The 144,179-nt window shown below is 37.9% G+C and overlaps 4 protein-coding genes and 1 long non-coding RNA gene across 6 annotated transcripts; 2 read left to right on the top strand and 3 right to left on the bottom strand.

The window, feature by feature from the left end:
• The first annotated feature begins 45,170 nt into the window (after positions 1-45,170).
• On the top strand, positions 45,171-74,632 carry lgr4 (leucine-rich repeat containing G protein-coupled receptor 4). Of its 2 annotated transcripts, XM_077519093.1 has the most exons (18): positions 45,171-45,995; positions 55,316-55,387; positions 59,842-59,913; positions 60,695-60,766; positions 62,355-62,570; positions 63,377-63,448; positions 64,645-64,713; positions 65,870-65,941; positions 66,035-66,106; positions 66,183-66,251; positions 66,339-66,410; positions 66,521-66,586; positions 66,677-66,748; positions 67,966-68,037; positions 68,119-68,244; positions 68,463-68,560; positions 68,642-68,701; positions 70,332-74,632. In XM_077519093.1, the coding sequence occupies exons 1-18, from the start codon at positions 45,811-45,813 to the stop codon at positions 71,714-71,716; spliced, it is 2,922 nt and encodes a 973-aa protein (XP_077375219.1). In that variant the 5' UTR covers positions 45,171-45,810; the 3' UTR covers positions 71,717-74,632. The 2 variants fall into 2 exon arrangements, with proteins under 2 accessions (XP_077375219.1, XP_077375218.1); XM_077519092.1 differs by having other exon boundaries at positions 68,463-68,701.
• A 2,020-nt stretch (positions 74,633-76,652) lies between these two features.
• Positions 76,653-104,084, bottom strand: mybpc3 (myosin binding protein C3). The gene is made up of 31 exons (XM_077519094.1): positions 103,877-104,084; positions 101,607-101,876; positions 99,369-99,503; positions 99,210-99,287; positions 98,830-98,978; positions 97,085-97,202; positions 96,887-96,935; positions 93,273-93,332; positions 92,681-92,704; positions 91,579-91,742; positions 91,373-91,505; positions 91,267-91,269; positions 91,076-91,200; positions 90,901-91,006; positions 90,609-90,775; positions 89,381-89,546; positions 89,202-89,308; positions 89,079-89,108; positions 88,329-88,468; positions 87,732-87,891; positions 87,532-87,636; positions 87,245-87,433; positions 84,070-84,204; positions 83,693-83,860; positions 83,325-83,413; positions 82,990-83,185; positions 82,679-82,818; positions 82,051-82,210; positions 81,799-81,935; positions 80,414-80,600; positions 76,653-77,409 (listed from the first exon to the last, which is right to left on the bottom strand). Exons 1-31 carry the CDS (start codon positions 103,899-103,901, stop codon positions 77,381-77,383), a joined length of 3,744 nt encoding a protein of 1,247 aa, XP_077375220.1. The 5' UTR covers positions 103,902-104,084; the 3' UTR covers positions 76,653-77,380.
• A 2,604-nt stretch (positions 104,085-106,688) lies between these two features.
• On the bottom strand, positions 106,689-115,475 carry spi1b (Spi-1 proto-oncogene b). The gene is made up of 5 exons (XM_077519325.1): positions 113,276-115,475; positions 112,692-112,782; positions 111,644-111,840; positions 110,007-110,157; positions 106,689-107,470 (listed from the first exon to the last, which is right to left on the bottom strand). The coding sequence occupies exons 1-5, from the start codon at positions 113,429-113,431 to the stop codon at positions 107,157-107,159; spliced, it is 909 nt and encodes a 302-aa protein (XP_077375451.1). The 5' UTR covers positions 113,432-115,475; the 3' UTR covers positions 106,689-107,156.
• Positions 115,476-116,709: 1,234 nt separating this feature from the next.
• On the bottom strand, positions 116,710-124,673 carry LOC144017475 (uncharacterized). Its single transcript, XR_013283191.1, has 2 exons — positions 124,448-124,673; positions 116,710-117,979 (listed from the first exon to the last, which is right to left on the bottom strand). It is a non-coding gene; the product is annotated as an uncharacterized LOC144017475 (long non-coding RNA).
• A 6,282-nt stretch (positions 124,674-130,955) lies between these two features.
• Positions 130,956-143,934, top strand: slc39a13 (solute carrier family 39 member 13). Its single transcript, XM_077519091.1, has 10 exons — positions 130,956-131,184; positions 133,204-133,563; positions 136,587-136,694; positions 136,915-137,057; positions 138,174-138,287; positions 139,332-139,421; positions 140,179-140,229; positions 140,344-140,476; positions 140,551-140,650; positions 141,890-143,934. The coding sequence occupies exons 2-10, from the start codon at positions 133,242-133,244 to the stop codon at positions 141,963-141,965; spliced, it is 1,137 nt and encodes a 378-aa protein (XP_077375217.1). The 5' UTR covers positions 130,956-131,184; positions 133,204-133,241; the 3' UTR covers positions 141,966-143,934.
• The last annotated feature ends 245 nt before the right edge of the window (positions 143,935-144,179 follow it).

Here is a 144,179-nt window from a genome sequence, read left to right as displayed (position 1 = left end):
AACTACAGTCTTTGCTCTACTCCAGTGGTTCTCAACCTTTTTTCATTTATGTACCCTTTGTGAAATAGTTTTCCAGCAAAGTACCCCCTAAAAGCGCCAAACATTTTTGGTTGGGTTAAAAAAAAATTACTTCAGAGTGAGTACTGTGCTATTATTGTCTGATTTATATTAAACTTTGAAACTTCATTTGTAAAGTCGCCTCTCGTGAGCCATTTGGAAATAAAACCATACTAAAACTAGACTAGACTGGACCAAACCCTCATTAATAAACAATAACTGGGACTAAAGGAATATGCATTTTCGTCGACTAATGAAGACGAGACAAAAATGTACCTCACTTAATAAAAACTGATAAAAATCTATGGACATTTTTGTTCATTAACAAAAACTAGATGAAAATCTTGTCTCTGCTAATCTGTGACGTCTGTGACACTGTCATGTGACACACAGCACAAACACATGGGACAAACAGGAGGTGGATTCACGGTGAAAGGTTAAAAAAAAGTAAATTCTAATTATAATTTAAGATTAATCTAACGGCTATAATGTTCCAACAACAAAATTAATGTGGCCGTTAACTAATGCTAGCTAACTTACTATCTTATAGCATGGAGCCATCGTAGCCACTGTAATTGTGCGTCAAGTCGTTTTTCATCAAAAAGATGAGAAGAATTTATGTGAAATAGTTTTAGATCCAAAAATGTTCAATATTATCTGATGACAAAAAATATACAGGGATAAAATGGTTGTCCTGACTAAAATGTTGACAGTTTTTGTTGACTAAAACTAGACGAATAAAATAACATTTCCTTGGACAAAAATAAAGACTATGCTAGATTTATAGTAGACTAAAAATTGACTAAATAGAAATAGCATGAGGTTGACTGACTGATAAAAAACAAAAAGGCATGATTGAAACTGGCAGGCAGCCATTAGCCCCCCCAGCTAACTGGCTGACACCACCGCCACTGTAGGGGCAGTAAATAGCATTCAGCGATTGATGTCGCCAATATTAGCGGTGCAAAATTATCTTGTCGCCGACCAGAGATGGCGCTCCGTGTCGCTGACGCCCTTGCTCAGGCAGCCGATGAGCCACTGCCGCCAATGAGTTTGGCGCTGAAGAGCTCTCGATTGTGGACGCCAGCCTTTCATGCAGCTGTAGCTAGGCGAATGCTAATTTTTCAAAGCCAGATTCACATCACGGTGCAAGTGACCATTTTGATGCCCGGCAGCGGCACGACAACCACTTGAGGCTAAATTTCAATGTTGGACCCTAGTGAATGAAATGAAATAACGAAATGAAGTCAAACCTATGACAATCTAGCATAAGAGAAACTGATGTGGAGAACAGAAAAAAAGGCATGAAAATTGTCACATCACTCATGTTTACACAGACTAACTGGAAAGCCATCCAATGTATAACATTTGAATTCATTAACTTGCCAAGCATGTCCTCTGTTTTCCCTTCTGGACAGCTTCTGACCTAAGCTTTTCCGCAAAGCTCCTGGCCTTTGCCCTTTGTCACTCCCAAGGCTGTTCGGAATACTTTTACAAGCATGTTATTATTATAGTCCGGATCTGGTAGCAAGCTTTGTTTCAGTGTCACTGCTGAATCGCTCACAAATACAAACACACCCCGACACACACGACTCTGCCCCCAAAGTGTGCCATACTAATATCTGTCAGCATCCGCTCTATTTGGTAAAAGGCAGGATGGAACACTACTTTCCTGTTTGTTTGTTTGTTTGCAGCACAAATCGAGTGTCATCAGACCAGGCAACACCTTTCCATTGTCCAAATTTAGTGGGGCTGTGTCCAATTTCATCTTCCTGTTTACAGCTAACTGTAGCGTTGAGAATGTCATTTTCTTGGAAATGATTGTCATTTGAACATGTAAGCCAATCAAAACCCACATTGACAGCAATAAACACAGATGGAACACTGTGATTGGCACTTGTGCAATTCAGCCAACGTCTCCATGAATATTCTACTCCTGATGTTTTTATATTTACATAAGTGCTTAGCTTATGTCTAAATCAATCATTGTTAATATGACAGTGTATTCAGGACAGGATACAATGTAAAATCAGTGAGAGGTAACGCAATGGAAGAATCCGATACGGTCTTTGTCTTCTGCTCGGAGTTTCTCTTGGCTTGCATCGTTAACCACAATCCATTCTGTGACCTCGGGCTGGACTGGCCATCTGGCATAGAGGGCCGATGCCCGTTGGGCTGGTGTCCTTTTGGGCCGATGTGATGCTATTTAATTATTATTTGCCTCCATTTTACCCAGAGAGACCGGCCCACAATTTAGAAGGACCAGCCATTCATCCATTTACAACAGAGGTGTCCAAACTACGGCCTGGGGGCCATTTGCGGCCCGCCATCCATTTTTCAGTGGCCCGCGACAGATGCTAAAAATGGCATTTGACTCAGTTGAAATAAAATAAACAAAACAAAAATGTTTGAAGATGGTCAAAGTAAGAAGGGAGGGTATCGAAAAACAGGTGCCATTAAAGGTTATTTTAGTTAACTAAAACTAATGAAAAAACTAAAATTCAAAAAACAATATTGTTACAGAAATAAAATAAAAACGAAAATGCTGTTTAAAAAATGAAAACTAACTGAAACTACATTGTATGTGTACAAAACTAACTAAAACTAACTATAATTATAGCAAACGTGTCCTTCGTTTTAGTCTTTGATAATTAATTTAATGCATGAGCCTTTGGGGATGATTTTAAATGTGATTTTTAGTAGGTTTATTTTGATATAAACCGGAATAATGACGTTTGAAAGTATGTGACACAGAAGTGACATCATCTAGCAGCAGCCAATAGAAAAGCACCAAAAGATGACGTTGCTCCCATGGTATTTTTTAAATATTACGCACAAGTAATACACATTTTAAAAAAAAACAATAAAAATACTAATACTGAACCTAACAAACTAAAACTAAGCATTTGTTAAAGAACTAAACTAATAAAAACTAACAGAACCACCCTGAAAACTAATAAAAATTAACAAATGGAAAATTCCAAAACTATAATAACCCTACTGCCATATTATAAATAAATCGGTTTATATACTGTACAAATAAATGATTTGTACAATTTTTAGGACTAAACACAGACACATTTCTCTTCATAACATTATGTGGCCCATGCGTCCTTCGGATTTTCTGTATGTGGCCCTCAAATGAAAAAGTTTGGACACCCCTGATTTACAATATAGATGATATATATTAAACTGAATCAATAATCATCAGTGGTCGTGTGGTCAGGTATCGGGCTGGGCCAGTCAAAATGCCAGGGCCGATTATTTGTGCCAGTCTAGCCCTACCTCGGTCTAAGTTTGATTTGAATTACTTTATTTTCAAAACAAAAGCGAAATGAATTAGAGCTCATTCTTGACTCAATAAAGTATAAATGGTCAGCGTGGTTGAGTTAGTGGTTAGCAACTTTTTCTCAGATCTCAAAGGTTCAGGTTGGAATCTCATTTCTGGCCTTCTCGCATCCTGCATTCCCATATTCCTAAAACTATGCATGCTAGATTAACTGAAGGATAAATTACCTTTTCTGTGACCCTGATGACGACAAACAGTGTATAATATAGAAGTAAAAAAAAAAAAAAGATATTACAAATTTAAAGTACCGTATTTCCGCACTATAAGGCGCACCTAAAAGCCTTCAATTTTTTCAAAAGCTGACCATGCGCCTTATAATCCAGTGCACCTTATATATGGATCAATATTGAGCCGCAACAGGTCTCGCTGTCAAGACGCTATCGATGACCCCGCAGAAGATCCTGCCGTCTTGGATCGCTAGCTAATACTAATACTTTACCTCAGAAAAAATAATAAAACAGTTGTTTATTCATTTCGAGAGTGAATGGAGTTGTCAGAAAACTGGTTTGTAATCTATTAATAAAGTTTGACAGACCTATATGACTGTTTTGTTGACATTCCCTTTAGCGCAGCACCATCTAATGGATGCATAACGTAACCCCAGCCTCTACTATAGCGCCATATATATGGAAAAAGTTTTAAATTATGTCATTCATTCAAGGTGCGCCTTATAATGCGGTGCGCCTTATAGTGCGGAAAATACGGTACTTAACACGCATAAATTAGTTGACCTGTTGATCAATTTTTTGGGGGGGAAATCTCAGGAAATTTGACGGCATCTCATGTTACATTACATATGATGGTGAAATATTTTCAGCTTTAGGGCATATTTTTCATCACAATCTTGGCTCGTGAGAACAAGACGTACAGATGCATTATAATTTGCTTTGTTCTGTGTCATCTGCTTGAAAACGACAAGATATTTTGGTCACATCTGGCGAGTAAAACATAGCCGAGATTGTTTCTTTGACTCTATGTGAGGTTGGTCAGGCCGCCGGTTTCACTGTGCCATTCTCTGACTCATGGTGTTGCCTACAGTGGGGGAGGCAAAGTCAGGAGGCAGAGTGAGTGAGAGAGAAGAAAGAACTCCAAGAGCTCTGAGACTGAGAAGTGTGATGCAGTGTTTTCTCCCCCTACTGACTCAAAACTTGTGTGGTATTGTCACAGCACATACAGCACGCTGGAGTAGTTACAAATGAGCATACTTTTAGTTTGTGGTGGATGTTGGACATCTTACTTCCAATGTAAAACATAATATATCACCAGTTACTGTAATGTGAATGGAATGTATTGAGTTTTAAACAAAGAAAAACCAGCACAGGGAAAAGCCAATGGACAGAAAAAAACTCAACAGCCATTATTCTGTTAATGCTAAAAATAAAACATAAATGTTTTTAATAAAGAAATATAGAACTGGATTTAAAAAAAATAAAAATGTATGGTACACTAAAGTATGGTAAAGAAAATGTATACATATAAAAAAAAAGCATCTTTTACCTCCTCCTTGTGAGTGTTTTCATTTGGTATTACTGTGTTTGACTGTCGGAAGTGCATCGGCTATCCTTTTCAGTCAAATCAAGTCAAATTTTGTCTCACAAAGCAAAAAATTAATACAAAATTCAACAACGGGCCGGCTCGTCACCACAAAAGCACATATATTGGAGGACTTGATATTAAGGTATCATTGCATGTTTGATTTCATCTTTCACATTACAAATCCTCAAATGTTGTAATTAAAATAAGCAATTGTCATGTTTAATTTTTCCTAGACAAAAACAATATATTACCATGGAGGCCAAATTATGTATAGGTAGTAGTAGTAGTAATAATAATAATAATAATGATGATGATGATGATGATGATGATGATGATGATGATGATAATAATAATAATAATAATAATAATAATAATGTTATCATATTTTTAAATCAGTTTTGCAATCTATAAATTGGGAGTGGTACAAATCTCACACTTAGCACACCAGCGTCAACACTGCTTATCTAATTGAATGATGAATATAGTTTGTATGTAATGGGGTTTCATAATATATTAAAATATAAAGGTAAGACCAAAAGCTTTTTAATTACAAAAAAAAAGCCAGATCACCCCCCCCCCCCCAAAAAAAAAAAACAAAAAAAAACTGTGACATGGGATTTTTGGTATATTTGTATTTTGATATTTAAAATGTTTTTTTTTCACATTGTTATATCACACGTTAAACAAAATAATTGAAGCATAATTAAAAGCTTTGAAAACAATAATTTCAATTAAGGTAAAATATTTTGGGTTCATATATTTATTTATATCCAACTTTAGAGGAGTCAGTGCCTCAGCAGTCATGAACCTCATCGTACGTCACTGTTCCCAAGTGTTTATTGAGTGATGATAAAAGGAAAGGTGATGTAACATGGTGGTAAACATGCCCTTCTCCCAACTTTTTTGAAATGTGTTGCAGGCATCAATGCAATTTCAGTGAATATTTGCAACAAAACAAAACAAACGGTTGTACCAATTTCAACATTAAATATCTGGTCTTTATTAATGTATTCAAGAGTCCAGATGCAGTATAGAAAGGAGCCAAAATTGATTGTTTGCTTTATCAACCTTAGAAAATTAATGTAATTTTTTTAGCTGACAATCGTCAGTAAAAAGTCTAATTTTACTTAGACTGATGTGATTGATGGAACTATAATAATCAGTGCGGAAGTCATCTTTTTTTCTAATGCAAAGTACTGTAAGACCACTCCTAGTTAAAATAACATGGTTGTCTTATATAAATCAGCACAATAAGTTAGAATACTGTGGAAAACACAATTTAATTCAGTAATTAAAATAATACAACTCACTGTATCAATCACTAAGAGCAGTGAATTATTTCATGATCTTAGCTTTTATCATTTTCATGGATATTAATAATATTAAGTTCTGATAATTGCTAATTTGGGAAAAGATAATGTCATTTTTGGTACACTGACAAATGTTAATGCATATAATTTTACCTACCTCATCCTCATGCACTATTGCACTTGTGGTTGAATGCATTCCTATTGCATACATACTTGTACATGAATGTTTTTTTTTGTTTGTTTGCTTTTTTTTTTTTTTTTTTTTTTTTTTTTTTTTTTAAAGATAAACTAGTTGTAGTCCTGTATTAATTTTCTAAATAACTCTTGTTTTGAGTGATTGTTAGCCATGTTTCATTTGGTAAATGTTTGGCCTGTGAGTGTTATATATTTTTTTTTTTAACAGTAAATGACCACAAACATTTGTATGATATGGAATGAAAATAAACATTTGAAAGTGACAAATGTGCTGACGCATCTTCCAACACAAGAAGTTTTTTTTTTTTTTTTTTTTTTTTAATGTACAGTTTGTCGTGTTTGTAAAAGAAATATAAATCTTAAAGAAATATTAAAGAAATATAAATGCATGCTGTTGTAAGTCAATTTGTTGCTAAAGCAACATGAACTCATCCACATTTGATTTACAGAGTTTTGAAACGCAGAATATATGTTGCTTTGGTGTGTGCGTGTTCAAAACTGTTTCGCTTTCATAATCAGAGCTACTAAAATATCAGTTTTTACATTCCTGGGCGCACACATTGCAGATTATATGAAGACTATATCAAATATAAAAACATGAATTTATCGATTATTGGTACCGACCATACAAAACAGGAAATTATTTGTTATAGGTATCGGTTGAAATTTTTCATATCGTGCATCACTAATCTAAATGTATGTATAAAAATATTCATTCATTTGTACAGAAAATGAAAGAAATGGTGAGTCATGAGGCGCCACGTGCAAGCAAATCTGCTTTACTTCATTAACACGTGTGACAGTGAATGTGACACGCGCACGTTCACGCAAGTGAGACACATACGCACACGCCGATGTGGCTGTGTGTGTTTGAATTCTAACATGAAAAGGCACTTCCACACCCATATATTTACCTTCTAAAAATAAAATCCTGACGTCAAACAACCGTTATTTCAGTTGGTCAGGTAACATTTGCCCCTCCTCGCCTCAAACTCGCCTCGATAACTCTAACATGAAAAAATTGGAAGCATCAAAATATTTCCTATAGTGGCATCTAAGGACTATGCATTATAACTTTCTGTTCCAATGAGGTAGTCAGTCAGTGAATGTGAATGAAGCATATCTATACATTCTTCTCCTAAAGGGAAAATGATGAATAGACATCCAGCATGTTTGCGTAAATCCCTTTCCTATTCTCTTTTGCAGCATGCATCTGCATCATTTCTGTTGCTATGGATTGCAAAAGAGCCCCGCACTTCTTCCATCACGTCTTGCAGAGTAACATACTGTACATAGAAGCATAAACATGTGCACCATTGCCACTGATTTACTCATTAAATCCCAAAGTGAAGAAACACGTTTCAGATTATTGCCTTGATAAGTATTCACCGCACATAAAACTCTCTGCAGTCAGGCTTAGATATGAGTCATAGTCTAGAGTGGTAGGAGGGCACATTAACAGACTGACTTTTTATTGCCACTCTGCTGAAAACAAATATCGTCGACAACTTGACGAATGACTGAGGAACAATAATTAGGCAGTGACTAATGAAAGAAAATATTAGGTAATGTGTGTACAGTAGTTAATATGCAATACATATAATACACAGCCAATATTTTATTGACTGTGATTACAATAACCCTACATGATATCAATCCATCCATCCATATATTATGTCTGCCACCATCATAAAACTTTTACCCTACTGTACAAGGCACCGTTATGTGGCATTTCTCAAAAATTAACCACTAGATAATGGCATTACACAAAATAAATTATACTAAAATGACTCTCTTTGATTGACGCGAGACATTGTGACGCATGGTAAATGATTGATGTGGTGGCAATAATGCACAAGGAGATAATTGCCCATGCCTGGGAGGTGCATCCCTTCACTTTAACCAATTACTCTCAAAAGTAAAGCCATGAACAGTGATTTTTTTTTTTTTTTCACTGCTCCAAAATGTTTAGAATGGAAGTGCAGGGATCTCCCTAAAATTTTCTCGAGTAATTAAAGGTTTACAAAATATCAGTATAACTAAAACAGCTAATAAAAAATGCATTGAACAAGACACTTGTAGAGCATGAACTGAATTATTTTTTTTATCACTAGATGTCGCTATAGCATAGAATGCAACCGAAATATATGCATTTAGAAGCACGCAGAAGCACGCACACGGCAATGGCTCAGAGAGGCCACACGTGGTAAGCTTACCCCCAATTCTTATGTTGCATGAGCAAACGAGCAACTCCGCGAGCGATGCCGAAAGACCGAGCGAGCCGGAGCAGCTAACAAGAGCGGCTAGCGAGAGTTCGTCGGAGCCATGGGCTGGAGTGGCTAACAAGAGCTGCTAGCGGGAGACGCTACTAAAAAGAAAAAGCTAGCGAGAGCAAAGGAGAAGGTGACAAGCAACGGGAGCCCGAATCACGAGACTCAGCTCCAGATGTGGAAGGTTAGCGGCGGTCGACAACACTTGATGGAAGCGCCACTCGGGCTAACTACGTTCGTGAAGTGGTTCTCCGGGCATCCGTAGCCGGAAGGTGGCGGCGAACCATCTTGTTAGGTGAGACTCCAGCCATATCATATATATATTGAAGTCAATAGTAGGTTTATAAATGGAATGAATTACTAGTTCGTCACGAGATGGCGCTAAAAAATACACACTGGGGCTTTAAGATCTATTATCGGCCGATATACGTCAAAATGCCAAATATGGATGCCATTCTAAATCCTATTTTTTCCCCCTGTTTCATGAATACCATAATGAGTTTGTGACATGGATTAAGTTGACATCTATGTGGTTTGTCGATTGTTTACAATAGGCAAAAGGCTTGCAAAATGAGCAGATCAGATTTTGGCGTCATCCTGTAGTGGATTCGCTCCTTATTATTCAAGTAGCTGCCCACTTTGTGGTTGCCACAGGAAACGAACGGCTTAGCATCACCTAGCAACCTTTGAGGAGTTGAGGAAAGAATGTCATTTTGGAGAAATTTTGTGGAGGATGACTTTGGCATTCACACATGCGTTTTAGGTGTGTTTTAGTTGCACCAGATACAGTCTTCACTTCAGCCCCGTGTGACCTAAGCCATATACTGCAATCGCTCTTTGATGTTGCATGTACATTTCTTCTGCTTTGCAAATTTGCAATCACTATTGTGACATCATTAAATCAACCACCCAAAGACCTGTAGAAAAGCAAACTTCACTTGTGGAGTTAAAAAAAATTCCATCGAAGATGAACTGAGATATTTGCTGATGTCATGCTGCATGGTCATAATTTCAGGACTTTTTGAGGAACTTCTGAAGCACTCTATATTTTTCCAGTAGCATTTTTGGTTGGACTTCAAATAAAATGACTTATCCTATCTTTATGGTTTTAACGCCCAATTCACGCTGCCTGCGGAACGGACGTGGTGCGTTTTTCATACGAGATCCGCACGGACTGCAATTCACACCGCGTGCGTTGCGTGTCACGGGGGTTCACTCTGGATAGCTGAATTCACGCGATAACACGTGTATATAGAGTCCTATTTGTAAACAATAGCCACGTTTGCCTGTTGTCACATCGATATGCTTTTTTGACATCATTTCTGTTACTTCTACCATTGCTCTTCTACCATGAGTAAGTAGGTTTTGTGTTTAAATAGTGTTATTTTGTCATGTTTAATTTATTATGAGTTTGTTTTTTTGTCTGGCCATTGTTGTGTGAATGGGTGAATGTGAGGAATTGTAAAGTGCTTTGGGCACCATATGGTGTCGATAAAGCGCTATTTAAAAAGCAGTCTGACTTGCCTTGGTTGGATTGATCTCTTGTGTGACCCTTATGGCCAATTCACACTGACTGCGGAACGGACGCCAAGATGTCAACTTAATCCATGTCACAAACTCATTATGGTATTCATGAAACAGGGGGAAAAAATAGGATTTAGAATGGCATCCATATTTGGTATTTTGACATATATCGGCCGATAATGGATCTTAAAGCCCCAGTGTGTATTTTTTAGCGCCATCTAGTGACGAACTAGTAATTCATTCCATTTATAAACCTACTATTGACTTCAATATATATATGATATGGCTGGAGTCTCACCTAACAAGATGGTTCGCCGCCACCTTCCGGCTACGGATGCCCGGAGAACAGTATACGGTATACACAATGCTATGTTAGCTAGCTAACCCCCCCCCCCCCCCCCCCTCCCAAAAAAAACAAAAAACAAAACACAACAACAAAAAAAAAAACGAGTTCACTAATGATTTTAGTTTTGAAATATACCGGAAATTTACCTTGATGCCGACGTGTAATTTCTTTTCATGTAATTTCTTCAGCTTCATGAAAATCCGCATGTGGAATCTGCAAACAAAATGGAACGCTTGAGGAAGCCTTCCGCCACGCCACATCCGTTCCGCACCAGAACTGGTGTGAATTGACACGCAAATTTCAATGTGTTCTATTCTTACGGGGTCCGTACGGCCGCCGTACCGAAAACGCACCGCGTCCGTTTCACAGTCAGTGTGAATTGGCCGTAAGGGTCACACAAGAGATCAATCCAACCAAGGCAAGTCAGACTGCTTTTTAAATAGCGCTTTATCGAAACCATATGGTGCCCAAAGCACTTTACAATTCCTCACATTCACCCATTCACACAACAATGGCCAACTGCTGCCACGCAGGGCGCTTCCAGGTCCATTGTGAGCAAATTGTTTTGCTCAAGGACACTTGGACATGGTCACCAAGGGTGAGGATCGAACACACAACCTCACGGATGGGAGACAACCACTCTACCACTGAGCCATGCCGCCCCATAAAGCAAGGCCTGGGGTAGTAGCGCTAAAAAAGGTTGGATTCTCATCAGTGTATGTTAAATACCTGGAATGCCGAACACTGCAGTTTTATTACTCCCCATGCTTGGCTCAGACGTCTGTTGACATAAGAGCACAGTTACCAGAACACAACCATTGACCTAAATATATCTGACGATCGTAAATGTTGAAAAGTTCAATATTTACGATCGAACATCCTTGTGTGTGGTCAACACCAAGGACGGCCGAGCAACGAACTCTGTAATCGTTACGTGAATCAGGAGCGACCTCCAGCTTGTGCTGTTGCCAGACTTCAGACATGGAGGAATGTTTGTAAATGTGTCTCCCAAGTTATGAACCTCAATAGAAATGACAAGAAAAGTTTCACCCGCAACATCATTGCCAGATAAGCGGATATTATTGTTTGGTCGTCTTATGCTGCTACGATGACTCTTTCTTGTTTTGTATTTTCTGTCTATCTGGTAGTCCAGGTAACAAAAGGTTCTGTCTATTTAAAATACTTTATACTTCACCAGTGATAATTTCAGCGTATTTTTCATCACAAATTTTTTTCCAGATGAAAATGAAACAAAAACTAAAATAGAAGCCATTTATTAAGATGATGACGATAACTAAATTTGACTGACAATTTCGTCCATGACTAAAACGAAAACAACAGAGTGATGAAAATTCATAAAATCCAATCAGAAGAAGGAATGAAACGCGGGTGGGAGAAAAGAACCACTCAGAAACTGTTCACTGCACTTTATTGAATGTTCAAAATTTTTTGCATTCATTGTGCAGCTGCAAGAATAATCTTAGGCAATTATGCACCTTTTTTTGTGTAATCTAAGTTTGATGGCCTATTATTGTCAGTTCAACATGTTTGATTGAAACAAAATTTAATAAAAATGCCATTATGTCTTGTGTGTTAAACTACAGTTACAAATAGGTATGTTGTAATTTTCTGTATAAAAGTTGAAATGTATGATGAAGGAAAACAATTTAGTCTACTAAAATTGCTTTTTATTTCGTCTAAAATTGCTTTTTATTTTCATCAACTAAATTGTATTAAAACTTAAAATACAATCTGACCAAATTATAAATAAAAGTTTAATTCTAGTCAAAAGTGCTACGGTATGGAGGGGAGAGGACCTAGGTGTAGGGAAACAGGGCGTGGAGGTGCAGAGGTGCAGTAAAAAAAACAAAAAAACAAACAAAAAGGAGCTACATACTAAGAAACCAAAACAACAAAGTCCAATAGGGTAAAACGAGACAAGGCGTGGAACAGAACCGGCAGCACGACGGGAAGAAAATGACAATGAATCGACGCGGACAGAGGGGAGACAAGATACTAAATACATGCGCACACTAATTGACCATTAGACACAGCTGGGCAAGGCACAAGTGGCAGAGGATGCTGATTGGTTGACACATGAGGAAGGGCAGGCAAACACAGGTGGACATGACATGCTTGACAAGACTAAGGGGGCACACAAGGAGAACAACACACAACACAGATCATGACTGAACTTAAACAAACATGAGGACAAAATCCAACTAAACAAAAAATAAACCTAAGCCATGACAAAAGTAACAAAATCAACCCAAACCATGACAAAAGGACTATAACTAAAACTAAATTGAAAATGTCTTGTCCAAATGAACTGTTTTGTTGATAGAACATGTACCCACGATAAGCCCAAATGACCCTCCCCTTCCTCACTGAGCACACTGACAGCTACAAGGTAGAGCCTGTAAATTCCTCTGATTCCATGCAGGGACTCCAAATGACAATGCTCCAGATATTTTAAGAATGAAACATTGCTTCCGTTTACACAACAAAGCCAGAGCTCTGCTGCGTAGTCATCCTTTGTTAAGTCTGGTGCATTTTTGATGACATCGAAAAATGTAAATATTGAAATTCATCCCAATCCGCTGAGGGACTAAGCGCCGAGTCCAGCTAGCGGATGTTAGTTTACATATTTGACATCTGAGAAACATTTTGTGAATGAGTTTAACATAAATATCTTACACCAGCTGGCTGAAGGGAGAATTTAGCAACCCCAAATAAAGAAGTCTAGCAGAGTGCTTTCGGTAAATCTTCATCTGTAAGAGACATTTGACCTTTTTGGGGAAGAACTACTGCATGTGCCGCAACAAGTGATCACGGGTTAGAGTTAGTCAAACCCAGACAGCGGGAACATGAGGCAATTGTTTATAAGATGGTGTAGTGCTTACTAAAATCACACACGCATTCCAATATGATGCACACACAAATGGCTATTGTATGTGCTCAATTAGATATTTTTAGATATTATGCAATCCATATAAGATATACATTTAAAAAATATATAAATTTTTATCAATTATAACACCGAAAAGCCATTGTAAATTCTTAAGTCAAATAATGTCTAAACTATTATTACTGTTTTTAAAAAAAAAAAAAAAAAAAAAAAAAAACAGACCACCTATCTGATCAACATTAGTCATACATGATGACAATGTTACAGCACTGTCACCAAAATCTCTTATAACATTTGTGTATGAACAAATAAGTATAAAGAACCCATTTACATAAATAATAATAATTATGTAAAATGTTCGTGGAATTTACATTTTTAATAACAGCAGTCTAGTATGATTGGGATTTTTCTATAACAGCATAGAAATGTTTTTATTTTACATTTAGCTTGACTCAGGCAATAGCAAATGCAATTTATTATTTATGTCTGTGTATATTCTCAATATTTTGTCATTGTGAGGTGTTACTCACATTACACAGCTTAGAACTGCCACATCTTGTCAAGAGGCAACAAGCATACATTGTTGTTGTTTTTATTTTTTTTTCAAGAAAACTTTGTGATGTAATTTTTGGTTCTTCATTTGTTTTCTTGGTTTAGAACACTAAAAAGTCTGAACACTGAACAAATCATGATGAGACTTGCGTCCATTCCTCTGCTCAACTGAGAGTCGGAATGCCAGTTATGTATTCCCAGCTTCATCAACGTACAACATAACATGTAAACAAGGACCCTGCTGGCCATTGGGAATTTCGGGACACTCCCGAAATTGCAAATGCAACGGCCACAAGTGACCCGACTTTATCAGCCATTTTTTTTTTTCATTGACTTTCAAGCAGAATTTCAAGACTCAATCTCAATGTGCTTCACATAGTTATTAATACAACATTCAGTATTTACAAACAAAATAAGATATTTCAAAGCAAAGGGGGTAAAAACATAAGAATTTAAGAAGTTTAAAAGCAAAGAAATAAACAATACTGTTTACTCACATTAAGTAGTTTGAGATGTTGAAAAAAAATCTTCAAAGTAGATTAATCTATCGATTATTCAATTGATTAATCAACTAATTTTGCGTTAAAGTGTATTGCAAAAGCATTTTCCCCCTGATTACTGTTTATTAACCAGTGATTGGTGTTTATTTCATAGTTCGTATTCATATATTGATGGGAAAAAGGAAGTATTGCTGTTGTACTGTTACCTGTATGGTCATTGTTTTCCAAAGTAAGAATAGATGTTTGCAAACATATTATTTTAGTTAAAAGCAGAAGATAATCAGTCTACTTTCATGAAGGACAACAACAATCAGTGAACAATGACTGTTGATATGTTGAAATCAGAGGATTTGGACAATTTGAAGTAAACAAAATGACTCCAAATGATTACTCTATTATTAAAATAGTTGTTGATTAATTTGATAGTTGATTACTTGTTTATGAATTGATTAATTTTGACAGCTCTACTTCAAAAAGCGAAGAGAAACACACTCAGTTTTGGCTTACCTAGCAGCCTAATGCTAACACAAAATGTAAAATACTAATGAATAGCATCAATTTATTTTCTTTATAACTGTTTGACAAATGATACGCCAAATAACAACAATGACATGCATATTATTGTAGTCTTTTGTGTCTATTAAATTAGTTGTAAAAGTCTTCTTTGTGTCTTCATAACTGTATCATACGGCACCATAATGTCCAAGTCACATTTAAGCTTTTACATTCTGATCAATTACATTATTATATTTTCTTAAGTCAGTAGTATAGAGTGTTACCTTATTAACTCATTCACTCCCAGCCATTTTCACAGAAGCAATCCCGTTCGCTCCCGGCTGTTTTACTGAATTTTGACTGATTTTGCAAGACCCACAGAATATTGTGTTCAATTGCTATAAAAGCATGGAAACTACCAAAAGAAAGATTTAAGTCTCTTCTTTCATCAGGAAAACAAAGTATGTTTCTATCTGTTTCCATTTTGCAGCAATTAGCATTAGAAGAGAGCTAAGTTTCATCAGTTTTCACAAATCTATTTAAAATTGTAAGTAATTGAGCTTTTTTTCTTCATGGCCCTGGTTGATCTCCTTTGCTCTGCTGCCACCTGCTGGCCGTTTAGGTAATAACTACCATTTCTGCAACCGTTCTTTGCAGTTGAGAGGCTGCATCAAAGCCTTCTGTATGCTCTAGCATAAAAAAACAAAACAAAAAAAACGTATAAATACGTCTTTGGGACACTTAGAACATTAAAAAAAACGTATTTATACGTTATTAGGAGTAAATGAGTTAAACAGTACATACATTTTTGATGTCTTTTTGGAAGCGGCTGAAACAGACATTTCAGTTCTTTTCAATGGGGAAATTGACTTGAGATACTTGAGTCTTTTGAGTTTAGGGAACTCCTATCTCAAGGCATCAACCACTGTACTCGTGTATCCGAGACGTAATTGTTGGGCAAAAGGATCTGAAGGTGCTGCATTTAAGCTGTGAATAAAACAAGATCCTTGTAGCTCGAGCATGACAGGAAGTAATATGTCTTAATGCTTGGAACTTCAGAGGCCTCATTAACTCCCTAAATGCCTCAGGCTTTCCAATGTTCTCACCTTCTACTCACCGCTGACCTATGACTCACCAACTCCTTTAGACTAAAGCTTTACTAATTCAATTACTTGAAACACATTGGAAGCTGGAAGGTTGTTATAGGTTGTTATTATTGCATTGGCTTCCTGTAAATGACGTTTATGTGACACGGAACATGTCTGTCTGGCCAAATACTTCACATACTTCACATTTCTCCGGCATGATGTAAAACATTTCGGCGGCCTGGCCTCCACGTATGAGAGGAAATACTTATGTCATTAAGGGGGTGGAGGAATTAAAATGCAGTACAGCAGTAACTTGATTATTTCTAAATCTTCAGATAAATTTTTCTCAGCTATGTTTTAGTTTCATTCATTGTAGAATTAATGACCAATCCTCCATGGTACACTATATTCAGTTTTTCCTTTTTTTCCAATTGTTCATTTCAAAATCAAATTGAAATGTCACACCTGGGAGTGTGACAGGGTTCTTTAAACAAAAATGAATCACTCCGTCGAATTCGAGGAATGAAGACGACTGATTTACGGCAACAGAGTTGCGGCTCGCTGTGATAAAGCAAAGGAAACAGACCTTTGCAAGTCACTTGAGTTTCGTCCGTTTCCAGAGGTTTTCATCTCAGCCACAATCACTGCGCTTGCTTATACCCAAGCCTCCCTTCAGCTGATGACTCATCTCCCTGCCTTATTAGAGCGAGCGGCGCTCGCTCTCCTTTGTTGGACTACAGGATTGCTGCACACACCTTATAATGTGAACGGCAGCAGATTGATGGGAAGATGCCTGAACGTATCCATCAATGTGGCATTTTGACAACATGCCTTTAAATTGCTCGAAATGAAAATGAGTTGAATCAGCATTGAGAGTTGATTCCAGATTGAAATCAATGTGGGAGAAAAAAAATGCAATATTAATGTGTTCAGTATATCACAGTTGGGTTAGTATGTTTTGGCACAATGGTCAAAATTCTGCGAGCCCTCTCTCTCTCTCTCTCTCTCTCCCCTAATTAATTAATCACAATCATTTATTGACATAGATTAATCACACTATTCATTTTGACCAGATATGATCCTTTAGCTGACAGCGGATGTTTACGTTAAAGGTAGCACAGATTATGTTTGAGCAATAAACATATCAACATGCATTAAAGTAAAACATTCAATAAATGTTTGCATATGACATTCAGAATATTTGTTCGTGTCAAAATATTGGGGTAATTTTTCCCCCAATTTTAAATTATGTAAGTAATTAACTGATTGGAAAAAAAGGAGGATGAGCATGAGGATGAAAAGTTTTGAAGACATCCTCAAAATTGTGCGGTTAATTACTTAAAATATTTACATTATATATATATATATACATATATATATATATATATATTTATATATATATATATATATATATATATATATATATATATATATATATATATATATATATATATATATATATATATATATATATATATATATATATATATATATTAGGGTATTAGGGGTGTGAATTGCCTAGTACCTGACGATTTGATCCGTATCACGATTCATAGGTCACGATTCGATTTGATACCGATTAATCCCGATATGAATTTATAAGTCGATTGTTGCGATTTTTTTTATTCAATTTAGAAAATGCCATTCAGTTAACTTGTACATGTACACTGTAAGATTTGTATGAGAATTTATTTATTGATCTGAAACTTCAGTGTTATAACTGTGAGCCACTGTATTTAACACACAGGTTGTAACCTTTTTCATGTTAGAACAGCATTGAAATAAAATATTAAGGCTTAATGTTCCATTAATATAACATTCTTCCATGTTTAAGTTGTGAAAGTTAGACGTTTCGTTGAATATTTTTTCATAAAAAATGGATGTTAAAAAAATCGATTAGGCTGCCTATTGAACCGATTCGAGAATTGCGTGCTGTAGTATCGCGATATATTGCCGAATCGATTTTTAACACCCCTATATATTTATATATATATATATATATATATATATATATATATATATATATATATATATATATATATATATATATATATATATATATATATATATATATATATATATATATATATAGGGCGGCGCGGTAGTCGAGTGGTTAGCACGTCGGCTTCCCAGTTCTGAGGTCTCCGGTTCGAGTCCAGGCTCGGACCTTCCTGGGTGGAGTTTGCATGTTCTCCCCGTGTCCGCGTGGGTCTTCTCCGGGTACTCCGGTCTCCTCCCACATTCCAAAGACATGCATGGCAGGTTAATTGGGCGCTCCGAATTGTCCCTAGGTGTGCGTGTGAGTGTGGATGGTTGTTCGTCTCTGTGTGCCCTGCGATTGGTTGGCAACCAGTCCAGGGTGTCCCCTGCCTACTGCCCAGAGCCAGCTGAGATAGGCGCCAGCAGCCCCCGTGACCCTTGTGAGGAATAAGCGGTCAAGACAATGGATGGATGGATATATATATATATATATATATATATATATATATATATATATATATATATATATATATATATATATATATATATATATATCTGTGAATGAATTAAATGAATTGAATAGCCATTAAGCTCAACACAATTTTGTACCTGTTTTTCCCTTAAAATAAATAAATAAATAAATAAATAAATAAATACAAACTTAGCATTAGTCAGGGTACTGCTGTATTCCCAGCAGGAGGCCACTATGTACTGCTTACATTTATTTGATAATCTTATTTTTCCCCCCGAATGAATTCAGTAGTATTAAGCCAGTATCAATATTCAAGTAGGACTTCAATTTAGAGCGAGGGGTGAGCCAATGCACTGGGCTGGTCACCAGTCAATTACAGAGCTGACATAAAGAGACGAGCAAACATTACAACAGAATATTTAGTCAGAATGGCTTTTGCATCATTTCACTTCTTCCAGACCAAACTCTTGTACTGTCGCACTTTTACCACAACAGTGTAATGGAACAGATTCATCGCCAGAAGTTGACAAATTGAGATTTTTAAATGGGATTTACAAGGTCCCCAAATGAATGGTTGGATGAATTTGCCGTGAAGAACTGCACCCGGGCCTGACCTCATCACCATTAAATGCCTGTGGGCTGAACTAGAACAGGGACTGCAAGCCAGGCCCCCTCAACTTGAAGCTTTATGAAGTGATAATAATTTAGAGCTTCTCTGCCCTCTAGTGTCCCAAAATGGATTAAAATTCATTGTCAAACCCTCTCTCGCTCTATGTTGTAACATTCCATGAGCACGCTTTTCAAATGGGCAGTTTGCTGATGCCATGTTTGCTGTATTTTCAGTCCATCACCACTTGCGCGTTTATTAAACCCAGTATGTTCACAAACTCATTTTCTCTGCTAATTTATGATTTAATTAGCAAGTGTTGGCAGGAACCTAATGGTCAGGCCAGAGATGAGTCAGTCGGGCTGCAGTTGGTGAGCTGAGGTGAGAATAATACTTAGCTTGTAGGAAGGCAGAGCTGTTGCTAAATCCAAATCATTAGGGTGATATAATGAGAAATTCCAGTGTGAGCACTGTATTTTGGGAAATTGCTTATTTTTCCTCGCAAGAGCCATCAAATTAAAGAATGCCTGGAATGCAAAAGGGCTCCTACCTCCAGAAACACACCATTAGTTGTCCTCCTTGAAATGTTTAACATTAGGAAAGCCACTGACCTTTGAAATGAGCAGTTATGTTCCATATAAAGACAAATCCAGAACCACTGATACATTTCCTTAAGCAGAAATTTGGGGTCAGACCAGACTTCAATCTTCCCGACATGATGTTACAGAAAAATGCATGTAAATTTCATTCCGCATACGTAACCGTGACATGCATACATCCTATCAACCTGAGTGATGATCCTGGCTCGTAATGTTGGTCTTACATTCCTTCCACTTCCACCAAATACCATCTTGACAGGAGCGTTTTCGCTGTCTGTGTTTAGTCTTTGCCAACATGCCTTTATTTTCAACCAGGACAGAAAAGGTCATCTTAATTATAAACCCATTTAATAGCTAACTGTAGACTGCAGTGTGCCTGGTGACACTGGTTGGTGATGACGCACCACAGTTCAACAAAGCTATTTTCATCCATAAATAATCAAGATGATTTTTTGTTTTGATGCTCCAACTCTTGTATCACTGGATGATAGTTAAAAAGTCCTCCTTTTAATTTTTTGCTGGCGCCATCATGCATCAGACACTTTTGTATTAAAGTCCTGTCGTCCAAAATTCATCCAGTCTTAATGAATGGTCATTAACATACTGAATAAACATACAAAATGCAATATATATAAACGATTACATTTTAAAATCAGATTAATCACATCTTAGAATTTTGATTAATCACTTAAATCACTTAATATAAAAAATTTAATGTTATGGGGATGTATTCAACACGTTTTGATCCACGCCACACTCTCATCCTCCTTTTTCTCGTCAGTTAATTACTTGCATAATTTTAAATGGAAAAAAAATGACTCCAATATTTTGACAGGAACAAATATTCTGAATGTAATACGCAAATTTAATAAATGCTTTACTTTAATGCATGTTGTTATGTTTATTGCACAAACAACCTGTGCTACTGCTCAAAATATTTTTTTATGATTACGGTCATCAATGAGTTAATGCTCACTTTAACTTTGACAGCACTAATACATACATATATATATATATATATATATATATATATATATATATATATATATGATGCGGGTTTTTCTTCCATCTTAAGTTGGACCAGCCAAACTCTGTCAATTTTTTTTTTTTTTTTTTTACAGTGAGCGTTACCTTAACTTTCAAGTTAATTTAATTTGTTGTATTAATGAATGAAATTGATTGACAACTTTAAAACTGGAAATTCAGACAATTTGACAATTTGTTCTGGAAATGCTATTGGCTTTTCTGTTCTTTCACGTTTTGTTTTTTATCCTTGTTTGTGGGGGTGTTAAAAAAAAATCGATTCGGCAATATATTGCGATACTACAGCTCACAATTCTCGAATCGGTTCAATAGGCAGCCGAATCGATTTTTAAACATCCATTTTTGATGGAAAAATATTCAACAAAACGTCTTACTTAGGGTGAGGATACAAAGCTTAAGCATGGAAGAATCTTATATTAATGGAGCATTAAGCCTTAATATTTTTAATTCAATGCTGTTCAAACATGAAACAGATTACAACCTGTTTGTTAAATACAGTGGCTCACAGTTTTAAGACTGAAGTTTCAGATAAATCAATAATACCTTTTCATACAAATCTTACAGTGTACATGCACAAGTTTACTGAATAGTATTTTCTAAATTTGAGTAAAAAAAAATCGCAACAATCGATTTACAAATTCGTATTGGGATTAATCGAATTGAATCGTGACCTATGAATCGTGATACGAATCGAATCATCAGGCACTAGGCAATTCACACCCCTACTTGTTTGTATTTCTGAACCCCAGCATATTTCTTCCACCGTGGCCAATTTGTACTGGCTCAGAATTAGCTGTTAGCACGCTTAGCTGTCAGTTGTGAGCTGGGACTGAAGAGATGGGGATGTTGAGTTTGGACAGAGCGCTGCGCAAGGACAAAACAATGTCAAATCGTCTTTTTGCCATGGGGGATGTAAATCCAAGTTAAAAACCGCATGACTTTTTTCTCCATTTGTGTATCACTGCACCCCTAATATATAGATATACAGATATCGATTGTTATTAAGATGTACCTGGATGTACAAATCTACTTTTTTTTTTTTCAACATAAATCTCAGTAATTTAGGTATAGCCAGAATGTTACTTTCTACATCACGATGAATGTAGCTTTTGAAAAAATGAGAACGCTGACCCATTACATATACATTATCCCATATCCTTATACAAGTGTGAACATAGTTGGGAAAAGTGAAATCTAATTAACTATTTGAAGATGTGGTGATGAAATGTCATCATGACACGGGCCGCTTGCAAGATAACAATGAGAATGACGCATGAGCTGCCTGATGAACGATGGACGGAAGGATATTAGGGTGAGAGGAAAGGTTGTGCATGTGTGAAGCAGCCAAACACATCTGACCATTAAGAAAAGGTGTGATATTGACTGTTCCCAGCGTTCTTTTACTTGTACCTTGTAACAGCCTTTGAACATACTTTACAGTGGGCTGTGTTTTCTTGGGTGTTTTTTTGTGCCTTCTGCTTGACAGTGCCTCTTTTGGAAACCAGCACCTCTCTGTTCATGGTCATTATAGTGTAGTGCACATTACTCGAGAGGTGCTTTCAAGTTTATTTCCAACATATTTTTTGAAGGAAAAAACAACACAAACTAAAAACTTAATTGATTATTGATGAATTGATTAAGTGATTACAAAATTGCACAAAAAAAAAATAAAAATAAAAATCCGCGAAAGAACGAGTCCGTGAAAATTGAACTGCGTTATAGCGAGGGAACATTGTATTGGAATCGGGCTGGAGTTGTGGTTACACCTAATTAACTTAAAACTGAACAGCAGTTTTACTTTAGTCTGACTGTCTTACATTTTGGACAGAAATACAAAGATTACATACGGTTGACACATGACCAAGACAACATGAGCTGTGACCTGGTGTGACACAAGGCACTCTTGTGTTCCTCTGCCATGGGTGGGTATTTTTGTGTAGTGGGACATCAGTTGTAAAACAAACACACACAATTGATAAACCCTCCATCATGCATGTCACGGTTGGTGGTGCATGGACGTGGTGGATGGACCCGATTGTAATTGACTGGTCGCCAAGGCTGGACTGAGCCCAAGGCTGGACTTAGCGAGAGAGGACTGGTCGCCAAGGCTGGGCTGAACGAGGGAGGACTGGTCACCAAGCCTGGACTGAGCGAGGGAGGACTGGTCGCCAAGGCTGGACTGAGCGAGAGAGGACTGGTCACCAAGACTGGACTGAGCCCAAGGCTGGACTGTGCGAGAGAGATCTGGTCACCAAGGCTGGACTGAGCGAGAGAGGACTGGTCACCAAGGCTGGACTGAGTGAGGGGTGACTGGTCACCAAGGCTGGACTGAGCCCAAGGCTGGACTTAGCGAGAGAGGACTGGTCACCGAGGCTGGGCAGAGCGAGAGAGGACTGGTCGACAAGGCTGGACTGAGTGAGGGAGGACTGGTCGCCAAGGCTGGGCTGAACGAGGGAGGTCTGGTCACCAAGCCTGGACTGAGCGAGGGAGGACTGGTCGCCAAGGCTGGACTGAGCGAGAGAGGACTGGTCACCAAGGCTGGGCTGAGCGAGAGAGGACTGGTCGACAAGGCTGGACTGAGTGAGGGAGGACTGGTCGCCAAGGCTGGGCTGAACGAGGGAGGTCTGGTCACCATGACTGGACTGAGTGAGGAGGACCGGTCGCCATGACTGGACTGAACGAGAGAGGACCGGTCACCGAGGCTGGGCTGAGCGAGAGAGGACTGGTCGACAAGGCTGGACTGAGTGAGGGAGGACTGGTCGCCAAGGCTGGGCTGAACGAGGGAGGTCTGGTCACCAAGCCTGGACTGAGCGAGGGAGGACTGGTCGCCAAGGCTGGACTGAGTGAGAGAGGACTGGTCGCCAAGGCTGGACTGAGTGAGGGGTGACTGGTCGCCAAGGCTGGACTGAGCCCAAGGCTGGACTTAGCGAGAGAGGACTGGTCACCAAGGCTGGACTGAGCGAGAGAGGACTGGTCACCAAGGCTGGACTGAGCGAGAGAGGACTGGTCACCAAGGCTGGACTGAGCGAGAGAGGACTGGTCGACAAGGCTGGACTGAGTGAGGGAGGACTGGTCGCCAAGGCTGGGCTGAACGAGGGAGGTCTGGTCACCAAGCCTGGACTGAGCGAGGGAGGACTGGTCGCCAAGGCTGGACTGAGTGAGAGAGGACTGGTCGCCAAGGCTGGACTGAGCGAGAGAGGACTGGTCGCCAAGGCTGGACTGAACGAGGGAGGACTGGTCACCATGACTGGACTGAGCGAGGAGGACCGGTCGCCATGACTGGACTGAACGAGAGAGGACCGGTCGCCATGACTTGACCGGATGCGATAGGACCGGTCGTCATGACTTGACCGGATGCGATAGTACCGGTCGCACCGATTGGTCACACATACTGGGAAGGGAAGATACACGCAGGTGGACGAAGTTAACCATGACGAGACAAGGGGAGCACTCAGGACAAAACACTACAATAACACCTAACATTAAAACAAAACCTAACCACACGGAATCAAAACATGACAATGCAGTTATAAAATAGAAATCATTAAAGCTGTTTTTCGCATGAAATGTGCAAAAATATCAAAACCTCTGTATTGAGTAAGAGGAAGTTATGTTTCCAGTCGATATGGGACATAATGTTACTGCTCCTTCAGTGCTTCACTTGCTCCGTGTTCTTTTGCCTCATGACTCCTTTATTAACAGCATCTCATTAAACATACAAGCGCCTCAAGGTCTTTAGGAAAGCCTTGCTTAACTATACTGGCAGAAATATGTGCACTGGAGACATCCAGTGATTCGATTCAACCCTCTGATGTCTCTCATTGAGGACATTGGCTTACAAATTATTCATTCGTTTTTCACAAGACTGGTAGGAAAGATACTATCAGCCATGATCAACTGTGCTTCCTTTCCTTTTCACTTACTGTATATTATAGAAGTAACATTTCAATTTTGTGAAAACACAATTTCTTATTTTAGTTCTATTTTAATTTGTTGTAGTATTTGAATGTTTATTGTCTGCATATTTGTTCATTTTTGTTGTTTTTGCATCTCTGTTGAAGGTCCTTGGACACGAAAATGGACCAGCTGTATAACAAGTCTTAATATGTCATTTTATTTTACTCTATTTCTTTTTGTTTGCAATTGAAACATTAAAACAATAATAATAATAATAATAATAATAAATGAAGCAAGAGCACCAGATTCTGACAAAACCTCGTTTCAGAGAATTCAAAAGGACATGTTGAAGCGCTACAATTGGGACTTTTAATCGGTATTAGGGCTGGGGTGAAAAAAATCAAATAATCAATATCAAATCAGTTTTCTTTTGACCCCAATATTGATTCATAAAACCATTATTATTTAAATATCTCTTTTCTTCCCATAAATTCTTAATCACAGGCCATTTTTTGTATCATACTCTTTTCTTGACATTTACTGTTCACATGAATTGAAAAGTATTTTCTTATTTATGAAAAAGCTGATTTATTGCACTAGCGTCAGAAGCCCAAATCACTTAGCAATGACCACCAGCTGTGGAAGCACGACCATGGCTAACTACGTTAGCCGTAGCAGGAAGATGGTGGCGGAACATGGCAGCCTCTTGTATAGTGAGCAGTTTCATTTTAGTTGGTTTTTATTTCGTTTTGATTTTATGGTTATGATAGTTTTCATTAGTTTTAGTTAAAACAAAATGCTTAGGTTTAGTTTAGATTTATGTGTATTATTGGTGCACAATATTTAATAAACACCATGGTAAAATAAAAAAAGTAACACATTTCTTACCTAGCGTTGCATTTCGGCTGAATTAAGTGAAAAAGCAGACGAGCCGTTATGGAGTTAGAATCACGCTAAAACCCTGTAAACACAAAAAAAATGTGATCTACGTACACAAAATGTTTTGTGTACGTAGATCAGGTTTTGTGTACATAGATCAGATTTTGTGCATGTAGAACAGGTTGTGTGTACGTAGATCACGTTTTGTGCACGTAGATCAGGTTTTGCGTACTTAGATCACGTTTTTTGTGTTTACGGGGTTTTGGCATGATTCTAACTCCATAAGCCGTTCGTGCCAAAAGTCAAGCCGGCAAATTTGACGCCTAGGAGCGACATCATCTGAAGGTGCTTTTCTATTCGCTGCTGCTAGCTGGCGTCACTTCTGTGTGACACTTTCAAATATCTTTATTCCGGTTAATATAGAAATAAAATATTTAAAATCACATTTAAAATCACCCCCAAGGCTCATGCATTAATTACCAAAGACTAAAAGGAAGGACATTTTTGCCAAAATTATAGTTTATTTTAGTTAGTTTTGTAAACATAAAATGCAGATTCAGTTAGTTTTCATTTTTCAAAAAGCATTTTTGTTTTTATTTTATTTCATTAACAAAATTGTTTTTTGAAAAAAAAATATGTTGGTGTGATAGAAAACGTTTTTTTTTTTGCATATTATTGAAATCAATAGTGGGTTTTAAAATGGAATTAATTATTAGCTTATATTATATTAGCTTATATGGCGCTAAATATTACACAATGTCACTTTAAATGTTGTGCTCTTGGCTTCCATTCTCAGCCTCTCACTAAAACTGAGGTTTTTTTTGTTTTTTTTTCTTAAGAGGGAGCTCAGAATTGTTAATTCGGCAGTCTTACCGATTCAACATCTTATCATCATTGCTTGCGTATGTGCGTATTTGTGTGCGTGCGTGCGTGTCGGAGTGCTTGTGCATGCGTGTGCGCGTGCGTGTGTGTGCATGTGAATTCGTGTAAATTTGTACTCATTAGTTCACCTAAAACCTAATAAGAATCCCATTATCCTTCACCTTGGCTTAACTGGATACTTCAGAGTCTCACCAGAGTCGTGAAGTTCAGAAGGTCAGGAGACCAGAGGAAAGGTCAAGGAAAAGAAAGATAAATCAAAATGAAATCCAGCATCAACTAAACACCACATGGTTACAAAACCAGAGTCTTACGTCAACCCCAGAAACCTCTAAATTCCAATCATTTAAGGAGCTCTCAAGAGACCAGAGGAAAAATTAAAGAGAGGAAGGAGGGAAGGATAGATGAAGCAAAGTGAGGTCCACAGACACCAGCGCCCCCCACGACCCCCCCGGACCCCACCTACACCCGCCACCCACCCACCACAACCCTGCTTAACCCCAATAAATGCCTGTTGTAACAAGAACCACTTGACTGGAGGGGCGTAACGTGTCTTCCTTTACTACCTATATTTTATTCGACATACTGCATATTGTGTCACAAAAATAATGTTTGATTTTTCCATGTCAGACTAATGTTCACTTTGGTCCACCTTTCCTCTTCAACATTTGACAGACTGGTTGTGCAATATGGGAAGGCCGTTGCAGCCTCAGCTCATTCCTGATGAATATCTTTACTGTTTCAGTTCAGTGTGAAGTCAGCCATGTCTGTTGGCCAATTCATGGCAATTATTTATGACATTCAAATTTAACACAGTGAACATTGTGAAAGACAAATAAATATAGCAAAGTCGTATACCAGACTAAAGCATGTTTAAATTTTTTATAGAGTGTTCCATAAAAACGCTCTCTAAGTACAAGTGCAGAAACAGTTTTGCCGACTGACCTGACTTACCATCTGACCCAAATAGTTGTCTGGGACATTAACAGTACCTCGGGTAGATTTGATACAAGGTTCAGTCCAGACACTTGACAGTTTCTACTGCTAGGATACTGAAAAGAAACATCATTCAACGTTTCTAAGCACATTCTGCTCAATTGCTTAGCGGGAAAAAAAAAAAAAAAAAGTAGCTGTCTTCCCAATTCTAGATTATGGATATTGTCAACAACTTGAGCTTCAAAAATTGTCCTCTAAAAGCTTGACAACATACACCACACTGCCATCCGCTTCAACACCCACTGCTGTGAACTGTACACCTTTGTCTCTTCCTTCATGCAGATGTTTATAAAACACTCATTGGCAAAACCATGCACTATCTTCGTTCTCTGTTCACCAGCATACCACTACCCGCACATTACTTTCCAGCAGCTTTTTGATCGCAAAGGCCGTGCTACCTTTGGTCGAACTTTGTGGAGTGGGTCATCCATTGACTGAAAGGTTGCAACTTACCGCTGTCAAAGTGTTGGACAAAAACACTGAACCTTAATTTGCTCCCAGTGGGCCAAGCAGTGCCTTATATACTGGATGTACAGTATAAATGGGTAAATATGAGCCTCTGTAAAGCACCTTGGGCACTGTATAGTGTAGATAAAGCGCTGTATAAGCACACTTCATTTACCATTTCGCTTCAGTTTTCTGCCCCAAATGATTGGACCACTCTGCAACACATACCTGTAATAAAGCATACTTCTTTCACCCCAATATCACTGTTTATACAGTGAGAGACACTGTAAATAAAATGGGAAAAAATGAAAAAGAATTTCTTTAAAAGTTTATATGTAGATCCATTGGGAATACTATGACGGGGTATTAGGTCCACGTATTAATATATGTCGGGGCGGCAATAGCAAAGGCTATGAGTGTATATTGAGATTGTTTATGTGGTATGTCGGTTGTTGTTAAGTCACCTAGTGAACATAAGCTTGGAGATAAAGGTATGGTACAGTCTAATATAGTGGAAAGCTTTTCCAAGACTTTAGTCCAGAAATGCATCACTGGAGTGCACAACCATAAAGCATGAAAACAAGTGTGAACACTGGAGACAAATGTCGGAGTCAGAGAGTCCCATTTTCTTCATCATGTATTCAGTATTGTGTGTTCTATGAAGGATTTTATATTGGGTAAGTGTGTTTTGTCATTTTAAATACGTTTTCACAAATTTGAGTCCAAAAGTCAGGTTCCGCAACTATAGACAGGTCTGTCTCCCATTTTGAGATGGGTAAGTACATATTATCTGTGTATGAAAGTAACATATTTTTGAGGGTTCATAAATTTTGAAAGATAGATGTCTTATAGACAAATAAGGTACATATTTTATACTAATCCAGTCAAATTTGACAACCCTCACTTAATTCGCCAAACAGTATTTAAACTTGACAGATAGTCCAACTCAACTCATTTTGTTTGCAGAAAGTGCTTTAATAGCAGCCTGCAAAAATAGGCTCAGATGAATCAGAATTTCTAATCAGCCAAGAAGTTGCATACAGTGCAAGGCTTTGTTCAATCCACCATGTACTGTACTTGTATTCATTGCCCCTAGATCAGGCCAGCGCTTTTAACTGAGGATGACTGATGCACAGCAATGGCTTTGCTGTTACTGAATCGGTTGATTGATTTATTGATAGTAACATGTTTTAGTGATTGTGCCCAGGCGTTGGGCGGGTGTTGTGACTCATATCTTGTTGACATGGAGACCAAAATAGCAGCCAAATGGAAGAGGACATTCAGTTTACCCTTGAGACTTTACACGATGGTGAAGAAAATGGGGAGAGAAAGACAGACTGAGAAGAGCGACACAAAGAGAGAGAACAGGAGAGGAGAGCTTAGAAAACGATGACGGTTTGTGTTACATAAGCCAACGGTGAATCATGACAACTGATAGAAAATCGTTATTTTTTTTTTCTTCTTCTTCTTGGAGAGTGGGTTAACTCTTCAAGGTGAAAAGATGAAATAGGACTATTTGTGAAGGAAGAACGACTTGCCTTATGCAGTACCTATCAAGGTCATTAGGGAATGACTGCGGTGCACCAAGTACATTATATGCACTCTCCAAAGGTCATGTAATGTGGGGACATAAAAATGAACGGCATTCTTCAAAATGCTCTGACTGCAGTGTGTTACATTTCAAGAGATATTTTTCAATTTCACATAGTTATGCTGTTCTTTATTTTCTTTTGATTGTCCAAACACGGCAGAGGTTATCGGCATACCAAAAAACTCAGTAGTTTCCAGTGATCCCAATTATTGCAAATGTATTTCAGAATTAGCAGCCAGGATAAGGAGAAACTCTCCATCAGCGGGACTTTCAGCTTGAAAAATGTATCTGATAGCATGCATTCAAAGACAGCCTGTGGCTACAGCACAAGCAATTCCCACTGTGTTTCCGTGTTTCTCAGCCCTACGATGTATGGTTGTTAATAACTATGTTTTGGGACCATTTGGGCCAGGTCCGCGGAAATCCGTAACTACGATGTGACAAGACTGAGTTTGACACTTGTGGTTTAAAGGTAGAAAAAAAAAAAAAAAAAAAAAAAAAACATGATTTGGACACAATGACATAAACCCCATTGAGAACCTGTGGACCATCCTTAAAATTGTTGTGTTTCAGCTTTGTTTGGTTGCGTTTTGTTTTATTTTGGTGAGTGTGTTGTGTTTAGATGATGTTCTTGTGTGTTTCCCATGTCTCGTTATGTCTGAGTTGGTCCACCTGTGTGTCATTCCCCTTCCCAGTGTGTGTTGACCAATCAGGACCCTCTCCCTATTGTGTTCCCCAGGTGTATCTCGTTAGTGTTGGTGTATTTAGGCAGTTGGTTTTGTCTTGTCTGTGTGGGATCATTGTCTATGTCATGGGTCCATGCTCAAGTTTGTGTTTAAGAGTCGTTCAGTTATTTTCATTTGTGCCAAGTTGTGTGTTTAGTAGGTTTACCCTCGTTACCACCATCAAGTTTCCCCACGTGGTAAAAGTCTAGTTCTCCACATCTGGTCAAGTTTCTCCATGTCTGGTCAAGTTCTCCATGCACGTCTGGTCAAGTTTTCAACGTCAAGCCAAGTGTTCCTCTCTCACATCCAACCAAGTCTGTCCTGCCAAGTCTGTCCACGTCATGCCAAGTCTGTTCACTTACAGTCTAGTCATAGCAACCAGTCCGCTCTCATCCCATCCGGTCTTCTACTTGGTTTCCGTCAATAAAGTTACTCTCATTCCTGTTTGTCTCCCAGCCTTGTTTCTCCGCCTTTGGGTCCATCTCCCCTCAACCACTCGCTCCACCAGTCATGACACAATTAAACAGCTAATCTATTTCAGTGGAAAGCAGTAAACATCCATTTTTGCATCCTCAAGATAAATACAGGCAGAAACTACCAGTGGATGTAAACTTTCAAATGATGAAAGAGTTGTTTAGGTGATACCATCCACCAAGAGTCCAACTGAATGCTTCAGGCCCTCATTAGTATGAAGAGCCATCGGGAACATTATGCAACATACACTGTACTGTAATGAAAAGGTCTTTTATTCTTGAAACACTCTCATACATACTATTGTACTGAGTTACTGTACTGATTTTTTTTCCCTCTCACACCCACAAATGAAACCTCTCATGCACAGTTGTTTCACATGCGTTTTCGCAGCTACGAAGCACCAGCCGCTAATTAACCTTTGACATCTCTGGCTAAGTCCAGGGCCGTAGCTAGTCATTTGGGGCACAAGGCAAACAAAGCCAACCCCTTCCGACCGTCCACAGTCGACGAATAAGATTAGGCGCTTGTCTGTCTTGTCCTCCCCCATGTTGACGAATAGTATTCGCCACATTTTCGCCGTTCAACTGGACAGTCATTGGATAAATGCTGGACTTTATCCCGCCCTTGGACGCCCAGTGTCTCCGGGAGTCAATGAGACAGAGGGTTGGCCTGGACGCTGGACTTCTGCATGATGATTGGATGATAGAAATGCCTCTTTTGATTGATAGTGAAATAAGCGAATCAGCGATCGATCTTGAAATATAAAACTCCACTATGGCTTTCTCATTACGTTGTTCTGTACTGATTGGATACTTTACCGATCACCAGCGATTTAGTTAAAAACGGCTATCATTGTCTTTGGCTAATCTCTTGTGTTACACTGCGGTTTCTTTCCCCGTGTACCCTCGTAAGAAGCTCCACCTGCTAGCAAGCTGCACATCATGGCAGGTAATATTAATGTTGTTGACCAAATTTTTAACAAATGACTCATTAACAGACTGATTAACTTTCTTAGCGTCCTTAATGGCAATAAAATATAATGTTGAGGTGGCGTCGTTTTGACTAACGTCTTCCTTACGAAGATAAAATTACAGTAGATAAATAAACACATGGAATGATTTGCCTAGAAAAAAAAAAATAGCTTCCCCTCTGTGAATGACCAGCAGCCTGCGCTGGCATGGACAACCTTTGTGGTGGCTCAGAATCAGTCGAAAACTGCCTTTTGAGCTGAGGATGAAGCGATGAGTTTGGTATTGTGCCTCATTGTTGGCTTCTCACGTAATTCTAGCAACAGACGAAAGGGAGTTTGCAAACTTGGACGCTGGCCAGACCTGAAAGATGAAATAGCTTAGCTCTAGGTTATAGTAGGCTACAACACATGGGGGATGGATTTAAAATGAGACCAAAGAGAAACAACATCCTAGTCTCTGCTGTTGGCCAAGGTATGGCCTGCGATCCTGGAGGCTATGGTAAGTTATTTTAAACAAAGGAAAACCGTTCTGTTGGTTGGTATGTTGTGTCAAAATGTTTCTCATTTAATTTGGATTCAATAGATTTTTTTATATTTGTTGGACTATATGAAGCATTTTTCGAGAAAAGTCCAACCAGTAACCAAATTTGAATTCAGGACTTGCGTGACTAACATGAACAAGAATAACAAATGCAGATTTTGGATGCGTGTCCACCTGGACTTGGAAGTTCACCAAATCTGGAGCAGGGCGTTTGCACTGGTAGCACTGGTGCTTCAAAACTTTTTCAATTGGTCGCACCACACAGGTTTTGGTCGCGCCCTTTTTGGGGGAGATACAGCATGACTGTATTTGCTAATGTATAGTCTCATTTTGCATAGCGTACTAGTTTCAGATGACATAAACCCGAATGGAGGACGGAAGCCTAGTAGATGATTAGGTATTGTAAGCAGTAAAAGTGACTAGTCGGACCATTGACTGTAATTAAGTAAGAAAAAAAACACACACAAAAAAAACCCAACAAAAACATTTCACACCCATTATCTTTTACAGATAATAATAAAAGCCTACATTGTTTAGATATTCGCAATTATTAATGCATTGATGTACTTTTTTTTTCTGTTCTGAGTTTGAAATGTCCAACAGTATTTGAATGCAGCTCCAGTTAAGCTCACCGAACGCCGGCGAACGCTGTCAAATTGTAGCTCCCGTTAGCGGCTAGTTGCCAACGCCGGAGACTTGTGCCTATCTAACAATGACAGACTCATTAACAGACTGATTAACTTTCTTAGCGCCCTTAATGGCAATTAAATATAATGTTGAGGTGGCGTCGTTTTGATGTTAGAAGTCGACAGTCGCGTGAGGATGAGCCAAGCTGGCTGCCTTGAGCCGCAACGTGCGTTGGTAAATTTCAAAATACAGATAACAGGGCAATTACATCGACGTCAATGTATTACGGTACTTGGAAGGCTTTTATTTTGAAGTTGGCCTCTGCAGAGCGTTCCGTGGACCACGTACGTATGAGGCACGTCCTGAACCGTCGCGTTTGATGCATACGGATCATGGCTTGAATAGATGAGCTATTGCACCACTAATTTTTTTAAACATGCACTCCCGTCGTGCGACTGGATTAATTTTTCACCAGCACAGGCTGTATAGTTGGCCGCATTTGCGGGTGAATTGGTCGCAGTCTCGAGCCCTGCTCTCGAGGTTTCTGCACTTTACTAAGGAAAAAAATACTTTTTGAGAGAAATAGTGCTCCAAGGACAGATGGTCTCAATCAGGCACTTGGTGTTCATCTGGAGGACATCAGAGATATGTCTCAGAATAGTGAGAATGAACAGGGTGCAGTCTGCTGACGCAGTCGCCAATACAAGAATATAGCTTGAGGGCACAATATCACAATATGCATTTACAGTACAGAGAGAGAAAGGATGGATGACAGGGCCAATGGACCGTCATGCAAGACCATAGGGGTAATTTGTGACTCCAATTTTGTGCCTTTTGGCTGAGGAATAATTACAACTGAAATGCATGTACAGCATCTCTTGTGTCTTAATTAATGCTTAACACATTTGTATTTTAAACACATGGAATCATCTGTCCTCATTTCCTGCTAATGTGACATCTCTATGGACCTTATTTCCGTGCACAGCGCAGCTCTAGCACAAAGTGCTGTCTAACTGCGCATGGGTGAAGTTTTCTTTCTTTTGGTATTTTGCTTCACTAGCGCAGACAGAATAGAGTGCTTTGCGCCATTGTGGGATGGAACACAGCCAACTCGCGGCCAATCGAAGTGGCTCCCATCATCCCAATTAAAATCAAGATGGTGGAAGCCCACAGTGCTTGACATTTTGGAAGCTGCAATTGACTTGCTGGGGTTTGTGCATGATTTATTTATACAGGTGAACTGCAAAATCTCCCCTTGCAAATGATGAAGTAGATGTAGTTGTACCCCGATCGGTCATCAGATCAGGGGTGGTATTCATATATTTTCAAGGTAATAAATAATTTGTTCAAAGAATTGATTTCTACAATGATTCAGAGACTGTCCCACACATCATGTTACACCATCTGCGTCACCACAAATGCTATTTTTGTATGTTGAAATCTAGTCAACATTTTGTCACCAAATTGCGAGATGCGCTGAAGGTGCGACAGCCACACCCATTTTAAAAGGAAGCATGTTGTGGTTGATGCCTAAAGGCATTTATGGCATAGTGTAGTCATGTCTGGAAGCTATAGCATTAGCACTGAGTGTGTTTGATGTACCGCAATGCTCTGTTTGGTACGCTAACATATTTGTAAGGTCTACTCTGCATTACGGAGGCTTTAGCCAGCGAACTCACATTTATCAGTTTTTGTTTTTGTTTGCCCTTGTTGACATCGAACACGCTCCTTCACGGAGATCTCTCTCTCTCTCTCTCTCTCTCTCTCTCTCTCTCTCTCTCTCTCTCTCTCTCTCTCTCTCTCTCTCTCTCTCTCTCTCTCTCTCTCTCTCTCTCTCTCTCTCTCTCTCTCTCTTTCCAGTCACTCAAGTCGCAACCAAGTGTTGCGTTTATCAAGTTAGACATAGCAAGACTCAACAAAACGTGACATATTTGCCCCAAGCCCTCAACGGCAACACAAACACAAAATAGTTCGTTATGATATGAAGTACTATTAGTTTATATTGCTAAAAAAAACAAGTTTCTCATAATCTTTAAGGATTTCTTTCTCTTTTCATTTCAGGTGCACCACATTTTGTTTGTGTAGGTTACTACTTTTAAATTACACATACTAGTGAAGGAAAAACAAAACGTTTTGGATAAAAGTTAAATAAAACAAATATGCTGCTATCTACATTACGTTCCGATTAGTCCAATTAGTCCTGTTTGTTTAGTCGACTCGCAAAAGAATCGTTTGTGGCAGCCCTACATCCATGAGTACTCTTTAATATGATAAAGTTAACTGAAGGCCTGAATATTTTCAATTTCTGGGTCACCATGTTCACAAGCGTTATCTGAGTCAGTACACCCTGTTCCAATTTCTATTAAAGTCTGTTTAGTTTTGACTACAGGTTCTCATTTGCGAGATGTGAAATTGGTGTAAATGACACCTATGCCCAACAACAGCACAATGAGACTGGATTGCATGGCGATGTGCTGTATGTCCTCAAAGGCTCTTTCATTGGCTCAAGATCACAGCGTTATCCAAAGGTTATTTATATACGGAAATACAAAAGCACTTGGTTGCCCTGAAACGGCAATGAATTCTTCATTTTTCCTTCATTCACGGTGGCCCTCTTTGATGCACTGAGCTGCTCCTTATTTTTGTCATCAGAAAAAAAAAAAGATCTTTATTACTTACTGGGAAAAAAAAAAAATCAAGGTTGATGGTGACCAATGTGCCCGCTTTCACGTATATGGGACAAACAGACAGCTCTATCTCTTATTGCCAGTATAACCTAATGGCTAATAATGAATAAAGTGTACAAACAAGCCTTTGCCTCACATTGCTTCATGGACTTTGGGGGTCCTATATAGCAGCAAAAAGTAACAAGCGGGTAGAGAAAGGCCAAGAAAATAACAATATATTTCTATTATAAGGTGATTTCACTGGAGATGTAGAAGCTTTAGAAAGATTGTGTGCAGAGTGTGCAGCAATAAATTATTTTGGTGTCGGATTCAGGAACACTGATTTCTTTAAAAGTTATGGGGTCACCTTGAAATTAGTTTGGCTTTTGAAGAAAAAAAAAATATCTTAACTAAGGTGATAAAAAGCAGACAATTTAATTTGTGTCTTTTCGAAATAGCCACCTCTAGCTAAATAATAGTTAGGCTTATATAACTCTTGTTAAATTAGCAATACATGTGTGCCATTTGCAGAAAAAATCTTCTCCGACAGTGGGTCTAATCGTGGAACATTTCCCTTGAGGACTGTGAAATAGTCACAAACCCCTTGAGGGTTTGTCAACTGCTCCTTTTGGATTCAAGTGTTTGCATCTGCCAGTCGGCTGATTTATGGAAAGCATGTCCTTCCATTTGAATAACGACAGTCCATGTTGACTACTTCATTCAGCTCATTCATGAGCTAGTCATAGTGCTCTGCTCTAATATTAGTTATACAATGGAATAGAATGGAATTACTTTAAGAATTTAATAATCATGAACATAAATTCAACCTTACAATAACAAAAAACACTTCTGCAAACCTTAACTTCATTAACTTGAAATAAAACAAACATAAAACATTTTGTTGCTTTACTAAAAGTACATTCTTGTTGAGAAATTGCTGAGTCATATAACAGATTAAAGAAAAAGAAGGAAAAAAAATTGCACCAAATCATGACATTATTTAAATTGCAGTAAAATGTAATGGAAATCACCTAGTGAGGTCTACTGCAAATATAGTACCGGTACAAGAATTGAAGAAGAAGTTAAAAAGAGAGATTTAATGTATTTTACTGTAGTAATTTACTGTAATTTAATGTAGGCCTACATATTTATCATATTTAACCACCACTTGGGAACAGGGTCAAAAGGCAAATACTGTGTAGTACTCCATGTGGACTGAAGTTGAATGAGCACGAGAGCAGAAAAACAGTGTGAAGCACTGAGAAACTCTAACCACTGTGGGGTAGTGTTTCCCTTCATACAAATCCAGCTACATCTGCAAATGTGTCAAGAAACTGCAACATTTTTGTTAAAGCCCACTTTCATTTGGAGTGCATATTACAGTGCAGTATACTTGTTTTCCTTTACACAGTGTGCATTACTGAGATCATTGGTTCTCAAATCGAGGTACATGTACCCCAGGGCGTTCGTGAAGGCACTCCAGGGGGTATGTGCGATTTAAAATCTAAATTTAAAAAGCAGCTTCCATACAAAAATACTTTAAAATAACTATTACATTATGTAAATATTTTAGTTAGGTTAATGATTTCTTATTGAGAACATATCTTTACTATGATCCCAAAGTAGGACAATTAATTTAAAGATGCCCTATGTAGCAATTTGCCCCCCAAAAAATATATATTTATATTGCCTATTTATTTGGCCATTTATGACTAATTCATCTTCTAATGAGTAGGTTAACACCTTAGCTGTTCACAATGGGTACTACTACAATCATTTGGCCAGTAGTTTTCAGACTGGATTTGGGTTTGAATTTCCCACCCTCTGTCTGTGGATGCAATGTCATGTGTGCATTGTGTACGTGAGAAGAAAGTGTGCAGTTTCATTTACAGCCACATGTGGCAGTAGCGATTCAAAATTTAGTTTTCTGCATCTGGCAGTTTTAATTTTTTTTTTTTTTTTTTTTTTTTGTTAAATATTTTGATCTCCAAATAGTTCGAGAGACCACCATACAAATGAAGCGCCGAGGCATAATAAATTCAATAATGATGACGCAGTACTGAGTTTTAAGTCTTTTTGTTGTTGTTGTTGTTGTTGTTATTATTTTCCCCAACCAAAATTGGTTATGGGGGGGATACTTGGCTGGGGGGAGGCGGGGGGGAAATCAGTACATCCCTGAAAATAGGTTGCGAGCCACTGACTTATACCTTGATTACTGCTTTTTGGGATTGTACCTTTCAAAACTTCCACTGAAAAAAAAAAATAATAATTTATTTATTTTTTCATACTACCATTACCATGACCTTTTATACATAGTTATAATACTGTACTATATCACAGTACAGGCCAAAAGCTTGGACACACTTTATTATTCAATGCATTTGCTTTATTCTCATTACTATTTGTAGATTATCACTGCAGGCATCAAAACTATGTATGAACTGATACTGTACTTAATAAAAAAAATAAAAATAAAATAAAAATAAATGAAAACATGTTTTATATTATAGATTCTTTAAAATAGCCATCCTTTGCTTTGGTTACTTTTTTGCATACTCTTGGCATTCTTACCTGTGGAAAACCCTTTTCAGGTGACTACCTTTTGAAGTGCAAAAAAAGTAATCAGTTATAAGGGTGGCTATTTATTTATTTATGTATTTACTTGCTTTATTATTTTCACCTTTTTTTTTTGTTAAGTACATAACGCCACGTTTTTAGTTGTCATAGTTGTCGTCATAGTTTTGATGCCTTTAGTGAGAATCTACAATGTACATAATCATGGAAATAAAGCAAATGTATTAAATTAGAAAGTGTGTCCGAATCCTTGGCCTATACTGTAGATACATATACCACTTTATAGATAAAGCAGCTGGTACTAAAAGATCAACAAAATGTTGCCCCTTACTTACAAATTTCACATTCAATTAATTTAGTGGCAGTAAATGAAAAAAAAAATAAAATAAATAAATAAAAGATAGCACATTCAGTGGAAACAGTAGGAAATACATTTATCAAACTTGTTATTTATAATGTTCCATTATCCATCCATCCATCCATCCATCCATCCATGCATCCATCCATTTTCTTAACAGCTTGCTCCTCGCAAGGGTGATGGGGGTGCTGGAGCCTATCCCATGGTTCAGGTTGTAGGCGGGGTACAGCCTGAACTGGTTGCCAGCCAATTGCAGCGTTCCATTATTATTCCTCCTGAATTATTGTAAAATACTTGTAACTGGGTCAAAGAGGCAGGTGTCAGAGAGACATTGAAGGAATTTGGCAATCAGCAATTAAAGGATTATGAGACATGCTTGTTCATGTGTTTGTAAAATCAAAATGTTAGGCTCATTATTGATGGTGAGCAACACTTTTGGACTCTCTTCCACTCTGGAGTTGCCCATGGTGAGCGGTGCCGAGCAATACGTACTTGTTGACCCCTGGCTCGGGGGCCTGAAAGTTGGGGTTCACCCCAATTGAGAAGAGGGGAAGCTTCCCCCGTCTTTGGGTGCAGGGAAGTCTCCTGACTGTTGTTCACATCCATGCACCAAACAGCAATTCAGAGTGCCCACGCTTCTTGGAGGTAGTGCTGGACAGCGCTCCCCCCGGGGACTCCCTTGTTTTGTCAAGTGACTAAGGAAGAAGGAAGGGTGTGATTGAGAAGAAGAGCACCAAGATTTGAACCCTAGCAGTGCTTTGGACTTGCACTTTTGTGCCCATCAGAGACTGTCCGTAGAGAACAATATGCTTAATCATAAAGGCGTCCATAGAACACCGGGACACATTAGGTCGTGTTTCAATGATGGACTTTCCGGCTATGTTGTCGGACTTGTGGCTGTATGTCTTGGAGACACGGGTGAAAAAATAGCAGAACTGTGAAATAAAAGTTGGTGTGTTGGCTCTGAAAATGCCATTCCGACCTGACAGACCCAAACATGTTATGAGGTCTGCTGGTAATGTCTACAGAGTGCTGTCTCAAAAGGAGCTTCAACACCCACCTCCGACAGAACTTTGACCATGTCTTGAGGAAATGAGGGACATTGAGCCCAAGTGGTCCTTGTTCTGTGTCTCAATTAAATCTCCATAACATTTAGAATTTAAATTAAATCCTTCTGCTGACCTATAAATAGAGTTGGGGAATCCAGGTCCAGAAAGTAAAAACAATCTCATCACCACCTGTTGAGTAGAAGCACCTATGCCTAAAGCCTAACTGTTTAAAGGAACACAAGACTTGTGAAAAACTAACCAGCTATTCTGTGAAATGGTTAATTTCAACTCTTACCTGAAAAAAAATTTCAATTTTTGTTAAGCGATTAGGATTTTATAGCACTTTTTATAAATATTTTTGCGTTAAGTACTGTATTGGGCATTTTGGACAGTCACATGATCATCGTGACGTGTATTTTACGCACGCAATACAATACACATTGAATGACATGGCTGACAGTGACAACAAAGAACACACAAGGATTTATCGCGTCCCACAGTGGATATCAAAGGTGGAATTACGCCTTACAGCAAAGAAGCTCTTCTTCAAAAGCAGCAAGGCCACAGAGGACTAACCAAAGATTTGTTTCCAGATGGCCGCCTCACAATGAGTCTAGGTTCTACTCAAGGTTTCTTCCCATGAGGGAATTTTTGCTTGCCTCCGTCACCTAGTGTTTGCTCATGTGGGATTTAGTTGGGGCTCAGTTAGTCATTTAATAAGTGAGAAGTGTGGTCTTTGACCTGCTCCATGTTTAAAGTGCCCTGAAACAACTTGTATTGTGATTGGTCCTATATATTGTAAATAAATGAAATTGGATTGAATTTAATTGTTGAGGTGGCCAACCAGAGTTGGGCTGTAAGTTGCCAGTTATGGTGGAGATCAACGATCCCGTTAGTGGTAACCAGTGGTGAGGGATACTGTTAAGCTGAAAAAAGGAGTCCTATCGGACCTTTATGGCCTGTGGGACTCTGGAAGCAGCTGATGAGTACCGGCAGACCAAGCGGAAATATAACTTTGGTGGTCACTAAGGAAAAAAAGGTCTGCTGTGGGAGTAGTTTGGTGAGGCAATTTAACGACTTCTGGATGGCTTTGAGGAAATGCTGGTCCAGGGATAGCAGTCCATCATCAAGACTACGTATAGTAGGGACGGGTCGCTGTTGACCTCGACCCAGGACTGAGTAGATGAGTGGGGAGAACATTTTGAAAACCTCATCAATTCCACTAACATGAGACATCGGACTCTGAGCTGGACTTTCCTGTCTCTGTTTTTGAATTCACCAAGGTGGTTAAAATGTTCCTTGGTGGCAGGGCTCTGAGGGTGGATGGAATCTGCCTGGAATTCCTAAAGGCACGGGATGTGGGGCTGTAATGACTGACACACCACTATAACATTAAATGGGTATCGGAGACAGTGCCTCTGGATTAACAGTCCAGGATGTGATCTAACTATAGAGCATACATATATAGAATAGAACATTCAGGGGTTCCTGAGACAAGAATCAGTCAGGAAGTCAAATCTCAGATTAAGGGGGAGCAGTGTAGCTTGTGTCCTGGCCATGGAACAATGGACCAGCTCTACACCCCTCAACTGAGTCCTCAAGGGTGCATGGAGTTCGCCAAACCAGTCTATGTGGCTTTGTACATTCTGTGGAGAGTGCTCTGGGGATATGGAGTACCGGAGCCCTGGATATAGACTGTTCTGTCCATGTACAACCAGTTTTCAGAGTTTGGGTTGCATTGCTGGCAGTATGTTGGATTCATTTCCAAGGCTGCCCTTTGTCTGTCTGTTCATAACCTTTATGAACATTCTAAGTGCAGGCAAGGTGTTGAGGTTGTGAGAGTGTAAAACAGTTGAGATGACAATCAGCTCCTCCAAATCTGAGGCACTGGTACTCACCTCGAAAAGAATAGAATGCCTTCTCCAGGACGTGGTAGTGAGCCTACCCAAGTGGAGGTCACAAGGAGTTTGAGTATCTTGGGGTCTCGTTTACAAGTGATAGGAGAATAATGAGAATGAGAAGCTCAGTCGTGCGGGAAGGGCTCTAAGTCCAACCGCTGCTGCTCTACGTCAGGAGGAGGCAAATATGTTGGCTCATGCAGTTGGCCCTAGTTAGGAATGCCTCCTGGATGCCTCCCTGGTGAGATGTTCTGGACATGTCCCACCAGGAGGAGGCCCCAGAGAATGACCCAGAACACATTGGAAAGACTGCGTCTCCTGGCTGGCCTGGGAATGTCTCAGGATCAACCCGGATGGAGCTGGGCAAAGTGGCTGGGGACTGGGAAGTCTCGGTTTCCCTGCTTGAGCTGATGTCCCTTTGATTTGACCTCAGAGAGACAATTTAGAGAGCGAGGGGATGGATGGATGGATGGATGGATGGATGGATGGATGGATGGATGGTAGCCAAGTGGGTGAACATAAGTGTTTGCTCTATTAAGTTATGTTACATTTTATTTTATTTTTCTTTCATTTTTGTCCCCCATTCGATTTGGCTTAATAAGAGTCTAAAGGCCTGTGTAGTTAGTTACGAAAGGTTTCTGTGACGGTGGCAGTGTGGCACTCTATCTCAGAGAGAGCATTTCATTTCAATCATGTCCGTCATTGTATTTTTCTGACTTTTTGTCAGAAATTTGAATTTCATATTCTTAATATGTACTTTAATTGTAGTTTCTGGACATATTCTGTTTGATCCTGAACTCCAGAAATTGTCACTTTCAACTGAATACAGCACAAACTGACCCTGAACCCTCAGCTCTTCCAAGATTCCATTCTCGTGGTCGGAGGAGACACAGTGGTGCCTCCAGGCCCTTAAAGTCTGATCAACTCAGCTCCCATGCTTGCTTGCTTGTCATACATTTGTCTCTCCAATTCATCTGCGGATAGAAATTATGACACAAGCAGGCTTCAACTTTTGGCTAACTCATCCTAGAGAAGTAGTGCCATTGGCTCAGGGTAAAGTATAAGCCATTTATTGTCTGGACAGATCACAAGAGGAAGATTACACACATGCCAAGAGGCTTGTAAGGTTATTTGTAAATGTTTTTGGATTATTTCAACCTCATACAGACCAGGCTCTTAGAATCAAAAGTCAGATAGACATTTTCTCCACATTTGAAAATAAAACAAATAATTGACTGATCCGGCACATATCCTGCATGACTTACTACTGGTTTTCGGTTGCCTTTTGGTCGGTTCTAAAGAATACGATGTTCTTGTTTGGACAGGTGCTACAAAGTTTGTATAACTTGAGGATAAAACTTGACTTGTGTCAGCTAAAATGGATTTTCAGTTCACCAGTGTGTTAAATCAAGGAAATGGTAGTTATGGTGGGAATGTAGAAACTGAGGGAGCTTCTCCAATTAATTAACATGGTTATTTGTTTGTTTGTTTGTTTGTTCAAATGAAACTTTCTTGTTGAGCTCTTAAATATGCCACAATGTATTATGATATCCTCAACGGAAACGCACCTAGACTGTTGTTTAAAGTTACAATATAGTAATAATCTTCATAAGTCCCTGTCACTCTTCTGCACTCAAAGAAATGTCAGCCACTGAATGTCCTCTAATCTGGACACATACGATCCTACAAACTAGGGATGTCCCGATCTGATCACGTGATCGGTATCTGACGCTGTCTCCCGATCAGGACATGGATAAATTTATGAGGTTATTATTTATTTATTTTTTTATAACTTTTTTTTTAAATTAAAATTGAAGTTGGGCGGTGCCACAGAGTGACACTTCATTTTTCCACACACTGTGTGCGGCATGACATCACTCTACTACAGTGACATTATTAATGCCATCGAGCGGTGGGGCTAAACAAGGAAATGGCGCAGATGTATTTGGAAGTAGAGATACTAAGTTATCATCTTTAATGTGGGAAAGCGGAGGCGGTGCGACTTGCACTGTGTGCAATGTGTTGCTTCCCCGCTTCACCTCATTGACGGGCAGTCAAGCAGCCCCTTTAGGCACTGGCGACTTGGACGTGCTTTATGCCATCCCAGCGGATCCAGCGCTTCATTTCCTCCCAGCGAATCCAGCTGCGCCGGCGATACTGGAGTCTGGACGCCAACCGAAGGGAGCCCGGCGCCGAGCCTAGCCTCGACTCGCACAACTTGGAGGTTTCAATGACCAGTACGTCTCATAAGTGATTTAATAATCAACAATGCATTACATAATATAATAAATGTAATAATGTAATAATAATAATAATTTAATGTACCGTATTTTCCGCACTATAAGGCGCACCTTCAATGAATGACATATTTTAAAACTTTTTCCATATATAAGGCACTATAGTAGAGGCTGGGGTTACGTTATGCATCCATTAGATGGTGCTGCGCTAAAGGGAATGTCAACAAAACAGTCAGATAGGTCTGTCAAACTTTAATAATAGATTACAAACCAGCTTTCTGACAACTCCATTCACTCCCAAAATGAATAAACAGCTGTTTTATTATTTTCTCTGCGGTAAAGTATTAGTATTAGCTAGCGATCTTCTTCACCACTTCTGCGGGGTCACCGATAGCATCTTGACAGCGAGACCTGTTGCGGCTCAATATTGATCCATATATAAGGCGCACCTGATTATAAGGCGCATGGTCAGCTTTTGAAAAAATTGAAGGCTTTTAGGTGCGCCCTATAGTGTGGAAAATACGGTAATAAAATAATAATGAATAAGCATAATAACAGCTATCTCGGCAGGCCGTTTATTTGCGCCGTTTCTAGTACCAGCAAAACTACAAAACATCACGATTCATGACTAGACTAACCAAAATCAAACGATAACGTGGTCTGGCCCCTAGTCGTAGTAGTGGCACCATTTGGACGGTGCATGAGTAACGCCGCTGAAGTTGGCCGCACCTATTACTCAGACTCCCCCACTTTTTCAACTTTACTTGTACAGTAAACAACCAGGACAAATAAATAATAATCACAGAATTATCACAAATGTAATCTCTACTTCAAACATCCAAGATGAAGGGGAAGCAGCTAGTGTAAATAAATTTGATTCCCAGTCCTGCTTGTATGTGTATTCACTGGTTAGTAAGTAATCGGGGAAAAATGCTTTTGCAATACACTTTAATACAAATTTAAAATGAATCCAATTAGTCGATTAATCGTTTGAATAATCAATAGATTAATCAATTCTAAAAATATTAGATAGTAACAGCACTAATTTCTATTATATGTTTTGAAACTGTTGTGCGTAGAAATTTGGATCAGTGCATTTTATTTATTTATTTTTTATTTTTTGAAAAAAATACTGATATTGGGAGGTGTGTGTTCAACAACATTCAATTCATATTCTAACGGATGATGACTTGAAAATTCTGCTGTCATTTGCATTGAATACTTGGAAAAATCATAGGCAATATAATTTGCATCGTAATTTGGAAGGCAGTGTATAATAATAAGGGGTTTTGTAACATGAACATGCTTGCAGTATCTCATTATTATTTATTACGTATGACAATTTGAAATTTTGTTAAAGATTTTAGCAAGCATTGTACAATTTGACATGTTTGATTTGCTTACGCGGGCCAAACAATATGATGTGGGGCCAGATCTGGCCCCCGGGCCTTACTTTTGACACCATGGCATATGAAGAGGAAGATGACTGCTGCTCCGATGTTACATATGCGTACTATTTCTAATAGTGAACTTGCACCAGAGTGTCATGATTGAAGCTGCTTAAAAGGAGCGTGCAGGCACACGGTGCAGCTTTGAGTGTGACACAAGCAAGCAGGCAGGCAGGCTGGCAAGGCCCAGTGCTCCAGGTTGTCCGGCAGGGTGCCTGCAGAGCTTCACGCAGGCTGTTGTCAGGAGCGTGAGGAAGGGAATCGGCGGCGAGCGGTGCAAGGCAAAGCAGGACGGCAAATGATTGTTTGTCCCGCTCTACTGAAGCTTCCAGAACCGCTTGAGCGAGGCTTTTAGCATTTGGCACGAACCAGCGCTGCTCGGTTTGTGGTTATTTAATGGGGCAGCAAGGTAGGCTACCGTGGCTGTCGCCAGCATTACAACTTTATCTTCACGGACTAATGCGACGCACAGGCAGTGTATGATTGTCTCTCGGCAAGGCAGATCGCACGTCTTCGAGGACCATGTTGTTTTTTAAACAGAGTCTTCTAATTTAACGTGCATTATTTAAGTACAAAGCGCGCGAACGCTTAACTTCGATCAGGCTTCCTCGCTTTATGCCGAACCACCACATGAGAGGTCGACGTCGATAAGACTACAAATAAAGCCCCCCTAGTTTATTTTTATTTTTTTATTGGAGCTACCTGAATCTACGTGGGGGGAAATGCCTTTGGGTTTGTTCTGGATGTGTTTGTGGTGCCTTCTTCGTCTTGGAGCCACCGGCCAAGGACAGTCGACTCCGGCTGTTTGTTCCCCCTCATGCAGCTGCGATGAAGATGGAGGTGCTGACTGCTCCGGGAGAGGACTGACCACCGTCCCGTCTGGCCTCAGTGCTTTCACCTACTACCTGTAAGTTTTCGCCCCAAGTCCACACAGAATTTCGTGTACGACTCCCAAGCACGTATAATCGACACCACAAGCACTGGCAAGGCGCGATATTCGGGAAACAATTGACAGAAGGCTTCCGTGATTGTATTTGTGGTTGTGTATCGATTATTTCACGTCTTCGGGGTTCACTGAGTGAAGTTGTTGAACTGGCAACTTGCCACCGCAATAGTAGCATTGAAGTAGTAGTTTTGAACACTCGTATTTGCAATTATTGTGGTCAGGGATGATTTTTTTTTTTTTAAATGAATATCATCATACAAAACTTACCAAAAAATAGTGTAAAATACTCCCATAATCATGCACATTGACAACATTGGGTAAACTTGCACAAGCTAAAAAAAATGTGCAGACTTGACTAATAATAATAAATATTCAAATATGATAATGCTAATAGTGTTATTTATTCTATACAATATGGCAACACTGACAGGTGTAGCTATTATTTTGGTTACCTTACTTGCAGTGGTTATTTTTCCATGACCGGCACCTCGCCATCGCAAAATAACACTTATTTTGCTGTGAATCGCGTGAGAACTACAAGTACAAATTTTGCACCAGTGAATGTGTACTAGCTCAGGGTGTAGTGGCCTTTAATGTGCTGCTTTATTTCTTGTCAATGGTTCAAATCTGTAATTGATTAATTAATTAATCATTCATTCATTAATATGTTTACCATTTCGTGCAGCCAGTCAGGAATTCCAAATGAACCGTTGTGAGACGAATTGATCAGATATGCCACTGAGTGGAACAATTTCAATTCTGCAGCCAAGAATCACAAAAGTGCTGGACTGAAATAGCCCTAATGGCCACAGCTGGAATCGGAAGCCAATTAATCGGGAAACCAGTTGAACTGTAACACGGCACGCTAAAATAACGCATTCATGGCCAACTTAGTACCTATTGTAAAAACTCTGACGATTCCGTCAGAGCTGTTCATGGCAAAATAACGCGAGCAAGAGAGTTGCCGGTCACAGCAGTTAGATGGTTAACATTGGGGAAACAGGTGTCACTGTTAGATCCAGCCTAGTCCAACCCGATACTAACCATATTAATTAACTGTTGTGTGAAAATCTTAATAAATTGGTGAATTTTCAGGAAATAAAATTTGATAAATCCTCTGATTTACCATAGTATGTGCAATAACAACTGATACTACTTTATGCTGGGAATGTTTAATTTAATTTAGTTATTTGATGATCAAAATTCAGCAAGTGCAGTTACAGCAGAGCCTTGTTTCAATGTGTTACATGTGCATTTGATAGCCAACATGCTCACCACCAGCCATTTTTTTTTTCTCACATTTTAGCACTTGTAACTTGATAGACAACTTATGTTTGTAAAAAGCAGCACAGCTGTCAGGTCTGTTTTTCACAACACCAAAGACACTATTGATGATTGCTCCAGGAAGGAAGCGTTCCAGTTTGTTTCACAACTTCTCGGTGTTATTCATTAACTTGTTTAACTACCTTGGTAGGTGCATTGAGTACGCTCGGCATTGCTGTGCTAGGAATGTAACTCGTAAACCAAACTGTCCACAAATTCATCACCAGTGATTCCGGGAAAATGCAGGGCCATTATTTTAATGCAATCATTTGCATTTATGTTTCCTTTTAGAATATATTGTCTGTCTACACAACAGGTTGGCTCATCAGTGGGAGCGCAGTGTATGTGGGGAATCAGCTAGGTAATAAAGCAAAACTTCAATGATTTTTCAAGATTCCGGTGTGGCTGGTGGCCCTATCAAATGATGACGGATTGGTGGAAATTTACAAGGAAGTGTGAGAGCAAACTCTTCTGCTCTCCTGACTTGCCACTCAATGTAGAAGGTAATTACCATAGTGCAATATAGGTAAACGACAGGGGCCGTATGAAATTTTCTGTATTGTCATGTTGATGGAAAATTGATGTTTTTTCTCAACAAAATAATGACTGATTAATTGTGAAAATAATTATAAGTTACAGCCCCATTAGACATAGATATAGATATTAACATTACTCACAAAAAATACCTTTTGTCCCGCTTCAGCAGAACCAACGCTAGACTAATTGAAGTCGCCATTGTTAGGAATGTTTTTGGAAAAGTAAACAGAGGAAGTGAATTTATACACTAGTCCATTAAGACATGATGTCACACCAGGCACTCTCATTAGAGCTAAAGTTCTTTTCCACAGTTTTTGCTTTTTTTGAAAAGGCTCCTGTGTATTATTCAGTCTTGCATTGCAATCTTAACAAGAAGCAGAGTTTTCACATGATATCACTGTGTTTTCATGCGCTCAACTGTTTGTTTTGTCTTGCTGATGTTGTTTGCATGGTTATGTGAACTTCTTAGGTGCATACTCGAGGCTACTTCGCCACACTTTGGTAGATTTACCACTAAGCTCCTTAAAAATGCAGAAGAAACTTTTTTTTTTTTTTTAAAGCACCGTGAAAGGTTGTTTGTCCCCACTTGCTGTCTTTCCTCATTTGTTCTCCCAGTGTCTTGAACTTTAGTTGTCCTCTACCACTCCCTCTGCCTATTGTATGTGGAGTGCTGGGGTTTGGGGATCGTGATGGATTAGTGAGACATATTGCAGCTGCAAGAGCTCTTTCTGTCTGGGCTAATGCCTCCAACAATCATTTGCTCATATGCGAAGGTTAAACTGCACGTTTTGTTTGTCATCTTAGACATATTTTCCTGTCATGTCTTGCTTTTTGTCTTTGTTAAAGTTTCACACGTCAGCGTTTTACAGATGCATGAATAGTACATAAACATACACACAATTTTGTGGCTGTGATTATGCCATATTTCAAAGTTATCCAGTTGTCCACCATAAGCCCACATAACACCAAGCGTCAGATTTGATGTCCTGTTGGTGTAAGTGGTCATGTACAGAAAAGCGGAGATTATCCGTTATTAAAAGTCTCTCTATTCAGCTCTCACAACTTGAATTGCCTCTCAATCCAAGAGACTGACATTTTATTTAGCGGATTTCATGGTCTGCTGCCTTGAGAATTCAACTCTGTAAATGATTAACTCATAATGCAACATGATGTGGGCATGAATAGAAACTGTCAGATGGAGTAGGATCATAATCTTCATCTTAGTGTCAATGATTTTGATTAGTCTTAAATAACGAACCGCACCAGCACAACGGGTCAGTAAACAAGAATCTGTTTTGGTTCTTGTCCCATGCGTAGCCCTGTAAACGATCTATGAGAGACTCACCAGGATGACCAATTGCAAATGTGGGTCTCCTTCCTTCTATTTAACAGACACTCTTCACCTCACATACAAACAAACAGTGCATGTACGCTCTGTGCAAAAACAGGCCCCGTGCTTCTTAAATGCAAAACTGTGCTGCAACTATTTGTAGTTATTTGCAGCAAATATGTATGTTCTATACTCAACAAAACTGCTTTACGTTTCCTGACCAAGGTTAAGATTGAGGAGGGGGGAGGAGGTATGGTATAAGTGGCCCTGTATTTCGCCCATGCAGCTTGCTTGTATTGCCACTGATGACCGCTGTACGTTTTTAAATGAATGATACATTTGTTCTTGTTCAGCAGAGGTGAAAAAAAAAAAAAAAAAAGAGGACTTGTGCAAGAAAAATATTAGCAGTCCTGCACTAGCTCCCTCAGACTTCCGAACACTTTTTATGCATCATTATTTTCTTCTTATGCCAGCTGTTTCTGTTCTCTTTTGACTTTAACTACAAAATTGGATAACATGGGTAAATTCGCGTTGTAGCTATGGTAAATCAGTGGCTGATACTGGAAAGCTAAGACTGAGGTCTTGGCTGTGTTTTACCAGCTAACAGGTTGTTCATTGGAAAAAAAAAAAAAAAAAAAAAAAAAGTACATGCTTTATAACACTTAGTAAATCCATCTTGTTGGAATGTTCATAATGGATAATACAAATGAAGGAACATTTAAGTTCCCCAAGTAAGTTTTTTACTTCTTAAAAAAATAAATAAATAAAAAAAATAAATAAATAAAATATTGTTGTTTATTTGTGATTTAAAAAAAATTTTGTACTCACCAACGTTTTTGAAACTGATTCAGTTACGGTTTTGTCGTTGTTTTCTATAATATAGCCAGATGTTTGCATATGTATTATTTGGATTACAACACACAAGATAGTCAGCTCTGCTTACATGAAGGACTACAGAAAATGAATTATTGGATTTGGGCAATTGTAATGGCAATAGTCGATTATTAAAATAGATGTCAAATTAGTATGATCATTTGTATTTTGACACCCCTACCATGAACAGTTTCTTTGGGGTGACAAATGTTTGGAATTCTACATATTAAAAAATCTTGGCAATACAGTTATGTCAAACATTCAAAAGGAATACAGTACACCAATTATTGCCAGAGTTGTTCTTTCCGCAGGTTCATTGCTCATCAATACTTGTCTCGCAGTAGTCATCTGTTAGCTTTGCTGTTCACTTGACTAATCTTTTGTTGATGCACTGACATAGCTCATACACTGATGACCATCTTTCAGTTACAATTGGCCATCTAATCCAGCTGCAGAATTTTTATTTGTTGCTGTCCTCTGTCTAAGCGACCAATGCTGGATCGGAGTCGAAGTTGACCCAGAAATGTACTGGCTTCTGTCATATCAGGCGTAGCAGATCACGACTGGTATGGGACGTTCGACATTAATCGCTCAGTGTCACACCCCTTGAGGTGAACTAATTGCCGATAACCATGCAGACATCACCTCACATCTAATTATGTTAGTGCAGTGATTGCCAACCACTTCCATGTCACATTAGTTGCAGCCTGAGATTGTCAGGTGTGCTGCGGGAAATGATCCAAATTCACTTGACAGACAGAACAGTTAAATGCTGTAGACCTGTGAAGCCATCATAATGCAAGTGCACTGTATATTCCGACTGTGACACTTATGTCTGACGGTGTGTAGTGATGTCTCAATTATATTTTTTGCACTTGAGTCTGAGTCTTTGGTTTTAACACCCAGTTCACACTAGGGATGTAATGTAAACGATTAAATTTTTGATCAGATTACTCACATCTTAGAATTTTTAAAAATGGCTTTTTAATCAACATTTTTTTCCTTCGCCAAGTTTGAAGAGCACCTGTTATGTGTTATTTCTACATTTAATGTTTTAAGGATGTCTTCAACATTTTTTGATCCACTGCACATGCAAGTCCTCCACTTTTTCAAATCAGTTAATTACTTGCATAATAAAAATGGCCTCAATATTTTAAAAAGAGCAAATATTCTGAATGCATATGCAAACATTTCGTAAATGTTTTCCTTTAATCCGTGCAGTTATGTTTATTGCTCAAAAACCCTGCACTACCTTTAATGTAACCATCCATTGTCAAGCCAAAGGATCAACTGTGGGGAAAAATTAATAGTGTGACTAATCTGCATTCATACATGATTAATATAATATTTTTTTATGATTAATCATTGAGTTAACGCTTTAACTTTGACAGCACTATTTCTAATTCAGTAAAACGCTACATAAATGAATCTTACTTGCTCGATAGTTTGGCAGCGCCTCTACGGCTTATTCACTGTTTTGTTTGTTTTTTTTTTTTTTTTTTTTAACCTTGTTTCTTTGCATTTCTGAATCTGAGTGTGTTTCTTATGCTGTGTAAACATGGGCATGGGTGCACAATTTGTAGTGGTGCTCTGTGCTAAGTGCTAACGGTTCCCGTGTGACCTAACATGGCCCAATGAGCTGAGGATGAAGAGACTGGTCGTGCCGGGACAGAGCTTTGAAACAGGCAATCGTCATTGTCAAGCTGTCCTTGCATCTTTTATCATGGGGGAACGAAGGAGTATCTAAATGAAAAACAATTTTGCAATTTTTAAAAATAATTGTAAGAAGAAATGGTATCAAAACAAGTTTGGAATCAAACCGAACGATGACTTTTAGGTATTCTTCTTTTGTCTGCGATGCCCTTGAATTGTCCATTTTTTGCATTGTGTAGGATTACCTCTTTTGTAACTTTTTCTCTCTTTTTTTTATTTTTTTATTTTTTTTTATTAACTCAACAAAAACTTGTTTTAAAATGTTAATGACATCACTATCACACACTTCTTGAAAGGCACTCATTCATTCAAAGGTTTTCCGAACTGCTTAGTCGATCATTAGCTTACCGGATCACACAGTGCTTCCTTTTTGTTTTCAAGAACAATGGCAAGTGTATTACGTTCTGAGCATATATTCCCAATACAAAGTGTTAGGATCACAGTTTGTAACAGTTTTTTAAAACAAAGTAAAACCACGCCTGCTAGGTAACATAGTCAGATTTAAGATACAGTAATAAATTATTAGTTTAATGCTAGGAATGTGACAGTTCCATTTTTTTCCAACTAGTTCTGCTAATTTTCAGTTTTTGGGCTTCCTCTCTACATGAATAAACAGCACATGGGATTGATATCTAGCAATACCAGATTGTATAACCATTTATGCTTGTCATCATTTATCACAGCTGCATTTTGAGTGTCCTCTTCAATCTATCTTAGCAGGGACAGGCCAAGGACCTTGATGAGTAAAGCAGCCAGAAAGTGAGGAAGGGAGGAAGCGGGATAGTTATGCGGCCCTCGCATAAACTCATTTTCTGTGTGTGATTACAAAAATCTGTAGATTAACTCACTGAACCTACTAAAATTTGCTTAGGAATGAGTCTGGACTATTACAAGTGGTGGCAAATCCACAGTAATAATTGCACGACCTCAGTCGGGAAAAGCAATCACACAATCATGCTGTTTTCTATGAAGTAACTGAGTTAAGGTGGACAGGACGTGAATCAAACGGACGCTGAGCATTCTGGCAAGGATCCGCCATGTAATGCTGCCGTGTGTATATGAGTGTAGTTGGGAATGCAGAGGAAGGGCAATATGATCCTTGTTGGATTTCAGGGGCCCACACAGGTCCTAGAGAGATCTGGCAATGAAATTCAAGACGACCAATTGGAGAGTGAAAATGAAGGAGGGGTGCAGGCTGCTGCTTTATTTCTTTGTAATTCATGTTATGTTTGTTGACTTTTACCTAAAACAGCAATGGGGAAGGGTAATGGGATATTTATAAGGTTTTAGGTGAATTCATGAGTATAAATTTATACGTATTTGCACGCACGCACGCACGAATCGGTAAGACTATCGAATGAACAATTCTGAGCTCTTTAAAAAAAAATAAAAAAAAAATAAAAAAAAACACACAAAAAAAAACAGCCTTGTGGATCCCAAGTCAAAATGATCATTTCTGCCTTCTCAGTAGTTTGCACCTTTTTGATGTGAATATAGGGTACTTTGTTTTCTTTCATTTCGGGATCAATTGCATGAATCTGTGATCGTTGAACACATGTCTTGATATTAGCTTTTGCATGGAAGCAAATCAAGTTCTAAGTGCATATTTTGTCATGCTGCTACATGCTTATCTTGATGGTGGATTGAAAAGTGAAGATCCCTGGGGCTGATGTGAAGTAAAAACGTTTTCTCGACATAGCATTTATGATTTCCCTCATTCAATGCAAAATCGATAAATCTAGACTACATGACACTAACATTTTGGGGATGGTAGAAATAAGTGCAGAAATTATGTTGAAATTTTGGAAAACTTTATTTACAGTAGAAAACTTTAGAAAACTTTTTATGTATTTATTTGTTTGTTTTATTCACTGCAAACACTGGGAAGTCCCAACACTTTTTAATTCATTAAAAAATAATAATAATTAAAAAAAAATTAAATGCAGAAATTATGTTGAAATTTTGGAAAACTTTATTTACAGTAGAAAACTTTAGAAAACTATGTATTTGTTTGTTTTATTCACTGCAAACACTGGGAAGTCCCAACACTTTTTTTTAATTAAAAAAAACAAAAACAAAACAATAATTTAAAAAAAATAAATGCAGAAATTATGTTGAAATTTTGGGAAACTTTATTTACAGTAGAAAACTTTAGAAAACTATTTATTTGTTTGTTTATTCACTGCAAACACTGGGAAGTCCCAACATGTTTTAATTTATATAAAAAAATAAAGTAATTAAAATAATACATTTAGAAATTATGTTGAAATTTTGGAAAATTTGATTTACAGTAGAAAATTATATATTTATTTACTTGCTTAGTTTTGAATTTAGCTTAACAGATGCTGATGACCCTGGAAGTTCCCTACAATTTCTACAATTTATGTTACAATTTTTAATTAAACAAAGCTGTCTATTGTTTCTATGTTTAAAATTAAAAGAAAAGTTTTTTTTAACGCTATTATTTTCTCTTTTACTGCAAATGAATATCGGCTTGAAATATCGGTTATCGGCCTCCTTGACGACTAATAATCGGTATCGGCATTGGCCCTGAAAAAAAACATATCGGTCTATCACTAACAAAGACACGAGGAATTATTGCGTCCACGGCAGACACCCTACCTTCTTTAAAAGCAGTAGAGCCACGGGGGAGTCGCATAAAGATTTGAGTCCAGCCGAAAGTAAAGACGAAACTGTGGCCGATGATGACGCATTCAGCTTTTACTCATAGCAAGTAAAAGTTAAGGACCACCCGCAAATAACATATTCCAGGGTGACGTATGTAGAACAGATCACCATAAAACAAACAAAAATGTCCCCCACCTTCCAGATGAGCTGCTGCTAGCCAAGTTAGCTAAAAAGTAAATCGGCAAATTGTAAACACTGTCCCCTCTCAAAAGTCATGAAGAAAACAAAAACGTGCCTATATATTCCACCTGTCAAGACAGCTTTATTGCGATGAGGTGCGGCAACAGTGCATGCAACTGTGCGCATATGACATTTTAGTCTGTCAGTGCAGTCAGCGCATGCCGTTTTTTCCTTCTTCACTTATCCACTTGGCTTGAACAGTCTAAATAAATGGATCTTTTACTCATTGGAGACAAACATTTGTGGCCCTTTAAGATTTGAGTACCCCTGTTTTAGATTATCTTTAGTAGTCTGTCTAGTCTGCATGAGTTCATTAAGTGTATCAATCAGTTCTGAAAAGAATGTTGGCGGCCTCCACTCAGTTGCAGTAGTTAGTTTCTTGACTGACATCATTCCAACAAAATTCTCTGGCTCATGTAGACCTACATGGTTTTTTTTTGGTTTTTTTCATACCTTGATGCCTTGTGTAAAAAAACATATTGAAAACTAACCTTCTCTGACTGCTAGTGATCTGCAAACAGTTGTTGTATCTGTATTTTAAACACTGGAGGGCCAAGTCAGTCGTTTTTTTTTGTCCATAGTTGCCAAAAAGTATTAAACAAAATTGTAAACTGATATTTTCATTTCCTCTTCACAGAGATCTGAGCATGAACAACATCACTGAGCTTCCAGCGGATGTTTTCAAGAACTTCCCTTATCTAGAAGAGCTGTGAGTACATACATTCTTTTCTTTCATGAGTGGTATATTGAACTCAGTAAAATGTTGCGTTGAGGGTTGGTTCTTAATGTATGGAACTGGATGTTACTTAACACTGCAGTAAGGGCGCCACGGCGAATGAGTGGCTAGCACGTCCGCCTCCGTAATACTGAGGACTCAAGATCGAGTCCAGGCTTCGGCCTTCTTGGGTGGAGTTTGCATGTTCTCCCCGTGCCTATGTGGGTGTTCTCCGGGTACTCCGGTCTCCTCCTACATTCCAAAGACATGCATGGCTGTTTAATTGGGCGCTCTGAATTGTCCATAGGAGTGAGTGTGAGTGGATGTTCGTCTCTGTGTGCCCTGTAATTGGCTGGCAACCAGTTCAGGGTTTACCCCGCCTACTACTCGAAGCCAGCTGGGATAGACTCCAGCACCCCCGCGACCCTTGTGAGGAATAAGCGGCTAAGAAAATGGATGGCTGGTACACTGCAGTATAGTTTGGCGGGCAATACTGTGTTTACTTGGCCTGGTTACAAAAATCAGTAGGAAGTTCAAAATATGCACTAAGTAAAGATAAGGAGATAAAATACAATTAAAAAAGATTAAGTTAGGGCTTGAATCGATAATAAAGTCATGTGACCTATGTATATTGTTGGGCCTTTGAAAGTGGAAAACCTCTAATCTCTGTCATTGTTAAATGCGTGTCGTTCTGGCTCAGTGCTGGAGGGAGTTGGTGATAGTATCAGTCTACCTGATATCAGGTGTCACGCTGCCCGGAGAATGCTAAATGACTAAATGGCCTTTGCGGGTATGCTTTTTTAGCTCTTTTGGATCTTGCGAGTCATCACCCTTTACGTTTTCATCCACCACTTCAGTCTGCTTTGTTAATAGAGATCCGGACGTCACGTGACTATTCACCGAACATGCGACTCTCTGGTATGATAGAAGCCTTTTACTTGCAATGGCCGTACTCTCATTTCTCTGTCAAATTTCCGTCCAAGAGAATTCACACTCACTTTGAAAAGGATATGATATATATACATGCACAAGACGGACAGGTTGGATGATATTACCGTTGCCTATGAAGCGCCAGAAGTGCTTATTTTCAACTCTGCTACGCTGGTACTTGGAATGTCCCCCTCACTTACACTGGTGAGTGCTTGAAAATGGGATCATACAAAGGTTTCACAAGATGTACGGTATTTCTTCTTTGTGTGGTCAAATTGCCATCCAAGTTAGAAGTTTCACGCATGTTTTGTGTTATTCAGGTATCTTAGCAACTTACCAGCTGCTGATTCGTTTATGCCATACAATGACTTTTTTTATGCTGTTGATCACTTATTAAATTAAACTGTGTAATATCTATTAAACGGTAGCAGCACAAACGAACGAAACGGGTTACTTCCCCCACATTTTGCCTGTGGTGGGAGGCTAGCTTCACGCTCGTTAGCATCTGCTGATTGAGCCACTGTGTGCAAATTGGATGATCATGTTTTTCGCCATGGATGACAGTAACATGTGGCCAACACTGTGAGAAGGACAACTTTGGCCAACCTGGCCAGTCTCATTCATGGATAATTGGAATCGGCAGCATAAAACCCTGACTGGAACACCCCTACAAATAATACATGGACGTCAACGCCTAGGTTGACGCCTAGCTTTTATTTTGATGTCGTTCTTGGCAGAGCGTGGTGGTGTGGCGGCTGACTGGACTTGTGAGAGGATAGTTGGAGCCCAGTTTATATTGTCGTTACAAACTGTCCCCGTCAACTCAACGTCATCCCGAAATCCTGTTCAATAAAGTTCTCCGGCATGGCGACGGATTTCCGTCATTTTGAAAATGAGATGGGAGGGTGGGAACTACACGTTTGTTTGTTATGATCCCATCATCACACTGACACTACTTTCACAGGAGTTTTATAGTCTTAAAAGCCGTGAATTTAGCTATTTATCTACCGTAAAAAAGGTGCACCCAAAGTAAGTTTGACGCTGTTCCTGGACCTGGACCTGGACCTGGAGTATCGGCATGGATTGGAAAACAAATGTTTGCATGACAACAAAAGAGACCTACACTCTCTAGGCAGTACTTCTTTAAACCAACAAATTATGTGTTGCCCTCTCTTTTTTTCTAAGAAAAGTGTCTTGGATGACATGATGTCAGGCTGTGTGCATGTTTAGTTAACCTTTTCATACAACAAATCTGAAGACTCGTCTCACTGAACATTGTTGGAGGGCCTCTTTGCTTTAGGGCTGCTGCAATGTCAATGAACCAGAGCAGCGGCCCTGAGGGCTCAAGAGTTGACAGAAAAGGCGATCAGGGAGGGAGAAGTAGGCAAGTCATACCAGTGCAAGGCAGGCACTGACACCAACAAGGAATATTCCCTTGTTCGTAGTCACGCAACTTTGCTCTATTCTATTCTTCCTTGCCAAATGCACAAACGAAGCTTTAAAAAAAAAAACATGATGACAGATATGCTCTGTCTCCTTAAATGATTATTATTTTTTTAATAACCTATATTCTAAAGGTAAACAATAAAGCAACCATCTTGTGTGAGTTTTTTTTTTTTTTTGGTCAGTTTGTACTTATACTGCTATGTATAAGGTATGGGTCGATTACCGGTTTTGACAGTTAACTGTGGTTTTAAAAAGTCAAGGTTTCAATAACCGCTAATATTGGCTGTTACGGTACTTAGCTCTGTTTTTCTTTCTTGAGGCAATGTATAAGCAGGGCTCAATATGACTAGCCGCTTGCAGAGTTGAGTAAAGCTGCCTCTTTGAAGTTAATTGCCTTCAATTAAGTTTTTTTTTTTCCTCGGGGAGCAGAGAAGGGGGAATACTGGTCAATTACAGACGGCGTAGGAGAGAGGGAGCAAGAAGGAAGAGACTGCAAGAACAGATGCCTTTTTGCTCTGTTAATGTACATTGTTGTTATAAAAATAAATAAATATGATGCCAGCTGGTCCTCATTAGCCCCAAGGACAACATAAGTAGCACACAGGTCTGTTCTAAAAATACCGTAGATCACCAGTGATTGGATACTGTGACTTACTAAGAAGAGTTAAAACAGAAGAAGAATGCTAATGTTTATTTATTTTAAACTCAAAATGGTGGTTTGGAAAATAAATGAATGAATATAGATTTTTTTTCAGTGGGGGGCAAAAATGACAAAAATGTTTATTTATCCAAATGTTTAAAAAAAAAAAAAAAGTAATTTTCGAGCTGTAATTTCAATACAGTTTCCTCACGGTTATCACACCGTCAGAATTTAATATCAACCCAATAGCTCATGTCTAATGTGTATACAATATATAAATGGCTGAATTTATGCTGGTTAAGTTACAAGGTTACCTCGCGCTCAATCCTATTTGGGGTTTGGTCTGGTTTTATTGATTTATGGTCAAATTCACAGAAATCACATAGCTAATTTTGGCCTTAATTCTACAATGAACACAAACAATATGTTTCACATTTAGGTAATATGCATGTGTCCTAGTTTTTATGTATCATTCATTCAATATGTTATCAATTATTTCACCTCATTAACTCTGCAGTACGGTAATCCCGAGAGAAAATGTGTAGTTCTGGAAATATTAGCAAGAATGAGTGTTATTTAGAGCTAATTGAATTCCAAAGTTGTTTCGTATATTGAAACTGTTATCTCACATGATGGTGTAGTTCATACAAAGATTGGACTACTTTTTTCCAAATACGTATTATGATTACAGATAAGTAATTTGAAGGAATTTAAAATTAAATATACCATTTTTATTTAAATCAGAATATGCCTGGAAACGATCTTATTGTGACTGTTCCTCTCCTCTGGGACCTGAAAGGCATGTATGTGTTCCTCTAACACAGTCAGCCTTGATTTTGGGGCTCACACCCAGCAGTGGGTTTTAGTCTGGTCAGACTCATATTGCAGGGTGATAAATCTGTTGCTAATCTCTCAGGCCTGATGGTGTACTTTGACTGCCTGTCCCAGTCAACCTTGTTCATACACACAGACACTTTCTCAACAGCTTCTCTTGGCAACAGGAAAGGGAGGTGTCCCAACCACCTTTATGGTTACACTGAGGCTAATTTTATGTCCTTTTAATCTGTTTCAGAGAAATGAATGGCTACAGTATTCACAAGCTGGCCCTCCAATCATTAAAGGATATACAATTGTTTCATTCACTTCTAAAACAAATGAACTACTCTTGGTGTGAGGACCAGAAAGCAATTTGGGGAGGGGGATATCTGGAAGTAGTTCTAATCTTGTTTGGGTGACAGACAAAGTGACAACAGGCCATGACAGATGTGTCTTTGACACCCCTGGCCCCATGTTCAGTGCGATAGCTTGAACCCATCGGAGGTGCTGACATGGAGACCTTTTTTTTTTCTCCGAATATAATGCATGTGGCTACTTTTAACATTCAAATGCTGTTTCATATAACGGTAGATTTATACTTTTTTTGTCTTGTTAGGAGACTTGCAGGGAATGACTTATCCTTCATCCACCCCGAAGCGCTGTCTGGACTGCATCAGCTCAAAGTCCTGTAAGCATGCACCCTCCTTGCCGCCACCACTGTCAACACTCCCATGTGGATAGAAACACACTGTGACAGTGTGAAGTTTTCCACCCACGGGGTGGGGGAAAAGTAAATATTTCACTATGTTGTGGTGCAACTTTGTGGCTCTGTTAGTTAGTGCTTTCCCAAAACATATTAATTCAGTCTTACTTGGAATGGACAAAATGCTGTTTTATGTCACTGCTCCAGCAAGTGTTTTTGCGAACACACCTTGTGTAAAGATTAGTTCTTAATACTTAATATTTGGCTCCACATTGTAGTATTCCTTCAAATGCTCACACACTGAAAGGTACACAATATTATGTACAAAGTCCTAGCGCTATGATTGATATACAAGTGAGCTCTTTGTTCAAGGCCCTGTAGTGCTCAAAGTGCATTGCATCTTGCAACTATGCACATAAAAATAAATTAATACTTTACAGGTAAATGGTAGTCCTGTATGATATGGACAAAAGTGTATATTTTCCATAATTTTGCAATGTACGGTACGTTATTTGTAATAAAGCAGTATAACATATATATTTTACATCACACAGCTCTAAACTATGAACCAAAAGAGGAAAGCTATATTATGACACATTAAGATATTTTGCATCTATTTGTCTGTTTAGACTATTTTTGTATATTAATTTATTGTAAGTGTAAAATTGAAAAGAGCTTCCACATCTTACCAATACAGTTAAATTTGCTTGTGTTTGACCTGTTAAAGCAGTTGTTTTGAGTTTGATCAAAAACTTTTTATCATCAGGATGCTCCAGAATAATCAACTTAAGACAGTACCCAACGCTGCCCTGAAGAATCTTCCTTTTCTCCAATCCCTGTGAGTTGCTAAAACCTCTTTACTTTTACGCACACGCACACGCAAACACAATAAGAGGGGCTTCATTTATCAATTAGAGTAGTTATTTGCATAGATGCTTGTTAGTTATATTGAACCTTAGGAGTGTTTTTGTTTTGTCACTGATCTAACATTTGTATTAATGTGGTTTTGTTGTGTAGTAGCCCTCACCTTGAAGAAATTAATAAAAACACCAACCAACCCCAACACTACCAGAAGTGTAGTTAGAGGTGTAATCCGAAGGATTTGTTTTGGCCTGTCCGAGACGTTTCTGGGCGGAGGGTCAACGTTTTTCTTCCAGCCAAGCTACGGAAGCAAGCTACTATCAGTGGCATATGCAAATTTCTCTGTGCGAAGTCTGCAAACCTCCGACCCTGATTGGTAGACTGGTTTCACGCTCATTCCTGGTTGGCTGCTGTCCTCGGCTTCCACGAGCCCGAAGCTTTGAATGTTGTGTTTAAAAACGGCAACGGAAAAATGCCGGCCAATACCTTTTAAGCTAGGAATGCCACTACTGCTGCCTGACACTTTGTTTGTTTTCATTTTAATGTTTTTGTGGTGTGAAAGTTATAAACTGAGACATGTTCTATCATTGGTGGGCTTCCGTTCCTGTAGTTTAGCCCTCCTGCAGTTTTATTCATTAAAATCTCTGCCAAAATGTAGGTCAGTGTCCTTCAGCTCCGCTTTACATAACTTCATGGCTATTGTGTGGAATTCAAAGCAATGCGTGTTAATTTGTACATTTTCAACCCTTAGCCTATTAGCTCCCATACCACCTACATGGGCTTTGAACTGAGTACTGTATAGTTGCTTTATTCATCCCTTTTTGGGTTTGACATTAATGTATGAATGGGTCCATCAGGAGAAACATGCTAAAAATCTAACATTTAGCCATTAACACCTCTCTACTTTTTCCCATCTTCTTTTCGTCTCTCTTCACTGTGAGGGTTAAGGGTCTCTTGCTGAAGTAATATGCTTTTGTGGAGCCAGGACTCACTTTGTATAAAGCCCCAGAGAGCTAAATGTCAATCAAGTCTGTTTTTCCTTCCAGCCCAGACACTTGAGGAATTTTGAGGGAGGGTGAGACACACAGTGAGAGGGAGGATATCGGGAAGAAAACTGTTTGGTCATGGTGTTGAAACATTTACCCGTACCTGTACATATTCTATACAAAAAAAAAATATATATATATATATATAGGAAATCTCAAATTCCAAATTTGAGCCAACTTTGGCTTCTCTGAGAAGTCAGAAATGAATTAAGCACAATTCAACCCCTCAAGCTAATTTGTCTGTTCAGAAATGCAAGTTAATATTTCAAATTTCGCATCTGGCTTAAACCTTCAGTTTTGTAGTCTAATATGCATGTTATGTACCACATAGACCAATCTGAGAAGACATTTGCTTTGATGGGGGAAAGAAATAACTGTACAATTTCAGGAATGTGCACATTTGTGTAATTCTTGGTGAATGCGTTATACCAGATAATGAAAAATCAGCACTCCAAAGATATAGTATTTTATCTAATTCCTGTTTTAATTCTCTTTCCTCCCATTTCCTCTGTCCTTTAGCCGCCTAGATGCCAACCATATTACCACAGTACCAGATGACAGTTTTGAGGACCTTCAGCAACTGCGGCATCTATGGTTGGATGACAACAACCTCACCGAGGTCCCAGTTGGTTCTCTGCGGCACCAGGCAAACCTACAAGCGCTGACGTTGGCACTGAATCGCATCTACGACATACCAGACAACGCCTTTGCAAACCTCACCAGTCTAGTTGTACTGTAAGTTTTATCATGCTACTGTTGAAATTGTTATGTTCAATTGAGGAACAAACTAAACAAATGGTGAAGGGTTTGGCCATCATGGCATTTTACCTTTCCTGGCTTCGTATATCTCTATCCTGTATTTAATTCAGTCGTCCCTTGGACTGTGTGAAGCTATAAAAACCTTTACATTTGATACCCAAAGCACCATTATTTAAGAAAACTGACAATAATCAAAAGCTCATTAATTACAGTCAAAAGTGTTCATTAATGTCACTGAAGGAATTTACAGGTAACATATTTTAACTCATGTAAATAACATCTGTATTATAATCATTACCCATGACCCTAAAGAGGGTAAGTAGTATACAAAATGTGCCGATTATGCTTTTATTATAATGTGACAGAACACCTGACACGTAATTTAAGTAATCATTTTATTTGTTCCTCGCAGTGCCAGGGAACTTTCCAGTCAGTCTACAATAATAGAGATAGAACAGGATCAACCTGCTTGCGTACTTTGGTTAACATTAATTAAGGAGACCGAGTGACTAAGAACATTCTATGCTTTGCTAAAATTAGCTGAGGCAGGTAAAGGGCGCATGCCTGTGAGTTACGATGGCAAAACAACACAACAAAAAGTTTGTATTATAGTATTACGGTACATTTTGATAACTTTGACTTGAAAATGTAAATAAAGACAGTGGGCCATAAAATGTAAAACCACATAAATAAATTGCATACAACTGGCTGGCAAAGTACATTTTCCGTATGTACTGCATGACAAGGTCTTTTAGTGTGTTTCAAATGTTTTTCTTGTCCAGGCATCTTCACAACAACAAAATTAAGGAGATTGGCAACAATTGCTTCACCGGTCTTGTGAACCTGGAAACACTGTAAGTTCCAAATTGTATATGTGTGTGCATGTGTTAATAACGCACCCTCCACGCCCCCACCCCTGACCCCCACCTTTGCTCTGGTCCTCCAGACATCATTGTCTCCACTTCCTCCTGTAATTGCTGAGGATAAATAGAGCAAAGTACATGATTCTTATCAAATCTGCCCTCCCACTGTTTGCTTCTTCCTGCCACACAGCCATGAAAATCCTTTAATGACCGCCACCGCCTTATTGCATGGCAACCTCCTTTACTGGTGAACGGAGAAGTCACAATGACTCTCTTGTGTGTCAGTTGGCACTAACTGCATTTTCTTACATATCAGTGCATCACAGAATTCTCTCTTGACCTCATATCAGCCTTTGTTCACTCTAATACATTTGCAGTGTGATTTATTGTTGATAGTGGTCCAAGAATGTCACAGGAATGTTTATTACCCTGGATTTAGTATCTCAAAGCTTACTAACATGCTCCATTTTATGACTGTATTGTTCAACTGTTAGCTGCTCTGTATAATGGTGACCCAATTGGGGTGCCTTTGCATGTGTTTGCAACACTGTGAACTTTTTAATCAGATTTCTTTTCCCACAGAGTTGCCTCTTTTTTTTTTTTTTTTAAACTATTAAAGGGGAAGTCAACCCATTTAGTTTTTTCTTGACAATATGTTCTGCAGCCCCACTAGCCTAAATAAAGTAGTCTGGTTAATGTGTTAGTGGAATGGGAGTTAAGCAGCAAAATCCAGCAATTTTTCTCAGTATCAGAAGGCGGACAATTTATTACGTGCTAGAAGAGGGAAAATTAGATCACAGTTGCTCAGTTAACAGCCAATCACAGCTCAGCTTCAGAAAACAGGGAAGCTGTGATTGGTTGTTAACTGAGCAACTGTGATGTCATCTTCATTCGACAGCAAGTGGCGAAATGGCCGCCCCCTGAGATGAAAATGGCTGCATTGTGCGTCATAACTCGTATTCCAAAAATGTAATATTAATCAGAATGTCATGTTTTTTAGACTAGTGAGGTTACATATAATATATTATTGACAAGAAATGTTTAAGGTTGACTTCCCCTTTAAACATCTGCACTTCAAGTGATGTTTGCTTTTCAGCAAGTTGTATATAATATCATTGTCATAAAGATTCAGTCACTAACAAAAAATGTTGAGTAACTGTTTGCATATCTGTCTTCTCTCATTGAAGGGATCTCAACTTCAACAACCTGATTGTTTTTCCAAAAGCAATAGAAGCCCTGCCCAAACTGAAAGAACTGTAAGTATATCACCTTTTTTCTATTCGTGCTCAGATTTACTCTTATGTGATAACGGTTTTTTTTGGACATGCCTCTAAATTCTGCCAAGTCCAATGTTTCTTTCACTATACAGATCAAGACATAAGAACACACTGGTAATGTTTATGCAAGTCCGAATTTTTGAAATACATTCCTTTAGTGTAGTACGCCATTTTGCCATGCCAGGTAGCCGTGAAGTCTACTCTGCCAAATCCACAGCTCGTCTTCCCCACAGCGTCAGTTTGCTAATAAATGTGCTAGCTGTTTGTAACATTTTTTTTGGTTTGTTTGTTTTTGTGATTAAAATTAGCTCATCCATCAGAACTAATTGCAAGTGATGATAGTGGCAATGCTAAGAACTGCCAAGCGATGGAAACAAAGGTTTGCGTAGTTGGGAAATTCAGTTTTGGTGAAATGTGGCCCCCACAAAAGGGAAGCTCCAGATGGTGATTTTTGTCTCTGGAGTGTTGTGAAGAAAGTGTCAATTTTCATGTTCAAAGATAGCAGCTGGGAATAGTGCCAACTTTCTCATCACTTTGTACGTCATGAATGGACAACAACTAACAACTGGTACCTTTGTTGTTTTAAATTTAAATGTCATTTTCCGCCGTTTCAAGAAATGTGCCAATTTTTGCTCCATGTCTTATTAAAGTCAGTCAGAAAAGTTTCCTAAAACGTTTAGGGAAATAATTGAGATGCTACATTGGAATGAATAATTTAGTCGTTGACTTTGAGTAGGGTATCTTCTGTGTATATATTGTACAATACAACAAAAACTTGGCTGAGGGTCCATTGAGTTTTTGGCACATTCCATACACAAGACAGAGCCTGAACGTGTGTCAAATTAAGCTTTTTCTTTTTTTTATCTTTTCCTGAAATGTCCATTATTTAATCTGACAATGCACAATTGAATGTCCTCTGACCAAACATCTACTGTTTAATGAATTTGGTGGTAAAATATCCTGGTAATGGTGAATGTGTCTTGACCATAACTTAGCTGGTAAGGTGTGGGATTGCGTGACATTATTGGTAAAATCATTGTGGTCGTTATTTTTGACTTGCCTTGTTTGTTTTATTCACCTGACATGTATACAAAGTCTCAAAACATGTCCAATGTAATTGGCCTTTTTCTTGCAGGGGGTTCCATAGCAACAATATTGCTTCCATACCAGAAGGGGCTTTTCATAACAACCCCCTGCTGAGAACCATGTAAGATTAAACACACATCCACCTCTTGAAAGACAAATGCCACTTCCAAAAGATGGATTCAATGTTGAAATAAATGGCTGCCCTTCATTGCAGACACTTCTATGACAACCCGCTGTCTTTTGTGGGTGCTACGGCTTTCCAGAATTTGTCTGACCTCCACTCACTGTAAGCCGCACATTTTCCTGACAAAGCCTTGACAGAGCTTACTTCATTGTATATTTTCTCACCACGCGTTTCCCAGGATGCTGCGTGGGGCCGGCATGATGCATGACTTCCCAATCCTCACGTGGACAAACAACATTGAGAGCCTGTGAGGAAACCTGAATGAATAATGGCCGCCCATCCGATTGTGTGCGTCACAGTGGTGGTTGATGAGGTTTTTTTTTTGTATTCCCAGGACGCTGTCGGGGACCAAGATATCGTCTGTCCCCGCTGACCTGTGTGACCATCTCAAGCTGCTAAGGACGTTGTAAGAAACGTTCCCTTCCCATTCCTTGTGTGTCGACTCGCCTTGGTCGTCACGCCTTCATTTCAGTGGATCCCAGCGTGCTAATTAGCCGTCTGTGTTGCTCTCATTAGAGATTTGTCCTTCAATGAGATCAAGGAGTTACCATCCCTTCAGGGCTGCGTCCAACTGCAGGAGATGTGAGTTTGGATATTCCTCAGAATGAATAAATGTATTCATATCTTGTTCAAACAATGTAAGTCTTACTGGCTTCTTGTTTCAATCAACAGAAGCTTTCAGCACAACCAAATTGAGCAAATAGGAAGGGAACATTTTCAAGGTCTTGCTGCTCTGCGTTTACTGTAAGTCAGTTGAGTCTCTCTCACAAATAGGGGTGGGAACCTCTGGCTACCTCACGATACGACATGCGATACAAGGCTCACAATAACGATTATCTCACGTATGACGATACCGTGATTACTGATATATTGGTCAGGTAATAAATCCACGATAATCTACGATAAAACTACTCAAGACCTTAAATTTATCTTTTTTTTTTTGTCTAACATTGCAAAAGTAAATATAGAAAATTACTTAAATGTTAATCTAATTAAATCAATATTAATATTAGGGATGTAACAATATCCAAACATCACGATACGATATTATCACGATATTCCCGTTACAATACGATAATTATCACGATATTGTGGGGGAGTTGGCGATATTTAAAAAAGATCACAATATTGTAAAAAAAAAAAAAAAGAGCTCATACTAAAAAAAGCACGATATTGTGCTTTTGTACATAACAGCAATGCATATAAACCAGTCACCTACAATCTCTACTAACAATATTGAGGCACTTACTTGCTAATGGAAGCACACATTGATCGTTTCACAAGCAAATTAGGTTCCCCTTCATCTGACAATTAGCATAGATTTGAAACATAACGGCCAAAACGTCCCTAATGAAAATTAAATTGCACAAAAAACTAGCCACTAGAGGGTGCTAGAACTGCACAAATGTAAATCAACCTGACTTTTTTAACATATGTGTTCCTTTTAAATATTGTGAACATGATGACGACAATATTGTGGTAGTTTTAATATCACAATATTGCACTTATTGTTACATCCCTAATTAATATTCCTCAGAAATTGTGTGCTTCAAAAAGTCGAAACATAAAATAAAAATGCAAAATTGAAGATATAATATACACATTTTTCATAGAGACATTTGCAAAACTGAGTCAGTTGCTGGACAGATAATAGTCTTCCACAAGTAAAAGTCAGCTGATGAGTCTTCTTCGCCTGAAGACTTCTGTCCATTTCCCCGCCACTCTTATGAGGTGCTCCCCCTAGCGGCCCACCAAGGAATTGTTCAATAAGTAATCGACAATGGAGCCATTAGACTGGCTGTATATTAATTACAAATATTGCGCTACTTGTGTAGGCGTATCAATAATCTACCGGGAGAAAAAGTATCACGATTTATCGCAACATCGATATATCGTCTACTCAAATATATACATGGATGACCTGACATGTTTCATAACTTTGTTGTTCTGGTTTTTCGCAGCGACCTGAGTAGAAATAAAATCCAATTTATCCACAGTGATGCTTTTCTCACCCTCACTGCTCTCACTAACCTGTAAGTATGAATGATTGCCTAATGGCTGCAACTCTGTTTATGATAGAATCATATTAAATGACTTGTGTACAATCCCTGCAGAGATCTGAGTATGAACGATCTGACTATGCTTCCAACGGCCGGCCTGAGTGCCGTCAGTCAACTGAAACTCTCAGGGAACTCGCAGATGAAAAATGTGCTGACTGTCAACCAGTTACCCAAACTCAGGTGAGTCAAATTCTGAAGGATAAATTCATGTCACTCAACTTAGATGCAAATATTTTTATTTGTTTGCATCAGTGTCAAGTTGTATTTACCACAAGCGGCTTAAACATAAATGACACAACAAAGTTGGATACAAGCAATTACTCAAAATATCTTCAGACACAAATTTTATTATTTGCAAAGCAAATATTTCTCTGACTAAATACTGTGCCTGCTTGTAGATCCATTTCTGTCCCGTATGCCTACCAATGTTGTGCATTTGTGGGATGTGACTCAGTGACAAGTTCTTGTGAAGAAAGTGACGTCAAGCGATCAGCAGGTGAGAATGCTGCAGTCACACCCTTCCCCTCCAAAATGTGGCACGGAAACTGCACATTTAAAATATGTATGTTAACTCCAGTTGCAGGTGGCGAGGAGGTGGAAAGAATTTCTATGATTATGCATTGCTCTCCCTCACCAGGCAAGCCAGTTCAACTTTTTCCTCAATGTATCAATGCCTTTTTTAAGCCCCTACTGGTCTGAACACTGTCATCAGATCATGATTGTGTTCGGAGAATATTAATTCAGCAACAAAATCCAGACGTTTTTATCCATCTCATGAGGCGGCCATTTTGTCCCTTGCTGTCTGAAAATGACATCACAGTTGCTCAAGGTCCAATCATGGCTCACCTGTTTTCTGAGTTTGGTCATGTGACATTTGCAAGCTGAGCCGTGATTGGTTGTTACCTGAGCCCTGAGCAGCTGTGTTGGCATTATCAGTTGACAGAAAGTGACAAAATGGCCGCCCCCTGAGAAAAACGGATACAAACAGGTGGACTTTGCTAGATATGGGTTTTTAAAAAATCAAATAATCGATATTGAATCGATTTTTCTTTTCAAGCCTGATATCATTCATAAACTCTTTCCCCATAAAATCATAAGAAAATAGATCTTGAAAGGCATTTTTTTTGTATTGTAGCCTATTGTTTTCTTGAAATTTACTGTCCACATGAATTTATAAGTATTTTCTTATATTTATAAAACACCTGACATATTGCGTTTGAATAAAACTCAGAATCTTTCAATTTCTTTATTTATTATTCATTTGTTTTATTTATTAAAATTTAATTTAGATTTACAATACAGTGTTTACTTGTTTTCTGCTGGGGTTAGTTTCCAAAACATACCTGCAATAAATGAAATCCGCAAAGTAGTTCTCATTATATTTTACATTTATTATAAATATTTTAAGGCTCGAAAACCCCTCACCACACGGTTCATACACTTTTCTCATCGAGACATTGACATTTCCTCACATTTCTCTCGGGTTTAAACATTCTCAATCTTCACATTTTTATAAAATAGAAAAAAAAAAGCAAAATTTCACTGAAAAAAAATCTCCGGTACAGTGAGGCTGCGAAAACTGAACCACGTTATAGCGAGGGAACACTGTAATTGAACTTGAATTATGAAAAAAGTTTTTATCTTATCCTTGCTGATGTTAATGTTTGTGTAACACTTTAAGTGATTATAACACGTGTTGCTTTGTTCATAAACAAAATCAATGAACAAGTTTGTGCCTCCGCAAAATTTAATTTGGAATGGGCTCTTTGCACAAATCCACTGCTTCCTGAACTCAACACCATTCCTTCATTTCCTGTTTTTCACGAGTGGACAAGCTGATTAATCCAGGTGTGCCTGATCTCAGTAACGACAACGACATTGGCCAGACACACCTGGATTAATCAGTTTGTCCACTCATGAAAGACAGGAAACAAAGGTGTGGTATTCAGTTCAGGAAGTAGTCGAGCTGTGCAAAGAGCTTTTAGTCATGGCATTGATATTTAAGAAGAATTGATAATCAGTCAATATTGGAATGAATTGAAGTGAATGTAACAGTCTTAGGGGGAAAAAAATCAAATCAATTGAAGAAACAAGAATCGATACCCAGCCCTAGATTTTGCTGCTTAATTCATATTCCACAAATTCATTATTATTATTATTATTAACACTTGTATTTATACTGGTGGGGCCCATAAAACTATATTATTGCAAAAACAGTTTTTGAGTTGACGTCTTTTAACTATTTTTGTCCCCTTTCTGTGTTTCAGGAGCCTTTAAGCCTTGTGAGCATCTTTTAGGCAACTGGATGATTCGCCTGACAGTTTGGTTCATCTGCCTGCTGTCGCTGGCTTTTAACAGTCTCGTGCTGGTCACCACCTTCTCTCCTGCGCGCTGCACCTTAGGCCACGCCCACCGGTGGGCTCCATCCATCCCTCCAGCCAGGCTGCTGACGGGGCTCCTCGCCCTGGCCAACCTGCTCACGGGCCTGTACGTGGGCGTGTTGAGCGCGCTGGACATCGCCACTTGGGGATCCTTCGCCGAGTTCGGCGTGTGGTGGGAAACGGGACCCGGCTGCCAGTTCGCCGGCTCCCTCGCCGTCTTCTCGTCGGAGTGGGCCGTTTTACTGCTCTTACTGGCGGCGGTGGAGCGCAGCGTGGCCGTGCGCGATATCCTCGGCAAAGGGGCGCCGTCGCCCGGGAGGAGCGGCCTCGGCCTGCGGGGATGCTGGAGACGCCACGGCCGTTTGGGCCTGGCCGCGGGGCTGTCGGCGCTGTTTGCCGCCGCCGCCGCCTGCCTGCCGCTCCTGACGTTCAGCCCGCAGTCCGCCTCTCCCCTCTGCCTGCCGTTCGCCGGGGCCGAGAGCCCGGCCCTGAGCGTCACGGTGGTCCTGGTGCTGCTCAACGCGCTGGCGTACCTGCTGACGGCGGCCGTGTACACGCAGCTGTACTGCCAGCTGGGGAGGGTGGAGCTGGTTGACCCGGAGCAGACGGGCGCCCTGCGCCATGTGGCTTGGCTCATCTTCACCAACTGCATCTTCTTCTGCCCCGTGGCCGCCTTCTCCTTCGCCCCCCTCTTAACGGGGTCCGCCGCCGGAGGCCCCGAGATCGCCAAGTCCGTCACCCTCATTTTCTTCCCCCTGCCCGCCTGCCTCAACCCGGTTCTCTACGTTTTCTTCAGCCCGGCCTTCAGGGAGGACTGGCTGAGGTTGCGCAGCTGCGGGCGCTCGACCCGGGAGGCCAAGCAAACGGGGGACGGAGGCGGAGACTCGGAGCTCACGGGCGGCGGCTCATCCGCTCAATTCAACTTTGACTGCGGGGTTTACTCGCAGCTTTGCGGGGAGATGCTCGTGTGCGAGGAGTGCGAGGCAACGCTGCATGCCAAGACCTGCTCTTCTTCCGCAGTCTGTAGACACTTGGCCAAGTCTCACAGCTGTCCCACCCTCCTGGCAGGAAACACGGCGTGCCAGCACGCCGAGGGATTCTGGCCCGAGAGCGCCACGCCGTCCGCCCAGTCAGAGTACGCCGACGAGGGCGACTCGTTTGTATCGGACAGTTCGGACCAAGTTCAGGCGTGCGGCAGAGCCTGCTTCTGTCAGAGCAGAGGCCTCCCTCTCGTACACTACTCGTACAGCATACCTCGAGTCAAAGACTAAGGCCGCCTTCGTAACATCCGTCACGAGGGGACAAACGATTGGTGGCCTCCGTGAAAGATTACAGCAAGCACTTATGTTTGTTTTCAATGTGTAAACATATGGAAGATCAAAACTGCCAAAATTAAAAATAAATCAATGACTAAATAAAAGAATAAAAGTGAAAATAAAAATGGATATAAAATATATATTAATATAGTTAAATAAATGGAAATATATATAATCCCGAAATAAATTAATAAAAAAAAATGTGATTCAAAAAATAAATGTTGACATAAATATATAAAGAGAATAATCAATAACACTGCACTCACATTTATTTCATTCTGCAGATGCTCTGTCAGGTCGAAATTTTATTCAAATGAGGGGTTGGTCCTAAGTGAGTTCAACCCAAGACACATTTAGGACCGCCCCCTCATTTGAATAACATTTCAACCTGCCAGTGTCTGCAGCATGAAATAAATAAATAAATATGAGAGGAGAGTGTTTTAATTTGGTATTCAATTCTATTTATATATTTTTGTTTTTCAATATTTATTTTTATATTTTTATTTTTGTATTTTTACTTTTATTTATTTAGGGATATACTTTGTTTGTTGTAATTTCCATTTATATGTTTTGTTTTAATTTTTGAATTATAATTTTATCTTTTTATTTTCACATTTATGCATGTATTTAGTCATTTATTTATTTTTAATTTTGTCAGTTTTGGTCCTCCAAATAAAAAGACACAAGCAATCATTTAAAGGGAACTTTAAGCGTATGTGGAAGAGTGTCAAAAGATGGCCAACGAACGGACGTTGCGGAAGACGTCTCGCCACCTGTGCCTGCTTCTCGCTTTCGACGAGGCTACTTTGCTATGTGTGCTTGTGAGCTTTTCAATTATTTTAAACGTTAAAGCGCCTCCACAATGTTCGCTTGATACTGTCATTTATTTTTATTTTTTTACATAAATGTAGCCAACAATTGTAGAGTTTGTGAATGTATACGTCTGGTGGTCTCCACCTTAAAGGTGAAAAAATATCTGGACTGTGCTTCGTGCCTGAACTTTGTGAAAACGGTATGAGAGGTTGTCAATCTCGACTCAACACTTGCTTGTATCAAGTCAGCAAGACTAAGAATGTGATCAAGTAGCAGATATCACTGTTTGGAGCGACAGCCTCGCTCGTCTGCGTCGAGTGCTGGCCTTATTTATTGTTTGAGCGGCAGCGGTGTTTGGATGGAGGTCGTGTCATTTGTGTGAACGGGAAACTTGTTCAGTAACGAACAAGCCGCTTTTGTTGCAAATGGTGTGTTTTGAAAAATACATCAACTGGTACATGTAAAGAGGTTTCAAAATGAATGCTTCAAGACCTGTTGCCAATATCTGGTTGCTTTAATGTGGAACGTTTCATTGCTTTGCTGATTAACTCATTAGCTCCCAAAAACGTATAATTACGTCATATTTTAAATGTTTTAAGTGTCCCAAAGACGTACTTATACATTTTTTGTTGTGTTTTTTTTTTTATGCCAGAGCATAGATTAGGCTTTTATGCAGTCTCTCTACTGCAGAAAATGGTTGAGTGGCAGCAGAGTATAAGAGATCAACCAGGCCATGTTAAAACAGGCTGATTTCCCCACAGTTCTAAGCAGAATTGTGAAAAACGATTAAACTTAGCCATGTTCTATTGCTAATTGCTGCACAGCTGAAAAAGATAGGAATATACTTTTTTTCCCCTGATAAAAGAAGAGACTTTAATCTCTCTTTTGGTATGTTCCATATTTTTATAGCAATAGAACATAATATTCCTCGGGCCTTGAAAAATCTGTCAAAATCCAGGAAAACACTTAAGTGAAAATGGTTGGGAGTGAATGAGTTAATGTGCACTTATTTTCAACTCAGTCGGCACTTAAAAAAAAAAAAAAAAAAAAAAAAAATTAAAGCTAAGTGTAATTGCATTGAGCAAATTGCAGCCACACCTGTTTAAATGCTTTCATCACACCGAGCTACAGATGATTAGTTAATTCCTTAATTGGGCATAATTTATAGTCCAGATGTTAATGACAAGTAAATATTTGTTTGGGGCGTGTGGTTTCAAATTAACAGGGAAAATAAAATGTGCTCCACTGTAGCGGCAACACTATTATACTATTTTGTAGCTTATTTCCACTCTGTCTCATCTCTTGCTCGTACTCTAATTTCCAAACATCTAAAAATGTGACCGACTGTGTGCGAGGACTCGGCTGAAGTCATTTGACACATTAAGTGGGTTCCACCCTCAGAGCATGTATCTACAAGTGCTCAGGAATGTAGCCAATGGAACGTTGTCTCTACCATCAAGATGATCTTGTGTCCTTAAGTGAATCTTTTTTTTTTTTGGGTACACATGTCAGCATTGTCTCGACTTTGTCTGTCGCGCCTGCCAAAATGTCTGATTGTTTGACATGTCTCCTATCACAACTATTGGAAATTTACAGGTCTTTTTGTAGCTAGGTTGTATTAAGATTTTAGGTGTTAATGTCTATTCTTATAGCTGTCTATAAATTATTTGAACAATACTATTAAGACTGGGATGCTACTCTAGGAAGCTACCTCCGGTTGTAGTTAGCAGCAGTTCTTTACAAAAGACAATCCCCTTTTGTTGTTGTTATTGTTGTTTTTTTGTTTGTTTTTTCCCTGTTCCTTTTGTTGGCATCCCTGGCTTTATGTTGACCGTTTTGTGTGAACATAATGTTAAGTGCGAATGTGGGAGGAATCTAGTCTGTATACTGTGATTTTTATTTTTTAACCAAACTATACACTAAGAATTTGTTTTATAGATAAATGTGCAGATGTTTTGTTTTTGTTTTGTTCATTGTCCTTTTTATGAGATCTTCCCAGGCTGTATTGTTTGATCTGCCCATGTAGAAAAAAATGTGAATAAATCAATGCAAACAAAACTGTATTTGTGAGGAATTGTTGTTGCACCTCTAACTGGGAGACGAGTCACGAATGTGTCTTTAAAGCATTTTCATTCCATTCATTCATAAAATAAAACAAATATTTTCTAATGTAGAATGAAATGGAGCAGAAAGAAAACAAGTCATATTTCATCTGCCCTGTTTTATCCCAGAATTCAGTTCCAAAAGAAAAAAAAACAAAAAAAAACAATGTAGCGTTACTGGTGTATATATGGTTTGAAATGTTCACTATCTCTAACTTGTACCAGAGTTATAGTAGTTTAGGATTTTTCATTAGTTCGTTTTTATTTTGTTTCGATTTTTGTTTCTTAAATTTAGTTCTCCTAGTTTTTTAGAGCAAGGTTTTTGTTGTTGTTTTTTTAAACTTTTTTAAATGTGTGTACATATATATATATATATATATATATATATATATATTTTAATGCTTCGTTATAGTTTTGTTTTGACCAGTTTGAGTATTTTAGTATTGGTTTCAATATTTAAAATATATGGAGCGTTAGAGCATTTTTTTTTTTTTTTTTTTTTTGAAGGCCACCAAGTCTCGTGTAATCAAGTAAATTAGAATTGTCAAACAACCGACCTTGATTCTTCTGTTGCTGCAGATGTACAGCAACACCAAAATAAATACATTTAAAATGAGCCACAGAAGCTCACGTGATATGTATTGATTAAAAACAAAAACTAAAGGCATTTTTCTCTGTAATTAGGGTTATTTCATAAACATAAGATGTAATTACAGCTTTTTATTATTATTATTTTATTAAAAGAACAATGTGTAATTTGTTTGACCATCTCGTGGTGAACTAATAGAATGCAACGACCTAAGTTTGAAGCTGCCTCTTCACAAGCCCATCATAAATTACTACCATCACTAAAATTTTCTCCTTTGGGTGTCTGTAGCAGAAAGATGGCGGTGAAACAGTGTAAAATAAAATAAAAAATAATAATAAATCTACACACTACTTTAACAAAAATGTTTTCTCAATTTTAGTTTTTTTCATTAGTTTTTTTGTTGTTGTTGTTAACTATAATAACCTTGACTTGGTACACCATAAGTGTATCCATGAACCGCAAATTTCCAGTGCACCGAACAATGTTTCAGCAAATGTTTTACTTGGCCAAGTTTATTGTCAGAGTGTTGGTTCATTTGTCCGGGTCAGTTCAGTGGGCACCTCAACCACAGGAAGTTAAACTAGCCTTTCTCCAACAACTCCTGTAGTTGTAAATTGCAATTAATTCTTCCAGAATTGTATTGGAACTCTGACCCTGTGGTCCCAAAGTCAATTATTTACTGAAACACCGCAACCGCTTCATAGCTTAAGTTTGCAAGTGTAGCATTAGCTCCTTTGCAGCCTCAAAGTTCGATTCCTGAGATGCTGAAAAACGTTGAATGATGTGTATAGTTTCTAAGTTTTATATAACCTTGTCAATTTATTTTCATGGCTAGTTAAAATATGGTGCAGTATGTAGGTGATGGCATTATGTCTTAAATAGAAATGTCTGTTTAAAGGCATGTGCATCTTCTGGACATTATTCTGTAAACAACTTAGAGTTGAGTTATTGTAAGCAGTAAGAAACTTGGCACACAAGAAATAATAGCAGCTATAAAAAATGATATTTGCATGAGTTGGGTTATCTAGTAAGTTAAGTTAAATATTAACTTGGGTGTATGTACAGTGTCTGGATTAATACAGCCAATACTTCTTTGACACCCATGCATGGTTGTGTTGATTTCCTTGTGCTGACATTCTTTTCTTTTCTTTCTTTTTCTTTTTTTTTCTTTTTTTTTTTTAGAACACTAAGCAACTATTTTTAACTGATCAGGGCAGCTCCAAAGTGCTTGACATTGCTGAGTCCAAAGGTCACATTACTACAATTGATTGCGACTTTAAATAGTTGTTTGGGGGTGGGTTTGCGTCTGTTTGGGGTGGGGGTGGGAGAAAGAAAGAAAAAGTCTGCTTTTGGCTTGTTTAAAGCTTTTATTTACCATGTTATTAAGTTACAGGTCGTGAAAACCACCAGTTCCACTCAAGCTATCAAAGCTAACAGCCGCTTGCAAAACTCATCCAAATCATGTTTAAACATGTAATTAAGAGGCAGGTACTGGCATTCGGATTGCGACTTTCTTGCCAAAACAACACTACAAAGACAAGCACTGTTGCTACCATTTGTGATGATTTTCAGCATGAATTTAAGAAGCAGGAAATAGGAATAAATGTGTCGTACTAATAATTAGGACAGCACAACCCCTCTCTGTTCGAAACAAACCACCATATGTTTACACTTCTCTCACACACGTGCCCTGTGGTTAAAAAGACATGTCAGCTATTTCAGACACACACACGCATATGTCCCACTGGTGTACACATGAGACACATGCCTCACACCTTTTGGCTTTAGCGAGGCTCTGCTGCAATAAAAACTGAGCCAACGGCAACTCGAATATCCTCTCCTGTGCGTGTCTGAGAATTAGCAGGACACTTGCTGCATTTTCGATAAATCACAACAAATAGCAGCAAGACACGACTCAGTAATTGTGTGTTGGGGTGTGTGGTTGATGGACGGACAAAAAAAATTGATTTATTTTTATTGTTTGGCATGTACAGCAGATGTTTTAGATACATGATACTTGAGCAGAAGAAAATGCAATGCAGGTGGAAAACCTCTCATGACAAAAAAAAAAAAAGGTGAACACTCAGTGAGAGAAGTTCATTGGACCCTTCGAGCTTACTTCTTTTCTTCTTTTGCAATTTGAGCTGCAAGGAAGGCAAATAATAGACACAGCTATTAACACTCTAGAGCTCACATCACTGAGATGGTAATGTGATATTAGTTCCATAATGAGGATATCGACATTAACACCTTGAAAAAAAAAAAAAAAAAAAAGCGGTGTGAGGGAGCTGTCCACCCTCCCTCACTGATGAGGTGTGATTGGAACACTTGTGCTGCATTTGGGGATGGTCGGAAGTCGGACTTTTCCGAGTTCAAACCAGGAAGTTTGTACGGGAACTCAGAAATTCCGCTTGCGAAGTTGGAAAAAAAAGAAAGACCCCGACTGCACCGAAGGACTGCAAGTGACATCACTCTACAATGGTTTCTCCTTTGGAAACACAGACCTTGAATGGTGTCAGGGTTACCTGTTTGACATCTATTAAACACGACAGAAAAAGGAGAGAAGACACTCAGTTCAGGGATCGCGAGGAGAGGAACTGACTAATACAATTCACTCCTGCACTTTCTGAAGATTCCTCTCCTCACCCTATCTGTTTTATTTGGTTTTCCACGCCCCTAGTTCCATGGGTGATCCAACCCTAAAAATGCAAATGCAAGGCATAGTTGGAACACAGTGTACTTGTTTGTCTATGTGTTGTACATGTGAGTGGAAGATTGCTGAGTACGTGTGGTCAAGTTTGCAATCATTTCTTAACAGAAAACTGGCAACCTCAGCAGACTGGCTCAATCCATTCTGCTGCATTAGATGTTGTGGCTCTTCGGCTTTTGAGTCATCTTCAAATAGCCAGCCTATGTGAATGTGAGTGTGAACAGAGCAAAGCATTCTTCATTGCAAGCAGAAGCAGTTCTTCATTGCAGCAAATGTATGATAACTTATTATTTACAATTATTCCTACAAATGGTAAAACACAATTTACTTGAGTATAAAAGCTTATAATAGCTTTCTTCATTCCTAAATATTTGACATAACTTTACGTAACGCAACGTATGTGACAGTATGCCGCTATCTTCCCTGCATGAAATTATACGGTGAACTTCTGAACTGTAAGGAATGCTTATGAAAGATAGAAACAATGAATGAAGCAACATTGCGAGAAAGTAAGTTCACTGGAGGTAAAAAATGAGTTTTAAGAACCAAAATAAAAAAACAATTTATCTCTATCCACCATTTTGGTTGTTTACTTTCACCTCGAATGCCGTCAGGTTGGAACTGGGGAAATAAAACAACTCGGATATATCCGACTTTCGACCATCCTCGAATGCAGCATTACGTGGAAGCACGCCCATGTGAGTGCAGGCCAGGTGCACCTAATTCCCACTTAATTGGACTCATTGGACTGTCCCAAGTGGCAGCCAGGGGAGGGGAGATAGGATATTGTTTCTTTTTTGAAGAAATGCATATTTGAAAATTAACATTTGTATAAACATAACTTGATAGCATTTATACATGTAAATATCTGGACATATTTTTTGTTCCAAGTTGTGTAAATGTTTGTTCGTGTTTTTGTATATGGGCAAGGCAACCTTCAATTAAGGTTGGTGGTTGAGGCCACCACTTTAAGAGTGTTTCAGAAATCTGTTTGGTGAGTGGAAGCCTGTAATGTTAGGCGGGTTGCACTGCTGGAAATGGTGTGGGGTGATTAAAGAAAAACAAAGAGCTCGCAAACATTTTTTCCATATCTTTTTTGATCACTGACTCAGAGGCCATGGCCATCCAAGGCTAGAAAGAGGCAGCAACAACCAAAAATATTATTTGGTAAAAGTAGGCTGCTCACTCAAATAATTACTCAAGCAAAAGTGGGAAGAAAAAAAGTTACAGTCTCTGAAATGCACTTGATGAGTAAAAAGTATTTTTGCCAGTTGTGCCCTCCTACTGTACATAATTTGAAGTATATTAGCTAACGGAGCAAGACTTGCTATTTCGTGGCACGAGTAGACGTCGGCCAGTTGACTCTGACTTGTCCTGCGTCAAGTCCACAGTGTTGAGTGTCACGCCATCATGTTTCTGCTTCCTCAGTCCACTCCCCGCTGACATGATTGGACCTTCTTTCATATTGTTAACTGTCAGTCTGCAGTATTTATTATGTTCACAATATCCTCTGTAGTGGCGGCAGGCATTGCAGTCATATTTCAGGGTTCTAATCTAGTCGATCGGACGTCATGTGATAGCTTGATGTAGTGCCAATCACAAACTGGAATGTGGGGGACTGGGTGTAGTGGTTCATATGATTGGCAGACCCAGGAAACATTGACGGCTGCTTGTCCTTCGATTTATTATTTTCATCATTTTCATGCATTTAAAAGAAAAGTAACGACCTTGTTTTGAAAATGTGTTGAGTAAAAAGTACAGATACTGTATGTGTGGACATTTGAAAACAGCCTAATTTGTCTCCTTTGTTAACTCATTTAAATCCAAAGACGTGTAAACACGTTTTTTTAAAACTGTGTCATCCACTACCAAAAACGTATATATACACGTTTTTTTTATGGAAGTGCATGCAGAAGGCTTTGAGGCAGCTTCTAACATGAAGAGTTGGCTTAACGCTTTGTAGTTATTTAATAAAACAGCCAGCAGGTGGCTAGGGAGTATAAGAGATCAGCCATGGCCATGTTGGGACAAGCTCTTTTTGCCAGTGTTTTCATCAGGAATGTGAATATTGATGAAACTTAGCTATATTCTGATGCTAATTGCTGCAAAATGGAACCAGATAAAAATAACTTTTTTTTTTTTTTTCCTGATGAAAGAAGAGTCTCTAATCTTTCTTTTAGTGGGTTTCATGTTTTTATAGCAATAGAACACGATATTCTGTGGGCCTTGTGAAGTCAGTCCAAAACCAGGAAAAAAGCTGGGAGTGAAGGAGGTTGCTTCAGTGAAAATGGCTGGGAGGGAATGAGTTAATGAAAGATGTAATGGAGACATGCAGTATAACCACCTGGCAAACATTCACACAAACACGCACACACAAATAAACAAAACAGCAAAAGCTAAAATAGTGTGTATGAAAGTCTGTCCATCTGTATACTTACGGCGAACCTCCAGCTTACACTCCACAACATCTTCCCCGCTGTCATTGACTGCTTTGCACATGTACACGCCTCCATCGAATGGGCAGGGCTTTCGGATCTCCAAGGTCAGAACGCCGTGCTTACTCAGCATCCTGTATTTGGCTTCATTTGTGATGTCCATCTTGTTTTTGTACCATGTCACTTTTGGCTAACAACAACAAAACCAGTCGGAAGATATTTCGATTACAATGCGTTATTGTGCGTTATTGCACAATTGAAAACAGCTCCCGGGTGTTTTAAAAAGGTTTCTGATATTCTTTTGTCAAGGGGTAATGGGCCAGCAGCTGTTATACTGCTGACAGCCAAGGGCCTAAAGTAAAAAAAAAAAGTATATATATATATATATATATATATATATATATATATATATATGTTTATGTTTATATTTACATTTATATATTTTTTTTTAGTTATTCAGGATGTTACAATTTTAATCAATTTTAATCTAATAAATCAAAAAAAACGTTTATTTAAAGGTTGCAATTCAAAAATAATTTCTGTGCAAAATGTTCAGACAAAAATAACGTACACTATCAGTTTTAACAAACTTAACACTCATAATTTGTGCTTAAATGTAAAGTACTTGGTAGCTATTGAAAACAACCTATTGAAAACAACTGACCAGCATTCTGTCAAAATTACAACTTACGATAACATGGATATAACAGAACATAAGAAAATCAGCTTTTGATAATCCAGAAGACAGAATTCGATTTCACGTGTTAGCAAATTTTCAACAATTGGATTTTTCAAATGTCAATTAATTGAATTAATTTGATTTATTGGACAGCCCTACAAGCCGCCAAACATGTGGACAGTGGATCTGTGAATACATTCAAGTAATGAAAAAGTCCCATTTCCACAGTTAAATATCACCATATATATGATAATATATTAACTTTGGCACAACGGCAGTATAAATTGTGATGAAATATGAGTTATTTCAGTGGCTATTTTTTCTAACTCGGAAGCAAGAGGTCTGGTTCACACCGCGTTTATGATATCAAACTTGCTGGCTACTACCTGCACCGTTTAAGAAAGAATCAGGCCAAGCCGTGAGCAAGCAACAACTCTTCAAATGCCAATTTGGGACAGTGTAACCACAACAACACAATAACTGCGTAGCCGACGAACAGTCTCATGCTGCCTTCATGGCCCCTCCAGATCATGGGAAACCACAAAACCCGCAAACCACAAACAAGGGTTGCTACAATATGGTGGAGGCCTATAAGAGCATTTATGCGTTTATGTAATACTTCTGATATTGTTTATTTTAATACAAATTAATTTGTTTAAAAATACATAGGCAGAGGACCTTCAAAAAATAATCACATGACCTCACTGACCTTGGGGATGCCACTGACGGAGCAGCTGAGAGTGGCGTTGTATCCCGCTATAACAGAACGGTTCACTAATGGATGCGTGAATTTCGGAGCCTGTGAGAAGTCATGCTCCTTATAGGTGGCGGGCTTCCAGTCTATCCCTGCAGATGTATTAAATTTAGTTGTGCAGATTACATTTTGGCACAGTTATGCCTATATTCAATCAAGGCTGTTAATAACTCAGTGTGCTTATTGCATCCTTCCTGTCCCACCTACCGGTTTTCTGGATGTAGACGCTGTCTTTTGTGTTGCAGGCCTCCGGGCTGTGACCCACCAGGTTGATGGCAAAGACTCGAAAGACATATTCATTACCCATGATGAGGTCAGACACAACACAGTTGGTTCTACGGTACTGATTGAAGACTGTGAACCACTCCTTCAAAAAAACAAAAAAATAATAATTTTCTGGAGAATACTAAATAGATAATGCAATTTCTAGAGGAGTTGCACATGAATGCTGACTAAAAAGAATACAGAAACATATGGAAGGAGTTTGACTGATCCGAATAGAATGATGTGGAATGATATTTGTGAAAACATGGAATATATTGGTGAAAAATGTGGAATTTTAGGTATGAGGGAATTTCTGGCATGTGAAAATCATTCCCAAGGTAAACTGAATAATTCGAACATTTAGAACACACTGAATAACAGCAGTCACACAAATAGGGATAACATATTTGTGAATGCAGTCAAACAATTCTGACATCATTTTCTGATTCATACAGGAGGCAACTATTCTTCCATGTCCAGCCAGATGACAAACTAAACGTTTCAAGATCTAAACTTGTGATTCAGCATCATCACTCCTGAAGCCCTTGATTTGACTTTGCGCAATACTCACCATGGTCTTTTTGTCCGCTTTCTGAATACAATAACCAGTTATTTCACAGTTTCCATCATCTCTTGGGGGCTTCCAGTCGAGGGCGACATTGAAGCCCCAGACATCCTGAACCTTCAAGGCCTCGGGGGGTCCTGGGACATCTACAATAAAGTGTTGATAATCATATTGTATTCTGGACAATACAGGGGCTAGTTTTGTTGTTTGAACTGTTTCTCAAAAAGGGCCGAAAACATTTTTATTAAGAAACTTTAACAATTTTAAGACAAACAACAAAGCTGACTTATAAGTGCATTTCTTGTGGTACCGCTCACCAACGATCTGCAGCATGATTTTGGCCTTGTCTTCCACATTCTCTATCTGCACTTGGAGATCATACTGCCCCGAGTGTTTCCTTTCTGACTTGCGGATGAATAGAATCGTGTCTGTGTCGCTATTTCTCACGCTGACGAGCGCAGAATTTAGCGGCTGCCCATCTTTACTCCACGTAACCTTGGGTCTGGGTTTACCCTGCGAAATGAGAAAGAGAAAACAATTATAGATGACGTGCATCTATCTTTCTCTATGTACTGCTTGTAATTTTCTTTGCCTAGCTACAGATCATCTTAGTAGAACAAACTTAGCAGAGATTAACCCAAGCTAAATGCACCTGGAAAGGAATCACAAGGTTGACAGTATCTCCAACTTTCTTGATCAGAGTCTGGCGGAGATTTCGAGGAAGCCAGATTTTAGGCCGTTCTACTCAAGAAAAATGCACACAAACCACAAATCATGATATTTTCATTTCCCATGATTTTGATGTTGATATGCTGAAATCAGAGGATTTGGAAAATTTTAAATTAAGACATTCACTGCCATAGACGGCTTTAGACGTCAAAGATCATTTTTTTTCTGGACTGGCAGTAAATGAGTTAAAAAAAATGGCTCCAAACGATTAATCTATTTTTAAATAGTTTGATAATCGATTACTTGTTGATTATTCAGTTAATTTGAATATCTTTTGAAGTCTTCACTCACGCATGATCTCTCTGATGGTAACGGGCTGAGCCAAGGTGGCGGCTGCACTCGGGCCGGCCATGTTGTACGCCCGCACGCGAAACTGCAGCTTGTCTCCTGTTGTGAGTTCTCTGATTGTTAGCGAGGTCCTTTCAGTCAGACCCTGAATGGCTGGTATCCACTCATCTGCTGTGCTCAGATAAAACATCAAATATACCATAACTCAACCAAAACAAAAACTGAAGCCAGGTTTGGTTCACAAATGTGAAATCAGAAAAAAAATCAATCAATTACTTGGAAATATAGATTTTTTTTTAAACCTAAACAAATATTTACTATTTATTTAAACTATTTATTTTTGTTAAATAAATAAAACTGGATTTGGCTCCAGCACTCACTGCCTTCCTTGCAGTACTCAACCCCGTAGCCCTCCAGGTCAGCTGAGCCGATCCTTTCAGGTGCTCGCCACTTGAGTGTGATGGAAGTGTCACTGATGTCGTCCACGCACAGTCCGATGGGCTCGCTTGTCGGGGCTGAAAGAGGCGCACAGGGCAGCTTGAAAGGGCTCCGTTGCCAGTTAAAACTTTACAGTAATCAAATTAAAGTGAATTAATGAAGAGCGAGTTCAAGCTAATGAGTAGTTTACTGCCAGTGAGATGTATTTCTATCGGTGTTGGTGTCCTCTCTACTACAGAATCACACAGACATCCAGACATTTATTATTTATATTTTTTGCTATGACATTAACTGACCTTTGGAGGGAGGGGGGCTGGGGGGGGGTTGGTCTACAGTAATTTTTACATTTATAATGACAATATAACAGAATTTTAATTCTATTTTATGTTTTCTTTATTTTAAAAATATAATTTAACTTACAAAAATAAACTCTGATTTTACATGTTAAACATACTGTGATCACTGTAACTGTAAAATCACGCAATATTTCTGTCCTTTACAAAAAAATACACATATTGATTGTTAAAATACATTCACAAATGTATGATAATATCACAATTTGTCCGTTATTTAATGGAATAAAATGTCAAATTCAATTTTACAACCCTAAAAAAAAATATATATATATTTATATTTACTAAGAAATTAACAGTAAAAATTTGTAATGTTACCATAGTTTCTTTGTGAACTGACTTATATATATATATATATATATATATATATATATATACACTTTTTTTTAAGTGAAAATAACTACAATTTCTGTACTGTCATAGATGTAGCATTCATTGTACTAACATTTATTTTATTTTGAAAGGACATCTAATGAGATATAGGGAAAGGGGAAAATTTGAGACTGTGAATAATGCGCAAAGCAAAGAATTGGACTTACGGATTCTGATCAGCACTACCAAGTATACATGTCATGAGATCTAAAATGATCAACAACCGTGGCAGCGTGGATCAGTGCGAGAGTGGTTGTCTCGTATCTCTGAGCTTGTGGGTTTGATTGCCTTTGGTGAACATGTTGAAGTATTCTTGAGTAAAATACTGAACTCTTAATGCTGTGTCATCAGAAGGTGAATGACTAGTCAAAATATAAAGTGGTCTCAGAGCCTTGTAAGGTGGCAAAATGCTATATGAATGAAATACCCTAACAGTAGATTGTTGCAATTTAAAACACTATATATTATTTTTCAAAAGTTATTACCCATGTTTTGAAAGATTAATCACATTATGTTTTTTGCCATATACTGTTATATTCTGGCAAACAAATTACTGAACATTTGTTATAGAAAATAATGTCATTAAAACAACTAGTAACATCCCATTTCTGTAAATTGAAGCATTAATATTTGTAATACGTTTACTTATCATATTTTTAGTTAATTTAATGAATTTAAAATGTGAAAATGCTTCTAATTAAACATAAAAAAACTGAAAATAAGACAAAACTTTGGTAATATCGCAGTTAGAAAAAGTAGCTGTTTTTTTTACGAGAGAGTAATTTTCTCTTATATTATTATTATTATTATTTCACTGTATTTTTCTGGTGCCTCATCTGCTGGAAAATTACCGTTTTTTGTTTTTGTTTGTTTGTTTGTTTTTATTGTATTTTTTACAGTGTATGGAGATATAGTAGTCTATACTAAACAGGAACAATTGTTTAAAAATAACTGTCACTCAATTATGTCCTCCCTTATAAAACTACACCCTCTGTTGCTGCTTGATTAAAAAAAAAAATGTAACCCCAAAAGAAAAAAACCCTAAGAATTTCAATTTCTTGACCATGAGCTTCTTTTTTTTGTCTTTCAGCTGGTGTGAACAGACAACTCAGCATGTACATTTGATTTCTCACAAGTTGACAGCAATCTAACTGGAAGGTGTTAAATCGCAGTCACGGTCTGGTCATCATGAAGGCCGAGACTTTCTGCTTACAGTAGCGAGAGCGCCACAAGCTGTGCAAGAAATGATGGGAATGCCTTTCAGTCGTCAAAGGTAATAAAGTCACAGGAGCAGGAAATGTTTACACTTTCATAATGTGAGGGCAAATAGACATACACACAAAACATGCTTTGCACATCCATCCAAGCAATGACTCTTCTTCAGGGTCATCTCTGCTTATTATAGCAAAAACAATGACACACCACATTTTGTACATGTTATAACTACTAGGCTCCATAGTGAAAGAGTGTCGAGTGCTAGACTGTCCTGCCAGCAGTCCAGACCTGTCTCTCGTTGACAATTTGTGGACTGTCCTAATCAATTTTGCCAGTTAGAGCATTACATATCTTGTTTTTGTAGAGTCTGAAGTTGAGATTGAATAGGATTTGCAAATCATAGTAATCTGTCTTTATTTACATTTTACACAACGTCTCAACTTAATTGGAATTGGGGTTTGTAGAAGTGGGACATTAAACAACATTAAACAGCAACTACAATGATAACTATATTGTTAAAGAATCATCTCTCTAATTGTGTAAATAAAATATTGAACATTTGTATTATTCGATGACCTCCTGATATTACCTATATGTGGAAAAACGCTATAAAAATAAAGTACCATTTCCCATCATGTTGTGGATGGATAGAGAAAATATCTTAGCCCGAAATAAATAAATGACTAATATACAGTGTATTACAAAGTATTTATTCATCTGATGTAATGACATTAACATTTGGTCAGAAGCTTCATGAAACAATTCAGTTTTTTTTTGTTTTTTTTAAATTATTATTATTATTATTTTACTCCTCTTGATGGTGGTCTTGGTTTAAAGAAAAAGGCTAGTGCAATGGAATTTGAATGAATTTCCACTACATGTTTAAACCAAGAGTGCAATCTAGAGGAGTCAAAAAAAAGATCGCAAGTGATTCATGAAGCTTCATTTCCCCGTCCTTAGATGCAGCTACTCGAGGCAGTAATATTCTGCTTAGTACTACACTGGTGGAGTCACACAAGCATATAAAACATTCAAACTGTGGCATTTATATGCAAATTCCACAGAGTATGGTCAGAGCTGAGACTTGAAACTGTATTTTTCGTCACAGTCAATCAAATTATTTTGACACTAATAGAAAATGTTCAACTCAAATCAGCAGCTAATGTTTTTGACTCACCAACAGGGACAAAAGGTTGTGAGGCCGGACTGTGACGCGACATGCCAATGCCGTTGACAGCATACACTCGCATTTCATATTCCACTCCTTCAATCATCCTCTTTGCGTCGTAGGTCGTTTCAGTGTACGGGTCGAAGTTCAATCTCATCCACCGATAACTCTTCTTTTTCTTTCGCTCCAATACGTATCCTGAGTAAGACAAAGCGCATTTTGTTTTGAGTGAGTCCATTCCTTATGACTGTTTTTTTTTTTTTGCAGATAAGAGCATTTCATTCTGCTTTGTTTACCAATAATCGGCTGTCCTCCATCAAAGAGAGGCGGATCCCACTGGACAAGGCAGGAGTCTTCTCCCACGCTGAGGATTCTCGGAGCTTGGGGAGGATCTGGAACATCTGATGGGGAACAAAATGTCCATAAAACTAGCAAATGTCCAACCAGAAGTTTGTCGTCAATTGTGATCTTGAACAGTACTTGCTCATATTCTTACCAACAACTTTTACATTGATATCTGCAGTATCCTCTCCAGCAGGGTTCCGAACCACAACTGAATAGATTCCTTCATCCTGCCTCTCAGCGCCTTCAATGGTGAAAATGCAATGGCCTTTGGTGGTTTCCACATGGACTCTGCCATCTCCCTCTGTGATCACCTGCATCATGAAAACAAGAGTTGAGTCTATTTTCATGTTTATTAAGTGGTTCAGGAAAAGGTTGGATGGATGAATAGACCTCCATTGGATCCAAAAATATACTTGCATCAATTTTTCACCAACATGTGCACCTTTTCCACAAGAAACTAGATGGAAACATGACTGAATGAAAAGGTTTTAGCTAGGGATGGGCGAGTACCGATACCAGGTAATCTGGGGCCCATTATTATTTTTAACCTACATTAATGACTAGCTCATGTCTTTGAACAATCTTCTCGCCTTGCTAATTGGTGATAATATTAATCTCCTAGTTGCTTGTGCTAACTTAAAATCTCTGTAACATTCTACAATAACTATCCGTTTTAACAAATAATTGAGGTTGTGACATTGTCTATAAAGTGCATTTGGGGCAAATGATGATCAATGCATACATTTACCTTTCCTCCTTTGGTCCACACAACTGTAGGAGCAGGGTCTCCAGTGATAGGAACATCCAGGCGCAGTTTATTGCCAGCCACCACCACAATGGTCGACTCAGCTGTGTGACCTCTACAGTCCAGGTGGATCTTAGGAGGGTCTATCAAGCAAAATGAATGAATACACACAAGTACACTTACTGTACCAGATAAGAAGTTTACGTGAAGAATTGACAATACTGAACTGTAGGGACTAGAAAAAAATTGATTCTAAAACTACACAATAACAGATATGACTAGAGCTAGTTAAAACACGATTATATTTATTACCAGTATGTTACTATGGAGCATTTTTTTTTTTTTTTCAGAAAATAAACCAGTAAATGTCACATTCTTCAGGAAATGTGTTTGTGACTGAGATCGCACGACACCTGTGTCCTTTGTAACGTGTAATAAGATCCAAAAGAAGAGCAATAATTTTATTTTCTCAGTGATAATGAATTTAAAACTTATTAGAAGGCATCCATTCAATACTTGAACAATGTTAATGGTCTTTTCCGTGATGTGAGGTGGCACTTAACTCATTCACTGCCAACCCAGTTCAAAGGGATTTATGACGTCTATAGCCGTCAATGGCAGTGAACGAGTTAATCACACTGACAAGTGTTTATTATCAATATGTTGTTCAACAAATTACATTAGGACATCTATTAAAGCATGTGTACTTTATGTTTGAGTGACCGATGTATATATGCTAATACTTATAAATACCTTGACGTGGCACAAAGTCAATCTTCACCTCTGGAAAAGAAGGATACATATTTTAGGAGTTAGTGAGAGACTAAATGATTTCGGGGAGATTATGAGTTTTGACAGATTAGAAGCAAGTCGTACCCATGAAATTGAGTTTTGCAGAGAGGTTGAAAGCGTAGCCATCAGGTTCAAATGTATAGTCTGCCTCATCCTCAGGTTTGACATTGTCAATAGTCAGTTTGTGGATCCTGAAAAGCTCAACGGTTGAGCCTTCCTGGCAATATATTTGGCAAACGACACAAGAATGTACGTGACCTCACCTGCCGATATGTGTGATATTTATTCTGGCATCCGGCTTGACTTCCACTCCATTCTTGTACCAAGTTCCCCTCACGTTCTCATCTGACACCTCACACTTGAACGCGGCCTGATCCTTCGCCTTCACTGTGAGGTCAGCGATGCTCTGGTAGATCTCCAGCTCTTTCTCTGCACAGTCAAAACAAACCACTCTGTTTACATAATACGGATCATGAGACCCTTTGGACAGGGAGGAACCAAATGAGGTGACCACATTAGGAGACAATACAATAAAATGAATAAATTAATTGACTGAAAATAATAAACATTCACTGTCAGAAGTGTGGGAAAAACTCAGCTTCCTTTTTTCTTTCTGGTAGACTCTCACAAATCTTCATTGATAATGTATTACACGATGAATCAAAATGAATTCAAAAATCTACAGAAACATTTTTGACAGCCAATTATTAGCGCAATGGGTCGACATGAGTTGAGTTTTTCTTTAATATTTGCTAGATGAGCGCAGATAGAAGTGGGTGTCTGTTCCTTGTGTTCCGTTGTAGTAGGGAATGCAGCCGACTGTGGGCCAATCGAAGCGGCTCTCCTCATTAATCCATTTAAATTCAGCGTGTCGCAGAGAGAGGCGTTTGTTACCGTGAAAGGCATACAAGGTGATACCAGACAGAGCTGTAGATGTCCAGCAGGTTTAATGTGGTATTGTATTAACTCATTCACTCCCAGCCATTTTCACAGAAGCAATCCCGTTCGCTCCCGGCTGTTTTATTGGATTTTGACTGATTTTGCAAGGCCCACAGAATATTGTGTTCAATTGCTATAAAAACATGGAACCTACCAAAAGAAAGATTAAAGTCTCTTTTTTCATCAGGAAAAAAAAAAAAAGTATGTTTCTATCTGTTTCCGTTTTGCAGAATTAGCATTAGAAGAGAGCTAAGTTTAATCAGTTTTCACAAATCTATTTAAAATTGTAAGTAATTTAACTTTTTTTCTAGATGGCCCTGGTTGATCTCCTTTGCTCTGCTGCCACCTGCTGGCTGTTTGTGTCATAACTACCATTTATGCAACCATTCTTTGCATTTTAGAGGCTGCATTAAAGCCTTCTGTATGCTCTAGCATTAAAAAAAACAAAAAACGTATAAATACGTCTTTGGGACACTTACATTAAAAAAACGTATTTACACGTTATTGGGAGCAAATGAGTTAATTAACATGACCTATGCGACTAACACTCACCCTGCACCATGAGCTCAGCAACAGACTCGCCACCGTTCGTTTTGACCTTGTAATGGCCGCAATCTTCTTTTGTGGCCTCATTAATGATCAGAATATGCTTGCAGCCGTCTTTCTTGAAGCGATACTTGAAGGATTCGTCTCTCGTTAGTTCCACACCGTCCTTTTCCCTGGTGGATATGCAACCCATCCATGTAGCATTTTGAAAATATCAAGCACACACCACCCAAAATATTAGGCACACCCGTACTACCTCATGAGTTCCATAAGAAATTTTTAGATTAAAAGATGTCACCATTTCACATTGGCACCCTCCTCGGAGACCTCACAATGTAGCTCCACACGTTCACCCTTCATGACCATCTGATCCTCCAGGTTCTTCACAATCACAACAGGAGGCTCTAGAAAAACAAACAAACCGCATCTTCCCAACAATCTTCAAATGCTGAATTGACCAAGATGCAACGGACCTTTAACAAAAAGCTCTGTGGTGCATTTGTCCTCTCCCACTAGACAGCAGTAGGCCGCGTCGTCAGCCAATGAGCAGTGGTTGATGGTGAGGTAGCGCATGTTTCCCACGCTCTCAAAAATGTACCTGCACAAATAGGAGGGTCGTGTTTACAATCTCGCCATTATACTTACAGTAGTCTGAGATACTTACTTGCTGGTGATGCAGAAGAATGAACCATAGAGGGAAATTCACATCATAGAGTTAATCATTTGGCAAAAAATAATGATGCATCGATCAAAAGTTTATGCGTTCACACCTTCCAGTTGGTTGTATTTCTTGTCCGTTCTTCAGCCATTTGACATCAACATCTGGATTTGCTACCTCAACTGCTAATTTTATTTTATGACCCTTTGTCACTTGGTAGGCTGGATCGAGTTTCTTGAGGAACGCTGCATACAGACACGTTGCATTCTGTTAGATTAGATCACGTGTAGTACAGTTTCATGTGGACTTTCAACCAACCTGCGCTTTTCTTCTCCTCTTTCTTCATCTTCTTCAATCTTTTCAGCATGCCCCTCAAATCTGTGATGCCATGCTGAAAAGCAATCTTCTCATACTCTGAGGCAGGAGCATGGCTGAGAATATCCCAAACATCCACTTCGGGCTCTGTGCTCATCTGCACGGCTCTGAAATATTGAAATCACATGAATCACACTTTGCATTGCATTTACATTGCATACATAAAGAAATCTTGCCATTACAATCTTTTTTTTTTCACACATAATCCATTGTAAAGAATTCTAATCAACTACATACATTCCAAAAACATTGGATATTCCTGTATTGAAAAAGAGTATGAAGAGTTGTGACATAACATAAATAAATATAAATGAATGACTAAATAAACTAGACTAAGTGCAATTTTTGGAGAAATTGTGTGGGAATGCTGAAAGCTGAATGCTAATGGCCGAATGCTAAGATTTGAATGTATGTGCAATGCTTATGAAGTAAATTGAGAGATCCATCCATCCATTTTTTTAACCTCTTCCTCCTCACAAGGGTAGCACGGGGTGCTGGAGCCTATCCCAGCTGGCTTCGGACAGTAGGCGGGCTACACCCTGAACTGGTTGCCAGCCAATCACAGGTAAATTGAGAGATAAATTATGAAATTATGACCTCCTGGTTACTGGACAATATACTTTACCAACTGTGCCACCGAACAGTGTAAGACACCTGGTAATGATGGTAAATTATATGTGGGCGTGAAAAGTGATACTTAGAAGAAGTTCAATGTCTGTCCCATTGAAAATGAATGGGGAAAAGTTGATATTAAAAGTTAAACTGTGCAAATACTGTAAGTAATGTGGAATCAGACGATATATACCCTGGCAGGGGTGAACTTTTGAAGCTAGTTGAAATTTGAACAGTGTAAATTGGAAGTTTTATGAGGAGTTGTTACGCGGCAAAAAAGTGTGGAGAATAAAAATCACAATCACATATGTGGGAATGCTTCAGCATTCCCACAATAAATAAATACTCTCACTCACAATTTATTATATTTCCTGACTTCATGAGTTTAAAATACATGCAAACATTTTCATACATTGCGTCAGCAGTCCCTTACCGATTGGAGGATTTTAAGAAACTGCTGCTCATTCAGAAGTAGAACCCAAGCAGCAAAACAAACCAGACAGGTTAATACACAGCATGTCAAAAGCAATTTAAAAGCAATGTAATCAGCATTTTAGAAAAAAATGATTCTTAAATTGTGTTCAACTATCAAATGAAATCTTTAATTTAAAGTAAATCAAATGTGATGCTTTGTATTAGTGGTTGCTACATTCAAATTTAGACTGACTTGAGTGCATGCTTTGTTGAGAATATCTCAAGGGGAATAAACTGTTACAGTGAAGACGTGTTGGGTCATTGAGAAAGCTTACAATTGGAATAGTGTTGTGTATATATTAATGCGACTTATGACATTAAGAGTGAAATGAAGAGGTGGGTGACCTTATCCATCAATTCACACTTGTTACTCAGTGAGTTCATGTATTGCATGTGCTGCATGACAAATTATTTTGGTGGGTGTTTGTTATTTTGGATGATGTTGCTTACTCTCTTTAGATGTCAAACAAACACCAGAATGAGAGACAAAAATAACATTGATTAAAGCAAGTAAATGTGATTGGATAATCATCAATATTTTCGATGCTTACCTCTTCTTTAACAATGTGCTGAAGTCCAGTTCTCCCGAGTCTTGTTTTCCTTCGGTGCTACTGCATAAATATCAGTCACAGCAGCACATTTCATTCACATTCAGAATGGATCTGCTATAGTTACGACATTAGCATGCTGGATATATAAACAATTACACATTGATTGGACATACCTCTTTAATGAACTGTTATTTTTTTATTGTGATGACAGCATCTTGAAATTAGTGAATAAATTAACTCTTGACAAGTTTTCCGTTCTGTGTGAAAGTTTGTATAAATGTATGACGCCACAAATGTATTATTTTAATGACCTTTTCTTCACAGCAGACAATTTAACATAGCATAACAACTTTCTTAAAATAATCGCCTAAGTCATTTTTCCAGATTTTTCAGGAAACGCAAAAAAAATTAAACCACATTTCCAACAAAAAAAACAAAAAAACAAAAAAAAAAGGAATGTAGTGCATCGTTTGGTGAGGATTTGCGTAAAGCAGGGGTTTCAAACATCCGCAGGCCGGATCAGGCCCGCAAAAAAATATAATAATAATAATAATAATAATAATAATAATAATAATAATAATAATAATAATAATAATAATAATAATAATAATAATAATAATTGGCTGGCCACAATCAAAACATATAAATTTGTAATTTCACAAGCAGTCCTCAGATGAGCAATGCAACTTGTATGGGGAATTGTATGGGCCCGGTTGTTCAAAACTCGGTTATAGCTTTAACCGAACGTTAACTTTAACGGCGCTGTTATCTTGTTGTTCAAAACTCTTACCGGCTGTTAACTTTCTGTTAAAGTTAACACACCTAAGGACCACCGCTAACTTTTTAGCAGTGTGGTTAACTGTGCTCGTGGCTAATGCTGCCTTCATGATGCCCACTGAGCACAAGAAAAAGATCTATGGAGGGCTTGACTTTGACATTGGTGATTATTCTGATGAGTCAAAAGAGAAAGATTAAAAATGTGTTTTTTAAGACAAGTTCTAAAAATGGGCAGAGAGAAAACAAAAATAAATTAGGATGAATTAAAAATAAATAAATAATGCCACAAAAAGTCCTTCAACCATTGACGTTGCTTAACGTTTTCTTTGTCAGCAGAAAACGTTTTTGGTTTTTTTTCGGCGAGTGCCAGGTGTCATTTGGATAGTATCCATTGCTTTCGCCATTTTGCCCGTTACTGTCGACTGAAGATGACATCACAGTTGCTCAGGACTCAGGAAACGACCAATCACAGCTCATCTGTTTTCTGAAGTGGAGCTGTATTGATTGTTACCTGAAACCTGAGCAACTGTGATGTCATTTGCGCGCAAGTGGCCAAATGGCTGCCTTCTGATACTGATAAAAACTGCTGGATTTTGCTACTTAACTCATATTCCACGAACACAATATTAACCAGAATGTCGTATTTAGACTAGTGGGGCTGCATAGAACATATTATTGTCAAAAATGTTTTTTTTTTTTTAGTTGAATTCCCTAACTCATTCACTCCCAGCCATTTTCACAGAAGTAGTCCCGTTCGCTCCCGGCTGTTTTACTGGATTTTGACTGATTTTGCAAGGCCCACAGAATATTGTATTTTAGAACCTATCAAAAGAAAGATTAACGTCTCTTCTTTCATCAGGAAAAAAAAGTATCTTTCTGTCTGTTTCCATTTTGCAGCAATTAGCATTAGAAGAGAGCTAAGTTTCATCAGTTTTCACAAATCTATTTAAAATTGTAAGTAATTGAGCTTTTTTTCTACATGGCCCTGGTTGATCTCCTTTGCTCTGCCGCCACCTGCTGGCCGTTTGTGTAATAACTACCATTTCTGCAACTGTTCCTTGCAGTTGAGAGGCTGAATCAAAGCCTTCTGTATGCTCTAGCATAAAAAAAAAACAAAAAAACAAAAGAACGTATAAATACGTCTTTGGGACACTTAGAACATTAAAAAAACAACGTATATACACGTTACTGGGAGCAAATGAGTTAAATGTGACTAAACCAACAGTGTTTACGGACACATCTTCTGTGGAAGAGGACGGTGTGTCATCACAGCAATCTGTGCATGAGTGGAGTATTGTCAATGCTCTCTATATAGTGTGGCAACAAACAATGTGAGCGGGTATACAGAATGAGCTGGTGATAACCACTGGTGACTTCGATATGTTCTCAGAAATTCACAAAAAACATGGTTGACCATCTGTATACCTTGCGCCAATATTTAGACATGGTCTGAGCAGGCAATTTAGATCGACTTTGTGCCACTAAATCGAATGCGACCTCGAAGACACAACTTCGCAGCCTCGTCTGCCAAATTGGCAAACACATGCAGTGTGTCTTATGCTCACAGGATGTGCATTTACACCTCGCTGCATTAAAAAAAAAAAATAATAATGTGGTCGCAAAGTTTTTGGATTAGTGCTATCCAGTCTATAGCATGAGTTGATCTTCTCATGTTGGACATAGAGCAAACATTTCACCAAAATGTTTGTCTTTGTCATGAGAACTGTCGGAATGCATCCAAGTACCAACAGAACACTCCTGCACTTAAATAAGGAGCATGAAAACAAAACAAGAAGAACCAGTATTGTGCATGCCTCCTTTCTAGAAGGTGAGTGCCTGCTTTACGTGGTGCACTTACAACACTCCTTAACTGTGCTTCCTCTGTGCGCTAAATCAGTGCAGGAACTCGGATACTGAAAAAGCCGTGTGTCTTAACACATCCAGCACTTTCAGTAGGGCCAAAGCTCCTGTCAAAGCTCACACAGTTGGGTGGCTGTTTGTGCAGCTGTCACTGCTGTTTTTGACTGAGACCCAGAAGCAGATCAGAGAGCTTGTCTCATAATGTGTAACACAACGGCGGACATTCGGGGCCTTAGCTCTATCAAACGCCAAACATGCCGACTCACACAATAAAAATTCTTATTATTGTTCCATTAAATTGCAATAATGTATTCCTACAAATATTTTATCTTCATTTCTTAGCATTATTTTTGTCTGCACTAAACATTATGAGAGAAATGCGTTGACATTGTTATCATTTGATATGTTCTGCCTTCTGCGTTCCTTCAAAATTTAGCAGCTTTGACGTTGCACCATTCAGAACGTTGCTTCCGTTTCATTTGAAAACAGAGAAGAAAGTGACCACTTTGTTGAAGGAGTTCTTCAATCTTGGTCCTTGTTTCTCTCTTCCGGAACACTCCAGAAAGTGTGCCTCAATAGATGCAACATTAAAGCTAGTTCACACTACTACCTTGTTGATGCTCCACTTCTCTTCATATCGGCATCACTCCTAATAGGTTAGCAGTGCCACAGTTATTCCAAACATAATAATTGAACAGTTTGTCTTTCTGTCTTTGGTATCAAAGAATTTGCAAAGTATGTTGTCTGGCATAGAGGTTTGATGCAAAGACTGCCAAAACCATGTTGCATGGGGATGTACATAGGAAGATACAATAACTTATATAATAGAGTCACATGAACATATCAAACTGTGTTCAGTCATCTTTAGAATGTTGAAGAATGTAGTCGGGACGTGAGAGGCAACAAAACAACTGCAAGCAAATCACGAGTACACAAACTCCACACAGAAAGATTCCAAAGGAAAGGTTGTAACTTACGTGCGTCGAAAAGCTGCTCTTATGTCAAAACCTTCGGTAGCACAAGCCTCTGGTTTGTAGACAAGGAAACAACAATGCATTTGGAATGAAAGCGGATGTGATTGATAGTAGTAATAATAATATTAATAATAATAATAATAAAAAAAATCATCAATAACATAAAAAAATAAAAAATAAACACAATTTCTGCACATTTACCGTGTACAGTCAGTTGAAAATTGCAGCTGTCAAACTTGTCTCTGGATAAAACTTCACATCTGTAAGCTCCTGCAAAGTTCGCCTTGGCTTCCATGATGTGCATCTCAAACGTGTGGACCTGTTTGACGATTGATTCAGAACTTTGGTGAGCATTGTTGTCTGATCCTTCAGGGACAAAACATAAAATCATTTATTATTTGGAGGGGTGTCGAAATTAGTGGGTTAAGTTTGAGTTAATTTAAAGTTCCTTTAACGCCACAATTTTTCTTTTTAACGCGCGATGAATGACTGCCCCTTACGTGGAAAGCCTGTACTGGGGGAATTCCACTCGCAACACAGCACACACATTGACGTCAAAATCTAGCAGTAATTAATAATAATTAGGACTGTCAAAGTTAAAGTGTGTACTAATTAATTAATCATAAAAATTAATAGCACGTTTTTTTTTCCAAGATGGATGCCAGGTGGGCCCTCGGAACGTCAAGGGTGATAAATTAATCACACTATTAATTTTAACCGCAGATGATCCTTTAGCTGACAGTGGATAGTTATGTTAAAGGTAGCACAGGTTGTGTTTGAGCAATAAACATAACAACATGCATTAAAGTAAAGCAATTAATAAATGATTATGTATGGCATTCAATTTGTTCATGTCAAAATATTGGGGTTATTTTTTTTTTCCATTTTAAATTATGCAAGTAATCAATTGATTAGAAAAAGAGGAGGACGAGAGTGTGCAGTGGCTCACAAAATGAAGACATCCTTATAACAATAATTTTCAAAAGAATTAATACATACAGGTGCTCTTCAAATTTGGCAGGCAAAAAATGTTGATAAAAAGCCTTTTTAATTAAGCGATTGATCGTGATTAATGAAAATTCTAAAATGTGATTAATCTGATTAAAAAAAATTGTAATCATTTAACAGCTCTAATAACAATGCATATATTTGTGATGACTGGGGTCAAGTTATATTTTACAATTTATAAAAAAGGGCAGAATTTCACAATTTATTAATGTTAAAGATTAGATGGCACTGAGCTGTCGCCAACGTCTTACAAATGCAACTATGCCATCAGGTTGCAGAAAAATGACCAACACAAATCAATATCCCAATCATTTTTTACAGTACAGTACATCTCTTAAATTTTAACTCAATTTTAATTATTATTATTAAATTACTATATCTTTTTTTTTTTTTGAACATATAAACAGATGAACAGCAGAGATAAAACAAAAAACAACAACAATCAAAAAAGAAAATCCCAATAACATAAACATTCAATTAATCATAACTTACATGTTCAAAAGGGAGTAGGAAGAAGTTAAAAACTTATCTAGTCCTACCCCTTTTACTAAATATATTTAAACTTATTTCATTATTAATACAATTTTAATTTACTAATTATTAAAAAATAATAATAAAATAATAAATGATATATATAACCCAAGTTATCAATGACAAAGATGCAGCCATATTTCTATTAGATTAACTTTTTTTTCCACTTTTATGCTAATAAGAGCATAAAAATTTTTACATTTAGAACATATAGAATTTCACATTAATCACGGGTTAACTATTGAAGTCATGCGATTAATTACAATTAAAACTTTTAATCGCCTGACACCCCTAAATTTGCCATTCCTACTGCTTTTACTTTGTTTTAATTCTGAAAATATGAATCAAAATGTGAACAATAACGTATAATTTAGGAAGGAAAAAGTCAACAGCATGCGTTAGTCTACTTTGGTGTTGCGGTCATAGAACTCCTTTAGCTGCAGGTGTTTTCCAGATTTACTAGCGAGGTCCATCCACTTCCCTTTAAACCATTTGATAGTTGGTTTCTTCAGCAGTGATTCCGCATTGACTTTAGCCACAAAAGTGATGTTTCCACCTAAACAGGGGAGGAGAATGTTTATACATTTATACACAACTTTAGCTTCCATTTTGTACTTTAAGGCACATTTATTTTTTTACTGTTATTCACAATTGCGGATCACACAAGCTAATTGATGTCGCATGATTTTATCACAAACTTCCACAAGAATCAGTTCTATGGAAACCACAATCGTGCTCATTCTTCAACAGAATTATGAGTGTTTCAACATTGACTAGCAAGGCTCACCTACAGTGACCTCCCCACTTTTAGGCTTCTCTGTGAAGAGGCCTGTGAGGTCCTGTCTGGTGTCTGGAGGCTGTCCATCTACAGTACATAATCCAGTGATACAACAGCTGGAAAAGATGCTGAGATGAATGCAGGAGAAGAGTGTTTCTGCTGGCTCACCCTCTGTTGGAGGGGCATCACGTGTTGGGGCAGCGACCTCATCTCCTGTTGTTTCGGCTGCAGGTGTGACACTCTGCTGCTCTTGTGTTACACTTGACTGTGCCGGTGCAGTAGCAGGAGCCTCAACTGGAGTTTCTGTGTTCATGTTACCATAGAGACAATGCACAAGTCAGATATGCAGCAGATTTACTGGCCACTTCATTATATGTCAGGTGCTCCCCTTAGTGCCATTCTTCCTGTTCTTCTGAGAAATGAGAGGAGCAAATTATAATACAAATCTCTTGATATAATGTAGTGCAGCTCTATGTTCCTGCAAACCACAACTAATAACAACTGAAGACATCCATCCATCCATCCATCCATCCATCCATCCATCCATCCATCCATCCATCCATCCATCCATCCATCCATCCATCCATCCATCCATCCATCCATTATCTGAACCGCTTATCCTCCACCTATCCCACAGGCTTGAGCCAGTAGGTAAGGTACACTCTGAATAGGTTGCCAGCCAATCGCAGGGCACACACATATGCACGCACGTATGCATGCACAAGTTTGTCTTTGTATTATCGTGGGGACCTCTCATTGACATAAACACTGCCTTTCCCTAAACCTTACCATAACCTCAACAATCAATAATGATTGCCTACCCCGATTCCTTACCCTAACCTCAACCATAACCCAATTCAAACCCAAACTCTAAAACCAAGTCTTGACCCTCAAAAAGAGGTTTGAACTTGTGGGGACCACCAAAATGTCCCCACAATTTCAAGTCAGTCCCCACAATGGTAGTTAAACCTGGAAAAGCACGCGATTGTCAAACATCCCAGTAAGGAGAAGGAGCCAGATGGGCTGTCGTGGAAAGACAAGCAAAAAAGTTGCTGACATCATATAAACATACCAGTGACTGGAAAAGGCTGGACGAAAACAAAGCACGGAGGCACTAATCAGGGCAAGAACAGGCCCAAAACACAAGATCAATAGAGGCTGAGATCTCCCACATCAGGTGCAGGCTGTGTGAAGCAGCACCAGTGCAGCATATGACAGCAGGGTGTTGTGCAGTTAGTGACAGATGTAGCAATCCCAAATGATAGCACCGTCACTCTGGAAAAAGGAACACGAAGAGTTGCAGAAACCTCAAGGACTGAAGGAAAAATGAAAAATGTGGAGGGTAAAGGCAGCAGTGATGCCAGAAGTGGTAGGGGTGGGCTGGGTGGATGGCACCGGCAGATAACAGGAACATTCGACATCTTACTGAGAACAGGTAAGATACTGCGCAAAACCTTCTAACTTCAAGACCTCTGGTAGATGAAACAATATATATCAGACTGCAACGGAATGTTTGACATCGACCTATTCTCATTTGAGATTCAAAAACTTAATCGCAACATAAACCGCTTCAGTAAATACACATACTGAAAATATTTTTCACTTAAAGCCTTGCACGTTATCGTCTTTGGTTGTACGGCTGTTTTTCCGTGCGCTATCAGGCCAACCCTGAGAGCCAGTCAAGTGCTGCTTACTCATGACGAAATAATGTGCCAGAAGGTCAAGGTGACTGCACAGACACAGGAGGGTTGCAACATGTGCAACACACAACTGTGAATGTCTTTGGAAAGTTGTTTCCACCTTATCTGTTCGGAGTAACAGACAAGCATTGCTCATGGATTTATTTAAAGGGGGCTTTTATAATTCCTGCGTTTTTCACATGCCAAAATGTTCCGTGTTCATACCCAAAATAATGAAGTGTCACTTAATCATGTTCAGATGTGTAAAATGAATCCATGTTAAATTAATAGCAAAATGGACGTGCCCTCTGCTGGATTCTGGAAAAAAAAAAAAGTCAATTAGAAGAAAACACCTTTAGGGAGGAGGAGCCTAAAGACACTGACAATTGTGTCAGTCAAAGAGACTGGAGGACAACAGCATTGTAAAGATGAACTCATTGATGATATGCAATAATTCAAACAATGAGTAAAATGTGATTCAAAACAGCAAACAATAACGACTTTAATCTGCAAATATTAGATTAACCTTTCATTTGGCTTTCAGGGTGTTTGTTAAATCTTATGGTAAACAAAAAGGGGTCCAACAGTTTCTTTTTTTTCATTCACAAGAAAGTAAAACTGATTCTTTATGTAGATGCTGAATATCTATTGTAGTGATTCAAATTGAGATTAATATAAATACGGTGCATGCATTGTAACAGTCAACAGGCTAACACCAACTCCCCACCTTTCTTTGAGAGGACTTTCAGATCAAACTTGACCTTTGAACCCGCTGCAATCACAGCATAGATGTTGGCATCGTCCTGAGTGACAGCTTTTATGGTAAGGGAATGCTTGTTTCCATCGGCTGCGATCTCGTATTTGCTGCCGCTGACAAGATCCTTTGTGTTGCACTGCCATTTCACTTTGGCATCAGACTTCTCGGTTTCTGCTTCAAAGACCACTGAGGACCCCTCTTCCACTTCCTGTGTCTTTGGCTTCTTGGCAAAGGCTGAAACTGAAACGTGAAACTGACATCAGGACCTTTCAACTGCAAGACATCGACCTCTCGCTGTAACAAACGAGAAACTCCAAAAGTGTTTTTACAAATTTGCACCCAGAATGATATAGGTAGATACAGTATGTATTAAAAATACTTTTACATGGTAGGTGACTCAGCGGATAGTCTTCCTGGGGGATTTTTGTCTTCATTTTAAGTTTTGTGGATGAGGTGAATGGGTTCAGTTCTTTTTCCATGCACAGTCTGTGTTCACACGTTAACTTGTGGCAGCCCTCCATGAGTTTAAATATAGGATGCATATGTAGTGGACTAATGAATGAGAGTGGCAGGCTTAAGTTGCGCCGCAGGCACAGGTATCACAGCAGTGGGATTATCTTGTATCTATTTTTGCCGCTTTCGAGTCATTGAAATACTTGTGGACACTTGTGTTTCTCAAGCTGGGGGCTTTTTTTTTCCCAAGCTGGTATGACTCCTCAATAAGCCTAAAAATCTCATTTAAAATTCCAATTTAAGAGCAGACTAAACACATATGCAACATAATCATTTTTAGACAGCCAACGTGAAAATGGAAAAGGTCACGAGTGAAAATAATGAAAAAGAAATACAGTGGTGCATTGAGATATGAGTGATAGATGATTTTTTTGCTTTGACTTGAGATACAAATGCTGTATGGTGACAGTGAAGTGACCTCAACTCTCACAATTCTTTAAAAAAGAGGCTTCAGGCTGTTTATTGCCACTCCCAGTTGAAGTCTACTGTCAAACTAAACATCAAACAAATAGAATTACATTTGTATATTTAAAACAACCTTCCATTTTCAGAAGTTGGGGTGAGTACAAACAGTCCTTCTCATTGTGTGTATTTTTGTGAGGCTTTACGTCATACAAAACATTCGTGGGCATTGTCACTGACGGGAAATGACAATTGATGGAAGTACCCACCTCTGAAAACTGGTCATGAAGCAAATTCAACTCATATTTCAAGGCACTTCACTGTATATTGAAAATATAGTAGTAACACAAATATTTTTGCAAAATAGCAATAAGACTAAGTGCAATTTCTGGAGAAATTGTATGGGAATGCTGAAAGCTGAATGCTTGTGGAATGTGGAATGCTTATGAAGTAAATTGAGAGATAAATTACGAAATTATGACCTCTGGACAATGCACTTTGCCAACTGTGCCACTGAGCAGTATCAGACACCTGGTAATGATGATAAGTTATATGTATGAAAGTAGGCGTGGAAAGTGATACTTAGAAAAAGTTCACTGTCTGTCCCATTTAAAATTAATGGGGCAAAGTTGATATTTAATGTTAAATTGTGGAATACTGTAAGTAATGTGGAATCAGATGATATATACCCCAGGAGGCTTGAATTTTTGAAGCAAGTTGAAATTTGAATATTGTAAATTGGAAGTATTGTGTGGAAGTTGTTACACGGCAAAAAAAAGTGTGGGGAATAAAAATCACAATAACATGTGAGAATGTTTCACCATTCTCACAATAAAGTAGGCCTATTTAAATTAGATTTTGGGGTTTGGATAAAATTTCTTATTGAGTGTCATATTAAGGGATTAAGTCACCCAAAACATAGAATAATACTTTTTCATTTACAATAAATATTGTTTTATGTCCACAGTGAAGCTTTTTTAGGTTTAATTTTTCCTTGCCAGACAATTAGAAAAAAAAACACACAACACCTCTAAAGTATTTTTTTTTATGTAAATGTTACACCATTTTGTGGCTTACTGTATCTGTTAAGACCTGTTATAGCAGTTTGACTGTGGTTAATATTGCTTAAGACAGCTGTGAGGCAGCACACAGTCACACTTTTTGTTCTTGTGTCTCAAAAGGTTTGTGTTTAGTCAGAGAGGAAATGTTCAAGTTCACGAGTAAGGCTAACAGTTTCTACAAGTAACTGTTGTGTGGGCTGAAGTAGGCTACACCCAATTAGAAACAAACAAACATTGTTTAGAGGATAAAAGCCGCGCACTCACTTGTTTTTTTGACTGGCTCTGGCATCTTCCTAAAGGATGTCCTCCCCACCACGAGGTGACTTACTCTGCTGTCTATCTCGCTCTTTTGCCTTTAATAGCAGTGCCCCCCTCCATACCTCTCCAGACACCTTCATTCCGGGCCCAATATGATGGCCAAAGAACAACAGCTGCCCCCACACGTCCCATCAAAGCTCATCCTGTCCCAGGATCACGACAGCACGTATGCAGCACACATGCACGCACGCACACAGAGGCTATATTTCAACCATCATTTCCTCTAACACCTCGCCTGAATGACAGGCCTTGAGAGCGGGGGCCATGGAAGTTAGGCACCAGTTAAATTTAGAACTTGGGAAAAAAAAAAAAAGAAAAAAAAAGATGATGCTGTCTGTGTTGTACGTCTAGAAATGAATAATCATAAAACGAATTAAAGGTAGCACCCATTGTGTGCTAAAATTAGTGCATTAATTTTGAGTTAATTTGAAGTTTCTTTAACTCCACACATTTTTTAAACTCGTAGGAATAATTGTAAATAATAAGTTATCATACATTTGCTGCAATGAAGAACTGCTTCTGCTTGCAATGAAGACTGCTCTACTTGCAAAGAAAAATTGCTTTGCTCAAGAAGCTGAAGAACCAAAACATGCAGCAAAATGGTTCGAGCCAGTCTGCTGAGGTCGCCTGTTTCTGTGAAAAAATGGTTGCAAACTTGACCACACATGTACTCAGCAATCTTCCACTCACATGCACAACACATAGACAAACAAGTAGACTGTGTTCCAACTATGCCTTGCATTTGCATTTTAGCGTTGGAACACCCATGTAACAAGGGGCGTGGAAAACCAAATAAATAGAAAGGGTGAGGAGAGGAATCTTTAGAGAGTGCAGGAGTGAATTATGTCAGTCAGTTCCTCTCCTCTCTCCTCACGAGCCCTGAACTGAGAGTCTTCTCTCCTTTTTGTGTCGTGTTTAATAGATGTCAAACAGGTAATCCTGACACTCGCGATTAATGACCACCCCTTACTTGGAAAGTGTGTACTGGGGGAATTCCAGTCGCAACGCAGCAGACATGTAAAATAATGCATTATTTATGGTGACTGGGGTCAAGTTGTATTTTACAATTTTCGAAATGTGCAGAATTTCACAAGTTGCTTCATGTTAAATATTATATTATACACGTTTATCAGAAAACCGTGTTTAGACTAGTGGGGGTGCATGTAACATTCTAATGAATGATATCACAGTTGCTCAGGGCTCAAGTGATGACCAATCACAGCTAAGTTTAAATAAACACAAGATTGGTCGTCTGAGCAACTGTGATGCATTCAGATGACAGCAAGTGGCAAAATGGCCGTCCTCTGAGATGGATAAAAAGGGCTTGATTTGTGTTCTGCTCAATTCATATTCCACTATTGCAGTAATACTGATTAGAGATGGGTACCTTTCACATTTGTACTGGTTCTGTTTCAATTCTCGGTACCTGGGAAGCGATACCGGTACTCAACGGTACCGATTTTCAGTACGTTTTCTCTCCCCCCAAAAATAACACAAATTTCAACTTTAATACAAATAAGCCAGAGAAGAATAGTAAAAAAATAAAGGTATACCATTTTATAATTACTGAAGTATAATTAATACACATAAATTAATATTACAAAAACACAAAATGTGAAGCATAGTTCTGTGCAATGAACAACACAAGGAACGAAGTTAAACAGTAAATATATAAATTAATAATTGATATTTTCACTTTCTTGTGCAGTTGTTCAAGAACGTAAAACCTCCGGCACGATGAATTTGAAGTTCGAACCCACATTGGGGGGAAAAAAATTGGAAAGTTGGAAGAGGACATAATGTAAACAAAGAGAATAACTGGGTTCAAATTAATCGCTTGAGTGTACCCAGCGTGGTCTGTAATGCTCGCTATGTTTTAGCCACACGCTTTTGCTTTTTTAAATAATGTCACCAGTAGTAGCCTATATCCAAATTGAGTATTACACGTAATGCCATATTTAGGCTCGTGGGGGCACATTCAACATAAAATTATAAGGACTTTTTTTTTTTTAGTTGACTTCCCTTTTAATTTGTTTATGTTTTTTTTTTTCTTGTTTACCAAAACGTTTTAAAATGACATGAAATGTTTTAAAGTGAGCTTTGCAAGCATCATTTTGTGCTAAAATGGGTGGCGGTTATCAGAGACCACAACACACACATTGTGAAACCGGCTTTAGGCATCTTAACTCATTTGCTCCCAAAAACGTATAAATACGTTTTATTTTAAATGTTTTAAGTGTCCCAAAGATGTATTTATATGTTTTGTTTTGTTTTTTCAGATGGCTTTGATGCAGCCTCTCAACTTCAAAGAACGGTTGAACAAATGGTAGTTATTACACAAACGACCAGCAGGTGGCAGCAGAGCAAAGCCAGGGACATGTTGGAAAAAAAAGCTCTATTACTCAGAATTCTAAATAGATTTGTGAATAATGATGAAACTTAGCTATATTCTAATGCTAATTGACGCAAATCGGAAACAGATAGAAATATACTTTTTTTTATCCTGATGAAAGAAGAGACATTAATTTTTCTCTTGGTAGGTTCCATGCTTTTTAGCAATAGAACATAATATTCTGTGGGCCTTGCAAAATCTGTCAAAATCCAGTAAAACAGCCGGGAGTGAAGGGAATTGTTTCTGTGAAAATGGCTGGGAATGAATGAGTTTTTAAAAAAAAATTATTTAAAAGACGAAATGTAGAGGGGTTTTTTATGCATAGTTCTTAATAAAATATATTCACAGGTGCACTTTTCAAAAATAATTTGTCACTCACATGGCATTGTGTCATGATTGAAAGAAATATTTATTGCATTTTTGGTGATTCTACAGTTGTTACAGCATGATACAAAAATCCCACTTTGAACAAATGCTTTGGCGAATCAGGCTTGTAATCTATTCTAAACTATATTCTTTTAAATAACAGGTTACATAGTTCATACCAAGGCATTGCCTTGTTTCCACAAGGATACTTTCCTGTACACGCACTTTACCAGTTCCGGCTTTTCCATGTCCCCGAATAGCAGAAGCAGTCGACTTGGATGGCAGACACCGGATAAACAAATTTTGACACTGTACTTCTATGCTGTGAGAAATAAACGTGCTGTATAATAACAGTGTAACCCAGAATGTTCCCCCTGGACAGCTTTCATGATGCTTTTAATGCTATTTATTTACAAGGAATATTAACATCCAGAAACCATATCAATTGTCACCAATTCAGTTCTCTCCCTACATGTATGGCTTTCTCTCCAAATGAGTCTTCCCGAGGACCTCATCACTGAATTGGTACGTCAGTTTCTTTTTGATCTTTTTCACCTCTCCAGTTTTGCCATAGTTGCGCAACGCCCGCGCCATCTTCTGATAGGTCATTTTCTTGCGGTTGCCCTTTTGGATTCCCCAGCGGTGTGCGAGAGCCTCCTTGTGTTTGGATGAAAACTGGAACATTCCTTTGTCTCTGTCCACCCACCAGATACTGTCCTTCATATCGCCGTTCCGTAAAAGGTCCAACAGGAACTGATACAAGCGAATCTTCTTTTTGTTGCCTATGAGAAACAGAAAAAGTTGCACAATTACTAATTCTGCACAATGCAGGGCTTTGTTGGTTTTGATCTCACGAGCTCAATCCAAGACAGTGTAACATTTACAAGGAGGAACTCTCGCAAAATGATCGCTAAAAGAGTAAGCAGGTGCAAAGCCTGACTGAGTAAAAAAGTTAGTTTGAAGGACACTAAAAAAATAACAAAGCAATTTTGACAGTTTTGCTGACATATATTTGACTTCCGAAGCAGCTAATGAAGCGTGAGTATACACTCACAAAAATATTTCAAGCCTAATTTAAGATGAAAAAAAACATGATAAATTCCCATTTATATTTTTTAGATAATGTTAACACAAACCTACCAAATAAACCTTATATGATACGTATTTATTTGTCTAATAAAGCATATTTATTTGAAATGCATAATCCTCAGGTTTATGCATTTTGTATTAATAAAGTATAATTACTCTAAATTATCCATCCATTTTCTTGACCGCTTATTCCTCATAAGGGTCACGGGGGTGCTGGAGCCTATCTCAGCTGGCTTTGGGCAGTAGGCGGGGGACACCCTGGACTGGTTGCCAGCCAATCGCAGGGCACATATAGACAAACAACCATCCACACTCACAAGCACACCTAGGGACAATTCGGAGCGCCCAATTAACCTGCCATGCATGTCTTTGGAATGTGGGAGGAGAGCGGAGTACCCGGAGAAGACCCACGCAGGCACGGGGAGAACTTGCAAACTCCACCCAGGAAGGCCGGAGCCCGGACTCGAACCCAAGTCCTCAGTAGTAGGAGGCGGACGTGCTAACCAGTCATACACCATGCCACCCTACTCTAAATTAATAAGTAATTATTTAAATTACATAAAGTACATTGTTTGAAGTGCATAATAATCTGGTTTTCCGCATAACGAATAGCATATTGTCGCTGTTATGTGAAAAACACATGTCCATTTTTTTTTTTTTTCCATAATTTTATGTTTTTGGGGTGAAAGTGAATGCAGACATCTAAGAAAAAAGTTATTACACTTAATTAATACTAAACCTGATGATTATGTATTTCAAATAAATAAGCTTTATTTGACTAATGATTATTTATCATATAAGGTTTATTTGATACGTTTGTGTTAACAGTATCTAAAAAAATAAAATAAAATAAAAAATAAAAAGGTAAATTGGAATTTATTGTGTAAAAAAAGTATAGAAATCTCAATTTAGGCTTGAAACATTTCTGTGAGTGTCCCATAGTAACCATTTGGACTCTAATCCAAATCTAAGAAAACATACATTTATTGTGAATGTACAAAAATCCATGTACCAACCAACAAGTCTGAAAACCTGCCAAATTACTTTCAATTACTTCATCAACGAAGAGTAATTGCAGTGACCTTTTGTCAAAATTGCTTTTAATAAATCTTGGGCATTTGACCTTTATTTTAAAGTGTGTGGTTTGGGTTTGTGTGTGGCTTGTTGTCTCATGTTTGTCTATAATTACTTCAAGTGCTTTCCTGGTTGAGTCTGTTTGATCTGTTGTATGAATTGTAACAAGTGATTACACAGGTTTATTGTAACTTCTGCCCTCTAATGGAAGAGTTTTTTAATTGTAATTTTACATCACTTGCCTAGAAAGACAAAGATACATTTGTAGTAATTACATATTATTTTCCTGACAAATAAATAAATAAATAAATAAATAAATAAATAAATAAATATATAAATAATTTTACATTGCACCCTAGGATGGTCTCTTAGAAAATTGAGAACATAAGAAGATAAAATTTATCATAATCGAGTACATAAAAAAGCTCTATATAAACATTTTATGATATAAAAATAGCAAAAAACACATAGTGTTTAAACAATTACACTATAATAGTGAGAAGTTCATGTAAAAAAAAGCTACTGCTTAGTCTCCTGATTAGTCATTTAACAAAACCATCATTCTGACACTATTTTCAAAGTTTGCATGTAAGCAAAGATTTTGAGCCGTTGCGAAATGTCCACTGAGGTCAGCTCCTGTCGCTTGAAGAAACAAGAAGCACACATGCTGTAGTCTGCAAAATGCAGTTGGCTGCCGAGAACGAGCCAAAATATGATCCATTTCTCCCATTGTCTCTGTGCTGACAAACTCATTTACACTATAAATATGAAGACCTAATATTTCCTCCTACTCCTTTTGAACATTTACATTATACTATTGACATTTTTTTCTTTTCTTTTTCTCCTTTTTTAACTTCAACTTGTATTTTAAAGTTGTGATGTGTTTATGTTTATATGTTTAATGAACCCAATCAATCAAATATTTCCGAACTGTATTGCCTGACAAGTCAAATGTCTGATGCTGACTGCTGATGAACAAAATGAGCTTCAAGACTGATCATCTCCGTGACGTTGGCGGATGACGTTGGAAAGAATACACTCACACATTTTTTTTTTTTTTTTGTGTGGTCATCTCAGCTCTCATGTGATATCTCAACAATCTTATGTATATTGTCTTCATATTATCTCCATTCACTATTGAATGTGTTTTCTTACCCATCTCTCCAGGTATGACGTAGGGGGCTTGATCTCGAAGACAATCCTCATCAGACACCTCAAGTGGGGGACTTTGACGACCGTGCTCTTCATCATCCGTGCTGTGCTGGGACACGTGTGTCGGATACACAGTCCGTGGGAAGAATGTGACCTTCAAAACATGAGACAAGGTCCCTGAACTTAACAATATTATAATAAGTCTCATTACATAATGTAATAATATGGCATAAAGGGAGGGAGCTATTAATTCTAAACATTTCCCGGGTTTAGTGATACAGGTGAGCTGGATTTTGCGTGACATTTATTCCCATAGACAACATAGAATCCTTATCAAAACCAAATATGAATGCCTCGGGAATGTGGGAGGATGCTGGAAAACCCAAATTGTGAACTCAACACGGAAAGGCCAAAGCCAAGAATTGAGTCAAGTCTATTTATAGAGCTCTTCATCACCAAAATAATCTGAATGGGGTTCATGAGCTCACAGATCACAAAGATCAACAAAATCCTCTGGTCTAAGCCCCCACCCCCAATCCCAACCCCTACCTCCATGTAGGTTTCACAAAAAAATGAAAAATAAAATGGAAAATATGGATAATGCATGAATCATTTGCATCATGGAACATTTTGCAGACATATTGACACATTCTTCACAGTACCTCCTAAATGAGTGCAAAACTACAACGGTCTTGTCAAAATGATAAAACAAGGTAGTAGTTGTTGGTTCAAGTTAGTTATTTAGTCAACATTTAACATCCAAAACGTGCTGTTTTGCTTGTTCATGTTATATAATTGCAAGAAAATATTGTATCTTACGTGTTTTTTTGCCATTAACCATCAATTAAAAGTAAAATATGTTTCTAATACACTACTTTGTACTTAACATTTCATTTGTTTCCGTATAAAATGCTTTTTAAAGTTTAATAAAATCTAATATTTGGTGCCTTGCTGCAAAGTCAATTACATATTGCATGCTTTTTCTACACTTCACATTATTCAGAAGATTTAAAATAGATTTATGAGTGATACCATTAGAGAGGAACTGTTTAAATGTATTGTGGTTGATGTTTTGTTATTCTTGTAAATTTTACTTCAACATTCACTTACAAAAAAAAAAACCCTCTTATGCTGACCACTTTTGACAACATAATACAATTTGATCAAAGCAGATTGAAAATAAATTATTCATTGCAGCCACTGTGTGATATTGGTACAATACATCCATCAACTTTACTTTCTATTCTTTGCTATTTAGAAGAAATATTTGTTCCAGAAGTCAAAATTTCAAGCAATTCAACAAAAAAAGTTCAGTTAGTGATTTTGTCAAAAGACCAAATTAAATTGCACAAAGTTACAAAAATGTCCTCACAGGATGAAATGAAACCAAAAAGTCTGTTTAGAAACACTGACGGTCTTGTGTCAAATTGGGAATTTTATTGCGTTTCATTGTGCAATTTTATTCTTCCCAGTTTTTGTCTTTCGATATTTGCCAGCAATACAATGTACTTTGTGCAACCATCATTAATGAGCTTAAGAATGTAAGTATCAGCTATATCCATGATCTACTACATAAATACACAAAATGGAATTGAATTTGTTTTTTAATGAGAATACGTTTAGTGCCATGAGAGACTTACTGGTTGCTGTAACATATGAGAATGCGCCCCAAGGTTTGGATCCAGCAGATTTTCTGCATCGTAGCGCAAGACCTCATGTCGAATTAGACCGGGCGGGTGCAGGGACTGAACACTTTGAAGCTCTGTGAAGTTTGCCTCTTGCAGGTTTTCAAACTCAATCGGGTGTACGTGAGGGTGAGGCTGATAGTCCCAGTGCTCTAATTAGAGAACACAGTGAAACATGGGATTACCTCAGACTGAGTTAGAACAACACATACTTTTATTCAAATAAACAGTCAGTGAGATTTTAGTTGGAACAAGCACCGTGTGATTATATTAGAAAATAATATTGCTAATTTCAGTCCTGGAAAGTAATCTTTTTAATATTATTTTTCTTGACTGGATTTTGATACTCAGGCAATTTAATGTAAATATTAATATGTAAACTATAAAAATAAAGAAAGGATTTTAGGGCTAATTAATTTCAAAATGTATGTATGTAGAAATACCTTTTTTTTTCTCCCCACACAGTGATGAGTGGTATTTTTTTTAATTTTTTTTTACTTATCTTATTCCTTGACCAATTTCTGTTCCATCTTCAGCACTTTGTATACAGCAATGCTTGTTTTAATGTGCTTTAGAAATAAAGTTGAGTTTAGTTATTTACACTTCACTTCATTTTCTCCATGAAGTCAGTTTTGGTGGAATATTCAAAACTGTTGCCACCAAGAGAAAGTTAATAAAACCCCTTGGGGCGAAATTTGTTCTATGTCTGTAGTTGCAGCAGACCAGAAAAATAGCATCTGTTTCCTGTGCTCTTCAGCTGCACACGTCGTGTTCACCTTAAGTACAACCAAAAATAAATATTTTTCAACATAATTCATTTCATACAATTTTATATCCAAGTCGAATTACTCATCACATTTCAATGTATTATATGTGATTAATTTTGTAAAATATTTTAGTTAATTTGTTATATGACAACAATATTCAGAACAACAAAAATTGTTATAATACATTTAAAAAATAAAATAAAATGAAAGTCTTGAAATGTTGGAGTAAAACTGACCTGCATGCATCTCAGTATCCAGAACATATGGACTATAATATTCTGACACTGGATGTCTGTAGATCTCAGGATCATACATTTCTTCGGAGGACTACAAAATTGAAACGTAACACAATCATCAGCGAAAAATATTGTTGAAACATTCATCACAATCAACAAAGTGCATTTGTAGCCAATATATTGTAAAAATACCTCTTGTATAAATCACACTTTCACAAACTATATTTCAATATTTTCCGCAAGTAAAATGGTACTAATACATGTACATGTATTTACTTTATTTTTTTATTTTTTTGCCACCGCTATTCTGAAACTCTCAAGAACTTTGGATTTTCGTTTTCATGTCGCCTGCAGTATAAAAGACTGTTAGAGTTGACATCCTGTACACAAATGAACTGCAACTCATGATAATTCATCAAATATAAGATGATAGAATAAGTTAAATCTTTTGTCTCTTTCATTTGTAGTAAAAAGCAACACAATTAAAAAAAAAAAGTAAATGAGAACAAGTATATATTTTAATCTAACAATGTTCTCATACTTTGAAGGACAATAAAAAAAAAAAAAAAAGTTGTGATACTTACAGGTGTAGTGAGGTAACTCTCCATTCTGTAGGAATGCAACATTGGGGCTTCTTCACCAACGAGTGGTCTCAATGACACCTCGCAGACCAAAACGCTCTCACAACCTTTCAAAACTTTTGCAGCACCATTGCACAATGTTTCAAAATTTCCTCTCATTTAACGAAAAACAAAACATGTCCCTCTTGTCTCCCTTATTGTGTCGTTGACGTCCAAGAGGCCTTCGGCGGGATCAAATACACGTTGAAAATAAGCAAAGGCGTGAAAAAGGAACTTTTAACTTCTGTAAATTTGTGAGGGTGGGGGCATCTGTGGGAGTGTGTCGACTGCTTTAGGGGAGCCCGTGAAACTTCTTCGCATTTATCACCGGCTCTATATTGTCACCTCCCTTTGGTGGCCAATCATCAGTGACCGTGTCAACTTAAACATCTCCCATCCATGGCTCACCTCATCATCTAATATGCTGCTAAAATGGCTCAAGTCAAATGCTATACAGTAGTTGGTAGAACAGTATACTGTATATAATATCTATACTTGTTTTCTATTGGTATTTAAAATTGAAAATTATATTTAAAAAATGAGCAAATGCAAATATAAGCTCCACTTAATTCCACACTAAAACCTATTTGCCATTCTTCAACTTAATTTCCCTCCCTACTAAGGCTTGCAATCTACAATTACACTCATATAATCACACACATACTCGCACATGACTGGAAGATAAGATGAAGCAACAGTATCAGTTTTGGAGGTTGTGATTATCACAAAGAAGATACAAGAGTTTCAGAAAATGCCAAAGGGGGATATAGCCCCTGCTCGCTACCTCCTTTTAACAAAGGAACATGCATACCTTGGCTTGTAAGGATGTTACACTGACAGACTGATAACATTTTTTTTTAACCCATTAATTCAGTTCTTTAGGGAATACGTCAATTATCCTGTTTCATTAAGTGCAACATTTGTTTCTTATTGTCTGTTTTGTGTATTTATTGTCCTGTTCGCTGTTTGTAATCGTGGCTGTTTGTGGTCTTACTGCACTCCAAAATGTTTTTCCCTTTCATTCCACAAGGATGTCTATATGACATTTATTTGTGCTAAAAAGAAATGTTTTTCATGATCATTTGGGCATTTTCTAAAACGCACACAAAAAATGGAAATCAAGTTAGCAGAATTAGCACTGTGACAAATAAATAAGCAAATGTGATATTTCATACTCCATACAAAATATTTTACTGAGGGCTTCGTCTCAAATGAAAAATAATTTAGCATTTATAATAATCTATATTCAATTGAAGCCAAACTTATTCAGTGAAGGTTGTGTATAAATCCTTTTTTGAGACTTGTGAATGTCATTGGAATCTGAGAAAGAAAAAAAAATGCAATACATTTGAAGTGCAAGTCAACTAAAAACTTTTCTTTACAATAATATGTTATATGTGCCCCTATAAGTCTAAACACATTTTGATTGCGTTTGTGGAATATGAATGTGAATTTAGCAGCAAAATCCAGCCGTTTTTATCCATCTTAGTGGCGGCCATTTCGCCACTTGCTGTCGACTGAAAATGACATCACAGTGCCAAAGGGCTCAGCTTATGAATGTCACATGATCATACCCATCAGGTGAGCAGTGATTGATGCTGTGATGTCATTTTCAATCATTTTGCAAGTGGCAACATTATTCTGTATGAATACATCAAATAAAAGTATGTTCCTTCAGAGTACTGCACTTAACTCATTCACTGCCAACCCAGTTCAAATGGATTTGTGACGTCTATAGCCGTCAATGGCAGTGAACGAGTTAAGGCTGAATGCACGTTTGGAGTTCATAACATAATTCAAAAAATAAATTTGTCGGCAAAGTCCGCTAGCATAGATTTTATCTACCAATAAATATCACAGCTAAAGTTCGACTCAATAAAATATTATTGATCAGACGTGTGACATCTTCCGGTACTGTAATTGCATCCAAACTTCAAGGGTAGATTTGACCATCCGCCTGACTAAAATAGACTACTAGAGCCTGAATCTGAAGCGAGTAAGCGGAAAAGTGCTTCTGTCACTGGGAGAATGCGCGGGGGGCCATATATATTTGACAGGAAATGCCCACATTATAGAGTTGCTCCACCCGCAGCACATATCTGACATTAATGTCCTGAAATGAAAGAACATCCATAGGAGAATCAATCTAACCAATAGTACAAAAAATGGATGGATGGCTGGATTCATATACTTTTTAAGTTCACTCTCCGAGTCATTTCCAGCAAGAACACACCCATTCAATTGATACATATGTACAAATTGTGGGTCACAATATGAAACGTACAAACCCCAATTCCAATGAAGTTAGGATGTTTTGTAAAATATAAGCAAAAACAGATTTATTTATTTTTTAACTTCTCCTGAGTGCGTGGAGGTTTTGGGGGGTAGAGGTTTTTGATGAATGAGATACGCATTGGCCTTATTGTAGGTGCCAGCAGTAAGAGTAACTGGGGTCTGTTCTAAAAATAGCTCGCCAGTGATGGGACACTGACTTGCTAAGATGAATTAAAATAAGAAAAAAGTCAACATTATTTTTTTTAAATATCATGGTACACGTTTCTTAATTTACTAAATGTTTTATATTTTATTTATGTATTTATTTTATTTAAAAATGTTATAGATTGTGTTTAATGAAAGAAAGAGCTGTTTTTATTTTCTCAAATATTACAAAAAGGGGAAAAAATCTCACTATTGAAAAGGTTGTGGCGCTGGGAGTGAGGAATCTCAGAAATACCCACAAAATCCGAGGTACACCCGAAGAGAACCGTGAAGTAGCAAGAGACCACTAAAAACTGTAAGTTGAAAGGGATTTGCAAATCATTGTTTTGTGTTTTTTACTTACATTTTACACAACACCCCAAATTTATTGGAATTGTCGTCTGCAGAATGTATCTCCATGACTATGTCAAGTTACTGTAGGTAACATGGGGTGAATATGCTGGCTATATTCAAAGAAATGATTCTTTTCCAGCTTCCAGGAATTGTGCACAGATCCTTGCCAACCCAATGCCATACCTGCTGCCTGCCATCTGTCCAGTAGAATGTAAACTGGGATTCATCTGCGAAGAGAGCACTCTTCCAAAGTGTTCACAGGCAAGTGAGGGCGATGTCAACATGATTCAACAACATACTGCAGTCAGGTTGAGACCCCTGTTAGGTCAACAAACACTCACTCGAATGACAGTTTCTCACTCTGTGGAAATAAAATATTATATGAACTGTTCGGTCTGCGATTGGCTGGCAACCAGTTCAGGGTGTACGGTCAAGAAAATGAATGAATGAATGAATGAATGAATTAATGAATGAAATGTTTAGTGTGGCAGATATGGGATGTTGTTAACGTATGTTCTGTGTTTGTGAGGCCTCTCAAAAGTACTGACAACTTGACTGAAATGATGTCGGCATAGTTTACTGTTGACTTTTATTCTGAGGGATCCAAGGAACACCAACAGCAATAATCCCACATTTATCAGCACCTTGACATGACAACTGTCAGCTTAATGGATCATTTGGGCAAGTGCTCACTAGCACAGCACATTTATTATGGAGAAGCTTTATATATGAAACATTAGCCTTTTGGCTGCAGAGACAACACTTTAAAGTGGACCTATTATATTTGCAATCAAGCTTTTACAGCCCAAAACTTGGTGTGTGCTACTGTTTTATCTACAAATTGATGACTGTGAATGAAACAATATTTTTTTTTCCTCCTCATCAAACCTATGCCTATGTGATAGTGACAAAATTATTGTTTATGCTTATAACTGGCCTTTGTATGACTAACTAAAATTCATAACAAGAAGTTGGGTTTCAAATGCAAAGATGACCATTGGAATGTTTATGAAGCAATAACAATGATTGCTTTAAATGTCTAAAATATTTTAATTACTTTGAATATCAATTCAGTTGTAGCATCATTTGGTAAATGGAATGATATTATTGGACATTTAGTAACTGACTAACTATTTTTTGGTTTTGTTTGTAAAATAAGCAAAATACTAAGTCTGCTGCAAAGATGATGAAGTGGAGTAAATTCCAAATGATATATGAGGGCATCAAGTGATGGGCTCAGTATAACAGCAAACTCATGGAAGATTTCTGTTGTTGCTCCAGATGTGAGTCATCTTGGCTTGGGACAGTCAGCAAGTCTCTCTAAAGAGTCAACTGACAACTGTAAATTGAATTGAGAACATTTAGTTTGGAGAATTGTCAACATTATACAAATCATACACTTTACAGTACGTTTTGAGTTTTGAAGATCCTTTCAGGCAAGTATTTTTTTAAATCCGTAATTCTTTACAAAATATAAATTCAATAAACACATACATTAACATATCCAATAAAAATGATGTCACTAAAAACAACAAATAGTTCAATATTGTTCTGGTATACATTCATAAAATACAGTAATAGCACAATTCTATCCATAACAGCATCTTAATGAATCATTTCTACTGTAGTATATGTAAAGTGTCTTCAATGTGGACTGTGCAGAATACAAAGCACAACAACAGAGGCATAATGGCAAAATGAGGAAGTGGAAACTTTTCTTTCGGATTCGGTTCTATGAATGTCTTACAAGGAATCCATGTACTTTTCACAATGGTCGGACAATCCTGACTTGAATAAGAGTTGGATGTCTTCTTAGATTGTTTTTCTTCTCTGTTACTGGGGAGAGGAAGCAAAAACAAATGCAACAAAGGTTTAACTAAGTTCAATATAATTTCCAAACAACGACAACAACAACACAATCAACATAGCTTCAGTCCTTTTAAATTGAGAGCAATAACTGGATTTTTAAGTTTAAAGAATATTACAAATAAGAACTCAAGTTCTTGTGAATTTTTTCTGCCCCCCTTTAAAAAAAAACAAAAAAAAAACATTTACATTGGGAAAATAAATTGTGAAAGTCAAATAGACAAAAATGAAAACAAATTCTTACATTTTTGTTGTTGTTCTTGCACTACTAACTATTTTTGCACAGTTAAATGTGCTACCTTTTGAGATTAAAAACCATACACGAGTAAACGCGGGCAGGCTGACAACAGGGTAATGTAAATAACAGTGTTGCAAAAAGTTTATTGTAGGTTTGTGAATGATCAATAAACAATACTACTGGCAGAAATAGTGGGCCCCAGAATATAATTTGCTTCGGGACCTGTAGGTCGGTTTTGTGTATAAGTATATAGAATGACTATAGTAGGTCTCAGGCAAAACACCGTTTCCACAAAGCTCACAATGTCATCATTGCGTTTACAATATAATCAGTGTAATCAATAATACAGTGTCTGATTTGTTGACAAGACCTGTATTTTTCAGCCAGACTCAGTTCACAAGGAAAATATATGCTGAAAACATTTCATTCCTAATACAAGTTCGTTGATATTTCTGCTTCTTCCCCTGACTCCAACACAAAATTTGGCATTTAAGGCTTATGCAATGGATTATATTTTTTTCAAGCACAATATAAGTTACACTGACATACTTCTAGCTTGGTAGCAATAGCTGCGACCAAGCATTGTTTTTGTTTTTTCTTGTTCTCTAAAATATGTACTTCTCTGTTTTCAAACAAAATTACAAGATTAAGCTCTCTGATTGTTGCATCATACAAACAGTTGTGTTACCCTTACCCTTGTAGGGGGGGCAGTGTGGAGGTGTTATTGTTATCACTAGCTTAGTACATTCATTAAAATGATGATATGCATATATGTGAGAAACAGCCCATATATCACATTTGATCAGTCACTGCGATTGACATTTAGTAACAATTTCTATCTATCGTCAATGTTCAGTAAATAGTGTCCTCTTTTTGTTTTTTTGTTGTTGTTTTTTTTACCCTGTCAGTCAACAAATGTATGTATGTTATGGCTGTACAGTAGTGATATTTCAATATATTGTTACACTCTGTTGCAATAAATATATCGATACACTGACGGCAGCTCTTGATATTTTATGACAACACAACAAGGTGTCACAAATAATTGGATTTCCCCCGTCATTCAGACGTCAAGGAAACTGGAAATACACTCAACATAACACGCCGCCTACGCTAACGCTAACTTCTCAATAAAGCCTTACCAAATAATACCTTGACGCCAATGCAATAGCCTTCGTGGCTTTTACTTTGAAGTAGGCCTGCGTGATGACGTGACCCCTTTCGACATGTTGGCTTAGCTACATATCAAAGGTTTTATTGAAATCACAAATTTTCTACCAACATTATCACAATGTCATCCCGAAAGTATATTTAATTGCTCATTTCTGATCCTAAGAAACCGCTAGTTACGCCATCATTGTATGATACGGTGCAAGTCTCCGACGTTAGTAGCTAGCAGCTAGTGTTAGCATTAGCAACGATTGCCTGGCTGGTACGGTGGACCTGAAGTGCAAAACAAAAAAAAAGGGCTGGCAACGGTTAATGAGTGACTGCAGTTTACCTGGCTTGCTTTCTTTGTTTTCAATATTTCTGGACCTAGGCTACTTTGTAATTGACTCTCATGTTTAAAGTAAGGTCATGTGCCTTAAATTGCACTTTGTCTTTTTCATTATTTTTTTAAAAAAAGATAATGGAATGTTGTCTTCATTTATTTTATAAAACACCTTTGCTATTAAAATTAAATAATAATAATAATAATAATAATAATAATAAAAATAATAATCATGATAATAAAAATCTACTCAAAATGTCAAACATATCCGGTTAGATTTTAGGAACACAACTTTAAGCAATTAATACCTTGTTATTTTATAACCATGGACCATGAATAAAATAAATGGTCCTTTGAGGTTACATGAGTTTATTTAATTATTATTTTTTTTATTTAATGGGCAAAAGTATTTTATAAAATAAATGAAGACAAAGTACTATTTATCTAGTTTTGGGTTTTTTTTCTGATCAGAAAAAAACGATCTGTGACTCAAATCCATGATCTGTTTCAAACCGTGACTGACTTTTGTGATCCTTTGCGGCCACCGTCAGTACTTAATCTCTCCTGTCTTTTTTGTGGGGGCTCTAACCCCCTAATTGGCGGTAAAGCAGCGGCGAAGAACAGGTGTCTAGACACTAATGATAAAGTAGAACAGATGGAAAGTTTCCACTGTCACTCACATACTGAATATTGTGATATATTGTTGAGAAAATTCTGCCAATATATCGAATATCGTAGATATCACGTAAATTATCATTAGCGCGGACCACATATCATTACAGTATCAAATCTTGAGCTACCCATATCGTCTCACCCCTACTGTAGCCTACAGATGTGTTGTTTTTCATGGTGGATTCTAAATGTGCCAGTAATGGGCTGTGGGATCATTATCTGCATGAACATGACATGACATATTCTTACTTAACAGATTGTGTTTGATTGGATGGATGGAAAGTTTTCATCAGATCATCAAACCTAGACAAGCGCTACTGTTGGCACACAGTCACCGTGGTGTGAGCGGTTTGTACTTCAGAAGGTCTGTGTTTGTGTTTATTTTAGCATTTGGCCAAAAAACTACATTTAACAAAGAGAGGGAAATGTGGACAAGAAGTCAGTTTTGCAAAATTGTCAAGTCATCTTATATAGAGTTTTTTTTTTAGAATTGTACATGTGGTTTTTACTTCCCCCTAATGTGATATTCAGTTAATATAAGTGTTGACGACTGACCAACATTTTGTCTTAACAGGGAATGACTTTTATCTCGACGGTGTCACCCAATGCACCCATAGCACATGACTTCTTGGATTTTTATCCAAATGCACATTAAATATTTGCAGCCATGGCTGGATTGGCCGTCGGGCATAGCGGGCATATGCCTGATTTAGGGGCAGATGAGATGCAATTAATTAATTAATAATAATAATAATAATAATAATAATAATAAAACAGTACATTGAATCAATCAACATCATTTTCAAAGATATACAGTAGTCAGAAGTGGCACTGGCTCCCAATGGGTTCATCTCATTCCACTAATTACAAGGTCATCGGTCTTCTCTCCTTTGTTTACAAACTAGCACCCCCTACCAGAAATTCTAACGAAGAGGGCGGGGACTAACAAAGGAGCATTAAAATGTTTTTGGGGTAATGAGACGATTGCTCCTCGATGTCGTCATTTGATGGAGACGTCTCCTCAAGATGACGTCATGCAATTGACGCATCTCAGAAATGCACCATCTGCGTGTCAGAATTGATTACTATCACTACAAATGTCCTCTTTATGCTTTATGTTACAAGTGTGATTAAATTAAAGTCAAATACTAATCGCTAATGTTACGCATCACAACTTTGCAGACGCGTCTCCCATGCCCGCTCCACCACAAATGCATGCAGTGCATATTGAAAGATTAAATTTAATAACCCGGTAAAGTCAATTTGGAGATGTTATTCCCTATACATTATTATGTTTGAACATAATTGGTGAAAAGTCAAAGGATGTATAGTACTTAATTGCTGACTATGTATCACCATTTTCAGTTGATTTTTTGAGTATGGATGAAACGGAGCCCAAGTACACATTTGGGTTTTGTGGCATGAGTCAGCTCCACTCCTCCACTATACACTGTAAGTAGGCTAAGCGTCAGTGGCTATCTGGCGCAATTGTAAGCTACTTAGTAACATTAAAGTGAAAAGGACATGAGATAAAATCACCCGAGAAGCATTTTTATGAAAGAGTTCAAGTACAAATAACATGATTCAATGATTTCTTTGCGAAACACGTGATGAAACGGCCTTTTACACTCTTCACTTGCAAGATGCCGATGAGGAGCTGTCAGTAATTTGGTGGCTCTGTTTGTATTGTTTAATTGAAGCAGTCTCACCGACTGTACACAAAAGCCATGGACGCCATAGTGTTTAATGCAGTCTGATGTAATGAAATGTAGGGACACAATTGAGGAGTGAGCTTTATCATCTTTTATGCTGCCAAGTAATAAGGATTGTTCGTAAAATGTTCTTAAAATCACATAATTCTGCCGCGCTCCACCTGGTGCTTGGGAGACAAATTAATGCAAAATTCTTCATTCGTTAGCAGCAAAGCTAATGGACAAGTTCTTTCGGCTAACATCTTGTTGCTGTTATTCGTATCTGGCAGCGTTACACACAGTGTAATGCTGAAATGGATGGAATAAAGCCCTATTTGAATAACCATATGATATCCTGGTCCATGTATCGGTCTTTTTCACATATCTGTCAAATGATTACATTTTTTTTTAAATCAGATTAATCGCATCTTACAATTTTGATTCATCGTGATTAATCAGTTATTCAAAAAAAGGCTTTTTATCAACATTTTTGCCCACCAAATTTGAAGAGCACGTGTTATGTGTTGATTCTTTCTACATTTAATGTTATGAGGATGTTTTCAACATTTTTTGATCAACTGCACGCCCTCATCCTCTTTTTTTTATTTTTATTTTTTATAATAATTACTGCATCATTTAAAATGAAAAAAAAAATAATAATGACTCCAAAATTTGGCTTGAACAACTATTCTGAATGTCATATGCAAACTTTTTCTATTAAATGGTTTAATGTCATACAGTTATGATATGTAGTTGTTTCGGTTATGTTTATTGACGTGGTTTGTTGAATAACATTTGAGCAAGACCAATTAAAACCTTTAAGAAACACTTGTCGTACATTTTTTTTAAATTTCCATTACTTACAGTGGTCATCTTAAATAAGTACACCCCAACAGGTTTGTAAGAACACCTTTAGTTTCCTTTCAGAATCACGATTTTCTATGGGATACTATACTACAAAATACTCCCACAAATTAATAAAGATTTGTTAATTATACACAAAAATTGTAGTTTTCGTCACAAATGTATGAAAGCACATTTTTCACACATAAGTAGACTCCGAGAAAAAGACTAACAACGTGTTAATTCCAGGCCTAGTAGACATGTTGCTTTCCATAAAAGTCATGGAGGTCACAGAAAATACTAGATGTCGTCGTTTTTGTTGTGGGATGAATTAATTTTCCCATTATTTAATTTGATTCAACTAAGCATTTTGCAATCTATGCATGCAACCTTACTTTCATTTTGTGAGTTAAGTGCATATTCTACAGAAAACATTTTGTCAAAATTTTGATTGTTCTTATGTTCATTGAGATATTGAATAAAATCTTTCCATTTTTCAAATGGAGTGCACACTCATATACTAAGCACTGTGTATGTATTTTTTCTGACTATGAGGCCTCTTATGCAGCTCTCAAAACGGTCACTTTGCAATTGTCAAATGACAGCAAAATTGCAAAACCCATGAAGCTGACATCGACACTTTTTATCACGAACGTTCGGAGTCTCCCGAGTTGGAGTTTCAGAAGCTTCGCATGCAGCGCGGGATCACGAGATTGTGCCCACGCAACTTTGCATAGGGGAATGACACGCATGACCACTGACTGAGGAAAACAGGATACAGGCAACGTCGCAACAGGAAGTGTTGCGCTCCTCCTCTGCAGAACATCAGTTTAGCCAGACTGAGTGCTGGTTGATGTCCAAACTCTGAAAATCCTGTGGTAGTGCGCATATTTCGTAATCGCCATTCGCTCAACATTTTCACTTAAGAAATGTAGTTTAAAGAAAAAAAAAAAGAATGTTGAAAGCATATAAAAACTTGAGTTAACATTATTTTTATAGAACATTTTTATATTTTTTGTCACTGCTTGGCCTCGTCTAGCGTCATGCATGCGGTTAAACCCACATGGAAAATGTCTCATTGTGACACTGTATTGTCATGCGGTGACATTTTCGAATGGTTTGATATCACTATGGTGCATGGAGGATTATTGGTAAATAAACTTATGTTTGATTTTGACTTGTCAAATTGAACATAAATTATACACACTGACTTTAAATTTAATGTACTGTATCTGAAGTTGTCACTCATTTTGTTGCGTGTTAAATGTCATTAAAAGTATGATGTTATACTTAAGCAACAACAACAACAACAACAACAACAATAATAATAATAAAACAGGTTAGAAAAAATAGTGTAAATGTTTGTAAAGTGAGTAAGATGTAAGTTAAACACTACAAATGCGATGACAATAGAATAGACAAAGTAATACTAAAAGATCCGAGTGCCCCTCCAAGGTAACGCCCCCAACCTGTCTTAAAGAACAAAAGTTATTTGGTCTTACCAGTTTGCTGTGTAAATCATCCAGCGGACAGCTGATACGTTCCCACAAAAGTCACTACGTTAACTACTGGAAGCAAATTGTCAAAGGTGGTTGAAAAATGCAGCTTTCTATATATCTCTGAATTAGCAGGGGAACTAAAAACTTCCTTAATTCTGCCAATTTAGGTTGAGTACCATAAGGCTTCTTCTCCTATTTCTTCTTCTTCCTTATTAAAACAAGAAGGTGACAAACTTCCTACAGAACATGTTTCAGGCTGTCAGTCCACAGTCAACCTCTGACAGTATTACTGGTTAACTTTACTACACACTAAATACAGTAGATGCAACTTTAGTCTACACTAGTGTTAATTTTATCCGGCATTTTTAAATTTAGTCTCAGTTTTAGTGCAGTTTCAATTACGCTTGTTAGTTTTTATCAGAGTTAATCTATCCCATGCCATTTTAGCATTTTAGTCTATTTTTAGTCTAAGAAAACGCCATTTTATTTGTCTAGTTTTAGTCAACAAAAACTGTCAAAGCTTTAGTATAGTTTTAGTCAGGACAATCATTTTACTCATGTATTTTTTTTTTTGTCAGCAGATTATGTTGAACATTTCTGATCTAAAACTATTTCATGTGCAATTTTCTCTTACCTTTTTTGATGAAAAACAACTTGACACACAATTACAGTATATTAACAAGTGGCTACTATGGCTCCATGCTACGAGCTAGTAAGTTAGCAAGCATTAGTTAGTGGTTAAATTAGCATTATAGTTATTGGCTTTTTTTTTGTGCTAAAATTAAATAATTTTCATCTCATTTTTGTTCATAAACTAAAATGTCCATAGATTTTAGTCCAGTTTGTTTTTTTTAAGTGAAGTACTTTTTTGTCTCGTCTTCATTCGATTTAGTCTTATTGTTTATTAATGAGGGTTTTAGTCTAGTCTACGTAATTTAGTTTTAGTCCGGTGAAAAATGTGCATTGATGAAATTATTTTTGTTTAGTTTCTGTTGACAAAATTAACACTAGTATACACAATATAGTGCACATAGAAGTAAATAGTGCAATGGCGGTGTGTGTATGTGTGTGTGTGTGTGTGTGTGTGGGTCATGTAAATAAAATAACTGTTTAATTTTTTAATTTTTATTTTTGGGAAAGACATAGTTTTATGATATGCATAATCTTTTCCAGTTCATGATGAAATTAACAACGAAAGAATGATACAACAGGAAAAAAAATTATCAGAATTAGTGCGAGCTAGTAGTAGTAACTTTAAAAACAAACCAGCTAGTTGTATTGCCATCAAATTGATACCTCATCCATAACTTGCTTCATGGCCTAAAATACCAACTGGACGATGTTTCATTTCTGTGGGTGGACAGCACACAATGAAGAGCGCTGTTGTTGAGTGACACTCAGCAGAGGTTTCAGTGGCCATTATTTGTTTCACAATGACATGGAACAGTTGCCTGACATGCGTTCCTGGGGACATCCAGCTCTCTCACTTCTTATTCCTGATTCCTCATTTTCTCTGGACTCCACGACACGACACCAACCCTCAGCCAAGGCCGTGGATATTATTAGACAATTGTGAATCACGCGGCACATGGACGAACAATCATGCACAAAAAAAACAAAAAAAAAGATGAACCAAAGACTGCAAAAGCAAGTACAGGCTGCTGTTCTAATAAGTTATTTAGTGCATTTTAACACACTGTTTCCTGTTTACTTGATGGTCACCTTGCAAGAACTTTTTAAAAAAAATGCACATTTAGAAATGTATACCATATAAGGCTTTCAGCACCTATCCCTCTAAACAACCAACTTCCTCTTTTTTTTTTCATGTTGCTTAAGCCAGACAAGGATGACTCAGTGCGGATATTAATCATGTGTGCGTGCGTGTGCGTGTGTGTGTGTGCGTTCTTTTTACTGCTGTTTTTATCTTCATATCTCACTACATCAAGTCAGAAACTTTTTTTTTAATTAGAAGAAAATTGTTAAAAACATTACAGGTGAAAGAACATGAAGACATATGCTCTCAAACTGACTCTAAATGCAATGGGGATCTATTGCTTCAAGTTTTGCTATATTGTACATATATTATATTATATTATATTATATTATATTATATTATATTATATTATATTATATTATATTATATTATATTATATTATATTATATTATATTATATTATATTGTATGTACAGTAGCATGAATGAAACTTATTGTAGTTGAGGTTGCTAATGAATCATTTTAATGATACTGTACTGACTGTATCTTGTCTGCTCTCAGTATGGTGAATTGCTATTGCATACACCACCTAGTGGCCTAGTGGCAATTATCAAGTAACTTGCTCACAGGGCAAATTATTTCTATTAGTAATTGATACAAAATTGTCAATCAACTATATTATATGTGCTTCTGAAACAAATGTTCAAATAAGAAACCTGCTGACGTCTCCAAGTTATTGCTCTGATCACCCGCTGACAGCAAATCACATTTTGTCCTCAACAATAATAATATAATGGCTCATTCTACAATAGGAGATCGAGCAGACATGAAGGAATTATTACATATCAAGTGGGTCCACAGAAAAAACTCTATACAATATATTGATAAGATTTACAGCATAATTTATCCAGTCACATCCAACTTATTGTTCAAGTAGCAGAAAAATACCAACAATGTGCTTGCTATTTTTTTCTGAAATCATTTTAGTATGTTCTATTAGGCTAATGATAATACTCTAATTTCCATGCACTCCACTAATAAAATAAGCTATTTTTAAATGTGTGCATTTGTGCAGCTTCTTTTGATCATACTATACATTCATATGCTGCGTTTTTGGGAGAAAGAAAATATTTCAAACAAAATTTGAAACGGTCTTTGTTGTGATGGGAACACATATCAACAGTAATGGAAACTGATAGAGATATGTTTTGGAAGCAAAATACAAGTCAACACAAAGTACAGCAGAAAAGGTACAGTTATAAATGGTAAACAATTATCTAAAACAACAACAATTCCTTAGGGCAGTGTTTCCAAAACAAGATAAATAAATATTTTAAGTTATTTCATAATCTCGTCAATAAAATGACATGTATGGGGAGACAAGTGTTTTGTTCCTGAGGTTTAAAGTTGAAATGCTGTCTAAAGGGGACTTATTCAAATTAGCTCCAGTTTTGTTTTGTTTTTTGTGGTGAGCAGGTTATTTATTTTGTTTCCATATTTTTTAATTCATAGTTCATATTTATTTTCCACGCAGCATATTATTGCTATGCTTGAGTTCAAATGAAAACAATGCCTGGGAATTAAGTATTAAAATTATAGACACAACATAAAATGATTTTCATTTTATAATAATGTTACATTGTACTTATGGAGAATCATCAACATGCATGTGTGAGGGGATGCTCATGATCTGACTAAAGTGTTCGGGAGTACACAAGAAGAAACAAGGCTGGGAACAAGTGCCTGAGAGAAACAAGTGGAGTGTGTATGAAAGCATGCTGATAGAGCTGATGACACATGAATAAAAAAAACAGATACCCCAGTCAAGTTGTCTCAACATGTTTGACATCATTTTCATAGTCTAATAATAGGCAAAATGAGAGTTAGGAGGGAGAATTATTTTTGCACATGTAATTATCATAATATCATATAAACTAATCATCATCTAAGGTAAAGGTTGTCTTTGCGTCAGTCACAAGAAGGAGTCATGCCATCTCGCCTATGACAAATCTATTTTTAACTCTGCTTTTCTTTGCATTATGTTCATTTCAGTGGATTGTGACATTTTCTAGGTGTGCTGTCCCGTGTTTCCAAAGTCCTGTCTCCCTCTGTTGGTAATTGTTTCTCATGTTTGTTGGACTGCTTGAGTCTGTTACATCAAGTTGACCTCCACTTCCCCATTTCAAGGCATTGATGGGAAAACGGAGCAATATTGTAAAGTTTGATAAATATCTGGTGTTCCCATTTTTGTCTTTTGTATTTGTGAAAATAATTCCCCTGGTTAATTTGAATGCGCGTTGATATGTTGGGGTGGATGTGACGTCACCACATTGACAGACTCTCACTTGCACCCATTAGTTACTACTATTGAATGATACACCAGATCACAAAAAAAAAACAAAAAAACTCTGTTATGTGATATGTTGTTGTGTTACCTGTGTTATTTTGTTATGTTTAGTGTTGTTCCGATACCATTTTTTGGCTCCCGATACCGATACCCAGCTTTGCAGTATCGGCCGATACCGTTACCATACCGATACTTAAGATTTTTTTTTCCTCAACATGAAAAAGCTGTCCTGCCATTGGTTCAGAGCATTCAAGGGCCAATAGGATATCTTAGATCGGCATGCAGTGAACATGTCACATATCAGTGAATGTTGTGCACCAGCAAGACACAAAATGCTGCATCTAAAATCCTATATTAGCGTTGGAATTAATGGTATCGGCATGTTACTTGTGAGTAGTCACCGATACCGATACCACTGTTTTAATGCAGTATCGGCACCTCTGCCGATACCAGTATCGGTATCGGAACAACACTAGTTATGTTATCTGAAGGAAGTGATTCACATCAGACAATTCAAGACTATTTTTGAACTGAAACAGTTTTGAAAAGTGCAATGTGCCGAAATTCCTCCTTGACCACTGTGCAACTCCAGGAGCAGTTGGAAAAGATCTTGATCTTGCGTCATTTGGTAATTGAGCGAGAAGAGGCAAGAGTTAATGAGAATAATGTGCCTGCTCACAATGCCATACGCATACAACAATTCCTGACCAACAACATCATTATTCTGTGCAGCAGCAACATCACAACCTCACTACTCAACCAACACAGCTGTGTGTGATTCCCCCCTGCTCTTTCCCGGGCCATCGAGGGACTCTGAATTAAAAGATGTAGATGACATCAAGATGGCCATGACAACGCAGCTGTGGAGGGTCCTTCGAGGGGTGCATGAAGGTTTGGCAGAGAAGGCTGGGAAAGTTTGTAAGATTCCATGGGGATTATTTCAATTATTGGATTTGGAAATATATATTTTTGTGACACAAGTTCTGGAATTTTTCTGACACATTTTAAAGCTTTGTAAACTAGAAAAATTGGAATAATAAATTATGGAAGGAGCTAAATGAAGAACTTTTGAGCATCACAGGCTAAGAAAGATGCGGAATTGGTGCAGATTTGTAATGGACACAACAGAGAAGAAGTGATGGGTAGATCTGATAATCAGGAACGTTACTTGAGGGACACATGTTGATGGACTTTGCCAAAAAGATAGCTGGCTGTAGCGAACATATTCTTCCAGAAGAGGAGGTAGAAGCCCACATGCATATTACATCTTGTGCAGACAATATTATCTGAATCACAAATTAAACATGTTTAAAAAAAAACCAAAACAAGTGTCATACAAAAACCCTTTAAGACTTTGTACTTCACAAAAGCAAATGACTGCATTACATAATCTTCCCAAGCTCTTAGAACCAAGAGTGGTCATTCACCACTCAAGTCGGCTACGACGAACTGCAGTCAGGTTGAGACCCTGATGTGGATGACGAGCATGCAGATGAGCTTCCTTGTAACAGTTTCTGACAATTTGTCCACAAATGTCTCGGGTTATGCAAAAAGATTATTGCAGCAGCTGTTTTGGGTGGGTGGTCTCATTCTGTGACTCTCAGACAATCTTGGAGGTGAAAATGCTGGATGTGAAAGTCAACGATGGGAAAACCAGGTCAAGAAAGTAAAAGTGACAGGTGCTTCTCGTAATGAATTCGTTTACCTGCCGGTTGAGTACAAATAAACACCTCTAGCTAAAGCCAAACAGTGGCAGGGTTTTTACTTTTACATATAGCCATTCTTGGGTGTTTTTGGCTGTGTATGTTATCATATTGGAAGACCCATGACCTGAGATTGAGACCAAACTTTCTGCCAAAATGCCTCGATATTGTGTGTGTTCTCAAACACATACTGGAATATGCTACAGGTATCTTGCACAGAATCAAGAAAGAAACCTTGTGTCAGATGCAGCAAAGCAGTCCTGCAACATAACCTCCATATTTAAAAGGGAGTCGGGACAGTGTTCTTTTCTTGGTATACTTCATATTCATTCATTCATTTTCCTAAAAATAAATAAATAAATAAATAAATAAATAAAATAGCAAGACTGCGAAAATGAATATTGACATGACAAGCCACAACGTTTCTGGGAGACCTTTGCACAGATTTGAATCTATTCTACTTACAAGAACTTTTACTTTTGCTATCCTTTTTTCTATATGTCTGGAAACCTATCTAGCCTACTTTACTACGACTTTACAGTAGATTGTATTAATTATTTTTTACTGAATAGTGGATTGGTCATTGTGCTAACGTGACTATGTTGTTATTAAATGTGACGCCATGGGACTGTTTTGCATCTTTATTAAAAAAGCACTCGCCTAGCTTAATAACTAAGCTACGCATGTGTTCCTTGGGTGGAAATGTTCCAAAGTGTTTTGCTTTGCTTTGCTTTGTGGGGCGTGATCATCCTCTTCTTATACTTCCTCCCCTTTTCCCCCTCCAGGAACCTCATACGTGGCTCCTGAAGGAAGAAAAAAAAAAAGGCTGTGTGCTCCGTGAATGCAGCTGTGGCCGGACTGTTCCTTCCTTTGGCTGCCAGTCGCGGATCCTGTCAAGTGCGCAGCGCAATGCAGCTTCCATGAAGTTGGCCTGGATGGCAGGGACACTCTGGTGCAAAGACTGCTTAAACCATAAGGTATTGTTGGAACTTAAATCGGTTATAAGCCAGGTCACTAACTTAGTGCAAGTGATGCTTGTGGAGTTGTGGTAGTGCCGCGCACTGATTTAATGTGACGACGCTAAAGTCTTTAGCATGCAAGTGTTTTTGTCGAGCTAGCGTTAGCTTGCTAACTTTTTTTGTGCATGGGTCGGTGCTAGTTTAGACTGACTGACGCTGACAGAAAAGTATCATTGCTAATACTTATTTGGCACAGCGGATGTTTTTTTTTAGTAAGCATGTTTATGTTTGTTCATCTTTGTTACTCGATCTGCATGTTATGTTATGTAATCTTTCCCTGAAACTCCTTTGACGGTCGGTACACAGTGATGAGCACAGTCAACTTGATTTCATTTGCATTGCCAGCAAGTTTCTATTTTCTTCCCGACTAAATAGTTTAAATAAAACTATTTTAACTCAGTGTAATGTGAAAGGATGATGAGGGGGTACAACTAGCAAACTGCGTCTGGAACTGTATCTCCAAATGTTTATAATAATAATAATAATAATAATAATTCCCCATAACCGTTAATAAAAGTGCTTTAAAATATTTGTACTGTAAATTCATTATCAAAATACTGTACAGCTACAGGCAACTTAAATACTGGCCTGAAGAATTTCCTTCTAAACAAAGTTTTGCAATAACTACTTTTAAAATAGAACTGAAAAGTAAGATGTGTGTAAATTCATTATTTCCTAAACACACAGTCATTCATCAATCCACTTTCCATTTACCCAGAATGCTCTGTTAACTTCAGCTTCTGTTGATGTCCGTTAAAATGGAGTCAAAGACAGAAAGAGGCAGAGATGTGTGCATCCTTCCTGACCCTCATCCTAATCATTGAACCAGGGATTTTATGTTAAAATATCAACTTTTCAAACTTCTGCTTAGACATTCCTCTGTTGAGTGAAGACACGTTTCCTGGCCAGGCTAAACAGCCTCCCAGCAGGGGCCCTGGGTGGTGTAACTGCATAGTGTTTGAGTCAAATGTTCTCTCTCTTCATCCCTAATGAAGATGGCCTTTGTCCTACACTAGGTGGGTCAATCAATGTGCAACCACGCCAAGATAGCTTTTGTTGTGTTCAGTCCACATGTCAGCAGCAGTAGAGACAAAAAATAACTTTCTGCATGGGTGGAACAGCTCCTCCTCTCATTGGTATTTTAGTAATTAGGGCTGTAAGGGAAAATGCATTACTGTTGCTAATGGGAAATTATACACAACAACACACCTGCCTATTAGCGCATTCATCTCTCTGTCACAAGTTTTTGTAGAACTAGCTTTTGCTGCTAGTGTGGTGTGACTCCTCGTGGCATTTTAGTCCAATCCAATCAAATTTTGAGCATGTTCAAAAATTTCTCTGCAGCAAGAACGGTTTAGGGACATTGAGCAGATGGTCTTAAAATTTGCTTCAAATAGGCTTAAAAAGTTTTCTCTTGAATTTAACTTTCCTTAAATGTGGTTTGTCACTTTTTTTTTTTTTTTGTTTGTTTTTTTAATACTCACGACATCCACATCTGGCCTAAAGTGGAACTGCAGCTTCTGTATCAAGCTTGTGCACGAAATTAACTCTTTACAGTTTTTTGGAGTCTGAGCTGGAGCTGTGCTTGAAGCCGGCACCACATTTATGTTCTGGATTGAACCAATCATCATTACTTGTGTTTCTGTCATCTCTGCCTCCATTTTGGCTCAAATCTGAATGACGCTGACAAGCAATTACCATCATTGCTGTATTGATTCTTTTGATAGGTATTAAAGGCAGTTTATTCTGGTCCTGACCAAAATGTATAAAAATAGAACATTTTGTGTATTAGCCTACTCATCACATTATGGTATTCCCATATTTCTCTTGCTTTTTCCTACAGTTTTTGTTTTTCTGCAGCATTTTAGACTGTCATATTCTTTTTGGTTTGAACTTTTTCACAAAATAAAGGACTGATAATTGAATTTCAATTTACACAAGTGGTGCTAACTTCTTTATATGTTCCTATTGTTCCAGAATTACCTGTTCCATATGTTCTTTGGCCCACGGGACGGATGAGAACCGAAGGCTGTCGGAGGCCCATCTGGGCTGTCTCTATGTTTATCATAGTCACTCTGCTGATGCTGACCTCTGAGGTTGTGTCAGGCCAGAAGATGACTCAAACAGCCATGGCTCATGCAACCGCCACGGCTGCAAGACCAGGTCCTAACTTCACCGATGACCTTCAAGGCCTCCAGGCCCTTGCAGACTTCCTCGCTAGTGAGCATGCTCATGTTTGGGTCTTGTCCCTTGTGGGCTCAGTTGTTGTAGGACTCAGTGGGATTTTCCCCTTGCTCGTCATTCCAATTGAAGCTGGAGCAGCCCTTAAAACAGAAGGTAGGACGTTTAACATAAGCTATTTATCATGTTTTGCAGTAGGTAGCAAGATGATTCTATGGTGTGTAGTATATTGCAAAATGTGTCATGTAATATTTAAACCTTTTTACTAGGGGTGTTAAAAAAAAATCAATTCGGCGATATATCGCGATACTACATCACACGATTCTCGAATCGATTAAAAAAAAATCGATTATTTTTTATTTTTTATTTTTATTTTTTTTAAGAGCTCAGAATTGTTCATTCGGTAGTCTTACTGATTCAACGTCTTATCATCATTGCCTTTTTTTTTTTTTTTTTTTTTTTTTGTGTGTGTGAATCGATTTTTAAACTTCCATTTTTAATGGAAAAATATTCAACAAAACGTCTGACTTCGGGTTAGGATTCACACCTTGAGCATGGAAGAATGTTATATGAACGTAACATTAAGCCTTAATATTTTATTTTAATGCTGTTCAAACATGAAACAGATTACAACCTCTATAAGACTGAAATTTCAGATAAAAAAATAATACATTTTCATATCAATCTTACACTCTACAAGCTTACTGATTGGTATTTTCTAAATTTGAATGAAAAAAAATCGCAACAATCGACTTATAAATTCGTATCGGGATTAATCGGTATCGAATCGAATCGTGACCTGTGAATCGTGATACGAATCGAATCGTCAGGTACTAGGCAATTCACACCCCTACTTTTTACTGTTACCCTTTGTCAATGAACATATACCACTTTTTAGACAGAGTACATATTAAAGTACACTAGTACTTGTACTGCATTTAACCATGCCAAGTGATGACAACTTGATCATGTCAATTATGAGGAAACTGTGTTTTATTTTTTTTAAATATTGGTTCAGAAACACAAAAACTTCTTGATTATGGCATAAGTTTCACTCAAATGTCATTACTGACATATTAACATCCACTTGCATTCTTTTGAAACAGTCAGGCCACAAATTTTGCTAATTTAAGTTATAAAGTAAAATTGTTAGGGTCGCTTCCACTAGGGTGACCAGATGTCCTGGATTAAGAGAAACCCAGGGCAGTCCTGGTTTTGAGCCTACCGTATTGATTTTCCCCACTTTTACGCTCGTCTTGTTCCAGTGTCCCTGTTTTGTTTTTGTTTTTTTGGGGGGTTTTTTGTTCCCCCTCAGGTCCAGTCAGCAAGGTGTATGTCAATTGCACAGTTGTCAAAACGATCCATATGATAAACCAATTAAAAAAAAAATGAGTAATTACATTGCCACAAAATTGGGACAGAGCAAAAAAGGATGGATAATGGTATAATAGTGAGTACATTAACTTGTTTTGCGCTGTAGAACTGTCAACCAAGAAAACATTTAGCATTAGCTAAAGTAATTCACACAACCACCATATCCAGGTTGACTAGTGACTGAATTTGTTGTTAATAGTTCCTTACCAGGTGAGAATTTATTGTATATTTGATTTTCAGTTAAATAATAGTGTCCTAGTTTTTAATTTTGAAAATCTTGTCAACCTAGCTTCTACTGTATTTACTCATGCTGCATCACCCATAGGTTTTGGTGTAAATGCCAAATAGATGAATGTATACAAAATCTAGCTGATTTGTTGTGTACCTCGCTCTCAGCACAATATAACAGTGGTTTACAGATCCACAATGTGTTTCACAATGCACATATACGGGAATTCAAGTGGGAGGAACGATTCTCGAGTATGGTTGAACCAACACAAGAGTCTATTACACTCTTTACTTATGTTTATCTCTTCATAACTGTATGTATAATCAAAACTTTGTATTTTGTCTACCGCTATTTTTGTCCTTGCTGATGTGGCATTTCCTGACATTTTTAGCATTTTTCCTTCTTTTTTTTTATTGGCTATAAACATGGGCACATCATTGGAAACTGTGAACTGTGACTGTGAACCATCAGCTGATATTGAGCTGGTTGCAGTTCCCTGTCCAATGTGACAAAAGCACAATGTAAGGCTAGGTTAGAATAGAAAACCATAGAAAACTGTTGAACCTGGTTATCTATATGCACACAGTACAGTAATAATGATCTCTTGTACACTGTGCTTTAATCAGACACAAGCTAAGTCAGTTTGAGGCTTGCGGCCTCTTCAGGTCATCTCCCATCACACTGTGGTTTTATTTTAGGCTTTTTGATTTTCAAGTGCAATTTGACTAGATTAGTTAGTCATTTCCAGGGACCCTTCAAACAAATAATACAGTGGGGGGAAAGTACAAATCTTTCAAGTCTTTAGTTGCAAAGGCTATGCAGATCAAAATTGAAGACTGTTTCTTTGTAAGTGGTTGGAGGAACTAATTATTTTTCCTACTGTACGTGTAGGTGAACCATTTCAATTAATTCATATCCATTTAGTAGGGGTGTGAATTGCCTCGTACCTGACGATTCGATCCGTATCACGATTCATAGGTCACGATTCGATTCGATACCGATTAATCCCGATACGAATTTACAAGATTGTTGCGATATTTTTACTCAAATTTAGAAAATACCATTCAGTAAACTTATACATGTACACTGTAAGATTTGTATGAAAATGTATTTTATACACTTATAACTATGAGCCACTGTATTTAACAAACAGGTTTAACAACATTTTTCATGTTTGAACAGCATTGAAATAAAATATTAAGGCTAAATGTTCCATTAATATAACATTCTTCCATGCTTAAGGTGTGAAAGTTAGAAGTTTTGTTGAAAATGTTTCCATCAAAAATGGATGTTAAAAAATCGATTCGGCTGCCTATTGAATCGATTCGAGAATTGCGTGCTGTAGTATCGCGATATATTGCCGAATCGATTTTTTTTAACACCCCTACCATTTATATACGATAATTATCACGATATTGTGAGGAGATATAAAAAGCTCACCATAATGTATAAAAACAAAAAAAACGTGTTTTTCCTCATAATCGCGATATCATAATGTTGCCATTATTTTAACATCCGTATTTAACGTTCTTTCCATCCTGCTGTATAATTAATGACTCCCTTTTATTTTTCTCAGCTGGACACCAGAAGCTAAAGAGGCTTTTGAGCTTCGCTATCGGGAGTCTTCTTGGGGATGTATTCCTTCATCTCCTCCCCGAAGCATGGGCGCTCTCTGGCTCTTCAAGTGGGTCACTTTTCCACCAGCACCATTATGTTCACTATTATACCATTCCTAATGTTGAGTCTAATATTTGTAATATTTTATTTTCTTACTCCAGATTATTAAGTCAGTTTCATTTCAATGTCCTCTAACATAGGATAGTGGCTAATGAAACATGCTTGTTATACTCGAAACTTGTTACTACAATGTTCCTCAAAATAAAGTTTATCTTCTCTTTCTCCAGCCAGCAAAGAAAAACACTACACAAGCATGGGCTTGTGGGTAATCACTGGTTTACTGGTGTTCCTTCTTCTCGAGAAAATGTTCTCAGACCAAGATGAACAAAAAGATCCACCATTGCATTCAGATGTGAATTTTAACTCTACTGTAAGTGCTGTGGCTCATCCTCAATTGCATTTCACATAAATATATTGTTCAAATGCATTCATCAGCACAATCTGATGAGAACTGATATTATAGTTCGTAACTCATATTTCATTTATCCTCGTTTTCTTTGCTATGTAGTGCATAGTTCACAATCCTATTTGTGCTGTATGAGTTTGAGTAGCGATCCTTTCTTTCACTATGTTTCATTGGATCGTTTATAATTTTGGGAAATGTGCCACTGTGATGTTGTGACAAAGACATGCACAGTTGTCATCTGAATGCTGAAATATATCAGCAATTTTTTCCCCTCACACTTTAAAATATCGTCGCTGCTATGTGAAAAACACTTATGTCAAATGGATTTACATTTTTAGGATGAAACTGAATGCAGACAATCAAAAATATAACAATAAAAAATAAAATGGGTGGAAAAATGGACATGTTTTTCAAGTCCACCCCCTTCCCCTTTTTTATGTCAATTTTTTTTCACCTTTTTTATTTTTACGTTTTGGGGATGAAACTGAATGCAGACATCCCCAAAACTTAAAAATACATAAATGGGAGAAACAATGGTTGTGTTTTTCATATGAAAAAAAATAATAATAATCAACCCCCCCCCTTTTTTAATTTTTATTTATTTTTTTTTTATCTTACGTTTACGTTGGGATGAATCTGAATGCAGACGTCCCAAAAACGTTTTATTAAAAAAAACGTGTTTTTCACATAGCAGTAACGATATATTCTAATTTCTCAACATCTTTAATAGAAACTGCTCCAAGTTAAGACATTCTAGAACAAATTAATTCAATTATGTATTTATCATGTTTTAGCCGACTCACTAGTGGCCTTTTGATATCCAGTCTCTTCACGAAAGAAATCTCTCAATGAGGATGATAATGCATTCACTCCCAATTACTTACTGTCTAGCGCTGATTGTTGCCGTCTGTGGAAATAGTCGTACATTCACACAACTGCTTTAGTTTTTCCGTCAAACTGTTTTCGTTCAAATTGACTGAAACACTACATTGACATTTGGTATTTGGAAAAGACATTTTCCCCCACTGGGCAACAATTAATGGTGGATCATTTTACCTTCCTCCCCCCTCTTGTACACAGTCAAGTTCAGTTTGCAATGGAAAGGCTGATGTGGTACATGCAAATGGCTCTCATACTGAGTCACAGAAATCCTCCAAACACCAGAGTTTCCAGGGAACTACAGAGAAAATCATGGTACGTATGCTAATAAGTAAACATTTACAGTTACATAATCTTGTATGATGTCACGTATCATGGCTTCATCATGGTTTTGTGCGAGTTAAACTATGTGAAAAAGTGTGGTCTTCCTGAAAGTTAAGCCTCTGTATATCCAACTTTCAATGTTGTCTTACCACATCAGCTATACATATGCATTGAAATTAACTCATTCACTGCCAGTCATTATAGAAAATTTTGACATTTCCAATACTCACGTGATATTACATTCAATAATTATATATAAACCGAATCTACCAAATAACAGAATAGACTCCCTACTTTTTGTCCCGCCCCGTTCTTTTATAATTGACAGCAGAAAAATGTAGGTTTGCCAAAATACAGCCATTTCTCCCATGGACTCTGAAACTGTGTTTATTTCATATAAAATGGGGCAATGATGTCATCTACCGGTGGTTGGGCATCAGTAAAGTTGTTTCCAAGTTTGATATTTACAGTGGAGCATGCTCAGATTCGCCCCCATTTAGCACCGCTCTAAAAAATACAATTGACAAGTATACTTGTCAAAGGCAGTGAATGAGCACAAAATCACTGTTAGGCAAATAAAGACAGAGTATAGACTACAGTCTCTACTCTTTCAGCACCAGAATTGTTTGAAATATGCACCTGCATGACAGTGGGTGTGCTGCTCATTATTTAAGGTGTGGTGACATGCATTGATAGCACAATGACAGACAAAGGTGCTTGTGTTTTGTCATTTAAATGTCGTCATTGTTATTTACCTAATCTAGAGGGTGTTTAATAGGAACTCCCTTTTTCCATTGCACTCCCGGCTCACTTGAGTGGAGCAACTTGTGTTTTTACAATTCAAGCATCTGCTATTCAAGTCATAAAGACAGAGCTGATCAATCACCATTCATACGTATATTTTTCCACCACAACAGCTAATAGCCAACTGTAAGCAGGTCATTTCCATTCAGAGGGAAATTCTTCTCTTAAGCAAGTTGTAGCCTTAAATTAAACTTGAAGATGCATGACCTCAATAACTGAACTATATTTCAGACAAGTGGCTACCTTAACCTGCTGGCCAACTGCATTGACAACTTCACACATGGATTGGCTGTCGCAGGGAGCTTCCTTGTCAGCAAGAAGGTGAGCGAGAAACTGTGCACATGTAATACAAATATATGGATGTTTTTACTGCTTGTATTATTTTGACTTCTTGACCACAATATTTAATGCTTAATAACTCATGCTTGTAAACAATTCATAGACACTAGCCGGACACATTTTGCTACACTTGCTTAATTGAATGTGACTATTGACTAAGGAAAAAATATGTCTATTTTATTTTGCCGAAATAATTTCCCTATGATGTTAATGGTTAAATTTTTTGTGTTTCCTGAAAAATCAGAAAAAATGACTTAGGCGATTGTTTTAAGAAGGGGTCTGATATATTACATCATCTGTAGTGTTTTTTTTTTTTTTTTTTAATCAAGCATTATTATTATTATTATTATTATTATTATTATTATTATTATTATTATTAGTTTTTGTTTTTGTTTTTTTTCCATACACATTCGTCCTTATATAACTCTTAAATGGGCTGTCAGCCGAAAGACGGCCTGGTATCCACTGAGTACATGACCATATATCATAGCTGGAACAAGACGAGTCCAGCTGGTGTGACATAAGGCTATCAGCAGGAGCTATGGATGTATGTGCCAGAGAGGAAGTTAGCTAGATGTCTCCAACATGCACACACACACGCACGCACACGCATATGTGGCAAGCTATTGCCATATTACACGTAACATGAATGCTATGCTTAAACGACAAGAGGTCATTTTCCAGAGTCTTGCTTCAAAACAGTTAAAGGATTTTCACTAATATAATACTTTGCTTGCAGGTTGGTTTTCTTACCACCTTTGCCATCTTGCTCCATGAAATCCCACATGAGGTGAGATTCTTGGACCAGTTTACTCACATTTGCCTTAGAATGGTGAAGTAAAGACCCATGACTGGAAAGTGAAGTCACTGAAGGTTTATTTCGTCACTGTGTCTTTGTCCACAGGTGGGAGACTTTGCCATTCTGCTCCGAGCCGGGTTCGACCGGTGGAGCGCTGCCCGTCTGCAGCTGTCCACCGCACTGGTTGGTGTCCTGGGGGCTTGCTTTGCTTTGTACGCTCAGTCACCAAAAGGCACAGGTAGAATGTTTTCCGGATTTCTGAATACATTGCATCAAACATCACGTGAACTACAGCTGATCTTCCATGCCTAGAAAATGCCACTTGCTGGATCCTTCCATTCACCTCTGGAGGTTTCCTCTACATCGCTTTGGTGAATGTAGTTCCTGACCTGCTAGAGGAATCCAGCTTAAGGTATGATGAATACTACATTGACTAGGGCTGGATGATTAACCAAAATTTCATTGTGATTCCGATTTTGGCTTCTCTTGATCATTAAAACGTATTGATCGAAGAAAAACGATGAATTTCCCCTTTCCATTTACAAGTTCCCAATGTTGTGAAAGTATCTTGAATGTGCCATGTAGCTTGAAGCAAGCCTGAAGCTAATCAGTGCGAGTCCCTAATAGTCCTTTAAGCTGTTTAATGACACTCCAGTTGGAGTTAACTGTAAAACTAAACAAATGATCAGGATAATTGCATACACTGTGTATTTAAATACAAAACATGCTTCGTTTTGAAAACATCGCTAGCCTAGCGCTAATTTTGGAGCATTCAAATGCTAACCGGAAGTTAGCATCAACTTCAACAGTAATAATCCTTCAAATAACGAATATTCACACACAAATACTGTGGAAACACATGCCCACAGGTAAGATAACACTACTCAAAGGCACAAATTCTTCCCAATCTGTAAAATACAAGTTATTTTAATAGAATTCAATCGCAACTTTCTTTTGTTCTCACTGTAAGCGTGTACACCATGGATGCACGGCACTGCACTGCCCCTTGAGGCCAAAACCGCCAGTATTTATTTTGCAATTATTGTTTTTGTACACAAGATTTTTTGTATTTTTCTATTTTCTTATTTTAACTTTTTTGTAGTTTAAAGATTCACATAATTCTATTTTCCTCAAAATTCCAGGGTACAAATATATCCAAGGACCTTTTTTTTTTTTTTTTTTTTTTTTTTTTTTGCCAACACATTTTTTTTTTCCAAATGACATAGCACAAAATACAATCCCTGAGATAGACCACTAAGTCTTGTGAAAATAAGATAAGATAAATATGATAAAGATGGTAATGTAATGGTTAAGTTTGAAAATGAAAGAGGTTTGAATTTCATATGATTTTATAAGATTAGGTTATAGTTGTACTTGACAAAAAGAGTAGTATTCAAGAATAGCGCTCAATGTGAAGGGATGAATGGGCGTAAGGCTGTGATCATAGATTGGAGTCGTTGAGTTTTAGTCGTTGAAAAAATATTCAGTTTTAAAATCGGTGAATAATCATTTTATTAATCATGATTCCAATCTCAATCAAAAATAATCGTGAATATCATTGTTCCCCTACTCGTCCAGCACTAACATTGACCACCAATAAAATGTGTATTTCACGTCTCTGATTTTGTTTGTTAAATGTTTTGTTTTGAAGGCACTCCCTACTTCAGACTCTACTCATTTTCTGTGGTGTGGCGGTCATGGCTCTTCTGTCGACAGTCGTCGTTTGAACATCGAGGGCTGGCTGCTGTAGTACCAAACAGAAAGACTAGAACCAAAAGCAAGCAGGACATCCTCAATACGTCCTATCGGATATTCATGAACGCTTCCGACCCGTCTGGATTACTGTCATGCGTCATGGTATGCCTAAACAAATATCTTAACAAAAATTGCACTTTATGAGTCAATGACAAACTCAATGTTTTTATTCGACCTTGGACAATGTGCCAGCTCCAAAAAGCAAGGGAAAGATGATGATGTCTATGGATTTCTGTTATCAAGTTGTCTTAAGATATGCATATTTATCAGACAATCCTGTTTTCCACATCGGGTTGTGATGCTATATATAATTCAATCCAGTAGAATCCACCATTTTTAAATATATTATGTATTTATCCCCCAAAAAAGAGAATTTCTGCTGCATATTTATTAAAAAAAAAAAAAAAAAAAAGGAAAGAGCACACAGTAAAAGGTGGCCCCACTGCACCTGCAACATTTCGAGTTGTTACACCAGCGTCACCAAAGAACATTGTTTACATGCCTTCATAAGACTAATCACACCTTTTAAACATGATTAGCAGCCTTGTGAAAAGGCTGTTATGAACCACACAGGATAATTTCGTTGTCAGTGATCTGCACCTGCGTAAACAGCCGAGTTGCATTACGACACAAGGTGAAGAAACCGATACCTGGATTCACCCCTGCTGCTGAGGAAAAACCCGCCCACCGTATGTCAATGCTCCTCAGATCCTATGTACAAAAGTATCAAATGGAACTGAGGGGAGTCATGGAGATGGTGTGGTGACGCCGGTCCCTTTTCTACAGCTCGTTTGGCAAGCATGTGTTGCCATAACGACTCCGCCGCAGGTCGTCTACTTTAGTCATCAGCCTGTGAGGTGTGCATTGTCTGTGGGAGGCTTTTCAGTCACGGCACACAAGGACAACAAACAAACACTCCACATTTGCTGCCAAATTTGCATAAAAATTAAAAGCAGTGATAAACTGACACGCTGCTTTGTTCCCATCATGCACTTGACAAATATTTTGTCACAGGTTGATGTTTGAATATTTTGGTACTACCAGTTGTTTAGCATTTGTTTTAGCTGATAATTTATTTAAGACATTATTGTTTAGAGTTGAAGTTATTTGTTATAAATTGGCCATTTTTCAACCTTTTGTGACAACTAATTATTTGGTGGATTCCCAGCTGAAAAATTAAGTTGTAAACAAATGGCCATGATTCAGGTGTTCTTAATTGTTGTGCCTTTATCAGCCACTACAGTTTATTTGAAATAAAATGGGGTGCAGTTGAGGTTTTACAGCAATATGGCATTTACCAGCAAACATTAGAGCTGTTTTTTAATATCTATGTCATGCTTACAAGTGCCTACATTTTCGGGGGGTTGAAAGTATTTGGACAATTTTCATAATTTTAAAGAGCGATATTTTTAATACTTATATGGTCCACACCATATTCTGATTTTTCTTTCTAGTGAGGCTATACCAGTCTTTCACAGCAACCATCTTTGTTGGTATTTGGGTTCTGCTAGCTTTGCTAGCAGAGGACTAGCTAGACTAGCTAGGCTCTGCTAGCTAGTCTTCTGTAAGAGAATACAAGGTACGGTTTCACATGATGTGATATGAGCATACTTTTCTCTTAATGTCATTCAGATCCAAGTTTATCTTTGTTTCATCTGTCAAATAGGATGTGTTACAAGGCTGTGTGTTATGTCTCATCTGGTTTTCTGCTTAGGAATGGTCCTGCTGGTTTGCACCTTTTTGAAAGGTATATCCAGGAATGGGTTTGGTGTTTACAATATCCATCTTCTCCAGAATAACATTTGTAATGCTTGTTTCCCCCCCATCAAAGAAAGGACTCTATTGTGAAGTGTAAAGAAATTTAAGACTGATGGTAAAAAGAGGACCAATGGCATCTGCATGTTTCTCATCCAATAAAACATTAAATTACTGGTGACGAAATGGAGTGCAGCCAGACCGTTTATTTCAACATTTTTCTTTTCCCAAAAATACATTGTCTTTTTTTTTTTCTTCTCCCATTTTTTTTGTGTGTCTAAGTCATGTTCATAGTGAAAAGATTGCAAAGTTTTGCTTGTCATGGGCTCAAATGCTGGATGTGTTCCGTTTAAGGTGCTTGATTAATGAATCTTTATTGATTCAATGCTTTATTTTGGGAAACGGTATTTTGTGTATGCTTTGCATCACTG

Source organism: Festucalex cinctus, chromosome 4 (genome assembly GCF_051991245.1).
Source record: "Festucalex cinctus isolate MCC-2025b chromosome 4, RoL_Fcin_1.0, whole genome shotgun sequence".
In the NCBI taxonomy this organism is placed as follows: Eukaryota; Metazoa; Chordata; class Actinopteri; order Syngnathiformes; family Syngnathidae; genus Festucalex; species Festucalex cinctus.
Note: the sequence above shows the minus strand (reverse complement) of the source record. Positions and strands in the feature narration are given on the sequence as shown.

Excerpts from the sequence above, each read along its gene's own strand:
- lgr4 (XM_077519092.1), top strand. The coding sequence starts at position 45,811 with ATGCCTTTGGGTTTGTTCTGGATGTGTTTGTGGTGCCTTCTTCGTCTT. Across the intron at positions 63,449-64,644 it reads CTTGTGAACCTGGAAACACT|GGATCTCAACTTCAACAACC; the intron begins GTAAGTTCCAAA and ends CTCTCATTGAAG. Across the intron at positions 66,107-66,182 it reads TTGTCTGACCTCCACTCACT|GATGCTGCGTGGGGCCGGCA; the intron begins GTAAGCCGCACA and ends CGCGTTTCCCAG.
- mybpc3 (XM_077519094.1), bottom strand. The coding sequence starts at position 103,901 with ATGCCAGAGCCAGTCAAAAAAACAA. Across the intron at positions 98,979-99,209 it reads AAGTGGGGAGGTCACTGTAG|GTGGAAACATCACTTTTGTG; the intron begins GTGAGCCTTGCT and ends TCCCCTGTTTAG. Across the intron at positions 87,637-87,731 it reads TATCAATGTAAAAGTTGTTG|ATGTTCCAGATCCTCCCCAA; the intron begins GTAAGAATATGA and ends GTTCCCCATCAG.
- spi1b (XM_077519325.1), bottom strand. The coding sequence starts at position 113,431 with ATGAGAGGAAATTTTGAAACATTGTGCAATGGTGCTGCAAAAGTTTTG. Across the intron at positions 112,783-113,275 it reads AGAGTTACCTCACTACACCT|TCCTCCGAAGAAATGTATGA; the intron begins GTAAGTATCACA and ends TCAATTTTGTAG. Across the intron at positions 110,158-111,643 it reads CTCATATGTTACAGCAACCA|GTCACATTCTTCCCACGGAC; the intron begins GTAAGTCTCTCA and ends CATGTTTTGAAG.
- slc39a13 (XM_077519091.1), top strand. The coding sequence starts at position 133,242 with ATGAGAACCGAAGGCTGTCGGAGGCCCATCTGGGCTGTCTCTATGTTT. Across the intron at positions 140,477-140,550 it reads TCAGTCACCAAAAGGCACAG|AAAATGCCACTTGCTGGATC; the intron begins GTAGAATGTTTT and ends TTCCATGCCTAG. Across the intron at positions 140,651-141,889 it reads CTAGAGGAATCCAGCTTAAG|GCACTCCCTACTTCAGACTC; the intron begins GTATGATGAATA and ends TTTGTTTTGAAG.